Source organism: Phragmites australis, chromosome 10, assembly GCF_958298935.1.
Source record: "Phragmites australis chromosome 10, lpPhrAust1.1, whole genome shotgun sequence".
NCBI classification, from domain to species: Eukaryota; Viridiplantae; Streptophyta; class Magnoliopsida; order Poales; family Poaceae; genus Phragmites; species Phragmites australis.
Genome location: NC_084930.1, coordinates 6,787,957 through 6,930,199, shown reverse-complemented (window position 1 = coordinate 6,930,199; position 142,243 = coordinate 6,787,957). Strand labels below are relative to the sequence as shown.

General features: G+C 42.8%; 10 protein-coding genes and 1 pseudogene across 14 annotated transcripts; 8 read left to right on the top strand and 3 right to left on the bottom strand.

The window, feature by feature from the left end:
• Nucleotides 1-3,340: 3,340 nt before the first annotated feature.
• Nucleotides 3,341-8,769, top strand: LOC133883371 (uncharacterized). Its single transcript, XM_062322686.1, has 5 exons — nt 3,341-3,947; nt 5,336-5,413; nt 6,048-6,110; nt 6,248-6,307; nt 8,225-8,769. The coding sequence occupies exons 1-5, from the start codon at nt 3,504-3,506 to the stop codon at nt 8,366-8,368; spliced, it is 789 nt and encodes a 262-aa protein (XP_062178670.1). The 5' UTR covers nt 3,341-3,503; the 3' UTR covers nt 8,369-8,769.
• Nucleotides 8,770-12,666: 3,897 nt separating this feature from the next.
• LOC133883370 (homeobox protein knotted-1-like 11) lies at nt 12,667-16,027 on the top strand. Of its 3 annotated transcripts, none has more exons than XM_062322685.1 (6): nt 12,667-13,227; nt 13,723-13,843; nt 14,945-15,135; nt 15,206-15,337; nt 15,419-15,555; nt 15,659-16,027. In XM_062322685.1, the coding sequence occupies exons 1-6, from the start codon at nt 12,682-12,684 to the stop codon at nt 15,660-15,662; spliced, it is 1,131 nt and encodes a 376-aa protein (XP_062178669.1). In that variant the 5' UTR covers nt 12,667-12,681; the 3' UTR covers nt 15,663-16,027. The 3 variants fall into 3 exon arrangements, with proteins under 3 accessions (XP_062178669.1, XP_062178668.1, XP_062178667.1); XM_062322684.1 differs by having other exon boundaries at nt 15,651-16,027; XM_062322683.1 differs by having other exon boundaries at nt 15,648-16,027.
• A 2,651-nt stretch (nt 16,028-18,678) lies between these two features.
• LOC133883369 (uncharacterized) lies at nt 18,679-24,256 on the bottom strand. Of its 2 annotated transcripts, XM_062322682.1 has the most exons (9): nt 21,747-24,253; nt 21,512-21,660; nt 21,372-21,434; nt 21,133-21,285; nt 20,895-21,058; nt 20,632-20,779; nt 19,716-19,838; nt 19,510-19,597; nt 18,679-19,391 (listed from the first exon to the last, which is right to left on the bottom strand). In XM_062322682.1, exons 1-9 carry the CDS (start codon nt 24,025-24,027, stop codon nt 19,222-19,224), a joined length of 3,339 nt encoding a protein of 1,112 aa, XP_062178666.1. In that variant the 5' UTR covers nt 24,028-24,253; the 3' UTR covers nt 18,679-19,221. The 2 variants fall into 2 exon arrangements, 1 of the variants encoding a protein (XP_062178666.1); XR_009902857.1 differs by lacking the exons at nt 18,679-19,391; nt 19,510-19,597; nt 19,716-19,838 and having other exon boundaries at nt 20,641-20,779; nt 21,170-21,285; nt 21,747-24,256.
• An 18,239-nt stretch (nt 24,257-42,495) lies between these two features.
• Nucleotides 42,496-43,224, bottom strand: LOC133883518 (uncharacterized). Its single transcript, XM_062322865.1, has one exon. It carries the CDS (start codon nt 43,009-43,011, stop codon nt 42,697-42,699), a length of 315 nt encoding a protein of 104 aa, XP_062178849.1. The 5' UTR covers nt 43,012-43,224; the 3' UTR covers nt 42,496-42,696.
• An 8,250-nt stretch (nt 43,225-51,474) lies between these two features.
• LOC133883508 (protein STRICTOSIDINE SYNTHASE-LIKE 10-like) lies at nt 51,475-53,582 on the top strand (annotated as a pseudogene).
• Nucleotides 53,583-54,058: 476 nt separating this feature from the next.
• Nucleotides 54,059-73,019, top strand: LOC133883368 (transcription initiation factor TFIID subunit 1-like). 2 transcript variants are annotated; one of them, XM_062322680.1, is made up of 21 exons: nt 54,059-54,524; nt 55,117-55,229; nt 56,292-56,354; nt 56,438-56,480; nt 56,658-56,909; nt 57,465-57,577; nt 58,185-58,353; nt 59,219-60,227; nt 61,453-61,655; nt 61,854-62,091; nt 62,515-62,851; nt 63,662-63,868; nt 63,976-64,068; nt 65,739-65,945; nt 68,253-68,456; nt 69,018-69,501; nt 69,577-69,755; nt 69,868-69,987; nt 70,476-70,529; nt 70,624-71,574; nt 72,369-73,019. In XM_062322680.1, the coding sequence occupies exons 1-21, from the start codon at nt 54,473-54,475 to the stop codon at nt 72,726-72,728; spliced, it is 5,451 nt and encodes a 1,816-aa protein (XP_062178664.1). In that variant the 5' UTR covers nt 54,059-54,472; the 3' UTR covers nt 72,729-73,019. The 2 variants fall into 2 exon arrangements, with proteins under 2 accessions (XP_062178664.1, XP_062178663.1); XM_062322679.1 differs by having other exon boundaries at nt 58,182-58,353.
• Nucleotides 73,020-74,351: 1,332 nt separating this feature from the next.
• LOC133930020 (uncharacterized) lies at nt 74,352-77,597 on the top strand. Its single transcript, XM_062376706.1, has 8 exons — nt 74,352-74,622; nt 74,722-74,837; nt 74,969-75,156; nt 75,253-75,537; nt 75,631-75,689; nt 75,804-75,840; nt 75,943-76,014; nt 76,562-77,597. The coding sequence occupies exons 1-8, from the start codon at nt 74,553-74,555 to the stop codon at nt 77,313-77,315; spliced, it is 1,581 nt and encodes a 526-aa protein (XP_062232690.1). The 5' UTR covers nt 74,352-74,552; the 3' UTR covers nt 77,316-77,597.
• Nucleotides 77,598-86,738: 9,141 nt separating this feature from the next.
• On the top strand, nt 86,739-87,770 carry LOC133883628 (uncharacterized). The gene has a single exon (XM_062322999.1). It carries the CDS (start codon nt 87,084-87,086, stop codon nt 87,678-87,680), a length of 597 nt encoding a protein of 198 aa, XP_062178983.1. The 5' UTR covers nt 86,739-87,083; the 3' UTR covers nt 87,681-87,770.
• A 9,028-nt stretch (nt 87,771-96,798) lies between these two features.
• On the bottom strand, nt 96,799-111,483 carry LOC133883367 (isoleucine--tRNA ligase, cytoplasmic-like). Its single transcript, XM_062322678.1, has 27 exons — nt 110,725-111,483; nt 109,994-110,059; nt 109,772-109,915; nt 109,383-109,579; nt 108,679-108,841; nt 107,833-107,944; nt 107,507-107,606; nt 107,073-107,151; nt 104,066-104,224; nt 103,724-103,813; nt 102,794-102,927; nt 101,814-101,973; nt 101,624-101,707; nt 101,250-101,462; nt 101,023-101,148; nt 100,423-100,560; nt 100,227-100,330; nt 99,811-99,874; nt 99,514-99,602; nt 99,294-99,435; nt 98,969-99,032; nt 98,822-98,889; nt 98,419-98,541; nt 98,277-98,342; nt 97,727-97,832; nt 97,240-97,331; nt 96,799-97,163 (listed from the first exon to the last, which is right to left on the bottom strand). The coding sequence occupies exons 1-27, from the start codon at nt 111,256-111,258 to the stop codon at nt 97,062-97,064; spliced, it is 3,519 nt and encodes a 1,172-aa protein (XP_062178662.1). The 5' UTR covers nt 111,259-111,483; the 3' UTR covers nt 96,799-97,061.
• A 13,207-nt stretch (nt 111,484-124,690) lies between these two features.
• Nucleotides 124,691-127,324, top strand: LOC133883572 (protein OS-9 homolog). The gene is made up of 8 exons (XM_062322930.1): nt 124,691-124,925; nt 125,281-125,357; nt 125,806-126,006; nt 126,129-126,200; nt 126,450-126,565; nt 126,664-126,730; nt 126,850-126,959; nt 127,042-127,324. Exons 1-8 carry the CDS (start codon nt 124,841-124,843, stop codon nt 127,199-127,201), a joined length of 888 nt encoding a protein of 295 aa, XP_062178914.1. The 5' UTR covers nt 124,691-124,840; the 3' UTR covers nt 127,202-127,324.
• A 6,600-nt stretch (nt 127,325-133,924) lies between these two features.
• LOC133883364 (amino acid transporter AVT6E-like) lies at nt 133,925-136,406 on the top strand. Its single transcript, XM_062322676.1, has one exon. The coding sequence runs from the start codon at nt 134,490-134,492 to the stop codon at nt 135,936-135,938; it is 1,449 nt and encodes a 482-aa protein (XP_062178660.1). The 5' UTR covers nt 133,925-134,489; the 3' UTR covers nt 135,939-136,406.
• The last annotated feature ends 5,837 nt before the right edge of the window (nt 136,407-142,243 follow it).

The window sequence follows — 142,243 nt, the reverse complement described above, 5'->3', positions numbered from 1 at the left end:
GCAGTAAGTCATTTAAGGTTGATGTTCATAAAGAAGTACATACTCAATTGACTTTAACAGAGTGGAGTACTCTTTCGCCGGCAAAATTCTTGTTGATTCTACGGTACTAGCTAGGGACGTAACTAGGCAACCAACGGGTATTTCCGAGTAACTAATTTAGTTAATTTAAACATATTTATTTAAATTGGTCAAAGTATATCTTTATTTTGACTGAGTGAGTTCTAGATCGACCTGACCTGGTGACAGAAAAAAACAAAACTTGGTACTAACACTGCTTGATGCCTGATAACGGCATGCTTAGACCGATTCCAACGGAGATTTCTTTTTTGTCGTATCCTTATACCTCCGTACAATTACTACTCTTCAACGTCAGCAAACCACTTCAACAAAAACTGTATTTTTGCTTTTACTGGTGCTACATGGATATGACATCGGCATTTGATCGGCAAATTTGTTGCCGAGTTAGGGGCTCCTATATTACTGTTCCTGAGTATGCATGTAGGTCCAGAGGAGAAGAAGAGAAATAAAAGGTAGAAAATAAGGTGTCTGTTAAAGATAAAAAGAATAAAGATTATTGTAATAGTATTAGAGAATACTATAATAATATTATAAAAATAATTTTTTAAAATTTCTATTAAGGATAGCCTTAGCCCTGTACGTACGCGCCCTTTTGTTGACCGCATGAGGGAGTTCGGCGTTCTCCAGATGTCCTACAACCAGGTTGGTTCAGTTGGACACATTGGTGTAGCCGTAATCCAGACCGTTCGTTGGTTTCCAGGTGGCCAATCTAATCGATCGACAGCTCGCAAGCATTCTTGTGCACAGTGAGGATCGCACTCGCACACGAAAGATAGCTTTATGCTGTATCAAAAAGTAAATAGTCATCTGCGTCTCTTCGCAACGCCGTGCGTTTCCCCTCTGACTTCGTAGGGAAATTAGGTTCCCATCGTTTACATACACGATGCTACCAGGTGCGGAACCAATCATGGACTGATCTATTTAAGTTTGAACTGGGATTTAAAAACCAATCATGGACTGATCTATTTAAGTTTGAACTGGGCTTTAAAATCTATTATTTATACCGTAAATTTAATAAAAATTTGGATCCAAGTGCTAGTCTGAAGCCCAGACTGCCTGGTCTGGTTCTTCGTGTAAGACCATACCTGACGGATTTACTTTGTAACCCAGAATCCCTTCGTGAATAAATTTTTGTTACTTTCCACGTTTTAACGGTTTTGGTCACAGTTCTTTAAAAAAGATTTTTTAGATTATTCTCTCTAAAACGGTATTCTCTCTTCTTAACTTTATAAATCTCTTCAAAAGGAATACGTTAAAAATGAGAAGAAAAAATAAAAGAAATAAGAATGAGAAAAGAAATCAGGAAGAAAAAATATGAAAGGAAAATAGTTACATGCAAGGCTGTGTGCAGTGAAAACATGCTACAGCTCTCTTCATGCGTTATCGCTGTTCGTCTATCCATGATATGCCCCACGGGTGAGAGCCTGAGAGGAGTTTGCGTGCACCGCTGAGCTTCTCGGCCCCTCGACACCGCACCCTCTGTCGCAGGGTGGAGAGTGGAGACAGAGAGTACTGCCGCGTTCGGGGCCGGGCCGAAAGCAGCATGCACAGACACCAGGTGGACCGATGTTCCAACGCTTGCGAAACACATTGCCTTATCCATGGCGACAGCGACAGCGGACAATAGCTTGACTCCAAGAGAGAAACAGGGAAATAATTAGTGATACTAGCTACGATGGATGCCTACTTATCAATTGCATGCACAAATTAGACGCCACTAATTGTAAAATCCGTGCCAAACGAAGCAAAAAAGAGCTGCAGAAACAGAGGCGTCGCTTGGCTGACGAATCCAATGGTCCGGCCAAGCAGTGTGTGAGTTTCAGGCAAGTCAGGCAGAGAATTTTCGGCAGTGACAAAACCATACTTTGTGCGGGGCCCATCCACTGTTCGAATATCATTTTCATATAGCTGTGGTAGCAGGAGTGGTAATACTAGTATAGAGTAGAAGTTGGCAAGCTGCAGAACTTAGTAGGAGTACTGGTTACTTCATTTCCTTTCACAAATACTAGTACTCGGTAACTTTGACATTTTCGTTCAACCTTTAACAAACAACAATTTTTAAAATATAAAGTTAGGTAAAGTGAAATTAATGTTGTTATATTTTTTTTCATCAAAGATACTTTTAAAATGTTATATACTTATAAGTATATGCATATGTATTGGTTTAAAATTGATGGTCAAAGTTAGAACTTGAAAGTTAAAAATGCAAAATATTTTAAAACAGAGGTAGTAATGCACATTTTGCACCCGACTCAAGAAAAAAAAAGAGTGCTTTGGGGGTAAAAATCGAACTTACACAAGCTGAAGAAACATGGGCAAAACGGGGTAAAAATTTAAAATTAGACAATATATATGGACATATTTACCGAAATAGATAGCATGTAGTCGTATTTATTAATTTAGTATCCGTATTCGGTACACGGTGTATCAAAAATAGATTTTCGGTACACCATGTACCGAAAAAGGTATTTTCGACACACGATATGTAGAATATGGATACTAAATTAATAAATATGATAATATTTTAGGTACATCGTGTGAAAAAAACATTTTTGATAATACGAATACTAAATTAATAAATATGATTTATTTTAATAAATACATCCATATATTATCTCATTTTAAATTTTTGTCGCAAAACGGAGGTCGATACCACAAAACTGCAAGAGCTCCAAAGTCCACAACCACCGGGTATGCCAGACCTCATAGTCTCACCTCATAGTCTCATATGCACGGAGCAGAAAAATCGGCAATATTTTTTCTCAAAGAAGGAGTTTCCCACCACCACCGGCAGGCGCTTTTATAGCGAGCGAGCGAGCGCACAGTAATCGACACACGGAAACCCAGACCTCTCCAGTTCATTCCAGGCACCCGAGCGCCTTGTTACCCTGCGTCCTACGCCTCACTTTTACCAAACCACCCTTCGTGCCTTCCCCCACTGACACTACGACCGCCCTGGGTAGCCACGTCATTCCGCACCTCCGGTACGCGAAGGCGCGGAAAGGCCCTGTCTGGCCCCACCTCCTCGCCTGATGGCCTCGTCTGCGCGAGTCACCACCGCTTGGCTCGCACCCAGGAACTGACATGGGGGGCCGGAATTCCCGGGCCCACGTGTAAGTCACGGCAGATGGGACATCCGTGGGAGGACCTGGCGCGGGGCGGTGCGGAGCTGCAGGTGGTGGCGAGTAGGGAGGTGGTGGTGGGCCCGGATTATTTTACGTGGTTTTATTCCCGCCGTTTAAAAGGGCCGGGACGCCACGCCGTGGCATCGGCACGCCTCCACGCCCCCCTCATTCTCACCGCTCCCACCCACACCCCCCTCGCCTCCTTTCTCTCTCTCCGTCTCTTTCTCTCTCTCTCTCTGCGCGCCTCCGCTCCGCGTGGGCGTGCTTTGGGTTCGGTTCCAGCTCGCCTGGGTGCCAGCCATGACCGCCGCCGATGCGGAGGCCTGCGCGGTTGTCGCGACTGCGGCCGACATCATCTGCTCGCTCCGCGGTGCCGACCTCGCCGGCTGGACGCCGCCGTGGCGCAAGCATCCGGCGCCGCCTCCTCCTCCCGCCTGCGACGCCGACGCCGACGCAGACGCCGACGCCGACGCCGACGCCGACGCCGACGCAGACGCCGACGCGCGGGAGCTGGCCTGGCCGGCGGTGGCGCGGGGGAAGCGGTCGCGCCGCGGGTCTCCGTCGGGCTCGGCCTCGGCAGCGGCCAAGGGGAGGTGCGGCGCCCGGGGTAGCCCGGCGTCCCCTCTTGACTACGGCGGCGGCTTCGGCTCGTCAACGAGCGGCGGCGAGGACGGCGCCTTCTGCTCGACGGCGCCGGCCACCATCTACCGGCACGCGGCGCCCGCCACCGCCGCGCCCAGCAAGGTACGCACGCGCCTAGCTTCATCCCCATCCCCATCTCCTGCTGTTGGTCGCCTGCTGTTGTGGGCGGTTGGTTGCTTTCCGCTTCGCGTTCGTGCCTGGCTGGTTGGACGAAACTGCCCTCCGTGTCAGCAGCACGAGGATGACTTCTCGACGAGACATCGCTTTTCCATCTCCTCTGCCTCACCTCACCTCACCTCGCTTTTTGTTCCCGCGACCTTTTCTAATCTCGCCATCTCTTGTTCTCTGATTGCCTTTTTCTCCCCAAGGTGATTCTGGTAAAAAAAAAATGCCGTGGATACTTCACGGATCTCTCGCCTTCGTTTCTGAACAATTTCTTGGGTTCCTCTTGCGGCCGCTCTCGAGTGGGCGAGTGGCAGTGGGTGAATTCCTTACAATTTTATTCGTGCCGTATCGTACGCGTGCGCGTTTGGTGTTTGTTTGCCGTGGTTGACTCCGACGGCGGAGGGGCAGCGGCAGCAATTCACATGGGTTGGTGGGGTTCTGCTCCGACTCCAGCCACGAGCAGCGGTTGCGGGCCTCGCGGCTTCCTTGTTTCCGCGTCTTCCCCAAACTACCCTCGCCTGGTCCGCTGCTGACCTGGATGGACATTTTGGACATTTCTTATCCCTCGGCGCGTTCACTGCTGTGGTGGGGGTGTGCGGGGCCTAGTCAAACCGGACCAGCGTGCCGTACTCCGAAGGAGCCAAAGCGATTGGTCATGGTACGTAGGCGTCGGGGAAGTGGATTGCCGCGCGGGCGATGTCTATTGGCTGGCGCCTGCCGGGTGGCGTAGGCGCCGCCGTGGCCAGACACGGCAGGCGATGGCGGTGAACGCAGCGCACCTAGGCCACTCGGCTACTGCCACGTGTTCGCGCGGCTTGGCGTGGCACTCTGGGGCCCACTTGCCAGCGTAACACTTTTGAGATATTTAGAATATGAGTGACACGGCAAGTTGCTACTAGTATTAGGATTGCAGATAAGGTGACGGATGAAACAAGTCCCTTGTCCGTGCTTTGAATTGACGTTCATGTGATCATGTCTCTCTTCCTATCGTTGCGTGCTTCACGTGATTGGCTATTCGAGATGCAGTTGCAGCTGCAATTGCATTCTTGGTAGGAGTTGGTTAGAGCAATTTCTCCCTCCAATGGACGCTAACCATGCTCATTCCGATGTGGGAAGAAAAAAATTAAAGAACATGCATCCCGTGTTGCTTTCTACACCTGTTGTTCGTTGGTCTTTCCCGGGTTGGCTCTAGTCTACTCTAGTGGCCCGAGTTGGTTGTTGCTGCCACTCTACCAGCATCTCGTAGCATTGCCACTACTGTTTCGTTCGGCATCCACTGGTTTACTGAACTGATCTCATGCTTGCTTTCTTTTGTTCTACTGCAGGTGGGCCTCGCCGGACGGCGGACGATCCTGCCGGTGCCGCCGCCTCGGCCCGCCGGACAGCGGCCACGGAAGAAGATGGTGAGCTCCTCACTCCCTGATTCTCCCCAAACAGCGAAGCACGTTAGCCGTAGTAGTCACAATTACAAGAGAGCAAGTGTGGTCACGAGTAAGCTGAGCGGGTGGCCTACTGGTTTCGCCGTGGTGCAGACTGCAGTACAAAAGCATGGCCACTGCAGATGGTAGCAGTAGACCACTATAATAGCTTTGGTTCTGAACTTTGAATGCATTTTACCAACTCACTGCCTACCGCATCTCCTACGCGTTTGCACAGGCCAGGCAAAAGGTCGCCTTTGGCCTAGTCAGTGGCCACTGGCCACGGAGTCTTCACTCGCTCACCCTGTCACCCAGTCGTAAGGGAAAGGCTGTTCAAATGCTAGTGGTACGTAGCTTAGGCTGGAATAAAGCGGCGCTGGCACAGCCCTGCCATTGGAAGGAAAGAGAGTGCAGAGGGGGGCAACAGTGGTGTAGCATCCAATGGACAAAAGTGTCAAAGGCCTCCTGCCCAAAAAGACCACACACCTCATCAATCATCATCACCTGGCACCTGCTGTCCTGTGACCCAAAAGATCTAGTTTCACGTTTAAACAAAAGCTGGGTTTGCATCTGTTTCTCGGCTCTTCTTTTGGCTTAACACTTGCTGTATATTTTGCAGAGGCTACCGGAGATCCAGCAAATGGTGCGTTCGCTGTCGGTGGAGAACGATGCCCTTCGCGAGGTCAATGTTTGATCCTTAAACTTTTTTTCGATAACATATTTGGTCCTTGAATAAGCATGTACTTCTGAAGCAGATTTTCGAGGTTAATTTTCTCCAGGTCTTTCCTGTAACTTTCTCAAACGTTTATTTCTGAGCAGGAGATGAAGGCGTTGCAGCGAGCTTGCACGGTCCTATCCAAGGAAAACGGCAAACTAGAGGTTAGTGACACACCAACAATCCCAAACCCCTTCCCTTTCATGCTCATGTGGCATGCAGGACACCATGCATATGCTTCTACGTTGGGGCTCGAGTGAACTTATAAACAAGAAGAAAAACGGTTCTGCAGTTGGCGTAGCTTAAAGCATAAGTGATAAACTTTCTAAGCTGCTACTACCAAAATCAGAGGTTCTGGGCCTCTGCACGAAGCAGTGGTCCCCAGTATTATGCCCTTTGATATTTGTTTCCCTTTACGTGCCTTGATTCCTTTGGTGTTCCTAGAAGGCTAGAAGAAGTGCTACGGTGTTTGGTTTGGTGTGGGGGAGCTCCATTTCGCATCCCTCTCAACAACCGTTGTCCTTGGTAAAACGGATAGCGATGCTGATAAGCTTTTGGCAGGTTTAGATGTCAACCTCCGTGCCTTTTGACTTCAGATTCCCAGATTGGCCTTTTTGCCGCCCTGAGCACACGGTGCACCGTCTTCTGTCTCTGCACGTGGGGCCAGGTGGAGTGCCGGTCCCACTTGCAGTGTCTCATTTGGAGCTGGTCAGGTTTTTTTTTTTTTTTTTGCCTTTGAAGCCATGAGCTGGTCTGGTTTTTGAGATGCCACTTCCGTTCATGTTACTTCACCCCCATGATAACTGCCGGCAAAGGGTTAGGGGATGCGTGTCGTGTTGTCAAAGGGCTTGATGTGTGACGCACTAGCCGAATACCCGAGCTCGTGGCTCACAGATGCTGATGGCCGGATTCCTTTCTGGATTACGACCATAAATCGTCCGGACAACGTCCGGGCGTTGGTTTTAGGCAAGTTGAAGTTTCTCTAGTTTTTATAGGAAGATCTTCCACAAAAGTTAGGCCGGATGGAGCTAGCCTGCATGTGGCAATTTTTTGCTTTCCGCACTAAGTCTGAAGTTCATGTGTTCATACTTCAGACTTAGTATGGCCGTTTATTATGAGACTCACGGCTGAATGCTAGCAAGCATAATTTCTCATGCTGTTACTCCCTCTTAGTAAGCTCAACCATAAACTAGTTCTCTGACCAAACTGCCTGCACATCGAGGCAGAGGCTAAGTGCTTGCTTTCCCAAAAACTCCGGCCATGTAGGTTTTTTTTTTTTTTTTTTGAGAGGGCCATGTGGGTTGTAACAGATGCAATTCGATTATCGGTGCACTACCTGTGGCTGGAACCGACGCAGCGAGGTGTTTTTCAACTGTTCATGCACGCTTCGGTTATGCTGGCCGTACACTGTCTAAAATCTTTGCCAATAAAGAACACCAAGTTGCCAATCCCACCCACCCTAGCAGGCAAACACACCTGTCTGCCTGACTTGTATGCGCACCAAACCCGAATCCCGGGAACGATAATCTCGTGGCCTTCTTTAATGCGCTCTCCTGCGTGTCCTTGCGTGCTATATTTCGTACTATTGCTGTGCCTCAGGTCCTCAAGCCAGGACAAGAAGAATGGCTGGGTTACCCAGTACACACCGAATTGTGGTGGCTATTTAGGCCAGCCAACTGGGCCAATCCAACTGAATGGTCCCTGTTTGCTCTCTCTTCTTCTCTGGCAGGGGAGTGTGCAATGCACACAGCATTGTAATGGCAGACATCCTGGATCTGTTAAGCCCTGTTTCATACTGTTTTTACCCTCTAATGCATTTATCATGGTGGCAGCTCAATGAACCTTTTCGCCGTAGCCCTGGGTTTAACTTGCACCAGCGATGACACTGTTTCAAATAGGGACTACGTACTGCATATCATTACAGTTCTTCCAAGTAGAGTGTGTTCCTGTCTGCTGGCTACTTAGCTGGTTTAAAATGCTGTGCATAGTCATTCATGTATAGTGGATGACGCCTGATGCCTTCTCCAATTTACGCTAAATAATTGCGATATCTGACATTTTCTTTTGTTCAATTTGTGCAGACAAAGCTAGATCACTCGAGTAAACGAAACGGGATGATCTCCGAGGAGAACGACGGAAAGCCACAGCCTGATCAGCGCGCAGCTCAGCCCGATGCTCAAAACGGCTTTGTGCTCCCTGATCTCAATCTTCCAGCAGATAGCTGATGGATGAATCCGTTGGTGGCTATAAACTTCAGATTAGGGTGCTAACCTTATAATCAACTGTATATACACGAAGCTGGCTATTACTGGGCTTTCATCACGCACGAGGAAGTTAAAGAAGCATTACGGCGTCCCTGTTTGTTTGGTAAGTAGTTGAAATTTAGAGCTTAGAGCCACTGTAATCCACCGGTCTGAATCATGTTATTGCAGATTCAGAACGGAGGATTGGTTTACGTAATTTCCTCATAAGGTTCTTTAGTTCGTACCCCGCGTTTCTTACGACTGTATGGATGTGCTGAGGGATAACTTCATGTAGTTGATGCTTCAAAATGAACCCACGGTTTAGTTTATTTCATCTAAACATAGCTAAATTGTTGATGTTCTTCATATTATTATTGTTGATATGGCGATTCTTGTGATGATCTGTTTATTCGCTGGATTTTTTTATACTCGAAGGATTACAGCCGAGTTATATTCGTTAGTGTTGGTTGCAATATCAAACTTTGTGTGGATACAGCATACAGGTCAGCACTAGGAATGTTAATGGGACCCGATTTCCCGTGGGGAATTCTCCTGTTAGGGAATGGAGATGAGGAGATTTCGTCACTCACGGATATAAATAGTACAAATCATATCCTTGTCGGGTCTAGCGGGAACGGGTATGGAGAAGTATTTTTCGTCCCCGTTTCCCTGCGGGGACCTGTTTCGGCTCAGCGGTGGTGGCTCAGGCGTGTGCGACCGGCCTAGGTGGGAGCTAGATGCGCGGCCCAGACGGACACTAGTGCACAGCCCATCCAGGTACGGTTTGGCGCCGTGGTATGGTGCGGGTTGACCTAGTGGGTGGCCTCGACCCAGGTGAGCAGGGACAGGTTCCCCGACGAGTCTCTATTCCCCGCGCGAGAATAGAGACGAGGAGAAAATAATCCTCAGGAGCAAAAGTAAGGATGGAGACAGAGAATTTTCCATTCATACGGAAACAGAGATACGGAGCCATTGCCTAATAACAAGACTCTTCACGTGGCAGCTGTGACTCGCGAACGAAATTGAGCCGAGAATGCAGATATGAGCAGGCCACTTCCCGACACGGGCGTCCATGGTCTGAATTCAGCCTCACCCAATTAGTTGGGCCACACACACGTCAAAGGCTCAAGAATGGCCACCCTGCAAACCTTGGACGTTGCACCGTTTTCCAACACAATAAAAAAGGAGGTCGCAGCTACAAAGGTTACTAACATTCTTCTTCCTTAAGAAAAAAGTCAATTTCTTTATAATGGTGATGCTATTTTTTGGTCAGGCGATTAATCTGAAACGTCCAACCGTGATTGAACAGTGCAAAGGCAATCTTCAACCTCCCGTTCGCTCCCTCGACGCCAGCTTTCTCTCCCGCCCACCTCCACTTGTCCTCGGTAGCGTTTCCACCTCTGGATCCGCGGTAGCCGTCTCTGCTCGCCGCCACCCTATCACTGTCCAGCGGCTGTCCTACACCGCCCACAATCGACAGTGTCCACGTCGCCTCACCGCTCTATACCCACCCACCTCCTTCGTCAGGTCGGCCTCCCTTCGTAGGAGCTTTTTTAAACTCGAAAGCCGAAAAGCTGTTGCCAAATCTACCCTTGTCAGGATACCGTCATTACCAAACAGTTGCGTGACCACATATGCCTGACCTAAAATTTAGTAAATGTGTTTTTTATAATCAGTAATAATTATTTCTAGACATTAAAATTGTCTTACATATTGATTAGGGCCCTTGTAATAGAACCTGCCCATCCGGTTCCAGTTTCAAACTCAGCACGAACTCACATTTATAAAAATAAATGTATATCCTCGACCTCATGTTGGCATAGAAGAAGTCGCCTTACATACCATTAATCCATGAGGGAAAAAAAGGCTCGTGATTAAGCATCATTACGAGGACAAATGACAAGTGGAGCAGAGCAGCTGCCTGCCATCGCCTTTTTCCTCCACGAGAAAACCGATGCCGACGCCGACGCGTCAGCCCCCGGCTGGACCCGGGGCCGCTCCTCGTCAAATCCTGCGGGCCCCGCGCGCGTGGCCCAATTCTCGTTCCTGGTCGCCGTCCTGCTTTCTTGCTCTCCTGGACCACGGCAAAAAAATATCACAGCTGGAGCGATGGAGCCTGCCGGCCGTGCGCGGTGCTTTTGCCCCTTGGAGTAGATAGCGGACAGAGATCCGGCGTGCCTCGTCAAAGAAACAAAAAAAGGACGCGTCCGCATGGACAAATCTTTTGGAGTATTTCTTTTAAAGTATTATCAAATTGGGAGATTCTAGCGTAGGAACGTTTGATAGATTAGACGTTTTAATTGTTCGTTGAAACATAAAAAATGATGTTTGTAACATCTAAAATTAATATTTGTAATATAAAAAATAGGGTTTGCAACCAACCATTAAAAATGACAAGTAAAGTCAAGGTCTGGCGATATTGGAATGTACGAAAATAGCACACAGATTTGGATCCGAAAAATTATTCAATTGAGTTAATTCTTATATTTCGTATCTCCAATATTTCAGATGTTCAAATTTAATGTTTCAAACGTAATAGAAATTTATTGCAGAAGTTATTTTCGTTTGTTGCACTCAATTCTTACATCAAAATAGCACACATATTTGAACTAAAAAAATTATCTATTTAAGTTAATTTTTATATTTTCGTATCTTCAATATTTCATATATTCAAATGTAATGTTTTAGATATTATAAAAATTTATTACCATAATTATTTTTTATGTTACATTCAACATCAGAGATTCCATTTTTAGTTTATTCTTTAGAAGTTTGGAGCAGAGCATTACCGTATCAAATTCGACATTCAACATCCGAAGTTCGATTGTTTATTCTTCGGACGTTTGGAGCAGAGTATTACCGTATCAAATTCGGGTAGCCAGATAGGCGAAACAACACTTGCACGTACCGGTCAAAGAAAAATCCTGAGGCTACAAACAAGCAAGTGAACAGTTGTGCACATCTCTACCTCCAACGGGGCTCCGAGACGTGTCCTAGTGCCCGGCAATAATCGGTTAGTACTCCATTTAATCATAAATACATATTATTATAAATAAAATATAGTCTTTAAAACATAGTTTTCATAACTATTTTTTACTCAACTATATTTATAAAATCTATTAAATTCGGGTAGCCAGATTGGCGAAACAACGCTTGCACGTACCGGTCAGGAAATATCCTGAGGCTACAAACAAGCAAGTGAACAGTTGTGCACATCTCTACCTCCTACGGGCCTCCGAGACATGTCCTAGTGCCGGCAATAATCGGTTAGTACACCGTATAATCATAAATATATATTCTTTTAAATAAATATAGTCTTTAAAATATAGTTTTGATAACTATTTTTTATTCGAATATATTTATAAAACCTATTAAATTTATGGTATTATGGAAGATTTTTTTCAAAACAAATTTGCACATAATGAGTATGATTTTAATTTTTTCCAAATTAGGAGTAAATGTTTTAAAAATTATTATTAGTTAAAGTTTTAAAAGTTTGACTGAACTTTTTTTATAACGCCATATATTTATAGAATAATGCTATTTATCTATTGATAGATTTTAGAGGAGAATCTGAAGAATTTCTAACCTTCTGATTGGCAAAGAGATTTTTACCGGATGCCTCCTCTTCCACCTCCAATGAGCTCCGGCGAGTTACATTAACTTCGACAAAAGTTAGGGTTTTAGATTAGAGTTAGGGATTTAGGGTCTCTGGCTATAGAAAGAGCTTCGAAGAAGGCCGACCCAGCAATAGCTGCATGCAACGTCACCCGTCACGGGTGGTGGAGGACTAGAGGTGAGTCAATGATGATGGTAGGGATGTCGGAGATGTAGTGGTTAGCGGCGATTTTGACGGTGGGGGTGCTACCGGAGCCAAGTAGGGGGGCGACGATGGTGAGAGAGCACAACGAGGAGGGGCGCTGGGAAGAGAGATCAGCGGAGGAGGAAGAGGGGCGGTGGGGGAGGGACAGGGCGCGCCAGTGTCGGAGACGATGATGGCAAGGCGGAGGACAGAGACGCATGCGACGGGTGGCATCAGGGTCGGGAGCAGACGTTGAGATTTAGAGTTAGTATTGTATATTGTGCAAGCTGATAAATTCCATTAAATATTGATCTAACAGATCAACATTTCATAGAAAAATCTGTCAACAGTTAATTAGACGTATCCATTTATTTGTAATGTAGGGGAGTAAATTAACCGAATTTGCAGCTCTTAATTGGTCGGCAATCATGAGTCCTAAGACGGTCGACGACGATCATTATGATTCGGAGGTTGCGTGCCCTTAATTAAACGAATGGAGGCAAGTGCACGCGCAATAAACAGCTGGCGCTATCCCTCCCCTACCTCCCAACCCCAAAGAGGTATCGAGGAGGTCCCCTACCACTTACACCTCTCGCCGTCACCGCTTGACTCCCTCCCCTCTTCTTCGTCTCCCCTCCTCTCGCCCGGCGCTTGCCTACCCGAGCCTCCGCTGCGCGCCGTCCCCCAGTCGCCGCTCGGTCGCTCGCTCTCTAGCGGGTCGCCGACCGGCGGGATGGCGTTCCACTACCCGGACCACGCGCTGGCGATGGACGCTGCGGCGGCGAACCTTAGCTTCGCCTCCGGTGTTGGGGGCGTAGGAGGTGTGGGAGGGGCCGGGTGGGAGAGGGAGAAGGCGGCCATCGCGGCGCACCCGCTGTACGAGCGCCTGCTGGAGGCGCACGTCGCCTGCCTCCGCGTCGCCACACCCGTCGACCAGCTCCCGCGCATCGACGCGCAGATCGCCGCGAGGCCCCCGCACATGGCCGCGACGGCGGCAGGCGGAGCGAACTCGGGAGACGAGGAGCTCGATCTGTTCATGGTAAGACCCGAGTTCCTCTCACGGGATTACTATGTTGGAGATATATGGTTGCTTGGTGGTTCGCTGTGTAGGTTTTGTGGTCGAATTTGAGTGGCTTGTACGGTTGGATGTTTTGACTGGCATGCTAAGTATTCTGGATATGTGGTGTGAAAATTTGGGGATGAAATTGGGCAGTTTCATTGTTATTGGATTTTCGAAAGGACCGGACTAATTATGTTGGAGTAACAACGGAGCTGAGAATTATGAAGTAAAATTGCCCCATGAACTGAGGATGCTATCTCGTTACTTGATTCTCCATCCTGATTGCATCGAGTCTCTGCTTTTTGAATTAGAAGGATGTGAAAACTGAACTTGTTTTTTGAATTAGAAGCATGTTTTATTTATGTGAAGCAGCTCATATTTGATTCGAGATGATAATCTTCCGGAGGTCCATGTTGTTATCCTTGCCCTTTACCCTCTTAAAATTTCTAATGTGTATCTTTTTTCATTTTGCAGACACATTACGTATTACTCCTCTGTTCATTCAAGGAACAACTCCAGCAGCATGTGCGTGTTCATGCAATGGAAGCAGTGATGGCTTGCTGGGAGCTTGAACAAACTTTACAAAGTCTTACAGGTAGCTCAAAACTTTCTAGTTAGTAATGTCCTATTGGAAAATAGGAGCTTCCCCGTTCTTGAAAGAGGAGTATGCAATATGCACCGCAGATGTTTGCTATATTGTACTGTTTTATTCATATCACTGATCAGAACAGGCTTATTTGCTAGCAGTGACGTGAGCTATCGTATTGAAGTTTTCTACCAAAACAAATGTCGACTAGACCCTTTCCACTACTGCTGCCTCCTCTGTTAGAAAATCGAGCTGAAAGATTACGCCCTTGTATGTCCCAGTAGATTTATGGCATTATCATATTGAAGTTTTTCCTCTTATGTTCCATTGGCAACGAGTCGGTGCAGATTTTCAAGTCATTGACCTCAGCTTTTTAGTATTTTTTGGAAAAAAGATCAGCTTTACAGTAGTGTCTTCTGTGTGTTGATCATCCGTGAACCTCATATTGCGCCAAGCAATATACCATGATAATATGTGCACAATTCAGAGTTTCGGACCGATTCGTGCTACTTTTGGAAAAAAGCAACAGCCATCATAGCTAGAAAGAGCTGCAATACTGATTTTACTTTACAGGAATTTCAAATGGCAGTAACTAAGCCATGATTCCATACAGGCCCAAGAACCAACTTTTAGTGTGAAGGAATACTTCCAGATATGTTTCTGGAACCTACAAAGTTTCCTAGGTACACCAAGTCGTTAACAATAGTGCCTGTAGACACACTGACACCACTTGCCACACATCTCAGAAATACTATGCCAATGGCCCTTCACACTGAAGTATGCCAATGCCCTTCCAAACACTGATTTCTTTTTTCAAAGTTTACTGGACGTTACAACTAAAAAAATGCGGTTAAATGTGTTAGCTTCAACTGGCTTGCATCAGTCTACTGTCACATACTTCCTTGAGACTTATGGATGCTCAACATGTGAAACTTACCTGCAGAAAATAGTGAGCATTGTTGTGTCCTGGAGAAATCACAATGGTAAAGCAGTATCCAGGTTAATTTTACATATATCCGGGCAAAGGAAATACAAATTCTAGTTCTTCTGTCTGGCACGTGATGCTGATTGACCTATTCTGAGTTGTGCTAATATGTATTCTTCCTGTAGGCGCATCTCCTGGTGAAGGCACTGGGGCAACTATGTCTGATGATGAAGACAATCAGGTAGACAGTGAGAACAACATGTTCGATGGAAATGACGCGTCAGATGGTATGGGCTTTGGCCCCTTAATGCTGACTGAGGGTGAGAGATCCTTGGTTGAGCGTGTACGGCAAGAGCTGAAGCATGAGCTTAAGCAGGTAACCTTACAGCCTAGTAAGTTTTCAGTCGTAAGTATATTGTTCTCTAAATAAAATTCTCAACTTTCAGGGGTACAGAGAGAAACTTGTGGATATTAGGGAAGAGATAATGCGGAAGCGGAGAGCTGGGAAACTCCCTGGAGACACAGCTTCTACTTTGAAAGCTTGGTGGCAAGCTCATTCTAAATGGCCATACCCAACTGTATGTGACAACACACAGATCTTATCACTGCCAGCATTATTTCCCAGTTACTCATGAGCATATTCCATACCACTGGTTTAGGAGGAAGACAAGGCTCGCCTGGTGCAGGAAACAGGACTACAGCTAAAGCAGATCAATAATTGGTTCATCAACCAACGTAAGCGGAACTGGCACAACAACCACGCGTCATCCTCGTCCGACAAAAGCAAGAGAAAAAGGTATTGTAATGAGAAATTATACTAAACTTTTCTTTTTCAAGTTTGACACCTTTCTGGTTTCCATTTCCTGTATGTTTATGCTTGGAATAAAGAAGCACTGCAGGTGATGGCAACGCAGAGCAATCTTGGTAGATCGCGGCTGGAGAAGAAAATATATGTGAATAACTCTTCTATTGTGAAGAATGCCAATGTATTTGTTGCTCCGGGGACAACCCTTCGACAGGCCATTCCGGAGCCCAATATTTATAGCAAGACATGACACAATGTAATAATGTTGTAATTAGTCGTGTAAACAAAAGAAGCTTGTATAGTAACATAATAGAAACTAGCATTCACGTTGGGTATTGTCTAGTGTGCATATGTAATTGTTGGGCCCGGCTGTCACTTTATAACGATGCGTGCGTGATTCAAATATGTTTGACTACCATGCGATATTGTAATTTGTGGAGTATGCGATATTGTAATTTGTGAAGCATTGTTCCTCTGTACTGCCAATATTTCTGACGTTTTAGACGGCGTCACAGGTGGTTTTTTAGCTGGGATTATTTAAGGCATATTTCTAGAGTGTACAGGAGCATAACCGGTATTATATTGTCGTTATTGTTGAAGTAGTACTAGTATGGCATTGCGTACAGATAAAGCAGTATATTCCGTTCTCTTGGTTATTGGTACTAGTCAATATCCATACGCGCTGATAGCCAAGAACGGGGTTTTCTTTTGGTCGATGCAGAAGCTAGTGGGAGTTTCATGAATCTTTACATTATAAAATATGAGTTGGTTTTTGAATCAGTTCTTTTCTTACTATTCTCTTATCTAATATAAATTCTTAAAATTTAAATAATTTATTTATTTTTATTATCTATCTTTCTCCTTTAATATCTATCTCGTTACCGACTACAGATATGAGATATTTTTACTATAAAAATAAAAAAAATTGGAAGTGAAATTAATAGGTAATATCTTTTTCTTTTTTAGATTCTATCTACGATCAAACTAAAGTATCGCTTTCGATATATTCATTCAGCAACATTCACATAGCGTATTCATATCTCTATCCTTTAAAGTTAGGCTCGATGTTATCATATTTAATATGTATATTTTTATTATAATACACGAATACTTAGCCAGTGAATCACGGAGGGGGAGCTGGAGTGCCGAAGGCCTTCCTGATGGGAAGTGCGGCACCGCAGACCGGGAGAAGCTCACGTCGACGGCGGCCGTCCGGCGTCAACAACGAGCACCACCACGCGTCACCGGCTGGGCGGCTGCCTTCCACTCCGACCCACTTCCGCGTCTGCGTGGGCCTTCGCTCTCCCGTCCACGGCCCGGCCCCCGCGTGGCGGTGCTGGTTCCGCACGGATCTGCCTCGGCCCGTCCCAAACTAGCTTTCTGGCTGGCCGCGTTTCCTCCGAGAACTATCTCTCGTCCTCGCTGGCCGGCCTGCTACTGCTGCATCTGTTCCGCGCCAGCTCGTCTCGTCCTCCTCCTCCTCCTCCACGGTCGTCGTGAGTAACGAAGAGCTTGTAGTTGTAGGGCAGGACCTGTATGGCCTGTACACAGCACATGCACGGATCGCATGGTTACATAGTATACATACACAACTCATTGCTCGCTGTTGGTTGGGAATTCGGGGGTTCTGTCATAAACGCTGCCCGTGCTCGACACCCTCGAAAGCAGACCACTCGCTCCTTCAGGTTCACCAGTCCAGGACCATCTTAAATAAAGTAGCAGAGATCATATAGTCCTCCAAAAAAAAGAGCAGATATCTTTCCGTTATTTTATTTCAGATCCAAGAGCACTCGGTGAAATGATCAAGCGGCCTCTCACTCTCGGCCTAGATTTCAACGAGCTAGGGGTGCACGAATGAACGGGATTGGGAGAGGCTGCGCTACTTGATCTTTGCAGCCGTTAAACCCTTGGCCTTTGGAGCCGTTGAAGTGTTGAACTCGATAAGATCCCGGTCCCTTTTACCCCGATTTTACGAGATCATGATAGGACAGAAGGCCCCACTCGTTCTACTCATGTTGTCATGCAGTCAGGGCTACAGAATTTCTATCGTGGAGAGACAGAAAAAATTAATCACCCGCGAGACTGGATCTGGGTTCCCCCACGGGCCACGGCGTTGTGAAGAGTGAAGGCAGATACACAAGTTGGCGACGGTATAGACGCACGGTCACGGAAACAACCCACTCGACGCTGGGATTGGAGCTGGACTGCCTGTATGCGCGCGAGCACACACGCAGGGCATGCACCCCCATACGTAACACACCGAATCGGCAGCAGGTCGAGGCATCGAGCGGAACGCGGGCCGTGATGGACGCGCCATACCACCGAACCGGCGATGCATCACCATCGCCACAACATGGTTATGGACTAAAGCCATGTTTGATTAGTGTTTAAATTTTTCATGGTTAAGGTTAGCTAAGTGTATAAAAAGTGTGATTAATAAAGAACATGGTTGATTCCTGTTTAAGTTTGTCACGTCTAAGATTAGTCACGTCATAAATTTTTAGACAACTATTTGATTAACTATCATAACTATAGTAAGTTATATATATTTTCTATTTCCTAACTTTCATATTATACACGTAGGTTTCTTTTTTACTAAATTTACTACACTTGTAGCTACGAATTTATTAACCGCGCTTTTTATAGCCAAATCACATTTGACTAACCTTAAACGTGACAAGCTTAGACGCGAACCAAATATATATTTCTTAGCACAAGTATAGCAAAGTGTAAAAAACTAAATGTATAACATATGTGTAAAAAACTAACAAAATATAGTTTGTTATAATTATAACAAACAACTAAATAGTTATCTAAAAATTTTAACGTTTAGACGCGAACCAAACAGATGCTCCCATTGCACCTCCGAATTGCTATATATATTCACAACCCATAGCTCGAAGTCGCAACGCCGGTTTGGTGCCTCCGAATCCAACCGACGCGTGCTGATGCACCTGCCTCGGCGTGTTCACAGCACGGCAACAAGGTCATGGGAAGGAAGGGTACAATGCATCGTGAGGAACCAGGCTTGCCTAGTCCAGTAGAGGTGAGATTTCTAAGTAAGGAGCAGCAGCAAGAAAGCTCAGGGCACGCGTCACGCACAAATAGCTCAGCTTTCACAATGGCACAGGGCAATTTCAGTATAACACAATAACTCAACCACAAAACCAAGCAGGTATTGTTACAACTTACAAGCATGGACCTCACTCTCTGTTCCCAAACTTGTAATATACAAACAAACCATACTTACCCAGCAACAACCAGTTCACATTTAGACCGGCCGACCGACCGACCGACGACTTCTAAGTAACTCAATTATTACCCGGAAAAGGGTGAAAAAGAAAAGGAAAAAATAAGCATATCAGACTCCCCTATAACTGACGCTAGACTAGTAACTTATTGACGGCATCTCTAAGCAAAAGGTATAAATGAATGAATCGGCATATGCGACGTCCATTGCGACACTTGTAGACACACGCTGGTAACTTTTGATTACAAGATATGAAACAATGAAGGGGTATGGACACATCCTAGGGACACAATGAAGGCATATATATCAGTTCTGGATTCCTAAATACGCAATCTGGTGGGTAGCGAACTGACCCACAGATACCCTGGAAGTTTGAAGAGTGCCGCCACATCTGCATGCTGGTGACCTTAGTGCTGCACCTTCTGGGAAACAGCCATGGAGCGCAATCTGTTCGCTATCTCTGTAAAGGCTGGCCGTTCAGATGGTTCTGTTGACCAGCATTGCTCCATCAGTGCTCTCCACTCCGGGTCACATGAGTCGGGCACTGGTGGCCGTAGAGTGTTACTCACAATGCCACCTGCATACAAAAGAGCAGTTTAAGTCATGCTCTAAATAATAAGAATTATTGACCACATATACTGCACATAGGGTAACAGTCGAGCCTTACATATCTGCCATAGCAGATTTGTACCCACCTATAATAACACCATAATGTAAATCTCCATATGGTTCTTCTCCTGTGAGGAGTTCCCAGAGAACAATCCCAAAAGAGAACACATCAACCTGAGGGCAGCATGAAAACATTTATGCACGAGTTCTATGTGAACTTGAAAGAGTCAGCGGAACTGAAAGAATAGTCCAAATAATACATATTCTGTAGAATAGAAATGAATTAGCACACCTTTTCAGAGACCAAGCTGCTACTTCCATTCAGAAGTTCTGGGGCCATCCATGGAAGTGTTCCCCTGACACCACCGGAGATGAGGGTCTGACATTTCACTTTTGAAAGCCCAAGATCGCCAACCTACAAATACAGCGGAAAATGTCACTGCTCACCCATACTACAACAAGTAATAACCCTATTTGTTGGCAACAGTAAATGAAATTCCTTGACATGTGTAAGATGTTAAAGCATGATGTCCTACATATCATATAGGCAATCTGAAACAAATGGCTAGTTGATAACTAAGAGAGTACAATATTCAGATGGCAAACATGCAATCCTGATTCCTGAAGACTATATCAGAATCTTCACTATATATACCTAAAATAAACCTATAAAACAATTGCATGCCGTTAGCATTTAGATATTTCTGTCTTAGTAGATTGTATATCCATGCAGCCCATTTGAGTTTTATACCTCTATTCACAATGCCATGATAGAAACTATTCCATCATCCGATCATACATATTCCATATTCCTTCAAGTGGCAATAATATATGCCTGAGTTTAGCCACAAGCCCACAATGATCGCCAGCTAAGGTGTATAATCCGAGATGCACATCATAATTTTACCTCGGTACTAGTATTATCTGGTGTATATGAGAGTCCAATCCTATCAGCAACTCTTGAGCAACCAAACTAAATGACCATCAAATAATAGTAACAAACAATGTGCTTTCATTACTACAAGGAAAGAAATTGCAAAGCATTTGGGGATGCAGTGCTAAAATTTAGCACAGTGCCAAAATTGGAAGAAAAAACTAGGACGGACTCCAAGACATCTAGCACCATGAATACAACAGACAAGGGAAGAAATAATAATCTAGCAACAAAGTGTAAGAATATGATAAAATAGATTGAGTATGCTTCTTACCTTGCATATTGGACGCTGAGGGTCCCTTAAATTAACAAGCAAATTATCACTTTTAAGGTCAAAGTGCACGATGTTTTTGTTATGCAAGTACTCCATTCCAAAAGCAGTATCCATGGCAATAATTAATCTCTTACGTCGATCAAGGGTCCTGCACAGGGGAAACAATCAACTCCATGTAAGATCATCAATTTCTCTTTTTGAAGATGCAGCAGATCAATACAGAAGACTTCTGAAGCATATGCCACAGATAATAAGGGACGTACCTAGCATTCTTCAGCAAAGCGGTCCTAAGTGAGCCATTGACCATGTATTCTGTAACTGTGGCAATGGATCCCCCAGGTCCATCTAGAACAACGCCATAAAAAGCAACAACATTTGGGTGGTGCAGATCAGCAAGATTAGATGCTTCATTCCAGAAGTCCGACCGCTGAAAATTTTAAGGATCTATCAGTATACAGACAAGCATGGCCAGAAACAAAGATCTGAAGTATGAGATCAAACCATCTTCTCTTGCTCAGATGGCTTCCCAGCAAAACACCTGTCATTGATTCTTTTTATCGCAACATCAGTTCCTCTCCATTTGCCATGATATACAGTTCCAAAGGTTCCAGAACCAAGTTCTTGGAGCTCTTCTAGGTCATTGTTCTTTATAATCTGGAACGCACGACGATACAAGAAATTATAACCACAATGCAATCAAAGATATAAACAATCAAAAAGACATATCTCATGATTGTAACCTGCAGACGTCCATCTGTAATAGGAAATCCTGAAATCCAATCTGCCGGTCTGCTCTTGACAGCCTGCATGCTTCTCTAGTTAGTGTTAAGGATAACATAAATCATGACATTTTGGTGCATCTAAAGAATCACTTCCAAACCTCTTTGCTGTGAACTTCACCACCTAATTTATTAGTAACAGCCCCAACTCCTTCATTCAGTAAGGGAGGCTGATGCTCAGATGACTGAGTTTTAGATGTAGCTAACCCATCATCCATACCCAGTAAGTTTGGATTAGTGATGTCATCACCTGCATTGATGATAGACAGAAATAAGAATTCACAACGTACAAGTACACATATTGGCAAGGTTATAATGGAAAGTATGATATGGAACCTTTGATGAACTGAGCATGTTCTGCATGCACGTCTTTGTGGTCAGATTGTTGCTGGAGAGCAACATCCTCAGCTGGAATATTCAAATCTGGCCGGGGATCCTTTGGGCTGATGTTCTCTCTGCTTGCTACCTTCTTAGGTCTTGGTGGCAGTGCATGTGCATTTGTAGCTACTTTCCAAGGGTCCTCATTGCTGAATTGTTGGCCTGGTAAACCAGACTCTTGGTGTTGATCAACATTTGGGGCATGATTTGCCAATGCTGTTGTTGCTACCTGAGCTGCGTTTGGAGTAATGACTTCATGTGGAGCTTCATTGTGATAAACTTCAGGCAGAACATCCTTATGCTCACTCATTGTATTAGCAGTGGCATTTGCATATACCATATCAATACCATAAGTTGATGGTGGCACTCCGCAAGGCCTGACTGTAGCGACAACATAACTGGAATAGGGTCCCCCAATGCTCATCATATGTGGCATATGGCTGGCATTAACATGCTGGACATTGTGCAAATAAGAGTTGGCCACAGAAGGCGGTGGCATTGATTCAGTTTGAAGCAGTACCTTTGGTTCATTGACATCAAAAAAAGTGTTGGTGTTGCTCAGATGATTCTCTTTTGCTCGGGTATCTGGTCTGGCATTGATACTATTTTCTGGGTGCCCCTGAGAGTGTTCTGCTATTGCATTCTGGGGTAAAGCGTTATCAGGAGACATGGCGTGCTTCCTTTGTTCTGTAGAGGCAGAAGCCTCACTGGGGCTCACCCGAAGCGAATCCATCATCCTGTCCACATTTGCCATATAAGTCGGAACAGACACAGGTGCCACTGGAGGCACATTATCACGATACACCTGCCCATCCTCATGATGCCTTGAATTACCACTAAAACTACCTTCACCGGCAAACTGATTACTGGGACTAACTTGCTTCACTGGATACTGAGCCATTCCATGGCCTGAAGGCACTTGTTGCTGTGGCTGCTGCCTAAACTGTTGATGAGAGCTCGAAACATCGGTATGGGTGGAACTTGGAGAAACTACTCTGTCCTTCTCGTTAGGAATCACAGGGATTTGGCTAAATCCATAGGTTGATGGCAGTTGCTGCTGCTGCTGCACATATACATGTTGATGCAAGCCAGTTGGATCAATGAGCGCTGAGTTTGTAACCCCTTCCACCTTTGGCACATACACCCTCTCCTGTGGCACCGGATGCATATGAGTGTATCCATAAGCCCCCATTGGGGCTGGCACTGCCCGCTCTGGCATCATAATCCTTGCCACATCTTCAGGCCGCAGGCTCATGAACATAGGCACCGGCTCAGGCACAGCCCCTCCGTGCACCTCATTGCCATACTCATTCACCACTGGATCAGAGTGGGCGTGAGGCAATGCCCTCAAGCACATGCTGCAGTCCTCCAATCTTACACCGTTTCCTGGTGGCGGCTGATTCAGACCCTGCATGGCATCTCTATGATCGTTCATGAACACAGGAGGCAGTGGTGGCAGCTGTGACAGTGGCTGCCTATACCTAGCCGCCTCCGGATGTGGGTTCGCCTGAGGAGCCCTCCCGTCAGCGGCACTCTCCTGCGGCTTCACAGGTACAGGAGCTGGAGCGGCATTGCTGAACACATCAACAAGTGGTGGGGGTGCCGCCCCACTGAAGGCCGATCTCGCAGCATCATTGGAGCAAGTGGAAGTGGGGGAGAGCCCAGCCGGAGAGCCAGGGCCGCCGGCCCCCGACGCCGCCGGAGGGGGCAGTCCCCCGTCGGAGTACTGCGTGGACGATAGGCTCGCGATGCTATCCTTCCGCACAATACCGTTCACGGCCTCCAGATACCGAAGCCCCGCGTCAAAGCTCCCGGCCTCCACCTCCTCCCCGCCGGTGCCGCAGCCACCCGCCCCATCCAGGATGGGGAAGATAAACACTCTCAGCTTCGGGCTGGCGCCGCTCAGCTTGTCGTACTCCTCGACCATGTTGTCGAGATCCTCCGGCGAGGACACCGAGATGAGCGCGTCGAGCCCCTCGTCGGGGAGCTGGTACTTCACCGCGAAGTGCGGGCCCGTGGCTCCGCCGTACGCCTCGGCGAGTCGCGCGAGGAGGTCCGGCAGCGCCACCCCGCGCGGCACGGACACGATCCGGGTGTCCCCGCCGGCGTACCGCAGAGTCCCGTCCCCGGGCCGCGGGAGGATGCGCCCGCCCAGACTGCACAGCAGCTTCATCCGCTCCCCACCCCCGCCGCCGCCGCCGCCGCCGCCGTCCTCGGCAACCCCGGCGGTGGCGGCCATCCACGCCTCCCCTCCCCTCCTCCCCCGGCTGGATCTAGCCTCGGTCTCCACCCACAAATCCGAACCCTAACCGCCGCACGGCCGCGAGACGCGAGCAGTAGGCGAGGCCGAGGACTCGAGCGGTTACTCGCTCAATGGCGTGGGCCGCGTGGTTTGTGTGTGGGTTTGCGGGGAACGGGAGGGAGGAGGGAGGGAGAGGGGGAGGAGTAGAGTTTCTTTTTGAGTGCGTGCGTGGATTACTCAAAACCCCTTCGGCTGTTGGCTCGCTTCGGTTGCTGGTTTTCCTTTCCTTTTCTTTTCTTTTTTGGTTTTTTTTGCCGTTTCGGTGGCGGTTTTCCTTATGCTAGGTTCTTGGAGTTTTCTATTAGGTGTGAACTTGTTTTGGCTTTTTTGTTTTTGTTTCTGTTTCTCTTTTTTCTGTTTGGTTTTGTTTTTTTTAAGCTTTGGCTTTGGTTTACAGAGGTTGGTTGAAAAGTTATTGTGTGTAGAGATAGGATACGCAAAATATCTTCATATGATACATGTGTTTTTGTTGGAGTTGATATTTTCTTTCCTTTTAAGGATTACTTTAGTAATACGTTGAATCTAGGTTGCGAATTTGGAAATGGATCTATGGAGCCGCACAGACGATTCATGCACGTAACGACGATAAGTTCTATACAACAAGTCGATCTTGATAACGGATAACGTGCATGTACCTAGGTCGTAAATCGTTATCCAACTGACGAAAGTATATTTTCGTATGTGCTGAAATTCAAGTGTGCATATGTATATTATGACGCTAATATGGCTATTGCTAAATAACTATTGTCGCTTATCGTTTTCCATGACGCCAAATATGGTTCTATTTGATGCTCTCAGCTGACTGAAAATTTCAAAAGCTTCATTTGATGCTTTTAGTGTCCAACCAATAGCGTTCTCTTCCTCTCCAATGAGTAGGGCTTTGGTTAGGGTGGGGTTTCATCGGGTAGCCGGCTTAAAGCAGCTACACCATGCAGTCTGCTATCGTCAAATTTCATCATCGACCGAGAAAATGGGCCTCTAGTAGCTAAGCATGCAGCTCGTCATCCTTGTATACCGGTCATCTCGCCTCGCTCGCTCGGTAAAAATAGCGCCCCCTCCCTGCTCTTCATCGCTATTGTTTCTCCTATGTACATCGATGGGAGGAGAGAAGTCAGCAAGTTGACCAAAATGTTTAAAAATTCACTCTTCTCCTCGCTTTTATAAATTCAAAAGGTGAACTTTTGAAGCTTCTAAAATCACATTGACTTTTGTGCTTGCAGAGAGAATCTATTTTAACTGGTTTCAACTAAAAATCTTTTACAAATTTTAAATGAAAATTCTCCAAATTTGATTATTTTTTACTTCACTTGATTTTTTTAGGTATAAATTTAATTCCCAAAATTTAGAAAAGAAAATCATGAATATTCATCTAAACTAATATACTAATTTCTAAAATTATTGAAAACCCTAAGTTACATAGAGAAACTAGCCGTTAAAATAAAATATAGGTAAATAGGATATATAGAGTGTAATTTTACTAGTCTATTAGAATATGTAGAAATATAAAGAGAATTTTTTAAAATAAATAGTCAAATAAAGATATTAAGATTGGAATTTAGCTAATCAATTTAAGATACTTTTAAGGAGGAGGACTGGGTAGAGGGAGTCATTTCGATCGTGAGCCGCAGGGTGGTGGATGGGTACGACAAAATGGTACCATTAGGAAGCGCCGGTGAATTTGATGACACGAGGTGCAGGAGACAGCAGAGCGCGACGCGTGGTGCCCAAGGTGATGTGGCCAGAGAAGGAAAGAGAGGGCCGTTCCGCGCTGGCGCTGGGAAGAAAGCACATTAGCCATTTGATGCAAATCCAACGCACACCAAACGCCGATATTTCTTCAAGTGTCAAGAACTTGACGAGGACTTGCTCCCGCTTTTTTTATTGGTTTCACCTTTCCTGTCTGTCTTGAGATTTGGATTTTACCTGACTTTAGTCAAGAAATCAAGAGAGGAACATTTTTGTCGAGAACTTATGCTTACGTGTGACATCTGTGTCGACAATTTATCGAAATTTAATGCAATTGGAATTGGAATAGGTTTACAACTGCATCCATGTGAAAAAAAAAGAAGGAATTTTCATCACAGCGTTTTCAATACATGGATTTCCCTCGACTTCCTTTATAGCGATTCTATATCACGAGCATATTGAAAACTTAGGTGTCTCAGTTCTATATGAAAACTTGCCAGTGTATAACAATATTTAAAATAAGTAGCTAAAAAGGACAGATCTCACCTTGCAGCCACTGAGCCACGCAACAGCCAAACTGAAGAGCCTTGACCTTAGGTGGCACCTCCTCATTAAAAATATAACTGGGTCCACAGGGGATGCACCATCAGAATCTTAAAGTGGGCTCACTTCATTAATGATATGCTTTAGGGCGACTTAATTTTTCAGATGTGGCAGCCAGGAGGCAGTGGCTTTAGCATCCTGGAGTAGTACTCTACTAAAGCAGTTTCAGGAGCTGATCTGATATCCTTCTTGCTTCTTAAGCCAAAGCTAAAGAGGTTAGCACATTCCTAACTGAGTTTGACAACTCCAAGGAGTAGGTCACTATATCTAGGAAACAGATGTCTCATCTGCACGAGCATTTCTGGTTTTTGAAACCGTTAAAAAAATTCCTATATTTCCACACATTCATACTGATAAAGTAGTAACAGCTGTAATATCGTGTCAAAGAAAAGAACAGCTGTAGTATTTACAGGCCTTCAGAACCAATTTATCTGGTGCTAGATGTGGAACTGGTGTAGCGACCCTAGTAAATCCTTGCTAATCCTGCTAAGATTCCAGTTGCACAACTTACATTTGTAAAAGAGAAGATCCATTTTGGTCATGCTCTCCTATTCCTCATATGATTAAAATTTCATACCTGTTCGGTCGACAGTGTGAACATGCATAGGATAAGAAAAATAGACAGCGACGAGATTTGAGGAAGAGAGGGTTAGGGTTCGGGATAAATTCACTAGGTGTCGAGTTTGGAGGGATGCTCGAGTAGGCGGCCAGGCTAACGGTGGGCGGCAGAGTGGCAGTGTAATGAGGCCATAGTGGCGGCGTCGACAAAGCATGCGGCAGGCAGGCAATGTGCGGTGTCGGTAGCTGGGGAGTGTGAAACGAGTGGTTTGCGGGAGGGGCAATAGTTGTGCATCTGACAACGGGAGAGCCGACCAGACATTCAGAAACGGGCAGGGCGGGGGCTAGCGTATGAGAAAGTATGATGGTGGAAGATGAATAACAGAGCGTGATTGAGGAAGAAGAAAGGATGGGCACCATGCATGCCCATCTGACGGTGGAAATCATCGATAAAACAAAATGGTATTTTCAGTCGCATGTAATATAGCATCTTCCTTTTTCTCTCGGGAGATTTTGCTGCAAGACATTAATAAAAAGCCCCCATTGTGTAGGACACTATAAAAAAAAATCTTTGACACTACAGCAAAGAAATTTTTTAACATTGTCCTACAACAAATTTTAAGAAAAAATTAGTGTGCCCAGCAAAATTTCCATTCTCTCCTTGACTCTTTGTAAACAGGTTAACACCCTGGCGGTGTCGCAGCAAAGGTGACCTGTATGATATTTTGATATGGGCCCACTCTACATGGTACCTTCTATTTCAGACCTTGGATCCATACCTACATCTCCGTCTTTATGCAAGAAAAAGGCACTTGTAGTTATCACTAATCATCATGCTGGACTAATCAGTTGGCTGGCCCCGACAGAAAGACGCAACCTAATACTATCAGGTTAGCACGGCCAAAGCGAAGACGAAGGGGGGCACGCTTGGTGGGGCCATGCATGGAGGTTGTGTCCCCTATCCGGTGTGCTGGTGTCCGCCCCAGCATCTCCATTGGAGAGGAGGCCTTTGCCAGCTTCCTCACGGCTGATGCAGATGCAATCATGAGCACTGATCATCTTTAATCACCCATCCATCTGCCATAAAGATATGGCTAACCGGCTACATCGGCCTAAGGCGCGAATCAGGAGGGGAAATCTTGGCTGAATGCAACACTGCACCTCTAACGCGATTTTGCTCTAAAATTTATCATAATTAAGATTGCAGATGGGTCGCATATTTTATTTTCCCTGCGTACTTGCAGTAGAAACTCTTGATCGTTGTATGACGTGTTCAGATTCTGCCAAAACAGGTTTCAAGTATATTTGAAGAAACCATGTCACCAAGAGATATTTTGATGGCGTGCATGGGAATAAAGCAGATGCCGACGATGAGTGTGTTCTCTTCTTCCTTGTGTTGGCCTTAAACAAGAGACGATGGGTTTATTCACTTGGTAAGTTAGAAGGCATCTGAAAACCAAATCTTAGTTTAGGTGATTATACCTTTACATTATAGAGATCAAACTTTATATTTGCTCCTTATGTATCTTGTTGAGACGAAATTTAACATACCCGATATGTCTATGATAACTTTGTCAATTTTAAACTCCATATCTCCAGTCTTTAATCATTGTATGAGTGTTTACGTGCATATGTGTGATTTACTAGGGTTTTAAAAGAAGTTAGAAGATATCATAAATATAGCCATTGAATCTCACTAAGCTCAAAGATTCAACACGTCATAATCAGATCCGCGCATCGCGTTTCGTTCGAGATAATTCATCAAAGACAACCATTCAGTCATCATGTCCTTCTACAATATTCAATTTAATGGCGCAAGCACCTGATTTGCCTTTCTTCCACTTCAAACAACGTGTGCCTCACATGCATTCTGTAATAAACCGCACCAACAATAGTTAACTTGCAGCTTAGTTAAAAAGATGAACCACTGAAAAATATAATACGGTATATCCTGGATGCATTCTTTTTGGCCACACTGTGTATTTTTACTATAACTCCAAGGCGCACGGCTGTTCTCGTGCTACTTGTCTTGTAGTTTGGATTTTTGCTGTGATCAACATTGGCCTCTAGAGTTAAACTGGAGGTACGTGTCAGTCAAAACAGAGTCGGTATGAGACTACCATGAGCTGCATCTCATCTTCATCTAAAAATCATAACTGCCTCAAAATCTAGTTATGCTGTTTACTTTGAGAGCATATATATATATCAAATGCTGAAAATATGCTCCTCAGTTCGTCTCTCACTAATCCAGTTTGATGTTGCAAACTCCTAGCAGCATCAAGTGAAGTCAAAAGTTGTAACCTGAAAAATTCACCTTGCACATGAATGAAACCAAAATATTGGATCAGTATCAAGACTCAAAATTCACATGCCATCCGTAGTGGACGCAGGTGGCTGCCTGCACGAGGTTAGTCAACGCAGGGGAAGCTCACAAGTGTTCAATATGCGCCTGTGGTGACTTAAAAGGAGCTCTGTATTTTCGGTTTTAAATAAACGATACGTGAGTATATACGTGTGATGGTGTGATTACATATGTATGGTAGTGTAAGTGGATACGTGTGATGGTGTGATTACATGTTATATTAGTGATTTAAAAAAACAGGAAAAGACCCAACCTGGGAATCTATAACATATATACTATTATTCAGCCAAGATTTCGAGCCCTCTCAGTGATCCAGTTACTGTAGCTGATGTAGCAGTGGGCCCCACATATGTGCATGTATAGATATACGGATACACAATATATACGTATAAGTATATGTATATATGTATACATATACATATATTTACACATATAATATAATTTTATTTTCGAGGAATTCCAAAAAAATATCGATAGGAATATTAGTTATATTGATAAATTGACTGAAATAATCTAAAATGCAAAGAAAAATATATAAAACTCAAAAAATATGAAACACATTTTGTTAGTTTCGTATTACTGTTATCTACATGCTAAAATTATGTACATATATGAATGTATTATTATTTTCTCTATAATTAAATAAATATGTTAAATATTAATAAATTTATAAATAAATATTGAGACTAGTACTTACTTGTCATGCGTTATAAAAAAAAGCGCGCCAATCAGACTAAGTACTACTTGTACTGGCATGGAGCTCACACGTTGCTACGGAAACTTGGTTTCCTACTCGGCAAAAGATCCTCCACCAAGAAGATATTCTAGTCGCGGAAAAAGTAAATTAGGATAATCAGTAATGTTCTATGCGCGTCACGTACTGCTTAGTTGACAGATGGATTCCGTGCCGTTAGTATACAATGCTCTAGAATCTAGGATTTTGCCATCGTGCATTGTTGCTTTTTTCTAGATCTTTATAATTTACATTAGCCAATTTCAATATGTGCATCTGTGGCCGCTGGATCGAGATCTAACGGTAGAGCAAAAACCTAGGCGACGTGGCATTTTCACGCTCCCGCTTCTGTATCCGTATTGGTCTCTGGTGATATGCAGCGAGCTCGTTAATGGAATTTCCTATTCCCATAAAAAAATGCTTCTTTCCCAATAAAAAGTAAAAAATATGTCCAATAGTAGTACTAGATTTTTAAAATATGCTGATGAAATCAAATGGCCAATCTAAAGGCATGTTTGTTTGGTTTTCTGTTTTTGGTTTTTCTAAAAAGTTGTGTTTTGACTTTTTTGAAAAAATTGTTTTTAAAAATAAGTTGTTAGCTTTTACATCAAGTTTTTAGCTTTTCAGTATATACTTCTCAGAAAAACATCTTTCAACGAGTTTCTCAGCTTTAATTTATTTTTCATAGAAAGTTTCTGACTTCTTAAAAACTAATTTTTTATAATCATGTTTATTCTTACTTCTAGTTTTTGTTTTTGACAGCAGCAGCAGCAGAAGCAGAAACAAAAGAAAGAAAATTTAATGGATTTAGCGGAAAAAAATATAAATCTAACGGGGATGGTACCTAGTTTGGAGCGAGAGGTCCACATGGGGGCGTACCGTGGCCATGTGTCCGGCTCCAGCCTCGCCCAGGAATCCAGCTCACCGGACACCCAGATGGCTTGCAGCCGCAGCCCCCGCGACGTCCTTTTTCACGGTGGCCGGCACACCTCTTGCCGGTACTCGCGCTCCCGCTGGCAACGCTCACCGCGCCTCGCGTCGCGTGGTGCCCGCGTTTTTAATCGTTTCGAGGCGTACCCCGTCCCATGTCGGCATCCCGCTCGGGCGCTCGGCGTGCCCCGGCAGATTTGCAGCATTCAGCTAATCATCTTTGACCGTAGATTAAAAAAAATCATCTTTGACCGGCTGATTAAGGTCGTGCTGTGGAGGCTTGTTCTGATTTTATGCGTTTCCATGATATATTGCGCGTTTCATTTGCATGTGGAGAAGGGATGAGAAAATTTGATGGACGAACTTGTTGGCATGTGGACCATCAAACGTCACATCAGGCTTGAAGCTCTCGTTTCAGCAAAGTGTTCGTAAAGAGCTTGTTATATCGCATACTACGGTAGGATCTGGTGGATAAAGTCAAGTTCTGTTTGAGTGGTATCGTCCTCAACAAGATCATGTCACCGCCAAAAAAATGTCTTTCTATGTTTTGTCTCAAAATCATGCAAATTCTGAATCGTCCGATGTCGATTTGATATACAGATTAGCCACCACATGATATACGTAACCTAGCCCTAACTCAATCCCCACTTTCATTGGTCTGCATCCCAATCCAATCCTGTCACCCTGTTCTGCCTCCACCTCACGCTTCACCACCTAGTTGCCTCATCATCGTCCTCCTTGACGCCGGCCACCTACCGATGACCACTCTCTGTTGCTCCAACTCGTCTTTTCTTTGTACCAGTGAAGATTCTTGTGTTGGAATTGATCTCAGCTCATGCTAACGTTCTCTAACAGAACGGATTAAAAGATAAGGGGAAGTCGTCCTCACCTAACCCCCTGATCAGGGGAACAACCAATGTTGGTTGCGGTCCCATTCCATACAGCGTAATAATAAAAGGGGAACGCTAAGACTCGTGGATGGTATTGATCTCACATAGCTAATGCGCACTCCCACATACTAAAACCCTAGACCGATCTAAAGGGTGCGCTGTAGTGGAGCGAAGGCCACCGTCGAACTGCTCCGAAGATCTCCGCCAAGCTCTCCCTCACTTACAGCCACATATACATCACTGCATCACACTGACGACAACAACACCGACAAATTGCACGGCGTCGACTGTCGTCATCATGCACGACAACGCCTACATCACGCTTCTCAACATAGTCTGATGGCGTCACCGTCCGTAGGTACACATTCACGCTTCCGCTATTACGAGGTGCTTGATCCTAGAGCCAGGGCATCATGTTAATTAGCTAAGGTTTAGACATAATATTTGGCATTAGAGTCTAACTTGCCTCTAATCAAGCCCATTAGACCTTAATTATGTTAGACTGTGTTCAGTTGATGTCGTTTTATGATCAAACAGGCCTAGTTAGTTTCGTTTTACACCAATTAGCTATCAATTATGAATCTTTAATATGAATTAGGCTCAGATCAATTCTCATATTCATGTTTTTGGCTGTTTATGTCTTAGATTAATGTTAATTGAGCATCTTTAAGTGATAATTAGTCCTAATTAGTGTCAGATTAGATAACATGTTCATGAATGAGGGGTTTTTTAGGCTGGAATTAGATGTAATTTATGCATATATGTGTGTTCTTGTGTGCTATTCGGATCAGTTTTAGGGATTGGGGCATAAATAAGTCTCGGGTAGTACATAGAAGGAGGGAACGTTGGAAAATTCGAAACGACCCTAATAAAAAAACCTAAAAAAAATCTCGTCCCCAAATCAAAGCCCTTTTCTCCATTTCCAAAGACCTAAACCCACAAATCCCCACTTTGGAACCCCCAGAGCAAGCAAGAAAGGGTGGAGGTCTTACGGTTTTTGGTGCTCTTCGTCGCTGTCACGCCCGTCGGAGCCTCGAGCTCTTCTTCTTCGGCGGGACCTCCCCTCCTATCCCTTAGCTGGGCATCCTGCAGGGTGATCTTTGAGGTGCGTCGGTCCTACCACCACTTAGCCACGCATGAATCCTAGGCTAGCCAAGTGAGACTCGATTGACTGGCTTCTGTGTGATTTGCGACCTGTTTCATTGGCCAACTTGTCGAAAGGAGCTGCTTGCGGCGCGGAGAGACCTGGAACAGATGGCCAGAGAAAGTGATCAGCGGCGAGAATATTTCTATCATCGCCTCAAGTGAGCTTTTACACCCTTCGACTCGCTGCTGCAGTTCGCCGATGTTCAGGATCGCCCAACGCCTGGAGATACCATGACTGGTCACATTGATTGATTTTTGGCAGCCTTCGAGGAGGTGAGTGGCCTTGACAACAGGCTACGCGTGACGGTGGACGACCACTTGCTGGATGTCGAAGCCATCGACAATTGTCTTGCCCTAACCTGCGTCCACAAGCACTTTCCTGATACAGACCTCATCTCGACAGTCTCCAAAGGCTTTGCCGGCACCACAAAGACCACCAAGGAGCTCCATGAACTAGCATGCTCATATCTGCCCATTGTCCGCTCCTTTTTTTGGTATGTTCGGTTCGATCCACTGCCATATATTTTTGGATCTCTCGTGTACTATGTAGAATGTTTAGAACCAGCCCCCGGGAGCTGTCCAGATGGTCGCTTTGTAATGGAAGGACCAATCTTCATGTAAATTTTTCCTGTGTTTGAGTGGCGAGTAGGTTCGAGGTGCTAGCTAGCAAGGTTCGTGGAGCTTAGAATGTCCCTTAGCACGATGAGCCTGTCAGGGGGGGGGGGACCAGCGCTCGACTCGATCTAGGACTTCTGATCTCGTGGTCACCATCCCTCAAGCATCCATACCTTTGACACTATGCAAATAATAATTTTATCTCCCACCCTAACAATATGATCGATCGGATAGAACAAAACCTATACACTACACAAAAACAAACTACATATCCTAAAAGCTCAGCCCCCGACTGTCTGGTCGGTCGAAAAACTGTCGACCAAGCGATCAAGCCTATGAACCGGTAAAAACTTACCATTTGGTGAGACTGTTCATACCTGGGTTATCCTACAAAGCATAGTTTATTTTTTAATTTAAAAAAACTTAGAAGCCATATTCCACGTTCCTCCAAAAGATCTTGCAAAATAGAAAAACAGGCTCGTCCTCTAGCAGCCTTACACATAGAACTCATGTTCCATGATTTTGTGTAATTTTTAGCTGGCCTCTGGCCAAGTCGACTGTGCCAGATCAGGAAAAGCAAACTACTTTGTAGGACCCTTCACTCTTGAGGAAGAGCTTATTACAACCTGCCCTATTCCTAGACTCGTCCGAGGTCGAGGTCGCCTACGACCAATGTCCACTTCCACACCTTATGGTCGTGGTAGTGCCTGAGGCTGTGTTTGAATCAGGCTACCCGAATTTTGAGCATGTTCGCGGAACTCTTCGCTCGGATTTGTATTGTCCTCTCGCCACACGTCCTGGTCGTCGCATGAGAAGTTGGTCATACGAGGCAACGTGCATTTTCCGACAGGCGAATTGAGTCCCTTTTTGTTTGTAATTATGCGATTTGGATGGCCAAATTGTATTACCACTGCTCATGGGAACTTAATTACTGCTGTGATGGAGAATTTTCTGACAAGCTTGGTCTTGATCCTCTTAGTGAATTTGCCAACTGTCACGAATAGGAATTGAAAATCGCCTAAGGCTTTTAGGGAACAGTCCTATGATAACGAGCCCCCATACAGTGAAAGGATAAGAGAGTGATACAGTTTGGTGTGCTTGGGCTAATAGTTTGGCATGTCGGCTATGGTTCTGATATGACCCGTAATGTTTCACTAGCTCGCAAGCATTCTAGAGGGTCGTGCGCTAATAGAATCTTTACCAAAACGCTTTTCTGATCAGAGTACGGTATGAAGCGCAGCTACCACATATGCCTATGAGGATATTGGGGAACATTGTGCTCCCTCCTTCATGAATGATATATTTCAGTAAAAGGTCGTTGCTCCTTTGAGGGTAGAGGCGTCTCTCTACGCAGAATTCTTTGTGGTCCTACCATGTGACCCTTTCTGTTGACCCATCATCATTAGAGGTTGCTTGATTCTAAAGGTTGTCCAAGATCTGATTCATCCAATTCGTCCCTGAATCGAGTAGGCGACCACATGATGGCCACTCAAGGTCGACGACACCGAAGGAGGTATTGCCTCCAAAGGCGTGGCCTCTGATGCTCCATTTACGAGCGGAGCATCCCTTCTACGTTGGTCCGAGATCGCGGTGGGTGATCATGTGAATCTTTTTGTAAAGACTCTGACCAGGACCGGTGCACAAGAATAGGCTAGATGGGCCAGCTCATTGGCTTGGAATTTATCCTTGTGAGAGATGTGCTGGACTTCAAAACTGAAGGAGTGTTGCTCTAGCTTTTTCACTTCGAAGAGGTATGCCACCATCGTCTGGTCCGAGTATAAGAAACCGTCCACACCCGGTTTATGACCAATAGCGAGTCCCTCATCGCTAGTGGACGTTTTACCCTTTTGTGTGGATGCTATTCATATTCCAGATAAGAGGGCCCTCATACTCCGCATCATTATTCGGTGGCTTGAAAAATTAATTGAAATGTGTATCTGAAGGTGTCGCTAGCTTGTGGGGTCGAGATTGCTCCAGCCCCAGTCCATTCAACGTCCACAACCTACTGACATGTGTGGTCCTATGCCTGTTCATCTTTGATCGTAGAAAATTCTCACTGCTCAATGACCAATACCGCTCCCTCGACCTGTGTGGGTAGCTGCAAAATAGGGCAACGACTCCTTGTTTGGTCGAGGAATGGTCAGTACAGGAGGATAAAATGGTCATCTGTTGAGATCCTGGGAAATTGTCCCCGTTCCTGGTATCCGCCGGAAGTGATCATTCTTTCTATTAGAAACTTGAAGAACGAAATATCCTTATTCATGTCCTCGAGATGACCCTGCCCAAAAGGCCACACACCTGATTAGTTTACGGGTACCCTCTTACATGTTTGGGGATCTTGCCCGGCTAATGTCTCTGGATCACACTGCAGAGGTCGCGTTAGCGTAGTGAGTAGCGTAGGTGAGATAGTTGGCTGTCCCGACACGACGAGGGTATCCTAACTTTCCTTGTTATCGAGGGAGGATGAGATCTTTCCCTCCATAGGGCCTATCGTGATTCTTGGCGATCGCGACCTTCATCAGTCATATCAACTGATGTGGTGTTTTGCCACCGCAGTTTGGCACCAAGCGGTCTCAACCAAGAGGGTAAGGTAACACAACCATGGCGCTAACAGTGAAGCCTTCGGTATTGTTACCGGTGGGTGGCTAAGAAGTATTCGCATGACCCGTAGATTTTGTGCAGGCGTCATGGCCTCATAGTCGAGCTGTCGAACGCAGAGTGGAGACATATTGCGAGGGGGGAGCCCCCAGCATTTGTGCGGTGTAACAGCCTTGGCGACGTTACCGCCAAAGACCACGTCCTCTTCGGTAGCTCCTCTGGGCAACGCTTTAGTGGTTAGGGTTGTGTCAGAGCTTCCCCGTATCTGGCGCCGGTATGGTTCCTCTTTGGGCGCGTGGCCTAGGGATCATCACTGACACCTGAAACACGAGAGCCTCTGTTTCCTCCCGTTGCATGAACTGTGATGCAAGCTTCTCGTTGAGCCTCAAAACCTTCAAACTCCGATTCGGTGTCCCATACCTGGAGCACACCAGGCTTATCTAGGTCGTATCCCATGATGAACTCCTCATTGTGACCGGGGTCCTCAGAACGAGACTCAGCGGTTGTCGTGGATCTGGCCATGGATAGCCCAATCTAATGTCCAACACTTATTGAAACACATAAATGTGCCCTCTACCTAGCACGTTAATTGTCGAGGGTTAGTCCCTAACAATAATTCCAGGGTGTACTGATCGTAAGGCGTGTGAACAACGCTTGCGGTATCTGTGTGTTAATGATGAACTCAAGAACATAGGGGTTATCCAGGTTCAGGCCTCCTGAAGGATAACAACCCTACATTATATGTATTTTGTTATCAGTGTTTGTGAACTGGTTATGAATGAGTCATTTTTCCCATGGCGCTAGACCCATTCTCCTCTTTGTATACAAAGAAGGAGAATTTATAAATGAGACCAAAAACAGTCGACTCATCCTCCTAAACCTTCCACACTTATGCTATTATAATAGGCGGTGCATGTGCCCTATTTGCTCTAATGAAGCTGCCGAGCACGTCCCATCTGTCGGACACCTCCACGCTTACCTCACATTGGGCGGTCGGTCTACCATGTCCGTCACCGGTCTCGCACACGCGCCTGTGAAGTAGCCTGACACGCCTGTGAGCCCATCATATAATATTTAATGCTACGGGACGGGGCATGACACCTCTGCGTCAGCCAAGATCTGTTCGCTGGGGATGAGTGCCTAGGGAAGGAAAAACACTTAAGTGGGAAAGCGTTTAATGAGAATAGATTGGTTTGATGAGTACTTCTCCTGCTACCAGCAAAGGCTAGTCGCGGGATTCCCTTATGTGGTAAGGATCGTGATTGCAAAAGCACATACTGGTCACGAGGTGGGATTCTAATCATGTGATACCATAAACACTTCTGCCAACTGGTATTGACTAGTATGAGCCTTTAGAACAGGAGACCCCTATTCTATACACTGACAGAATATGAGTCTACCTTGTTTATGGTATCGTAGCTTTCTCATAGCTCTTATGTAACACCCAGTTTTAAGGGAACAAAACCATGTATAACCAAATGTATGGTTGGATCAAATTTCACACATGCGTTAATTCAGTGTATCATCACAGTGCCATATTTACATTTTTGACATAACTTATTACAAAAGGACCCGAGCGTCTAGAATAAAAACATAGTGGAGAAGAAAACTCCAGCGCCAGAGGGTCTTTCATCTTCCGCAGGCGTCAACTGGGGGCACACCAGCCTAGAAAAGGAGCTCCGGGTCGAAGTAATCTCCATCGAAGGATGTAACTTCATTGACGGCCTCTGATCAACAGTAGAATCCAAGAAAGAAGAGCAATGGGTGTGAATACATAATATACTCTGCAAGTGAAGGGAAAGTATGATATGAGGCTTAAGTCAAGAAAAGGTTAGATACTGGTGTACTGCACTAAGTAACCTTGGCCTATAACTCCAACAATAGACATCATATTTACTAAATGTGAAGACACAATTATATCGAGAAAAATAGCTCATCAGATTCATCTGACTATCAAGACTCACCAGGTAACTCCATTACCCGGCTATGTGATCAACAATACTAAAACCCTGATCTCAACTAATCAAGAAGAAGTTCAAGCCCGCTCTTGACCGTGAGCACGACTGATCGATTAGTTTTATACCCTGCAGAGGTTGCATGACTTTCCCCGCGAGTCGTGATTCCCCTGTTGCTTCACAATTCTGGGGTGTGCAGCCCAGGTCTCACTACAAGACCTTCACAAAGCTTTTGTTGACTTGTAAAAACCCACTAAGATTTCACCGCTAACAATGATTCTATCACTGTATAAGTCCCTTCTTGTGCCACTCAATCGTCCACTGGTACCCATAGAATTAAAGATGTGGCTAATTAATTAGTTAGGTCATACCAATATAAGCCTCGTGGGTGTGCGGTTTAGCTTGATTTCATGTTCAAAAACCGGTCCTTAGGATCCCTCATAGGAACAACCACGAACCAACTATGTATTTTCCGCACACATGCATTCCCGCACCATTATCACGCATCCATCCTGTTAGGATCGCTATGCCATGTTACTACAAAATTACCATACCCGGTTCATATTACATAATCATTAGTCAAGTTTAACATCTACCCCAACCATGAAAACAACTAGTATATCTACCCTTCATTTCCCATAACTCATCAACGACGACAAAATTAATCACACAAAATCTAGTAAACTCTAATCATAGACATTCAATTTAGACAAGCATATAATGAAAGATAATTAACTAACATATAAACCCTAAAAATAGGAGTAAGATATTCAAGGACACTTGCCTTCAGTTAAGGGTTGCTCGAAGACTTAAAAAGTTTGGTCTTACATGTTCACAAACTGCTCACGTCTTGAATGGCACATCGGAAAAGCACATAAAAGGAACTACTAAGAACAGTATATCAAACAGTATAAAACTCAGTAAAAACTCTATATGAAGATTCTACATGATGCTACGAGAATTTGAGCGTAAAAATCATCTAAATCGGAGCTACGAGCAAAAAGTTATGATGGTTTGAAGTTCTATGGGCCTATATACAAAATTTACCTAATTTTCAGGATTTTTTAGATTTCTTTTATTCTAAAAATCATTTTTATTGCGCAAACTAATGTCACAAAGCAAAATCAAATTATTTTTCTCTTAAAAAAAGCTATGGAAAAAAATCCATGGACCATGACTGAAGGGTCGGTCCACGGTGCACGGTGGACTGATTACATAAGAACGAAGGGGGTACACGATCTTGGCCCTACAATTTAGATCGGACATCGCTTATCTCACCTGGCTCGGCTCCAATTTGGACAATAGCGACGGTGAGCTGGGCACAGTGGTGCACGGTCGGAGTGGCGGCGGTTTGGCCCCCGGGTGGTCGCGGAGCTTCGACGAGTGGTTGAACACGTCAACCAAGTGATGGCGAAGTCGTTCAATTGATGGTCGAGTGTCGTGGAGGGCAGCAACGGCTTGGCAACAGCAGTGGCCCTCGGCGGTGACCCGAGCACAGCGCAGGTGCTCCTGGGCGACTGTGAGGCAAAGAAAAATGGGGGGGGGGGGGGGGAAATGCGGTGGAGCAAGGGAAGGCTTGGCTAGGGATCTAATCTGGCTTTTATAGACCGGGAAGGGAGATCGAGCTGGTGGCTAAGTTAAAACTGCCAACGGGTTTAGAGCTCCAAACAAATAGTCAGTTGAAGGGGTTTAATCCATGCAAAATGGTCAGATCGTGGGGAAACTCAATGGGTGACTTCATTCCAGCTTTCATTTGGCATTAACACGCGCGGAGACGAGTGAATTTTGCTCGAAAACGACCGGTGAGAGAGAGAAGAGGCAGCGATGCGAGAGGAAACCATCGAAGATAGAAGAAAGGGAGCCGACTCGAGCGGGATGGCTCGACGGCTCATCGCAATCCCACGTGGCAGAGAGATGTATGGGAGGAAGGCATCTCACGTACAATAAAGGCTGAATCGGTAGGGCAGCTTGGCCTAGCGCGCGAGAGAGGGAGGGAAACGGGTCGTGGCTCATGCGGGGGAAGGAGGGAGAAGGCGGTTTGGGCTAAGCCAAAAAGGAGAGGAGGAGATGGGGAGAGAGATATATTTGGGCCAGATTGCGGGAGCAAAAGGACTAAAAAGCTTTAGGAATTTGGAAAAGCATTTCTTTTTATTTTTGAACTATTTTTGAAAGAGATTTTAAACAAGCGCCTTCTAGCAATTTTTTTAAAATATTTTCTCACACATAAAATCTATTGCACCTACTGCGGCATAAATGCATCAAGCATGAATACAACATATAGCAAATTAAATTTAGAAATTAATTTTCTTTTAAATTTAAACAAATTCTACAACTTTTATTAAATTCTAGCAAAATTTTAAACTATTAAGAAAATTAAAATTTTAAGGTGTTACATGTTACTACCAGTTAAACATTAGATACTCTAATAGTATGTTTGATAGAGCTCTTTCTGATCTAAATTTTATGCAGAGAGTGATTCTTTAGAAGAAGTGATTCTGTGGTTGAAAGTGATTATCTAATTATTCTTTAAAATAAAATATGTAGAGAAAGTGATTATGTGCGGGAAGTGACTTAAGAGAAGCTGTTTTTTCAGCTCCCTAGCTTTTAATTTATTTCAGATAATTACTCTCACGAAATCTACTCAATAAACTAAAAGCTAAAAATTACTATTTAACCGAGCTTCTTTTAATTTTAACTGAAAACTACTTTAAAAACTTTGCTAATCAAACTAAAACGGTAACTATGCAAGTATGGATGCTCATGAGGTCCACGGACGAGCTGTGGTCCTGAAGCGGTGAAATGTGCACTTTAAAAGGACACGACCTGAGGACCGGTTCAACATGGCGAGGACAAGAACAAAATTATTCTGCAAGTACTACAAGCACTCCCTCTTTTGCCACTAGGTTATGTCCGATTTACTTGGGGAGTAGCACTGCAAGTACGACCTCCTTTAATTACAGCACCGGCAGCTCTAGCCAGCTATAATCAACGCAGCCTAATTACTTTTGGTCAAGGCTAGCTTGGATCACTTATTCGAGTGATCTGCCTCTCCTGCTCGGTCTTTTTTGTTCCAGTCATCTGTTCTTCCGTAGATTACTAGTAAAGTAATATTTATTTTAAGCTCAATTTTTAAAGTTAAATTTTGATTAAGATTTTCTTACATATCATTTATAGTTACAAAACATATATAGTTTGAAATCATTTTCAAATTGTGAATCTAATTATATAGTTTTTACAGATTAGATTCTCATAATTTAATTAAATATTAATTAAAATATATAAAATTTGATCTTTTCAAAATTAAATGCACTAACTATTTCTATACGGTGAGAGAAGTAACTCCTCCAGAGAGTAAGTTAGATTCACTTTACCTGTAGATTTTATGGGCCAGACTGCGGCCGGCAATCGTGTTTTAATTTTGGCCGAGATCTTTTTTTTGAGACGATTACGCTTGGCCCTGCTGGTAGTCTTTGAACTCTTGACTCTTGCGAGTAGCAAAGGCCAGAGCAAGGCAGCTTCTTGTTTGGCAAGAGAAATCCAGGATTGACCGGGCCGGGCCGAGCGACTTGCTTTCATTATCCGGTACGTTCTTGGGCCAGAAAAACCTGCTAACTGCTAAGCTCCCTTTGGATCTTTTCATATATTTTTCAATATTTTTCTGATCTTTGATTTTTTTGCCTGATTTGTTTTGATTTTCCCCAAATATTTCGTGTCTAAATGGGCTAACCGTGCCTACCTGTCCCATCATGTCTAAGGCCGATCCGGCACGACCGCTCAGTGGGCTGTGACTATGACTAGATCAAGATCTCGGCACAACACGGCACGATGGCTGTGTCGTGCCTAAGTTGCCGTGCAGCGGCCACCACTAGGCATAAGCATGACCTGCCCGCCTGGGAACAGTTCGTTCGCGCGATACTGTCAGTCTGTCACTTGCACGTCTGCTTCGCCTCCACAAAGTTGCGAGTCGCCTGCTGCCAACTGGCTCTCGGGTCACAGGTAGCGACCGGGGAAACGGCTAGCCCCGCTCCAGCATCGGATACCAACCGCAAACCATACAGCCGTTTTATTTTTATTTTTGGTTCTTTGTTGACCGCGGTGAGTCAGCAAGTTAAGTATCCAACAACCAAGTGGACTCAGAGTTAGCAACGCGACAACGTTCCATTCCTCACGCTTTTCCTTAAAAAAACCCTCCCGATTGCGGCGTCCGATCCTCTCTTCGTCATCCCAAGAGCACACTCGACGCGTCGATGACGACAGCGCACACAGCCGGAAGGGATGAAAAGAAGAGATTCTCGTCGAAGGGGATCAAAAGGGCATAGTTGTTTCACGAATCAAAAGACCCTGGATTCTAGGGTTCATCACTGCCGCTTCGATCTGTGCCAATTACATAGTAGAAACACATCTGAACATGCCTTCTTGATGAGATTGCTAGTGGTATATCACAATTCGCTATGTCGCTACACACAACTCGCCACGCTCGCTCACTCGGTAGATGGTAGAATTACAAGAGAGAAAAATCGCATCCCAATTCTAGGCGATGGCGAAGGCCGTGGGCCGCTGCGCCGTTGCCGCGGCCGGCGAGGGCGGCAGCCGGGCGTTGAAGTTCCTGTACCGGAACGCGGCGGCGGGGTCCGCGTACGCGTCGTCGTCCTCCCCCTCGTCGAAGTTGAGCGCGTAGCTGAGCGGGTCGTAGCGGAACTCCCCCGCGGCCGCGCGCCGCCTCCACCTGACCCTCTCGCCCCCCGCGCCGGCGCCGGACCCCCCGCCGAAGCAGCAGCACACCGTCGTCCGCAGCTTGTGCCGCAGCGACGACGGCGACGTCGGCGACGAGCCCTCCGCGTCCATGGACCTCGCTAGCGCCAGATGGATCCCTATCTCTCTCTCTCTCGCTCGCTCGCCTTGCTTCGCCCTAGTGCAGTGCCGGTGCGCCTTGTGGTGCGATTTGGGAACAAATTGGAGATGCGTTTCAAGGGGTGAGGAAGTGCTTTGAGTGGGTGGAGACGAAGGAGGTGGCGGTTAATAAGTAGCGGGCGGGGTTGGGCGAAGAAGACGGATAAGGAGAGGCCCGTGGCCGCGTGGGGGCAAGGCGACGGCGTGAAGGGCAAGCGACGGGGAGGTGGGCCCACGCGCGGGGCAGGGACGGCGCCTGTACGCGTGGGGTTAGACGTAGGGAGGTTAAGGAGATTTCCCCCGCAGCGGAGGGTGGGCCCGGTTGGAGAGCCGTTCAGTTTGAGACAGCCTGCCTGGCGCCGTGGGGCCCACGCCCTCGGCGGGAAATCCGCGGCGCAAGCGTGGGACGGGTTCGGAATCGGAGGGCCATCAACGGGTAGGACAACGGTCACAGGCGTGCACCACGTCAGCCACATGATCTCGGGGCCCGCGGCTAATCAACGGCGTTCCGCCCACGGGGAGATCTGCTTTGGCTGTCTGCCATGTGGTCAACCGGTGTTGTGTACTGCGGTCTGCACTCTGTACTCCTCAGCAGTCAAGCCCACCAAGGTCCGCACTCGACACTCGTACTCTCCAGGACTCGAATAGCTACAAGCTACTGCCTCCAATCCCCGCCGCCTGGTGCCCAAGACGACGCCCATGGCTGCGTGCCGCCTCCAATCCTCGATGTCTGGATTAGCAGTAGCCAGTAGCTTGTAGCTATTCGCTCTGAACTATGAAAAGTACTGATCATTTCTTGATCTCTTTGATTCTCCGCAAGAACTAAGAAATCTGTAGGTGAGAGTGCAAGTGTAAGCCAGAGCGTTAGTGTGTTGACATCATCTCTAACACCTGCAGCATCAGCACCTTCAACTGTTGGCAGTAGGACACCGGTCATGTTTAGTAAAACTTATTTATCTCATTGTCCCGAATGATTCATGAATCATGACACCATGGTTCGGATTCGTTATGTTTAGCTGAACGTTTGAAGTCATGATTCATAGTTTGTTGTTTTCGATGTGAATTATCAATTTTAATCATTACCGATATATTTTTGTTTCGATGGTTTTGTTTTCGATATATCCGATAGTTCTAACTTCATATCCATTTTTTTATTATCATTTCAAATTCGATCCCGAGAAAAAAATATAAAAGTAAAAGTGGTTTAGGATTTTTTTTTTCTAACTATTTATGTCAATTTTCATCCTCCCAACTTAACGCAAAATCCAGAAATTTGTGGTGTACCAGTAAGCAAAGCTGAAGCGTCTTCATCTCATTTTGGGCTCTATTTGGAACAAAATACTTTCGATTCATGTGGAAATTGACTGATCCGATTCCATCACGATATCCAGAACGTCGTCGGAGATGGAACCGAGAAGCCAGGTGACGATGGTGCAATCCTCCTGCACCCAAGCAGGATCGGCCAGCGCAACAGGAGTGCCATCGACATGTCAGGTGAGCTCAAACTTGCCGAGTGTTGCAAGAAATAAGTTGGAAAGCCGCAAAATCAGGAGTCATCGGAACGTGAGTCTTGATGCTTGCAACATTGAGGTAGGAGATGGCTAGAGCAGAGCGACGGTGAGGACCAGAGTGGAGGAGTTGGAGCTAGCGCTTCTGTTGTCAATGCTCATGGTGGCGGGAGAAGAGCAGCGGAAGGAGGAGGGAGTAGGCCTAGATCGGAACCCTGCTAATACCATGTGAATGATCTCAAGAGAGAGAATTTGAGAGGCAGAAGGTATGAGCTGCCGTGTTGTTCTGCCATATGCATATATAGCCTCAAAGTCAAGTCAGGATTACAAGAGATATGCATGAAAAACCATCAAACCAAATCAAGCAAGAGATCGGAGGATAATCGGTTGCTATACAAACCGATCTCCTCCCTAACAAATTGCACTATTTTGCGTCGAGATATTTGCGACAAATGTGCCTTTTTATGTAGTATACTTTACGCTCTTCTTGACCTATTAAAAAATCTTACTGAGGGGAAGCATGGAAATGGACATCGACTTATTTTACTCCGTGCCCTTCTTGGACACGAAAAAAAATCGTATGCATCGGTGATGCAAACCGCGGCGCGTGCAGCACGGCTTCGATCGACGCCACTTGTCCCCTCTATCGAATCTCAACGACACGACCTGACTGACTCAGTCGAAGCCAAGCGACGCACGCTCGAGCCGGCTGGGTCTCGATCGCCCCGACTCCGTGCGGAACAGATACTCCTCCTCCGCAACGTCCAGGTCCTTCTGCTGAGCGCCGCCGCCTCTCTTCTCCCTAGCCGAATCAGTCGGCGACGAGTGCCACGGAGTTCGTGAGCACGTTCATCTTCATCTTCTCCGCGACGGCGACGCCGAACATGAACCAGAACTACGGTGGCGCAAACACACCCTTCGGGAACACGGTGTGTGCGGCGGCACGACGGCGGCGCAAACACGCCCTTCGGGAACTCAGCGTTCATGGTGGCGCGATCACGCGTGTGTCTGCGTCGTCTGAGATGGATAACTCGGCCGTCGCACAGGAGGATGATAGCTGGTGGCCGCATTGCTGCTAGAAATGTCAGGTTGCCTCATTGTTGAATCGGTCCAGTCGAATGGTAGTATTTTTTGTAGTAGATGCAATTATTTTGGTTGTAAGCTGAGGGCTTTCACCTGCTCGGCAACACAACAATGTAATCTGCCAATGAATGGAAGATTTTGCCTCTCAATGTGCCAAGTTATGCATTGTAAACTGGAGTGTTGTATGTTTGTTTTTTAACCATATACTTGCACATATATGATGTTTTTTATCAAGGAACAAGACAATAATTCTGATACTCAAATTTGCATTGCATAATGTGCAAGCATTACGGAAAAAAAAAATAGCATGATGGAACTTTATCATGCTTGTTTATCTTTCCCGGGAATTAACAATGGCATGATAGCAGCTGTCAAATGAATACAAGTGTCCAGAAAAGAATACTAATTGTATGGATCAAACGAATGATTGTAAATCACCAAAACAGTGCAAATAGAAAATTACATTTTCATGGTTACATCAAAACTTATCAAAATGCATCACTGTAGATGAATATTGTGTGACGGCCTGCATCCTGCTGTGCGACGGCCGAGTTATCCATCTCAGACGACGCAGACACACGCGTGATCGCGCCACCACGAACGCCGAGTTCCCGAAGGGCGTGTTCGCGCCACCGCCTCTCTTCTCCCCAGCCGAATCAGTCTGCGACGGGTGCCGCGGAGTTCGTGAGCACGTTCATCTTCATCTTCTCCGCGACGGCGACGCCGATTGTGAACCAGAACAGCGGAAGGACCTGGACGCTGCGGAGGAGGAGGATCTGTTCCGCACGGAGCCGGAGCGATCGAGACCCAGCCGGCTCGGGCGTGCGTCGCTTGGCTTCGACTGAGTCCAGTCAGCTCGTGTCGTTGAGATTTGATGAAGGGGACAGGTGGCGTCGATCGAAGCTGTGCTGCACGCGCCGCGGTTTGCATCACCGATGCATACGATTTTTTTCCCTTGGACACCTTGCTGACCACGTTTGACCGCTTTTGCAAAGCCACACGACTTTGCTAGCACAGCTCGGCGTGCGTGTTCTCCTACGGCGCAGCCACGTCTAACACCTGAGACTAAACATCTGACATTAACACGGCCTTTTCCCCAGGAATGATGTACTATTAAATTCTGTACTACTCGCTCCATGCTGTCACAGAGCCGGATATGGTTTTCCGAGCCAGATACGCATGCTGCCGAAAGGAAAAGGGACGCGAAACGAGGGTAACTCAGTTGGTCAACTTGTTTATCTATGTTTGAGTCCTAGGTATCAATAATCATATTTTTAAAAAGTTAATTTCTAAAATGAATAGTACATATATTTATATGTAAAATTATACTTTTATTCTTATTTAGAGGTGTGCGCGTCAATTTATACTTGGTCAAACTTCGTATCCGAATTTGAGTCCTAGACTCTAAGTATATGTATTTATGAGTATGTTCTATCGATAGCTAAATAAGTGGTGTCTATCGATTTGATCTAGAACTTAGGCACGATACGGTATGGCCCGAGTCAAGACAAGCTGAGCTGGCACGACATGGGGTCACGGATCATACTGAATCGAGCGTGCGGCACGGTGTGTCAGCACGACCTAGCTCGGCACGTCTGAACTTGACTATTTTCTATTACATATATATATATATATATATAATTATGTAGCTATTTTTTTTTATCTATTTTCTAATTTTTTAATTTTATAGTCTTTTGTTGTTAGTGTGCCACTAGCCGCCTGCGCTATCATACTTGTCGTGCCATCGTGCCGCAATCGTACCCAGGTCAATTCAACATGACACGATGCATGGGCCAAGAGCGCGACACAGCGGGTCGACACGACACCACCCGTTCCACTAACCGGGCCATGCCTAACTTACCCGTGTTAGGTCGGCCCGACTAGCGTATTTGAACACTTTTAGCGTGTTCAGTGATCAAAGTGCATACTTACACTATATAAGATTATACTTTTAATTTTGTTTAGAAGTATGTATACGTTAGACTTATACTTTAATAAAAAAAAGGAAAAAGGCCAAGACAGGACGACGCTTTTCCGTTCCTCCAAAGGCCAAATCCAAGCGAGGAAAAGCACAGCTGCGGCTGATCCGCGTTAGGGCAGAAGGCGAAAGAAAAAGAAAGCTGATATGAACACGGCTCGAACCCGATGCTCGGACGGCGCGGGCGAGGCGAGGGGCAGAGCCGCACCACGCCCTCTTTTTCGTAACAGCGACTCGTTTGGTCGGCTCGGAAGAATAATCGTTCAGCTCTCCGATTGATTTGCTGCTGGAGCATAGATTTGCAGCTGGTCCCTCCCGACATGCAGCTCGCAGAGCTGCAACGCATGCCGGCGCTGGGCCACGTTTGAATGACTAGTGGAGTTCTAACTTTAAAAAAATATGGAGCTACGTGTTCTAACTTTAGAATTCATAATTCATAGAGTTAGAACGTGGGTACATCGAAAATGTAGTGAGCTATTTTGTTTATATTTTAGTTTAAAAATAGATATTTAAATTATTTTATTTTATTTTTATAAACCTAAGATTTAATGTGATGTTGGAAGTTAAAACTCTACCAAACATGAGCTTAAACTACTTTTAAATATGCACGTACTAATTCTCTATGCGTACTTTAAAGTTAGTCAGTCCGAAGGGGATCAGGCTGAGGCCCTTTCTTTCTCAGCTGATCTCGCTTCGTTCGGGGCTTTGGGCACAGATATAAAAGACCCCAGAACAGATCAAACGATGGCGCATATGTATGTGCAGGAAAAAGAAGTACCACTAATGGCTCGAACAAGACAGCTCTCGATTAGTGGCCAAACTGGTCGTGACTCGTGGGCAAGCGCTTTAAATTTGCCGATGGAAAGGCAATGCCAATCGCCGTGTGGCGAGTGCGATATCTGTTCATCATCATCAGCTAAAAGATAAGGATCAATCCAAATTCAAATCGATCGTCCCTACTAGTTGCACGAGATAAGCTAGTATATAACAATACATTGCAGCTCGGCGTCGAACGAACGAAGAACGAACGATCGATAAGATGGTGGCAGATTAGTAGTCACACTCACACACGCACATGCAAGATAGGAATGGGATCAATACTTTTCTTCCTGCATCACCATCTATCTCAATGGACTTTTTGACACTCGAAAGGCAAAATCCAATCAACGTAACAGCGATTAAACCTTTGCAAATTCTCGGTGCGTCCCCTTGGATCACATCGCGCTGTTAACCCAGTCAGGACCATTTCTTGCTTGCCTGGAATGACATTGATCATTTGCAGCTTTCAGTTCTTGGGTGCCTAATAACTGGAATATATGATGTTGAGAGGTTCTCGTTTTTAGCTTATGTGCTCAGTTCCTTCCATGGCCTGCCACAGAACATGAACAGAACTAGTGAGATTGTTGACGTGCAAACTGCAGAAGTACGGATGCATGCCTACCAGACAGCTTTCGGATGGAGGTTGACAAGCAAAGAAGGTTTTGCTCTTTTTCGTCTCAGCATGCTGGAGAGCGTGTTATGCAACATGAAAGTTTGAAACCAACCGGCACGAGAACGCCAATATTTGTAAGTGAAATTCGTAAAAGCTATATAAAATTATATTAGCACATTATAATTTAACAAAATTAAAACTAAACAACAGACTTTTATGTATGCATTGCACAACTAAACTACTCGTATACTATATTGCACAAACTTATCCGTCTGCATATTAGCGTCTTGTATTTTGTAATTATTTCTCTCCTACCTTTCTTCTTCCTTTCACGTTATGATTGAAGTGCTAATGAGTATTAGCTTTTTTTTTTTTCCTCTGCTGCCCTCTACGAGAGGTGTATATATATAGTTATGGAGTCCGTCTAATCATCTACTTTTAAGCCAAACTACCATGACGCTTCAAGTAAAGAAATGCATAACCATTATTCGGCAACTGTAGTGATTAATTGTACCATTCAAGCACTTTATAGCAAGCAAGCATGCATAAGGCTATAATCAATTCATTAACGGGCCACTAGTAATTACATGTATGCTATCAATTTATTAACTGGCCACTAGCAGTCTAACGTGGATGCATGCTAATCTCTTTGCTACATTCATGCCAGCACACATGTGCCACAGCTTATAAATCAAAAACCAAATGACTTCCTTTAGCCTTTGTGTTTGATATAATAATGCACACAACTATTTTAACCATTTGAAGAGAGAGAAGAGGATATTTTAACCCCATGATTCTAATTTTGTAAGTCTAGTAACCATCACACTAGGATATTTTCATATAAGAACTATTTTTTTCGTTAGTTACATGAAACATTTTCTAACATTCTCCTACTTAACCCATGTGATGATTTGAATAATTCGATAAATCTTAAATGCACATTTTTTATTGAATTTATCAAGTCGTCATTAAGTTGAAAATGGGCGATTGAATCATGGCGGTCACACGTCATTGACAAGATTGCTTCCATGTATTATAAATTGACCTAATTCAAATCAATTTTTATAGAGAGGCAAATATTATGATCACACCTTAACCATAATTGTGTACACCTTTATGTGGATAACATGCAAAACAAATTTTTATTGAATTTGTGTAATAGTACAAGCAACAATATTCATATGTACACATCATACTAATAATATTTTATCTATAATGCTTATCCATCCTACACGGCCAATGAAAATCTTGGACGGTAATCACTTTTACGTGGTTAGATGGTAGGATATTAGTAGTCACACTCACACGCTCACTGCAAGATAGGAATGGGATCAATACTTTTCTTCGTGCATCACCATCTATCTCAATGAACTTTTTGACACTCGAAAGGCACAATCCAATCAACGTAACAGCGATTAAACCTTTGCAATTTCTCGGTGCGTTCACTTGGGTCACATGGCGCAGTTAACGCCCGAGCAAAACCAAAACGGTCCAACGCTTCCGTTTAGCCACTGCCTGGAGTTATCATCGCTGATCAGACGTGCCGCGGAGAGTTTGGCCTGCCGACGCCTTTGTCATGGATCCCAGGCTCAGTCAGGACCATTTCTTGGATGTTCTTGGATGCCTGGAATGGTATTGATCACTTGCAGCTTTCAGTTATTGGGTGCCTAATAACTGGAATATATGATGTTGATCGGTTCTCGTTTTTAACCTATGTGCTCAGTTCCTTCCATGGCCTGCCACAGAACATGACAAGAACTAGTGAGATTGTTGACGTGCAAACTGCAGAAGCATGGATGCATGCCTTTTTCGTATGGAGGTTGACAAGCAAAGGAAGGTTTTGCTCTTTTTCGTCTCAGCATGCTGGAGAGTATGTTAAGCAACATGAAAGTATGAGCAACCGGGAGATACATATGGGAAGTTTATGTCTGCACGCACATTGTATTCACGTCTTTCCTTACACAAGATGCTTCAGTAAGATGTACTAGATGGAATACTGGTGGGTAATTCCTGACCAAACGGACTCAAACATACAAAAAGTTTTAGGCCCCGTTTAAATCACGGGAATTTTCCTGAATCTTACGAGAATTGGACTGCTTTTTTCCAGCGAAATTTCAGTAAAATTCATGCGAGCCATCCTGGCTTCAGCAGATCTAATCACCGCGGGATCATGTTGTGGGCGCTAGACAGCACGACAATGCGTCGCGTAAGCGCCGGAGAGATTTTTACTGAAATAATATGATTTAAAATAGGAAAATTACAGATATAGATACTAGTTAGCACTTCAATTATCGATTAACACATTGTCAACAATCGGATAACCTATCGGGCATTCCGTAAGCCGACAATTGTCGCCTCAACCGTCTAACGCCTAACGCTCCCTGCTTCCCCTTCCCCACCCAGCCCAAGCACGCGACTTCACTAGACTGTATCGACTGATCGCCGGGCTTGCGGGGTCTTGTCGTGGTTGTGGCTGTGCTGCGCGCCATGGAGCTGATGGTACGAGCGGCGGCGGCCTCCGTTTCCTCCTCCCCGCACCCCTTGCTCCAGCTCCCCCGCTGCGACCACGCCCCCCGCCGTTCCTGTCCCCGCGGACCTAGGTTCCATACTCTCTGCGTAGCTGCCGCGGCGGCGATCGCCACGGAGCCGGTACGTACTTCTCCTTCCATCGGTTTTACAAAGCATTTTTGACGATTGTTGTGGTTATCGGACTGGTCGTCTTGCGTACCAAGTGTTTCGAGCTCTCCGGGATTGCAACCTAAGCTTCATTACCAGAACTTTTTTCAGTGCTGGACTGCTGATGGAGTTCTCACCTGCAATATGTAAGCTTTCATGGCAATGACCTTGAGCTAAGCTAAATGGTCTAGGCGCTGCCCGTCTTTTTTTTTCCTTTTGAAACGATAGCATAAGCTCTGCAGTTTATAAGAGAAATTAGATATAAAACCATATAATTGCATATTTTAATTAGAGAAAATCGGTGAAAAAACTCTAAACGACATAAAGACAGAGACAACTAAACAAGAAAGACTTACACCTCACTCAACTATGACGGACTGTGCTAAAGATTTTAGGTAGGGTGAACTTTACCTCAGCCTTAGCTAGCGCCAACGCCAGCTGCTGAATACTGATCACACACTACTGAATTGCCGTCCGATAGGTAGGACGATCGCACTATGTTACGTTGTTGAAAAATTCATCACTACACTCTACATACCTTAAAAACATTACTGAATTGCCGTCCGATAGGTAGGACAATCGCACTATGTTACGTTGTTGAAAAATTCGTCACTACACTCTACATACCTCTAAAAACAACAGAGTTTATTGCAGGTTATCATTGCCAAACTCACCGCTTCAGCATGGCACAACAACCCGTATTTCTGGTACCTACGGGCATCTGCAAATAAACTTGTGACGCCAAAGAGCTGCCGCACTAGATAATCAACTGACAAGTTAAGCTGTGCACACGAACCTAGGCATCTGTCGAGACCATGGGGAGCACGTCGAAGCTGGTGTTGCCTGTGATGCTCCTGCCATCTACCGCCGCCGCCGTAACGAAGGCCATCGACGCGAGCCGGAGAGAGCGCCTAGAGCTGCCAGAGTCGCTGGTCGGCCCCGAGAACGTCGCGTTCGACGGGCACGGCGCCGGGCCCTACGTGAGCGTCTCCGATGGGCGCGTCCTCGGTTGGGGCGGCGAGGGCGCCGGGTGGAAGACGTTCGCGTACAGCCCGAGCTACACCAAGAACGATTGTGCCGCGCCGTCCGAGCTCCCATCGGTCGCCACGGCCGTTGGGCCTGCGGATCCACACTGGGTTCGGCTACCTCTACATCGCGGATGCGTACATGGGGCTGATGCGGGTCGGGCCGGGCGGCGGGGAGGCGATCGTGCTGGCGACGGAGGCCAGCGGCGCGCCGCTGCGCTTCACGAACGGAGTGGACGTCTACCAGGTAACCGGCGAAGTCTACTTCATGGACAGTAGCACGACGTACTCGTGGGCGCAGCATCAGATGGCCACCTCCACGGGAGACTCCACAGGGCGCATCATGAAGACCCACGGGGCAACCAGGTCACCGTGCTCCAGTCCGGCGTGACGTACCCCAACGGCATCGCCGCATCGCCATTAGCACGGACGTCAGGGCCATGAAAACTGCTCAAGTACTGGATCCAAGGGTCCAAGGTCGGCACGTCCGAGCCATTCGCTGATGTGCCAGGAGACCTAGATAACGTGAGGCCCGATGCGAAAGGAGGGTACTGGGTTGCGTTGCACCGGGAGAAGAACGAGTTGCCATCAGGCTCGGCAAGGTGCTGCAAGAGACGAGGGGTCCCAAGAACGTGAGGCCGACCGAGCTGGTGGAAAGAGAAGCGGCAAAATATACATGGGATCCGTCGAGTTGCCGTACATCGGCATTGTTAAGAGTGCCTAGTTTTTAATTGCCATCGTAGTACATTTGATTTGTATTAGAGACGTGCTAGCTTTATGTTGTCTATCTTTTGCCGTTCCTCGTATATAGATATTCAATTTCTACAGAGGTTCATGATTGTTCATGGTTGCAAAGAGTTCCAAATAGTAAATCAAGCTGCTGCTGCTGCTTTTCTCATTGCTCACAAGGTTAATGAAACTCCACATCCACTTTGTGCACACATGTTTAATCTTGAATGTTCATTCCTCCAATCAAATATTCATCAATATGTTAATTCCCACACTCATTCTATGATTTTTTTTCAATTATCCTCTCCAGCACGAATCTTAACGCAAATGATCTCCCCATAGCAAAAACGAAGTCCAAACATTCTGACAACGATCATGGGCTTCTGCTGTTCCTGATCCACAGGTCGTTCGGCCCAATGGCTCGTGCGAATCGGGCCTCTCATTATGGGCCGAGTCGGTTCCCGCAGAAGCAATCACGCAAGCTCCTCGCGGACTCGGCCTGGCCGGCCCGACCCGGCCCGCCACCTTGGCGCCGACTCGCCGCCCCCCCCCCCCCCTGTCGGCGCCGACCCCGGCCTCTGCCCTCCACTCCGCTCTGCCTCCCCATCTAGCTCCCCGCGCCCCCTCCCCTACGCGCCGCCGCCATCGCCAGATCGCAGCGCCGCGGCCCTCATCGGCACCGGGAACGAAGCAGGACGCCGCCGCCACCCTCACCGACCTCGCGGTTAGGGATCCGCCCCCACGTGACGAAAATCCTGGGGGGAGTCGCCCTGTCTCCCCCACCGCCTCGGCGTTTGGCCTCGTCTTTTCCGCTCTGCCTCGCGATTTTTATTTAACTCGCTCCAATCAGGCCCCGGCGACTCTCGGGTTCGCGAATTCCCGCACCGATTGGGGGTTTGAGGGCGCCGTGGTCTAGGGTTTGTGGCTTCTGGTGTCGTCGCGGGGGCGGGGAGGCGGTGGTGGTAGGGCAGCGGCAGCCGCTGCCATGAGCGACGCCGAACGCCACGACGACGAGAACCCGACCACCAGCGCCGCAGGTGAACTCGATGCCCTGGAGCTTTGTCACCGTCCCGATGAGATTTTGGTTTGGTTTTTGGTCCTGGTGCGAGTCGATCGCCGGTGCCTAGGATTGTGAATTGCTGCAACGCTCGGAGTTCTGATGTTAATTGTGATTCTGTTGGGGGTGCTATGGTTGGGTGCGTGTTTGCTGTGCTTTGTGCTGTAAATTTTGGTTCCTGGTCACGAATGAAGCTGAAATTCTTTTAGGCTTAAGAGTTCGGTAATGATTATCTGCTTTATTTTTATGTTGTCTTGCAACTTCAATTTTAGCATCTTGCTGCAACCCTTGTAACGGTTAGCGTCTCAAATTCAAAAAATAAATAAAAATGAATTGGTTGTGAGATTCTTGGTGTTGTATTTTTTTTTTAAATGGACTCATGTAAGCTGTTTTTTTGGGAATGCACCATATAATTATTATTTGGAATCTTGAATTTTCATAATAATTGCAGTAGGTTGCGCCGAAACTGGATTTATCGCAAGTTACATACAAATGATGAAATGCTGGTTGAAGCTAATACAAATTTGTTTGACTAATCCCATCCCTACTTATTACCGTTGTCATCTTTGCAGATGATGACGATGATGAGGATTATGAGGAACCTGGTGGAGGGAATCACTTCCTGGGGTTTATGTTTGGCAATGTAGATGATTCTGGTGACTTAGATGCTGACTATCTTGATGAGGTAAAGACTTTTTAATTGCTGTTTTTTTGACAGGGTAACCTCTGTATTTTTGTTGTTTTGGTCCTGTTATTTTCATGTCCCTGCCTCTAGCAGATGTCATGCAGCGACAGATAGTTTTTTGAGTATATCTATGTGCCAGATGTTAGTAAATGATGCATGTAGGCTTTTATGGAAAATTTATTCCCAGTTTGTGATTGATGTGCTGTGCTGCCGCTGCCATGCACCGTGGAATCTAGTTTAATTAGTTACAGAAATCTTTAGTATTTTCAGTAAGATTTTGCTGTTATGGATCCTGAATAGATGCTTCTAACTGCTACATCTAAAATTAGAAAAAATGCTTTGAAAAGCCAACTGTAATGCCAAAAGGATCATGTGGACGTGTGTGCTCCTTTAGGGGTATACCTGTATTTGGACTATTCTTCCTCTCTTTAATACAAAGATACACAACTTTCTTGCGTGTTCGAGAAAAAAAGGACCCTTTGCACAATGTGATATTGTTGTTTAGCATGGATTTAGAAGTCCTATCTTTTCATCATCAATTCATCATACATTTTATTCTTTTGACGTTCTCATTTGTGTGGATCCGTCTCTCTCTGATGGGGCCAGCACTTTCCCATTCATTAAGAATTTGATACACTTTAGCTTTATTTGCAGTGGTTTTTTTTCTTCATATTTAGCATTTTGATCTGTGCGATTTATATTTTAGAGTGCTCTGATTCTTGATAAGAACCAGCATTACGTAAACTAATCGTATTCCACCGGTAGAGTTAAATTGAATAAAATTCCAAAAACGATAAGATAGGGTATATGTTATCTACTAACAGTTTCTCAGTTCATGTATTGTAATTTTCTCATAATTTGTATGGAATTAACAGTCCTTACTCCTTAGTTGGACTTCAGGAAATTTGACCATAAAGAAGTCAGTTGTGGAACCTAGGGGGTACTTGTCTTGTATGATTTTCCGTTGAATCTTTCTGCAGGAAAACAGTACTCTATCTTGTTGTTTGTATTATGTGATTCGGATGTTGCATTTTTTTACTTCTATTTTGTTTGATTTATCAGGATGCAAAGGAACATCTTTTTGCACTGGCAGACAAGCTTGGTCCATCCTTCAAAGACATTGATGTATGTTATCTTATGATTATAGTTAACTTTACTTGCCTATTTCGTTCACAAACAAGTTAATGCTGGGTCGTTTGCTAATATAGCTAATCAAGTCTTCTCCAGCACCAACTGATCCTTCTGAGCAAGGTTAGTGACATCTCAGCGTTTCCCGATAAGCTACATGAACGATTTTTGTGGGTTGTTCACCGGGCACAGTTTGCCAAGTATCCATTATTTTCTGCTGTTTCTGACAGCCTTGTTCTGTTCTTCCATGTCTAAAGATACACAATAGTTGACACCGGATCTTTTTTTTCTGTTATGTAGACTATGATGAGAAGGCAGAAGATGCTGTTGATTATGAAGATATTGATGAAGAATATGATGGACCTGAAGTTGACGCAACTACAGAGGAAGACAATGTGTTGTCCAAAAAGGATTACTTTTTGTCAGCTGCAGTGTATGCATCAGTCAATAGTACAGTTTCAGTGTTTGATGAGGAGAACTACGATGAGGATGACGAACCACCCAATGATAATGAGTCTCCTGGTCATAATGCTGTGCAAAATTTCTCTTCAGGTGATACAGGACCATGTGCCTAATTGTTTTCATGCTTCATTTTTTTAATATTAGCATTCATTCCATTTCTTACCACTTCTTGGCTCTAATGCTACCCCTGATATTATTTCTTCCAATTACCTATTATAAATGCTTTGTGGCTTGGCACATTTTTTTGTCTGCAATTGTATTTATTCTCGTGGTGTGCCTGTGCTACTTTTCCCCTTCTGTTGGTTCGGGCAAGCATTGCTGGTAGTGGTCAAGTTTGTTCCAGATCTAACTCTAATTAAACCTAAACCGAAGACTTGACCATCCTTTTTAATGTTTTTCTTTGGTGGTCACAGACTCATAGTTTGGCACAAACTTCACTTTTAATGATTGGGAACTAGTGAGAATATTGTGTAACCTTTTTGTTAAAGCATTGTGCACACAACAATTAGTTTCAACCGTGAGTACATGTTTGAATATAAATAGATCAGTCATCTGTTGGATCTAACACATCAAAGTTTCAGCCTAAGTTCATTTGTTTTAGCTAACTGTCATTGTTCTCATTTCCCGTAATCTATTTGGATATAGTATCGACGGAGCAACTGGATTTGGCAACCTCAAGAGATGAACTTGCCTTAGAAAAGATTGGCTCGTTATCACACCCAGAAGAAAGTATGGACTTTGAATATGAAGTTTTGCAGGTATTACAAAGCATGGACCTTGAACTTAGAATTGCATGGCAGCTTTAGTTAGTTTTTTTGGTTGAAGGCTATCAAAGTATATCTGCTGAGTCTGGGAAGGAAAACTGCCTGCAGAGCTTGATGAAACTTAGTTTGGGAAAGTTAGGGTATGTTTGGTTCCTTTGCCCACCCTTTCCTAGCCTTGCCTAGCAAGACTAGAGGACAAACAAGCATGTTTGGTTCCTTTGCTTGGTTCGAATTTGGGCAATGTGAGCAAGGATTTCCTTGCTTTTGAGGGAGAGCCAAATTGGCTCTCCTCTTCTAGCAAGGTTTGCCTTGCCTAACCTTGCCATGCAAAGCTAGTGGGCAAAGAAACCAAACATATCCTAAACATACCCTTAATTAGGGGACACTGCAAATTTCTTTAATTGTTTACAGACACTGGGGTCGTGGTGACAAATGGGGTCAGGCTCCACATTCCAGTGAGCACCAGCTCCTTTTATCAAATTAAGGCACTGTTTGTCACCTTAAGCCAATTGACCTACCCTTTTTCCATTCTTAGATCTGTAGTTGTCTCATAATGATCTATGTCTTAACATCATTGGCTTACTCGTTTCTAATTAAGCAGAATGAAGTGGGCACCGAAGAAGGTCAACTCGAGCCTGAAAGTGCGACTTCCCTCCCTGTTTTATGCGTAGAAGATGGGAATGTGATCCTGAGGTTCTCTGAAATTTTCGGTATCCAGGAACCTGTAAGAAAAGTGAGGACAGATCACCATAAACGACCAGTGAATAAAGGTATTCTGCATTTTGATTGCAAGAAAAAAGTCCAAAAAATACCCTGCTTCCCCATATACTGTGGATATATAGTGGGTAACTGAAGGGTATTACCTGAAAGTAACGGTCACTTTAAAGTTCAAACGTACTTATCCTTACTGCTTTTGGGTTGTCCAATTTGAGATAAAGAAATTTAGCTGTCACTGGCTATGTCGACAGTGTGTGTGTGTGTGTGTGTGTATAACTACAGATCTGATATCCAATCTATATCATTTTGTTTGAGAGCAAGTATTTAATTTGCTTAACAGTTGGTTTTATAAAAATTGGCACTTCTGACTGCTTGTAGTTATTACAGTGTTATTGAACTAGGCCTATTAAGCCAAAAACAAATGCTGCATGGGAGGACTATGCGCCTTCATTGTTCCAATTATTGTAAATAGGTTTAGCTAGTCATGTGGATAGACGAGCAATTTATTGGCTTATTGCTTACAAGGCCTTTTAATTGATTGGTGTTAAGAAAAAGTATGAATATGTGGACCTAATCTGCATCTATATAACTTCTCTTTTGATCAGTTGACCCTTTTTGCAGCACAAGCCATCGTTGACATATTATTATCGCTTAATTTTCAACCTATGTGCATGAAAAGGATGTATTAGATCTTTGTTTCGCTGCTAGATTGGTGTACCTATATAATTACAAATTTTAAATTTCAAACTGTGTTCACGGGGAGGTTCTGTATACTCACCACAAGGTGGGGTGACTGAGCAAATACCAGTTACCAGCTTGTAGAATGTTGGGCATTAATATTTTATTATGGAAGTTGCTCCTGGCCAAAATGTTTGAATGTATCTAATGTCTTATTTGTCTGGTTGTAATTGCTTCCAGAGCTCCAGATCACAAATGTTGCTGACATTGTTGAAGAAGACGAGGAATTGTTTCTCCGAAGCACCATTCAAAATTTCTCAACTTTGAAGCATATCCATATGAATGAAGATTTTGTTGGGAGTGACAGTGATGAGTCAATTTCTGATGTCACTTTAAGGCTAAAGGACTCATGTCTTTCTGAACAACCAATGAAAGATGCACATAAGGATATTCGTACTGTTCATGGATCTCCAGTTTGTCCTGATTTTTATCCACTTCAGCATGATGATTGGGAAAATGCTATTATTTGGGATAATTCACCGGCAACTGAAAGTCAGCCTTGCTTAGAAAGCTGTGTAATATCTGAAGAGAGCGTGGACACTCACGGTGACGACCAGGCTAAGGATTATGGCCAGGCCTCTGGGTGCTCTGATATTCAGAGTAAAATTCATGGTTCCCCAGTAATAAAAGAGCCTTATGGTTGTACAGAAATGCCTGCTCCAGCTAACTACCGTTTCCCTGGGAATAATTACCCTCCATTGACAAAGGAGGATAACTTAGACCACATAGAACTAGATAACTTAGATGAAACAGTTAAAATTGATACCATGCAGCGTTTAAACAACTTGTGTTTACTGAACAGGGAATTATTAGATGGATCATGGTTGGATAACATAATTTGGGAACCCAGTGAGGATACTCCAAAGCCTAAACTGATCTTTGATCTCAGAGATGATCAGATGCTTTTTGAGATTCTAGATGAAAAGAATGTGGATCACCTCCGCTCTCATGCTCGTGCCATGATTGTTAGTCAGTCAATGAAGACTTCAACATCAACAGTGGAGAATTTTGACAATCAAGCAAAGACATTGAGTGGCAGATTCAACATCTCCAATGACAAATTTTATTCTAACAGGAAGATGTCGCAGCAAGCTAAATCTCATACCAAAAAACGTGCTTTAATGGGCATAAAGGTGGTGCATTCTGCTCCAGCTCATAAGCTGCAAACCATGAAACCAAAATTGAGCAAGTACGAGCCCTCCCCTCAAATATGCCAAATTGTGAATATCCGCATCTATGATTTCTCATCTTCTATCGTCTTAACAAGCCTGTATTTAAAATCTTTGATGCTTTCTACTGTTACGTTGTTACTCCATTGTGGTGACCAGAATTGCAATGGATTAATTGATAAATATACGAGGCATCAGTACAATCAAGTATATATTTTTTATATATATCTTTTTAATTGAAAAATGTGACTTAGAGTCTTTATGGGTGATATCCACTCAAGAGAACAACTGGCAGTACTGTTGTTTTGAGGAAATATTTCTTCTAACTATGGATTTGGATACCCTGTTATAGTTTTCACCCCAAGTTTTGGGTTAGTACAACTGGGCTCTGTAGTCTATATTGCTGTTTGATGATGGTGATAGTTGTGCTCCTGTTCATATGATGTAGGAACAAAACAAAATACAACTTCAGAACTTGAAAGTTTGGACATGAAGTTATAATTCTAGTCACATGCATTGTCACTGTGAGAATATCTGCAAATTTTCCAGTGGAAATATTTGGATCCAGTGTTTACAGTCTTTCGCTATAAGGATCCTTGGATCATAATGTAGTATAAGAGATAGTGCTCAGGGTAAGGGTTGCACATCAGAAGGGGGGAGACAAACAGACTTAGCAGGGGTAGGAGATATATGATACTTTGTTCTTGCTTCGTTCACTAGTCTTAGTCTCTTAGACATATGCTTGTAGTCTAAGAGGTAAGATGCTAACAACTGAATGTAGTTAAGAGTAAGATGGGAGCTAAATGTTCTGCTGGAGTATGGCATGCTGAATCATCGTGCAGTACTGTTTCACTCCGTGAACAGTACCGTTAAGCATGGCTCTGGACAATGATCAATATATTATGTGTATCTTGACACTTCTAACCTTGGTTATATTTACAAGTGTTCTACTGAAGCTTTAGGGTATGTTTGGTGTCCTTGCCCAACCTTGCCTAACCTTTCTAGTGGGCAACGAAATCCTTGCTAGCAGAGGATAGCAATTTGACTGTCCCTCAAAAGCAAGGAAATCGTCACGCACCTTGCCCAAAATTTGCATGCTTCCCCCTTGGCAAGGGATCCAAATTTGCATGCTCCCCCCTTGGCAAGGCAACCAAACATCACCTTAGTTGTCCCACTACACTCTATTATTTACAGTTCTTTGTCTGCTACATCTCTAATAATTTGTTGTCGATCAACTTTGTGCAGTAAGGAAATCGCAAACTTTCATAGACCAAAAGCAAAGTGGTATCCACATGAAAATAAAATTGCTGCTCAACTGCAAGGGGCTGTTCGTAGCCATGGGCGAATGACTGCTATACTTATGACTTTGGGAGGAAAAGGATTCAAGCTTCTGGTCAATGCAGAGGAAACTCCGGTGTCTGTCATATCAAAAGCGTCGAAGAAGTTAGGCTAGTATTCATTTACTATCCCGTTCCTTTTGCTTATTTTTCTTTATTTGGGACATTCATGTGCCGCTTTCTATTTGTTTCTTGATTGGTTGTTTGCCAATACATCTTCTGTGTAATTTAAGCACCCTCCCCACAAATAAACAAATGACCATTTAATCCAGTTTTAATAGTTTCCTTCGATGCCTTAACTTTATGCAGATTTGAAGCCTTCTGAGAAGATCAAATTGTTCTGTTCTGGAAAAGAGCTTCAGGATGACATCTCGTTAGCTATGCAAAATCTTCGACCAAATTCTATTCTGCATGTTGTTCGCACTGAAGTAAATCTATGGCCAAAAGCACAGAAGTTACCTGGTGAGGACAAGCCTCTACGTCCTCCTGGGGCATTCAGGAAAAAAGCTGACTTGTCCGTTAAGGATGGACATGTATTTTTAATGGAGTAAGTCCAATTTATTTCCCTTCATATAATGGAAGTAGTAATTGCAATTATCTTTTAGATATGTGACTTCGTACAGGTGCAGATTTATTGAAATATTTAGTTGCTGGTTCAGCCAAGTGTTGAGCATAATATTAGTATGTGCAATGTTGCTATTTGGTTATGTAAAATGTGCATATGATTTACTTTTCATTATGGATTTTCTGTTAATTATTGTAGCACACGCGCTAGTAATCGTTTAATGCAGATACTATGAGGACAGATCTCTGGTACTTTATTTTTGGAATATATTACTGCTAGTTTAGCCAAGTGCTTAACAATATGTTAGCATGTGCAAGATTATTTTGGTATGCATGTGGGCGGATTTTGATTATGTAATTTTGTTCACTATAGTAATACATATGTTATTTATTGCTTTGAATGCAGATATTGTGAAGAGAGACCTTTGTTACTTTCGAATGCAGGAATGGGAGCCCGACTCTGTACATATTACCAGAAAACTTCGCCTGCTGATCAGACAGCTACATCACTGCGAAACAGCAGTGATGGACTGGGTACAGTGCTTGCGATTGATCCTGCTGACAAATCTCCTTTTCTGGGAGACATCAGTTCTGGGTCCCATCAATCTTGTATTGAAACAAACATGTACAGGTCACCTATATTTCATCATAAGGTTGCGCCAACTGATTATCTTTTAGTTCGATCGGCCAAAGGGGTGCTTTCCCTTCGTCGCATTGACAAGCTATATGCTGTTGGCCAACAAGTAAGCTCTGGTGCCCGAAATACTGTATTCTGTATCAGTAGTATGTGCAATTTTGCCAACCCTTTTTTATCTGCTGTTTGTCCGAATACATCCAAGGAGAAACTAATTATGATGTGTTTGCTGGATACTTTGCAGTATTGCGTTGCAGACCATTTTCTGAAATATTCATTGTATTATTTCGGGGTTTGATTTGTATAGTTTTAGTGGGACCTGTAGCGAACATAGCTGGAAGAATTTGACTAGGGCTTTTCTTGCCTTTTTTTTTTGTGAAAAGGGGCTGTATGTTTCTTTGTTGTAGTGATAGGAATGTGTGATCGCTCATTATGCTTTTTCATCATTTTATTTTGATTTGGACATGGAAATTCATACTGTATTATTGATAGGGATCTGCTACAAATTCAATAATCTAGTGTGTTGTTTTGCTCTTAAAAGTTGCATGTTCAGAAGCTGCTTTGGTGCCATTTTGGCATGGCACACACTTGCTTTTTGAAAGACCCTACTTACTGGCAGTGTTGCCATTTGGTGATGAACAACAATACATGAGAACATAAACACCTATTAATATGACTTGAACATGGATTTTGATATATTTCTGTGTAAAAATTTGTAGAAATCATGTTCCATTATATCCACTTTCTTTATCAACGAAATGTAAATGGTACTCCTTGAGTTCTTGTTGGCCCTCGAAATCCTTTATTGCTAGAATAGTACATTACAAATAATTCGTCAGCGTCATTATTATAGAAACTGATCTGTTTGGGACAAGTCTTATAATTTCATCCATAACATGATAGTTGTGTTCTCCTGCAGGAACCTCATATGGAAGTATTTTCACCAGGGACAAAAAATGTGCAGAATTATCTTCTAAATCGAGTGCTTGCATATGTTTATCGTGAGTTTCGTGCTAGGGAGAGGCCTGATGTTATTCCTCAGATTCGAGCTGATGAGTTACCCATTCAAAGTCCTCTGACAGAAGCTATTGTGAAAAAACGATTGAAGCATTGTGCAGATTTGAAGGTTAGATGTCTATCGCAAATGTTGTTACTCATGTTGTTGTATCTGTACATCTTTTAATTTTGCGGTTTTGATTTAACTAGAATTAATGCTCTCACTTTTTTTTACAGAAAGGACCAAAGGGACATATATTTTGGGCACAAAGACCTGATTTCCGGGTTCCATCAGAGGAAGAACTGAGAAGACTATTGACGCCAGAAAGTGTGAGTTTCTTCAAATTACTGTTGCACTTGTGTTGATCAACTGTTTCCTGATGACAACTCTTATCCCTCAAGAAAATTTGAGTGGTGATCACATTGCACTGGCTATATAAGGATTACCAGAGTGGTCGATTACTTACTCCCTACATTTCCAAATATATAAGGCAACAATTCCTGGTGCATACATTAATGAAATAATGAAGCAGAAAAGAGAAGAAAAACTGGACCATGCTATCCCTGTTAGGGATGATCTATTGGTTAAATTTCTTCCTTCTCTCTTGATGCTAATTCAAGAGCTAGAAGTGGAAGAAAAAGCATTATTGCAACTTGAGATTTGAGTGCATGCCCTCAGTTTTGATAGAAGTACCAATGAAGAGTAGGCCTTGTATTCCCAAACAGAGGGAACGGTAGCAAGTTTATTTATGATAGTTCTAGTAAATAAATATGGTTTCCATCTAAAAAAGGGTTTCAGTTTCAGCACTCCTGTATATTTCAGAATATTCATTGGGTAGTGATAGTAGATTGCATTTGAGGCCCCAAACTTGTCTTACTTCTGTGGGTTTTTGTGCATTGTGGCTGGAATTCCTGGCGCTTGTATTTAGATTAGGGGATGAGGTGGAAGACATGTCTTTCCGCAAAGTGCTTAACAGGAAAAGACGGTCATGCTTTTATCTTAAATAAGATTAAATGTGGTGTTGCAAGCAGTGGCTGATGAGGGTGCTTTGTGGTGTGCTGTTGGAGCTCCACACCAGGGTAGACTAGGAGTAGTTGTTCCTAGATCTTGCATAGGTCACTCCAAAACCGTTTGTGGCGCGAGTGTAACTTTCAGTTCTGGGTGCGTTCGGTGTTGAACGTCGTACTCTCTTCTTCTTTAATGGAACGACATGTAGCTCTCCTGTGCGGTCGAGAAAAAAAAGTTTTTAGTGGATGGCCATGGTAATCCCCTCATCAGTTTTAACGGCTAGAACATTTATGATGATGTATCTTTACAGGAATGCGTGGTTGGGGGTTAACCATGAAGTTTGTAAGATGCGGCATAGATTCTTAAGAATTTTAATATGTTAGGTCCTTCAGCTTTCTTATATGTGACACTTAGGGTCGTTTGTCTTGCCAAATGACTGATCGAATGCAAGGACCTAATGACACATTTAAGCATGTCGTGGATCTAAACCATGGCTTTCCACATTATTTTTCATTATACTAATTGACTGATGCACCTAATTGTGCAACTAAGAAAGCTCATGGACAATTTGCTGGGTACCATCGCAGAAATCACAAAAGTTGGAAAATACCACTGGTCTGAGGATGACATGTGGGCCCTAGGCCCATATGTTGTCCTCACAGATGATGGTTTTTTCCAATATGGGCACTTTTGTGATGGTATCCACCTAATTTTGCCAATATACTTACTTTCTTGAATTGCCAAAAGCTTGAGATTGTGCTGTTACTGAAAGGTTGGAAAAAAGATGCATCATTAAGTTGACTCAAAATATGTTTTTTTTAATTCTATTTGAAAGCAAAACTGCCGAAGTAATAAGGATATTTATTCTTCGAAGGGTACCTTACCTTGTTCTTTTTAGCTTTGGTGTTTAATAACAGTATTTCTTTTTCTTATCTGAAAAAATCGCCATGACTTTCTATTGAGTTTATTTCAACTAACCGCCGTTCTTCAGGTCTGCTGTTTTGAGAGTATGCAAGCTGGTCTGTATCGTCTCAAGCGCTTAGGAATTGTGAAGCTTACTCAGCCTGTTGGACTGGCTTCCGCCATGAATCAGCTTCCTGATGAAGCTATTGAGCTTGCTGCTGCATCGCATATTGAGAGGGAATTGCAAATCACTAGCTGGAATCTTACCAGCAATTTTGTTGCTTGTACTAATCAGGTACTTATGACTTTTTACTCATTTGATCAGTGAGCCAGAACAACATTATTATTCATTTAATGCCAGTTCGTTGACCTAAATCCAAGTGCTGTTCATAGAGACTGCAGAGTAGTTGATGTGCTCTATGTTTAGACTACAGATAACCGTCACATTCATTCTTTCCTGAATTAATATTTGGGAGATAAGGGACACTATTTGTTATAAAGAAACTTGTAAGTGGGAATGGGGATCTGATTCTAGAAGGGCTTTTTGGGTGCACAGAGAATGAGCAGGAGCAGGATGCCAGGATCCTAGTCCATTCCCTGGGGTAGTTGTGGCCTGTGGAATATTATCCCCTCCCTGCCAGTTGGTTTTTGGATGCAACATGGGCCAGAAAAACCCATCCCAATCCACAGGGATCTCCTCCAGCCCATGAAGATAAACAAACCTCCTAATGGAAAATTGTATATTTCACTAAACAAATGGAAAGCTGTATATTACACTAAAAAATGGAAAAATTTATATATGTTGAGATGGGTAATTTTGATTCTGTTTGGACGGTAGTAACAATGGATCTAGTGTTGCAGGAATCGTAGAGGGGGTTGTGGGATATAGTCATATAGATTCAATCTGCTTAGATATCAACTAAATTTGCGTGTCTTGTAGTGAGCCAGTTCACATTATTCAATTTCCATGGTGTGTAGTTATTCAAAAATAAGGTTGAAGTGAACTTTGGAGATTTTGGTCAAAATACAAAGATATGATTTCTTTTGGAGTGCTGCTGGGTGTATAACTGCTACTAGTAGGGTATGGGCTATCCTATCAACTATCAAACCTACACCCAATACAATTTGGACCTCCATTACCCACACGCATTAGAAAGTGGATATGCCCAGTACAGGGTACCTGGCAAGAGAGATGGAGGCATAGAAAGGCAAATAGAGAGATGGGGGAGAGATCGAGGGAGGGGAACGGGAATACTGAGGGGAAATAGAGACCCGTAAAGTGAGGGGGGGGGGGGGGGATGGAGGGAGGGGGTGAGAGGATAGAGATTGATTAAGATGAGGTAGGTTAGAAGTGGGAGAAACATGAGATTGGGGGGGGGGGGGGGGGGGTAATGCAAAACCCCTCTCAAAAGTCACTTGGATTTTGACTTTCCTCCCAGAAGTTGTTTTGTTGCAAACCCCCCCCCCCCCCCCCAAATGTTCGGCTTTGTTGCAAAAACACCCCCAAAAATTCAATTTTTTTAAAAAAAAAATCACAAAAAATTCTAAAAAAACTAGAGACAATTCTAAGACCTTTTGTGATTTTTTTTTAAAAATAATATCCTTTGCATCATATTTCATGGAGAGGAAGTTTGAAAAAAAAAAGAAAAACGTGCAGCTCATTTATTAATTCGAGTTAAATGCATAGTTAATTATTTACTAATCCAAAAATCATGAAACAAAATTTTTCAGTGTTCTTACATGATCCTCTATCTTCTAAAAATACATGAAATCTTGAAATAGTTATTGTAACGTGTAGGATTGAGTAAATGTGTTGCAGATAGATTAATTCATAACTAATCCATAACACCCACAAAATTAGTGAAACCACTTTTATTAGTTTACTTAAACAATGATTTGTGTTGGAAAAATAATGGTAGACATGACAAAGTTAAAATAACATGAGTTAATAAATGAGCTGCACATTTTTCTTTTTTTTTCCAAACTTCCTCTCCATGAAATATGATGCAAAAGATATTATTTTTGAATTTTTTTTTCACAGAAGGTCTTAGAATTGTCTCTAGTTTTTTTTTTGGGAGGGGGGGGGGGGGGGGTTTGCAACGAAGCCAAACTTTTGGGGGGTTTTTTGCAACAAAACTTCTGGGGGGGGGGGGAGTCAAAATCCAAGTGACTTTTGGGGGTGGGGGGTTTGCATTTTTCCCATTTTGGGGAGGAGAGAACAAATGAAGTAGATAAATCAGTATAGAAAGAGAAGGGAGGGGTCACCCATCTGACTTTGCCCCCTCTCCCCTGTCAGCTCAGGCAGCAACATCCATAGCAGCGCTGCAACCAGCTCCATTGGCTCTGCTGCTACAGAGAGAGGGAGAGATGGAGGTTTAGAAAAAAAGGTTTATCAGTAGTGTTTGTATCTGGGCAAGGTTAAAGGATACCCACTGTCAGTCCTAGCTTGGTGGGTTATGTATGTTTGAATGCATGGGCATTTATGTCTTTCTCTAAACGGTAAATGTAGAGATATGTTGTTAATTTTCTTGTTCTATAGTCTATACTTGTTTATTGTTATATTTTCCTCAAATTTTAATCTAATTTCCTTTGGTTTGTGCAGGACAGAGAAAATATAGAAAGATTAGAAATTACCGGTGTTGGCGATCCATCTGGTCGTGGGCTAGGATTCAGCTATGTGCGAGTAGCACCAAAAGCACCTGCCTCCAATTCAACGCTCAAGAAAAAGTCAGCTGCTGCAAAGGGTACCACTGTAACTGGAACTGATGCTGATCTCCGTAGGTTGAGCATGGATGCAGCCCGAGAGGTACCATCAAGCCTATTGATTTATTAATAATATACACAGGAAACATTGCCTGGCATTACAGGTGTTTGCATGCCTTAATATCATGGAACATGCTTCAGTATGAACTTATATGTGTGTATTAATATTTGATAGTCTTTGACATTCTTATTTTTGCGGGTACGAAGAGAGACTCACGTGGATCCTAAAAAAGGAACACTTCTTCCATACAATGAAAACAGTTCTTGTTTACCAATATAGTGTTGCCTGTAAAAATGACAGTTGGGATCTATTCCCACAAGCCATTGTGGTATTTTGGCATTGTGACTTCCACTATTAGTGTCGAAGCAGATCTCTCATGCTGCATAAAATTGTCAAGTCACTTCTATGATCCCTTCCATTCATTTATTATAGTGTATGTGTGATACTCATTGAAAATTAAAATGTGTGAATTTAATACGGTAATTTTTTCATGGAGAGAGAGAGAGCTGTAATGTTTGGGTGAATCCTGTGTTCATATATTATCAAAATTTTTCTTTATAATTTATGCACTAACATTTGCCACTAATGTACTGCTATATATAGTTGCTTCTGAAATTTGGGGTTCCAGAAGAGCAAATTGATAAATTAACAAGGTGGCATCGGATTGCTATGGTGAGGAAGCTGTCAAGTGAGCAAGCTGCATCGGGAATTACTATTGATGAAATTCCTGTTAGTAAATTTGCACGTGGACAAAGGATGTCTTTTCTGCAGCTTCAGCAGCAGACTAGGGAGAAATGTCAGGAAATTTGGGACAGACAAGTTCAGTCACTTTCAGCTATAGAAGGTGATGACAATGGCAGTGACACAGAAGCTAACAGTGATCTGGATTCATTTGCTGGGGATCTTGAGAACTTGCTAGATGCAGAAGAATTTGACGATGAAGATACTAGTAAAGCAGACCTGAGAAGTGATAAAGCAGATGGAATGAGAGGACTTAAAATGAGAAGGTGCCCTACTCATGCTCAAATTAATGAGGAAATTGAAGATGATGAAGCAGAAGCTTCTCTGGCAAAAAAACTGCTTGAAGGTAGTTATTTCCTTTTATGTTTTGCTTTGCAAAAACTAACTTAGTGCTTATGATTTATGTTTTCTTATGGTGCAGACAATGGTAATGATATGAAGAAAAAAAAGCAGCCTGTGGAATTGACAAATTTTGGCACCTCTCTATATAATCAAGGTGCCAATAAAATGAAGCAGAGTAAAACTGGACAAATGATTAAATCATCTGGTTATGCTAGTGCATTGACCCCAAAGGAGAGCACGCAAAGAGAAGCAAAAGAGGTATTACTCTGAAGTTCTGGACCTGCTCTTGGTTGCCTTGTCTCTTACTTTGATTTATTGTTATACTGGCAGAAACAAACTGTAATGAGGTTATTCATGTTACTGCATGCAGGCTGAAAATTCTTTTGCTGATGGTGGTTTGCCCTCAAAACTAAAAACGAAGGTGAGATTCGATGCAAATGATGTTGTTCTAGTTAAGAAGAGAAGTGCTCTAGGAAAGGATGGACTTAAGGTAAGCCCAGAACCTGATTATGACTTGTGAAGAAGTTCTATCCACGCGAATATTTTTCTTGATCAACTTGAATCAGCCTTTTTCTCCATTTTACTGATTATTGATATTGGACACAACAAGATTTGCTTAACTTGCTCCTATGCTAAGCGTGAATATTATGTTGTACGGGTGTCATTATGATACTGTCGATTATATTGTACTTGTGGTGGTCTCCTTACAATCAGGCTTCACAAAAAGTTTGTGGAGTGCTAATCTAAGTTGAATAGTGGAATTCCAAAGTTTGTATTTAATATGGTGGCAATTCAAGTTAAGTATTGCTGCTGTGCACTAGTTATTTGCTTGCTATCATTCCTATATTAGTGTTAGGTGGGAAGTATGCTGCTAAAATTTAGAACTTTGAACACGTGTGTAAGTTCTACGATTCATGTCGAAGCTGATTTGGTCTTGCTACTGTGGCTCATATGTGGCATGCCTTTTCTTATTTTCAGGAAAAGAGACAGGGTTCAAGGGGGGATACTCTTGTCTGTGGAGCCTGTAGTCAGGTAGGCAGAGTAAAGTGAATTCTTGCATGTGCCCTTCTGAAAAATGTTATTATATTTCATGAGTTCATTTTTTTTTGTCTCTGTTGTTGCATAGCTTGGTCATATGCGGACTAACAAACTGTGCCCTAAGTATGGGGAGGATCCAGAAATGTCAGAAATGGATGCAAATTCAGCTAAGTCCAATCCTCCGGATGTGGTTAGCCATATGCAAACAAAGACACCATGCAAGAGGTTGATAACCAAGGTTTCGTCTGAAGTTACTGAAACTGAAGGACCAGAAGGAATTGAAAAGACAAAATCTGTCCCAGTAAAATTCAAATTAGGGGCACCTGAAAAATCCTTGGAAAGGAACATGTCACTGTCTGGTTCGCTGGTTTCTGATAAACGCATCATGGATGTTACAGACTTTAGATCTACTGGAAAGGCCACTAAGATAATAATACCTAATAAGACGAAGTCTGATGATTATCCTCCTGACACTCCAAAGCCATCTGTTGTATTTCGGCCTCCTGCTGAAGAGAAGGATATACCTCGTAAGAAGATCACCATCAAGCAGCCTAAGGGAGTAGACCAACAAAGACATGTTGAACTTAGGAGTGGTCAGGAGCCCACCAGAAAGACAAGAAAAATTGTTGAATTGTCAAGTTTTGAGGAGAAAAGTAGAGATGATGATCGTTGGTTTGGTGGAGAACCCAGCCAGATGAATTCCTCACATGAAAGGAGGTTGGGTCAGGAGGGGAAAAGAAGGAGCAAAGCCATTATGGAAAATGATAAATCCTGGAGAGATTTCGAAGATCAAAGAGAGATGCTGCAACAGAGGCTAATTGATGCTAGGATATATGCATCGAGGGAGGAAGATCATCAGAAGGCAAAAAAGAAAAACAAGAAAAAGAAAAAACATGAATTCCGAGATGATGACCTACTTGATCAGAGGCCATATAAAAATGACAGAAGGGTACCTGAAAGACATCGAGCGGTAAAACGATCTACTCCAGCTGATGTGATCGAATACGCATCATCCGCGAAACGTCGCAGAGGAGGAGAGGTACACTTTTTTTTCAGTTTTCACTTATACGTTTAATTGGATTATACAATGCTTTATAAATGTTGTATCCAATTATTTCTCTGATCCCGTGTACTAGGAGCGGAACTTGGGGCCACAACTTTGATTTGGTGTAGGTATTGGAGAAGGGGCCAAATAATTGTATTAAATCATCTTTTGCGGTTTTGTGTTTGCATCTGTTTCCTACTTTTGAGAACTGTGCGTAGCCTTTCTCAACTAAACATTCTCACTCGAATGTGTGATATTAGTGATACAGTATTCTCACTCGAAGGAACTGCAACACGAAAATCATTTGGATATTACTCTCTTTGTTTCTTTTATAAGGCGTATTTTGGTTGGACACGGGGATTAAGGAGCGTATGGAACCAAGAGAATGGTTGGGGAAAATGACTATTGTGTTGATGGTGTTAATGTCTTGCCTCGAGAGAATAGCTGTGTGGGTGTTTACTCATAAATGTTGAAGAGATAAGATAGATTAATGAAGGCAAAAGAAATAAAAGACATTAAAAATAAACGCACTCCATATATTTTGAAACAAGATAGCAAGAGTTGTACGCCTTGTATTTTGAAATGGAAGGAGTTTATTCCTGTCAGCTATTTGTTTGGTTATTCTTGCCAATATTTGATAACTTTAAGTGAATTTCTCTTTACAAAGACTGATACAATAGGGGTAACTCACATTGGTACAATTGTTTAAAGGAATAAACTAAATTACTTACATGTTATTTGGTGAACTAGGAATTTGAGCTTAATTAATTGTTTTCGTCCTAATGCAGGTTGAGCTCTCCAACATACTGGAAAAGATAGTTGACCACATGAGAGGAAACACTGCTGTATCATATCTATTTCTTAAACCAGTGACGAAGAAGGAAGCTCCTGATTACCTTGACTTTATAGAGCGCCCAATGGATCTTGGTACAATCAGAGACAAGGTGAGGAAGATGGAGTACAGAAACCGGGATGAATTCAGGCATGACGTAGCTCAGATACAACTGAATGCACACATTTACAATGACAATCGCCATCCTGCCATCCCTCCGCTTGCTGACGCTCTCATGGAGATGTGCGATTATCTTCTTGACGAAAGCGCAGAGCTGCTAGATGAGGCAGAAGAGGCCATTGAGGACATACAATAACTCGATATAGCATTTAGATCTTGCTATGTTCTAGCATAGATGCTATATTTGCTGATCTGTAGGAGGGAAAAAGGTAGTTGTATATCTTTTTTGGTCCTGGCAGTAACATACATGGCATCCAAATCCAACTATTTTACCTTTTTGTTGGTATTGGGAGATGGGAATCCGGATGTGCACAAGATCTAGGTTAGTCGTTGAGGGGTTAGCTGTAACTAATGGCCTCGCTGTAAAAATGTAGAATGTAATTTGTCCATATCCATGGCTTATGTCTCAATAATCTGATGTTCAATATCTGATGTGAATGGCCTCGAGTCTTAGCATCAACCAGTAAAGATGCACTAGGTCAAAGCACGTGCCTGGGAATACCCGGTCTATCTTCTCTCTAGGTTTCTTGCCTGCCTCGTTTATCTGGAGTTCATTTGCTTTGGACCCTGAACATAAAGCTGATGGCCAAGTTTCAATCAATCTGAGATTCTGAAGGGCAAGAATCTTCAACCGTTCGATACGCATCGCTTTGCATCCGTCGTGATCTGGGAAGGTAACATCTTGCTTAATTGGAGGACTGACATGGATTCTAAAGTCATAACTTGTAGCGTGAACGGTCATGTCTAGGCCGGACACAAGTTGTGTGTAACGTTGCGTGAGATGTTGAACGATGTTCATACATTCACTGGGTACTCATGGCGATGTCATTAGTTGTTACTCATGGCTGGTAATGTAGCAGGGCAAGTAATCATCGTTTTAAACAATGTGATACATCCATTTCTCTTACTTGATGGCACAAAAGGATGCAGTATTTTATATCTAGGATGTTGACCCACTACATAAACTATGTACATCAAATACCAGTAACTCTTAAAGGTTCGGTTTGAGATGCTCTCACCAAGTAGTTTCCTACTTGCTCAGGAAGCTTTCAGAATTCGGAAAACCTTGAAACGAACTATGGCATTTCGATCGTCCGCTCAGGATAAGGCACCTGAGCCACTCGAGCACCTGGTACGTGTCCTTTTGCAGAAAGTAGGCAGATCGTATAACACTCAACAAATATTATACACCACAGTCGCACCATTAACACACGCGCGCACGTCCCCTAAACGTGCTTTCCAACTGAATACGCTCATGATGTGTGTACTCCTAATACTTGTGGCCACCATCGTCGAGTCAATTCCAGTGGACTAGGTACACAACTGCACTCCGAGCCATCTAGCTACGTACCAGCTTGGACCTGCTACTTGTTCTAATCAAGTTGATCTACACACAAAGGTATAAACAACCGTGTTGCGTTTGCCGGTGACGAAACTGCAAAATGACCTACCTTTCTTTGACTACGAAATTTCCATTAGCCCTTAAGCACGCATATCTTATCAAGATTGTTATATCTTATCAAGATATTTATTTGCGTTGAGATGAAAAAAAACTATGAAGCAAATGAAAAAAATTAATAGATAGATGAATATGGATACACGAAAAATATCTCATGTCTATAACGACACGTGGACTAGCATTTCCCATCTTTCTTTTACTCTGAAAGAGCAGTGCTTCGCTTTAGGCGGCTGCTCATAAACTAGTGCTGTATAACTTGGCATCATACAACGACTCGGCCAGCCTTCGCTTGTATCTCACACGGTCATGGCATCCGCCCATGCATCCACATCTCCGACGGACAAACAAAACGCTACAATCTTCGTACGACCAGTTCCAATCACTCCACCCAGAAAGCAACCCATTGCAGGCTTGCAGCAGCATATACGCCGTTCGGTCATGCGAAAATTTCACGTTTCTTTTGATCGGCGTCTGCTCAGAGCTTCCGTTGTGTAGGCTGCCATGGGGTCGTCTCGCAGACGTTGTCTCGTCCTGCTCCTCGTCTCTGCATCCCTCTGTGCCGATGCATCAGGTAGCTTTTTTTTTTTCTCGCTTCAAGAACTACTTGTTCTCAAGTTTGTGATCGACCAAAAGATGTGAACTTACATGGAGATCAATCGATGAATCGCAGCTGCGGCGTCGAACAGGAGCGTGTTAGCGGCGGAGCGGACGCGGCGGAGAGACCCCCTCGACGGGCTGAGGTACTACACCGGCGGATGGAACATCAGCGACAGGCACTACCTAGCGGTGAGTTCTTGGTTTCCTGTCCGTGTTGCCGGTTGCTAGTGTGATGCAACTGCCGATGCCTGGTGTTCTTGTCGTCTCCACATGCGCTTGTTGTGCTCACGACGTCAGTGTCGGCCCGGTGCATCATGCAGTCGGCAGGTTTCAGCGCGGCGCCGGTGTTCGTGGCCGCCGCGCTCTGGTTCGTCACAGTCGCGGCCGCGGCGCTCGTCGCCTGCTGCTGCCGTTGCTGCTGCCGCGGCGGCGGCAGCAACTACTCCTACTCGCGCCCGTTGTTCGCGCTCTCTCTCGCGCTCCTACTCGCCGCCACAGCATCAGCCGTGTAATCACATCAATCACAGCTCACTCACCTCTCCCGCTCCTCTTCCAATGAATCAGCTCACTTGCAATTCTTATTTGGAATCATGGGCCCTTGCAGCATCGGGTGCGCCGTCTTGTACGACGGGCAGGGTAAGTTCCACGGCAGCACGACGGCCACGCTGGACTACGTGGTGAGCCAGTCCGACGACGCCGCGGCAACCCTGCGCAACTTCACCGGCCTCCTGGAGACGGCGAAGGTGGTCAGCTTCGCGGGGGCATCGCTGCCTCCCGACCTCGCGCGGAGCATCGACGACGTCACGCGGAGGGTGGACGGCGCCTCGGACGAGCTCGCCGCGCGCACGTCCTCCAACTCGCGCAGGATCCGGGCCGCGCTGGAGACCATGTACGTCTCCATTCATTCACGAACAGCGCCGGCGACGTGGTTCTTGATTGAAGTGGTGAACTGATGATACCATGATCTTTTACTTGATTGCAGAAGGAAGGTCCTGATCGCTGTCGCAGCCGTGATGCTGGTACTGGTGTTTCTTGGCTTCGGTGAGCACAAATTGCTAGCTCTTACCTGATCCGCTTGAAATTGCAACAATATCATTTACTTGTCTTCAGACTTTTGAAATCATAACACGAAATTTCTCCCATCATTTGTGGCAGTTTTCTCGTTGACCGGGCTGGGGTCGCTTGTGTACACGTAAGCACATTAACACAGCATACGTCCTCTTCTGCTTGCAGTTGATCGAACACGTTCTTTCAGAGATTGGCGTGCTAATTTTCAGTTGTTGTATTTTGGCAGAGTGGTGTTTCTTGGATGGATCATAGTTACCGCAACATTAATCCTGTCCGGCACTTTTCTTCTCCTGCACAAGTTCGTTCTTGCTACTTCTTACTTGCTAATATATAGTTTGAATCCGGATAATTTTGATAAAATTCGGACAAATTTTGTTCAAATTTCGGCCAAAACTTGAAATGCTTTTGTCACTAACCATTGGTAACAGCCGTACCGGACCTACCAGCGGTCAGTTGTAAATTTTCTTTACCGGCTGCTTTTAACACTAATTGCTACTTAGATACTCCGTGACAAATAAGTACTGTTTTAGACATACACACACGGTTTCCAAAACACACCTTTTACTACTATTTTTTATAATATATTTATAAAATATAGAAAAAATATATTATTATAAAATATTTTTCGAGACAAATCTAATCTATCATTTTCAAATATCCAAATTCAATACATAAAGAGTAATTTATAGTAAAATTTGAAAATATTAATTACACGTAATTAAAATGATAATTATTTATGACCGAACGAGTACAACATAGCAGATCATTTTTCTGGTTGCATTTGCATATCACATTTCTTAATAACAAGATAACAATGCACACTACGACCTATGCCTATGTTTCAGCGTGATAGGAGACACCTGCGTCGCCATGGACGAGTGGGTGCTCCGCCCGCCGGGCCACAGCGCCCTGGACGACATCCTCCCCTGCGCCGACGCGGCGGCGACGAACGAGGCGATGCGCCGAGGCGAGGAGGTGAACTACAAGCTAGTCGACACGCTCAACCGGGTGATCTCCAACGTGTCCAACGCCAACGTGCCACCCCAGGCCGGCCCGCCTCTCTACTACAACCAGTCCGGCCCTCTCCTGCCGCTCCTCTGCAACCCCTACAACGCCGACCTCACCGGCCACTCCTGCGCCACTAGCGAAATCGCCGCGGCGGACGCGCCGCAGGTGTGGCAGCGCTACGTGTGCCGCACAACGGCCGCACCGGCGTCGGGGCAGGAGGTGTGCGCGACGGCCGGCCGCCTCACGCCGGAGATGTACTCCAAGATGCTGGTCGTGGCCAGCGTCAGCGACAGGCTACGTCGCCAGGCGCCCGCCCTCGCCGACCTCGCGAGCTGCGCGACCGTCCGTCGCGCGTTCCGGACGGTGAGCGTCAGCTACTGCCCCGCTCTGCGGCGGCACAGCGGGCGGGTGTACCAGGCATTGCTCGCGGCGTCGGTCGCCGCGATGGCGGCCGCGGCTGCGTGGGTGGCTCACTCCCGGGAGAGGAGGAGGAGGCGCGACAGCAAGAGGTTCCGGGTGTCGCCGTACAGGCTCCCTATCGAGGAGAAGGTGCTGCTCAACAGCCCGAGACGGCCGTACAGGCGAGTGTAACAGCTTGACCCGTTCCAGGCTGCATACTGATACGGCACAGGCCCCCGTCTGGAGCGTAGGAATTTCGTTGCAATTTCATAAGAAGTGGCGTAGTTCCCGTAAAAATCAAGGGAAATTACCGCGTTCTGAATTGGGCCTGATTTGGATGTATATGTACGCAGCAGTTTTGGGAGTACAACTATCTGTGCAGTTCTTAGAAATCTCTGTTCTGGTACTATGATAGGATTTGTATAGAAATAATTTGGTGAATAAATTGTTGTCATTCCCAGCGCAACCGTTTATTACAAGTTCCGACAGATACGGAGAAGAATATGGTAAGACAGCTGACCTGCCAACAAGAACCATTAACACTCGTTAGAAATGGTGGGAAAAAACAAGAAAAATGAAATAAGTTACGTCTAAGATCGATCCAATGGCAAATAAAGAGGCACATGGTATAGAAAGGGCGGAACCGGCTGTGAACATTACGTAACTTTGCCCTTAGACCTTCCAGATTAGTGTTACAGTATCACTACAGTACACATATGCATTGTATGCGTACTGTAGGCTTGCGACCCGTATGCGTACTGTAGTATTTCACTGTAAGTTACTGTTCATGCTCTCACAAATTAATATCCACGGTACTGTTCGACTCTAACTTTGTTTAGCAACTTTAGAGGAGCCGGTTCCGGAAAGGGCATACATGACGAGGAGGGCTGATTCGTGAAGCAGAAGAGAGCTATAAGAGGACCTGCTATCAGCTTGCTTTCGTTCTACCTTTCTCTGCGTTCTTTTCATGAACTCTTGATGTTCGTCCAGTAGCTTTGGATTTTTTGCCCAATCGAACTTGATGGACTCTGCATGTAGTCCTCTTTCCATTGCTCTGTTCTACCTGGCTGGCTTGCTACAGCACCGGCTGTAGTAATAGTGGCCAGGGGCAGACCACCACATTCTCTTATAATTTCACGGATAGCTTCACTGGGATTTCCAGGGAAATCACATTGATGTCCAGAGGCTCTACTGAAAAATAATTCTCTTGACCCCTCATCAGTAAGAGGTTGCATCTTAAAAATATACTTGGAGCACAAACCCATGTCCGAGCTACACTATTATCTTCTACCGTTACCAGTATCCTACTGCCATGATCACCATCTGGAAAAAGCACGGTTGATAATATACCAAGCAGATGGAGGCCATAAACTACCTATTATAATGCAGCACCTGCCCAAAGATTAAGTGTGAAATGTAACAACACAGTGGGATGAATTTCAGGTATTCACCCTGAAGCGCTGATCTGTTATGTAACAACTAGCAATTGCTATTCCCACTCAGTTCTAGACGAAGGGGCATAATCTCAGTGTCACAATCCCGCTTGCTCAAACACACCAATCAACACTTGAACTCCCCAATCACCACAAGCATCAGAGACATATATATATTACTAAAACAATCCGGTTCACAGCACAGGTACAAGCAGAGATTGATTGAAGCACAGATGGGGGATTACTAGCAATCTAGTTTGGGGTAGAAAGAGAGATACTGTGAATGGGGAAGAAGAACAGCAGGGGGAAAGGATCAGAGAGGAGGAAGAGGAGTCCGGAGGAAGAAGAGCATGTCTGTAATTGTTCTTCAATGCTCATCCTGGTGTGCCTCGCCCCTTTTGTATCGGCTTCAATAGCTTGGGCCATGACCAGCCCATTGGTCAAGCCCATCTCCACTATGGCCCACATACGTGACATTCTCCCCCTGTTGAGACTCGGCTTGCCCTCAAGCCGATGCCATGTACCGAGAATGCTTGAACTCCCGTCGTCGAGCTCAGGCCACCAGATTCCCACTCGATTTGCTTGAATGAGACCATGGAACTTCCCAGCTCAACAAGTCTATTTCTGCATTTTTCCAGCACCAGTAAGAAGCTTGACCAATGAAGTGTTGCTCTTGGTCTCCTGTTCTGCAATGTAGTTTGCCTGCAGCTTATGGTTATACGCAACCAAGTTCACTTGGCTGGAAAGGAATTCACACCTAGGTGCGTATCGCTGATCAGACCATCCATGCAGTTCAACACTGTTAAAACAAGGACCAACACTGTTAAAACAAGGACCACCGTGCTTCTGCTGCAACCAGACTAGGACTTGAATCTACTTAGGGATGTCAATAGAACCCGATTCCTGATTTCTTGCGGGGAATTCTTCTGTTAGGGGACGGGGATGAGAAGATTTCGTCCCCACGAACTCATATGAGGAATGGGACGGGAAAATGCTCCCCGCTCCCCGTTATATCCCCGATATCACATATATATATATATATATATATATATATATATATTTCTTAGTTTATAAATGTACAAACATTACATTACGTAGAGTAAATAATAAATTACTCTTATTCTTTTTTGTCTAACCTACGACATTTAATCAATCTTATATTAATTACTCTCCATACATCAATAAATTACGTATTTATACAATATACATATGGTTAATATATAAAAATAATCAAATATCATTCAATTTTACATTCCTATTAGGGACCCGATCCCCGCAAATTCCCCGCGGGAATAGGAATAGGAGAAATCTTCCCCCCGATAGTTAAATAGGAACGGAGATGAGAAAACATTCCCCAACAGGGATTAGCCCCGTTGCCATCCCTGAATCCACTGAGCAATTGCAATACTTTGGATAGAGGAGCATGTACTGATATCCATACCCAGTGCTCTCTTTTCCTTTCTCTCCATCAGTGTATAGATCATATCATTTGCAGTTGTGAAGTTTGCTGACTTGCACCCCATATCATATTTCCTTCCTGAGTGCGCCATCTTCTCAACTGAGCAATTGAGCAACCATGCCCAAGGAGATCTCTTCACCAGCTGGTTTTGATTAACCATGTGCAGCAGTGTTAGCTCCCTGCCATTGACATATAATCTCAGCTGATCAATCTTGACAAAGTTATATTGCACCTGAACAATAGAATTGTGCTCAACATTGACAACACAGCCTGCACTAGCTCTGAACTGGCTTCCCACATCAACAACAAATAGAATTGTGCTGAACAAGTGCAACTTTCCTTCCCTCAGATGCTGGTTCCAATAGGGCCATGGCTTCAATTAGTTCAATCCAACATGCACACCCTTTGTAATTAGGCCACTGACAGCAGTAAACTGCAAGGGTTTGAAACCAGCTCGCTGCTGATTCCAAGGTATATAGGATCCCTTAATGCCTACCAGGAACCCATCATTCATCAGATATAGCGTACCAACCATAGGTGCCATAGGTAAGCTTCAACAGATACAGCACTCCCAGTAGAGTTACTGAAGAATTCCAACTCTGAATGCATCCTCGTTGAACACTAATGCTCCACCCCACACAGAACATACTAACTGTCTGCTGGACGGCTACTGCACTATGCTCATGTCATTCCAGGACCCTTCTATGGCCAACACAACCCAACCAAAGCAGTAAACACCATCAATGGTTCACAGCACAGGTAAAGCAGAGATAGACTGAAGCACGGATGGGGGATTATTAGCAATCTAGTTTGGGGTAGAAATAGAGGTACTGGGAATGGAGAAGGAGAACAGCAGGGGGAAGGTGTCGATGTACATATTTTTAAGATCAGGGTCTTATCGTACGATTAGGATGGACTCGTACGATCTGTCTCTTGGTCGCTGTAGGAGACTCTTATTTAATACTATTATTTTTCTTTACTGGACGTTCTATTTTGGCGAGTATGGTCATCTAGGGTCCGAGTGGCACGATCAGATTAGATCATGACCACATGATGTGCAGCGATCATGAATTCATACAGCAAATCACTCTATCCGTCACATCCACGAGAGAGTTTGGAGGCTAATATCGATGTAATGGGCTAGGAGATGCCCCGACAAGGGTACCCCACACCGCTAAATGTCAGTCGGCTATAGATTTTTAAGACCACGGCCTTATCGTGTGACTAGAGCGAGTCTCATGCAACGAGCCCTTGGTCACGGTAGGAGACCCTACGACTAAACCTTGTTGTTCGTATGACAGGTACTCACTAACTAGTTAAGTCTTATTTAATATTGCACACTCGGGTATTTTCTTTCCACATACACTCTCTTTTGGCAAGCATGGTCGTGGGACGGTATGTTGTAATGTTCCGTTCCGTAGCATTAAATAAATACTACGGGATGGCCTGACAGGTGAGTGTGACCATGTTTGATGATGGTACATAACGTATATGATGACCAGAGTAGGGTGAACATGCTTATCTATCGTCATGATGAGCTAAGAATAGCTAAGCTTCGTTAGGTGTAGGTCTGTCACCTGTTTTGACACGGTCTGTTTGTATGAAATTTTTTTCTCTCGATATATAAAGGGGTGAAGATCCAAATAGAAGCAGGGGAACACTTTGTAACCATTTTATACACTTTATAAGAAAATGTATATGACATATGACTCTTATCTCATAGAAGATTTGAACCTAGATAAAATCTTCGTATTCTTATATCTATTTGATCCAATCACAAGAAACGTAGATTAATGTGCGTGTTATTTGGTATATTCTGAATTCATTATCAAGAATCATCACTGATAAAGGGATCAGGGAGGAGGAAGATGAGTCTGAATGAAGAAGACGAGTGTCTGTAATTGTTCTTCGATGCTCATCCTGGTGTGCCTCGCCCCTTTTGTATCGGCTTCAAAAGCTTGGGCCGTGCCCAGCCCATTGGTTGAGCCCATCTCCACTCTATTGCCCACATACGTGACACTCAGGTGCTAAAAACTTGATGAATTACGTTTAGCACAAGTGAAAAGATAAAAAGATAAAATAAAGGATGGATCGTTGCATAGTAGGAGCAACAGAAGGGAAAAACTGAGCAACATGTGGTTATACAGGTGAAATAATCTAACATATGAAGAAAAAAAGAAACATACTTCATGTACCGCAGATGGGCCCTGATTCTGTTTATGAGATCAGGCTCCTCGTACGCGTCCACGGGCTGGTGCCGTCGAACTGGTGAGAGTAAGTCCATGAGAATTTTCCTCACGTCAGGCATCCGGGATGCTCGCACAAGAGAGCCCGACACTGAAATCGTCCTCTAAGCCTCCGGTACACCTCTTTGGCAAGCGTGGTCTTTCCAATCCCGCACTGTCCAACAATGGCCATAACCTTAAGCCAGTGTTCCTCATCGTCAGTCAGCCAGTGAGAAAGCTTTTCCACGGATCTGTCCATGCCCACAAGACCAGCAGACGTGGGCGGAAGGGGGCGCTCGTCGGAGACAAGGCCAGGCTTGGGGGTCCATCGATCAAGACGAAGGTTCTTGTTCCAATCCCGAGATGTCATCGGCGGGGATTCAGCATCTTCCAAAGACGAGTGATCTTGAGAGCCTGTTTGGAACGCAGGAGTGAAGTGTCACAGGGATTATTCACATACGATAAGAATTCAAAAGCATGTTCCCAATACCAACAACACCTACATAGGATAGTTGTGCTATGATTCGATCAGGATTTCTCACCGTGGGCATCGTTTCCATGGACGATCGAGCTTGTCGACGCAGCCGTCGATGTCGAACGCCAGCTCGGTCACCTCGTTAACCCCGTACACGCGCAGCTCAAGGCGGGGTAACCCACGTCCGCTGGCTCCATTAGGTTGCAGAGATTAGCTCCTCGAGCTCGCGTTTGAGGCGGCGGGCGGATCGCATCCGCTTCTTCTCCCGCTTCCGCAGCTAGCTAGCGCGCGTCCGGATTCATGGAGCAGCAGCGCGTCGAGCTTCAAAGGGAGGGAAAGCATGGGTCTTGCGAGGCTCAATCGGTCGATGTGCCCCCGATTCAGCCTACGATGTGAGGCTCAATATGCACAACCCTTCCAGCCGGCGGCCCGTCAACGTGGAGAATTCGGCCTGCAGCAAAATGTCATACTCTCTCTGTTTCTTATTTGTCCTTTTAGCCTTGTGCACGGGTATTAAGAAAAACTAGTTTGATTGTCACGCCTACGTGCGTACATTTTTATTTTTCTGTGTAGAGCACGATAAAATAAGACTAAAAAAATTAGGTTCACAAATTTTGTACATTTTAATATCTATTTATGAAATTATTAATGTTAAACACATTCAATTAATTATGGAGAAAACAATATTACTTTTATATGTGCACATAGTTTTAACATGTAGGTGGAAGTAATACTAACCTAAGAAATTTGTTTCATATTTTTTTGAGTTTTAGATATTTTTCTTTGCATTTTAGTTTTTTTCAGCCGATTTCTTAATGTAACTAATATTCATTTCAACATTTTTCTAGAATTTCTAAAAAATAAAATTACATATATATATGTATATATATATATATGTGTATACATGTATATGTATACATATACGTATATATACATGTGCATACATAGGATCCACTGCTATAGTAGCTATAGTAGCATGAGCCCTGAGAATTCAGGAATTCCAGGCACTTTAGTATATTTTAGTATATAGTAGTTGATTAGCATGTGTCCTGTTCTTCTACTAAAGGTATATTCATTAAGTTAGTTTATCTCTTTAACTACTCATGGTGACCAGTGACTAACAGAGAAGTGTTGGAAAATGTAGCAAGCACTAAATAAGGTAGGGTTTATGGCTATGTTTTTTCTTAGAATCCTATAAGGATAGATAAATCTGAATACTGTGAAAGAGCTAAAAGGACAAATAATTTGAAATGGAGGTAGTAATAAAGTTCTCTAAGTTCATATCGAGAACCTTGAAGCACTGCACGGAAGTCAATTGAGTTTCAAAAGTACTTTGGAATAACATATTAAAAATTTGATTATTCAACTCAACCTTGTTCCAGTTTGTTCGCGCCACAACATATTTCTCTATATAAAAGCGGAAGAAAATGGAGGCAAGACGGGTACCCATCGCTGCCATTTGCCAATCAAAGGTAGAATCATGTTCTGCAGCGTTCTTCAATGGCCTTTGCCGTTTGGGTCAGCTTTTGTAGGGCATTTATTGTGCTGTGTGGGATCTCGTGGGCCTAGATCGACGTTAATAACTTGGCATGCTTTAATCCGAATGAGGTTCGTTTGCTCGGCTAGTTAGGTTCCACCACACCCTTGGATTGACGGACCTAAGCCTCGTTGGTGTGACAAGCTTACATGGCCCGCTGCATGCATGGCGTGGATCACGATGTCTTGTTTGGGAACATCGCCTTTGATGCACAGTGTGATACCCAGCCAGGAAATATAACACGGGGAGAGAGGGAATCAATGTGTTTTACATTACACTAGGTGACTAGGAATGCAAGTTTTGCATTTTTTTTTAGTTACTGAGTTGATCCCGAACTCACTCAGTTAGATAAAGATGTGTTTTAACTATCTAAGCTATGAAAGTAAATAAAGTAGTGATCTAAAACTGTAACCATTTGCATCCTAGACGGGATCATATGCATCATACACAATATACCTTAACAATTAAGGAGTGAGTAGCAACGATACGGAACATTCCTCTATGCATAATGCATACCCATCTTTCCATTTATTGCTGTAAGCAAATTCTATATGACCTATCTATGAAAGATTTTTGTGAAACTTTGATCTAGTCATACATACTTTAATCTAATAACGGAATTGAAGATAAGAGAGAAGCAGAAAATATATATCATTACAGGAAAAAAGATCTTTCGTAGCATCCGAATCAACAAAATTTACTTCCTTTGTCAGTGGCCCCGCCGACCGGCAAGACGACACCAGTGCTTGAGTGCAATGATCCTGCCGTCCTTTGTCCAAGCCGACGCGAGATCGGTGCTCTGCTCCCGCGCGCCGGCCGGGCAATCATCGTATCCCCCTCCCACGCACGGGCATGGACCACGCGCGGGTTAGCGGGGCGCCGAGGCGCGCGCGCGCGCGCGGCCAGTTTTGGGGCGTTCGCTCGCTCGCGGCCGGGTTCCGGCCGCGGTGGGAACTGGGGGGGCGCCGGCTGGGTAGCGAGTACGCCCGCCCAGGAGGCCAGGGTTCAGGTTGGTCGATTGCGCGCGCGGCCAGTGCGCCAGTACGTACGAGCAGCTAAATGAGACGATGGCGTTGTGGACCTTCGGCGGCACGAGATCGCGTGGGCGAGGACGCCGATTGATGGCACGCGTTTTGGCCGGTCTGTCCGACGGGATCGCGCGGAGCTCAGTTAACCCGTTTCGCACCGCCGTTGAAGCTTTGCTTCCGCTGCAATGCGTAGTCTTGTGGCCATCGACATCTGAAATTCGGTAGTGCTCGATCTTGTACGGCGCGAAACCGTGAAGCTACGTAAAAAAAACTTGGAAACCACCGGAGATTCTTCAGACAGCACGTACGCACGCATACAAAAACGAGCTACCTATATGTATAGTGGTACCGGTAGCATTTGTTTGAGGCAGCTAGGCCAGAATCACCCTAGATTCCAACCACCCCCGTGCCTCTGTTTATCACCACACGCTTGTTAATTTACTGCCCGATCCACTTTTGCTCATGCCTAATCCTCATCTCGTGACAACTTTAACACTCCCGTAACCTGACAAGAATTTAAGGTCCACACATGAAAGTGACTCCAAAGACCTGTCACGGTTTTTCTTCCCCTACAGTGTCTTCACTCTTCATCATGCAGTCATGCACGATGTAGCATCAAATACATGCTACAGCATGTAGTGGCAGTGGTGACAATACTACTGTGACCTCAATTTCTACCGTCCAATTTCAACACAGTAGTAACAAACAAATGCCATATAGGCCTAGAAAAGGGAATTTACACTGGTACATGTCAACCTATAGTTTATCAAAACCGTTTGTTTATATTGAGATTTATGTTGGAGATGTGATGAAAAAATTATAAAATCAATAAAAAATTAATAAATAGATGAGTATTAAGTGAGAGATAAACAATCAAAATAAATCGTGCATGTGCAAGAGCATGCTAAGTTGCATTTGCCTCACCCATACCCACATTCTCCCCTGCCACGCCTATGGCTTTACTCGCGTCCTTCTAGCCTTTACGTGTGCTGACCAAATCATACGTGGTCATTGAATTGAATAGAACACATCACTTATCATGCTACATGACATGCCCCCAACATGTCAAGTGATCTTTCCCCTCAAAAGAAAACTCAAGTGAATAGATTACATGCATCTTCCTTGTAGAAAAGTACAATGACCTGAATCAGAAAAGGCCGGTGCAGGTGCTCATCAGCTTAACAACCTTCACAGTAGTATATGCGAAAAGGGAAAGCTGCGGCACCACTTTGCAGGAGCATGTGAGCGACCACGCCCAGGATGCAGCGATCTGCGTCAGATCAGCCTGACAAGTATAGAGTTCTGTTATTTCCCTTTTGGTGCGTCAGATGAGCCTGACAAGTATAGAGTTTTGTTATTTCCCTTTTGGTTTAAGAATTTGTACATCCAAGTGTTTATGTGATGTTGGATCTCGTACTGGTGCACAGAATCCAAGCTGTGTATATCTCAAGATTTGAAATGAACTATACGCTTAGGTGTCATGACGATACGTCTCCAAATTTACTCACCGTAGTTGCAAAAATCTGTGCAAGGTGCATGGCAGCAATAGCTACTGCTGCAGCTAGGTAGTGAGTGGTAGTCGTAGCTGTAGTAGTAATACTGTTGCCGGGGCACGCATGTGAGCTCAGCCGTGCAACTGCAGCTGCATGCTTAGCTTCGTCCAGTTCAGTATCCATCTCCCTTTCTATAAATCCTAACGCGTCACGAGCTGTGGCAGTGAGCAGTGAGGAAGCTGAGTCTTGACACTTCGCCGCAGAAGGAAGCGGATCAGAAGCTGTGTGTGAGCTGGAGGCAGGGGAGGCCATGGACTGGAACTCGTGGCTGTCGAGGACGAGCTTGGCGCCGTCGCTGACGTACGAGTACGGGCTCCTCTTCAGCCGGAACGAGCTGGAGCCCGGCGACACGGCGCACTTCGACCACGACCTGCTCAAGAGCATGGGCATCGCCGTCGCCAAGCACCGCCTCGAGATCCTCAAGCTGGCCAAGAATAAGGGCGAAGCCGCGGCCAAGGACGACGCCTCGTCGGCGGCCTCGCGGCTAGCGCGCAGGGCCAGGAGGTGCCTGGCCCGGTGCGTGCGCCAGCTGGCCGGCGGGGGGAGGAGGGCCGCGTCGTCGGTCACCGTCGTGCCGAGAATCTGCAGCGGGGACGATGCCGTCCGCGTCGGCGCCGTGCAGAGGAGGAGCGCCGCCAAGAAGATGGTGCTCATGATCACTGACGACAGAGAAGCCGCGAGGGGCGGCGAGCGGCTGTCGGCGTCGTCGCAGAAGGCGAGCCTGATGTTCCATGATTGTTACCAAGACGACAGCGGCGACGAGGAGGAGGAGGAACGATGCTCAGAGGACGGCACCGGAGGCGAGATAAGGTGGGACTCAATGTTTCAGGACCTGAAACCAACGTGATGGTCAAATTCAATATCCTCCTCTTCGATCTTGCATGCGCTCCTGGTTTGGTGTTCTTGCATGAGTTGGTCTTTTCATGGGTTTGGCTGTTGTGGGAGACAATTTTTACGACTCTCTTGGTGTGTGGCGTGCCCTCCTTCAGAAGAGAAGAACTGAAGAACATGGGAGTGCATTTCGCAATGTTCAGCGAATAATGCCCAACGCCGATGTCGTTTGATTCTGTCGAAAAATGTATAGTTTCTGAGAAATTTGTGTTCATTTGAGTGAAAGTGAAGGTCAAGAAGTATGCTTCACACATACTAACCCCCTGGCTACCAGAGTCAACAAAATTACAAATTCTCTACTGTATAAAACATAAGTTAATTCTCATATTACTTCTTTCTCATTATTCTCCTTCTATCTAATAAAAAACTTTAAAATTCAAATAATCTATCCACTTTTATCATCCACCCTACTTAGCTACAGATATTTACTAATGAAAATAAATAAAATTAGAAGAAAAATTAACAGATAATCTTCTTTTTCAAATCACATCTAAAATTAAATTATGATATCGCTCCCTACATATTCGTTCGGTAATGCTCTTATAGTGCATCGACATCTTCATATCTTGAATTCGTGATTGATATTATCATATTTAATATCTTTATTTTTATTATAATGCATGGTCACTTAGCTGGTACTCCCTCTGTCTTAAAATATAGGACATATTAGTATTTTAAAAAGTCTTTAAAAATATACTTTAACTATTAATTTATTTTACAATATATTATTGATTTCTATAAAATCATCATCGTATTAAAAGATCTATAAAATAGGCTCTATTGATACGACTTTTATATATTAAAACATGTGTATAATTTAATTAATTGTTTGTTAAATTTTATAAAATTTGATTTTTTTAAAATTCTAATACATCTTATATTTTGGAACTGAGGAAGTAGAGTGTAAATGTGAGATTGCCGATGCAAGACGAACTTCCCTCGCTTAGGCCATCTCCAAAGAGTCCTCAAATCTCATTTTTCCAGTGCTATAGTGTTTTGCGGGCTATTGTAGCACTGTAAATTCATCTCCGCAGATCTTCTATCTAGTGCTACAGTGATGCTACAGTAGAAAAATAAGGGATGTTGTAATAGTGATAGGGGATACTGTAATAGTATTTTAAAGATGGAAATTTAAGGTAACTGTTGGAGATGATCTTATGTCTAATACTGCGACATGTTGCATGGATCACCGCACTGTAAACTTATGTGCCTTTCAAGTGTTCAGTTCTCCGACGAATGCAAGACCATGTTTACCATTGCGAATTTTATAAGTCTCCAGCTTATACAAAGACTTAACGATGGCCAAAAAAAAATTTGTTGAATGCGAGCATTGGTCACACTACATCATCCTCTTCAGCAAAACAAGCATCGAGCACACGACATCGTTATTGCCCCTTTATAATGATGCTACTAAAAGATTAAAGTCGAGTTGTCGCATCATATCGCCATCTGTTGGCCGACTGGTGGCTAGAAGTGGTCTTTACCAGTTCTTGGCCAAACTGCCACCGCTCCAACGAGATGGCAGTCGACAATGCATGTTCGATGGCAGACCTGTTTCAGCGATGACTGAACTGACGTTATGCATTCAGGTCGTCGTCAGAGTACAGAGGTTTTTTTTTATATATTTAAAACTAATATTTTATTAACAACATCTAAATTTTAAAAAACTAGCCTTTTGTCACAAAAATATCTGGTGGCCTGTGTCACACCTATCTATTTAGCGTGACTAAGACAGCACGCTGGCACGGTACCGCGATAGCCAGTCAGTATGGTAAGCTTGAGTCGCACCAGTAGTTTTGATGTGACCGTTTATCACGTCAAGCCCCTTGGCGTGATTGAGGTGTATACAAAGTGCCACGCTGACTTTTCCCTTTCACACGTTGTTCTTCCTCTCCGAGGCTTTCTTTCTCATGTCTTCCCTCTCCTCCAAATCTTTCAACAAATTATGTAATTTCGGATCCAAATCAAAGGAGATTTCACTAGAGAATACTCATTGAAGGTAAATACTACATTCCATCCATACAATTCGAGTTTAGAGATTAGGCGATGTGAAAATTAAAATTTGGTAAGATTAGCTATTGTTTGTTTGTTGTTATTTAATGTTTAATTTAGCATATTTATTATTCTTGTATGGGGACCATTTCACTCTTGTATGTGGTGGTGCAAAATTGACCGTTCCTAATATAGTACATATGATTTGATAGTGCAGAATGTATAAATTTTTGGTGGTCGCTAAAATAGTAATGGTTTGGTATTCGTACAGTTGTGTGGTATGACTTTCAATTTATGGTGTAAGTAAAAGTGGACACACATCGGTAAAAAATATCCTGATGTTAGTTGCAAGGATGTCCGTATTCCTCCCACTCTCCCTTTCATGAACGGTGACTATTGTAAACCTGTCGTGGTCCTTTAGTCGTTACATGAAGATGCTGTTGACCACGCTTACTACCTGTGCAAGTATTATCATGTGAATATATATTTGTTTTGGGTTAGTGTAGAAGCATATCTCATTACTTTTTGCTGATATTGTGTTTCATTAATTTGTAGGAATGGGAGATATGCTTCTTCTTCCAATAGATTGATGGGCCTGAGATTTATGACTCTAGGATTTTGAAGGTGAAATAGTTTACTCAGTATCCGAAGCCATACAATAAGCTTATTTGTTGAGTTTCTCCTCCACAAAATCCTCCAAAAATGACGGATAAAGAGAAGTACGAAGTGCGCAGAAGATGTCTAGCTGATCCTTCCTTATGCAACTGTGGGAAGCGTAGTGTGTTGTGTGAATGTTTGAGGGGTCTCCTTACTTCCGTTGTGAAGGGATGACAAAGCTAAATCTGTGCATGTTTAGTGTTTACAATTTGAGTGAGATAGTATTAGATATCATATACATTATATCATGAAATTGAATGCATCGCCATGATGCTACTTGTAACTATCGGGATTTATTGTACAGTCCCGATGGCGAATGGATAGAGGACTACGATCAAGTCAAGGGGAATACGGTGATAGAACCATGTCATCCAAGAAAGTACAATTGTGGTGTCAATGCTCGATACGGGATAGTGCCCTCTGAACTTGGTGTGGGGTACTACTGTGGGCATGTGGTTGCAAAGACATGGTTAGTTTGATGTATATAATCTATATTTTCTGTTTTGATATCATATGTTAGTTGTACCTTACTAATGGGAGTTCGTATGAATTTATTTTTAGAATAGAGTACGTGAAGATGTTCATAGAAGGAGTACCTTGATAAGGATGAGGTGGATCATGAGATCACATGGAGGAGTAAGCATCATTCGATGGTGTTGTCAAGCTATCTGGACAACCGTAAGAAGGCAACTCGTGATTTTTACCAAGCTATGTATTCTCAGCACAAGAGGAGAGCCATGGAGGTTGAAGAGGAAGCGGCTAATATGGTGCAAATGGAGACAATGAAGGCTTTTGTTGCTAATTTACCTGAGGTTGTCCTGGACGACAACGACGATGATGATAATGATGATATGTTGCTCTATGAAAGATCGGACGATTAGCATACGGGGTCAGTTCGATGGGTATATTGTTGGTGTCCTATATTAACTTACTTTGTTAGAAACTATTTATGAACTTCATTTGCAATCGTCATCTATTTTATTATATGAACCATATGGATTATTTTATTTGTGTCTTTGCTAAGTTTATTCGTGTATTGTTATGGTAATTATGCGTATCATCTATGGATGTTTTATAAAAATAAAATATGCCTCAAAAGTCTAGACCAAGCATATTGGTCTTCGATAAAATGAATTCTTCTTACCATCTGAGACAAGACACCACCAGGGTACGATACGTATCAACAACAGAGTAAATGTATTGATCTACAAAATAGAAAAATAAAGAGTGGTGAATTAAAAGTTGGAGCCACGCCAGCCCGTTTCCATTTTCTGGGGGGGGGGGGGGGCACCATGAGCCGTTGATTGAGAGGACCTACAACATGACACCATGTTGGATCATGCCATAGGTCTTGGCATGATCTCTTTCTCTGTCACACCAATAGGATTGGCGTGACAAGCCTGTATGCTTCTTCGAAGTTTGTTTAGGCTTATACATGCGTGTCACAGTTTGTTTAGGCTTATACATGCGTGTCACGCCAAGCCTATAGGCATGACTTTGTTACTAGTCACGCCACTACTAACATGTATAGGCTTCGACAACCACGGCTAGACTGAGTAGAGGCATTCCCCCAGCGAAACAAATTTTCAATCTCGCAGATACATTTAATTTGCTGAGGGTTGTAGTAATTGTTGGAAATGCAATTGATATCCATTCTAAAACAATCAAAACACAATTGGTATCCTTTTGTTGACAAGCGAGATGCCATTGATAGCATTTCACAAACAATCAAAATGCAATTGATATCCAAATGCAAACAATCAAAATGCAAAGTGATAATGTGATGGCAAAGTGTTACTTGGTTCGAAACATCATAAAATCCACATAAAAGCATCACATGACAAAGTTTTACATGATTCGAAACAACACTAGCGCTTACTACATAGAATCCGCATAAAAGCATCACACGCATGATATTGTCTCATACATTCTTCACAACTCAGCCCCTAGGTGTGTATGGCTTTTTCTTCCTTCGTTCATGCAATGGATTAGTAGCAAGGACATTGGCACTCATATTGTTGGTCATGTCACGTGCACGTAGCGGTTGCTATGAAGGCTATGTCGATGGAGGAGCACCTGCGAGCTGCGCATCTAGCAGAATGCACCATCCCACCATCGGTAGCCCGAGAATCATGGCCACATCCTGCAGCGTGACCATGAGCTCGCCGCAAGGGAAATGGAAGGTGTGTGTCTCTGGCCTCCAACGGTCCACTAATGAACTCAATGTTACATCATCGAACATCGGTAACCCCGATGTCACCAACCTAGCCAATGGCAAGAAGCCTACGTGATGAATGTATGGCGTGTACCTCTCATCCCACCAGAGAGGACTATGAGTATGTATCCGAAGAGGTTTTAGCACTGAAAGGTACAATTCAAATTGAAATTGTCCATTACACATGCACGCTACTTAGCAATTATACATACCAGTTAAAGATATTTGGTACCTCACCGTTGTCAACAATGAGGCGTGATCGGTGGTCCCCATTGTAGTATGTCTCAAGGAGCGGGTAATCGGGGTGCGCCATCACCCTGCAATATAAAGCGTCAAACAATCGTTAGACATTTAACAGAAAGATCATAATTAGCGTCATATAAAAAGATTTAGACAACGAACAAAATTCATTATTGAATAGATCACCTCTACCAAAATGCGATTTACTTCCCCCTTCTAGAATTCCCCTTTTTCTTACGGATTGTCTTATTCCTCGGGCGCTCCTTGTGTTATTCCATCCTGTGGCCAAACCGATGGCATATGGAGAAATGTATTTTAATTGGCGTCTCATTAAAGCCGCCAGCCCCATACATGTCATCACCATAACCATTATTAGAATCATCCATCTCATTTCGGAGCTATTTTCTCTTCCTCCTCCCTGGTTTTTGTTTCAGTTGACCACAATCAAACACATAATCATCACCATTGTAATGCAGCCATTGCGAAGGATCAAGTAAAGGCTCCAAGGTGGACTCTCACATCTTTAGATCCATTCTCTTAGAATACACTGGGGTTAAGTAGTCGGGGGATGTATGGTCCACTCTTCTCATCCGGCATGCTGTGATGACTTGAGAGCACAAGACATGCAGCAATTGCAAGGTCCTGCACATGCACTTCGTTGTAGTTAAGTTTACTCTATAGATCCTACCGCCAGAGCTCTCACCACCTACGGTGGTCTGGAATGCTGATGTAACACTGTAAACACAGTTCATTGGATCAAAGAGATGTGCTTCTTGGTAGCAGATAGTTCCCCCTGCTTTGTGTGGTGCTTAGCGATGGCTTTTCTCCACATCTCACTGACATCGAGTCTGCTACTTGCTTTCTTTCACCAATCGATAAAATAGAAGTTGCATTTGTGAAAGGTGTACTTCACGATGGCAGACGCGGGCATTGAACGGATGCCTTTTAGGACGTTATTGAACACCTCCAAGATATTTACGATCATTGTTTCATACCTATAATCACCCTCATCATACGCTAGCACACATTTGGACTTACTGTTCATTTCGCTTTGCAACCACTCTATCTCAGGCTCGTTCAAAATCTTCAATTCTACAAGCCTTTTGATGAAATATCTCTCCTCTCTAACTTTACAAAGTATCTTTAGTTTCTTAATTACCTCATTGCTCTTCTATCTTCTCCAAATATTAGCTGCAAAATAACGCATGCACCATTGGTGCACAAGTGGTGGGTAACCCTCCATTTGTTCTCTAGCTACATTAAGTAGATCCTGGTGTCGATCCGATATCATACAGACTTGGCATCCCGCTCTAATTACGTGATGGCGAACCAGATACAAGTACCACGATCAACTATTGTTGCTCTCTCCTTTTGTCAACGCAAATGCTAGGGGATCAATTGATCCTCCGCATCGATGCCAATAGCAATCATCAGAGCATCCTTATACTTTCCTATCAAGAAAGTGGCGTCGACACTAATCACGAGCCTACAATGTCTGAAGGCCTCCACGCATTGAGGGAAACACCAAAACACATGCTACATGACGGGCTTCATTACCCCACTATCGTTGCCCATCATGCCACCGGCCGAAATGAAGCACTTCGTTGTGGGATTGAAATGTGAAATTGCATCTAATATCATAGGCACCCTCGCGTATGTATCTTTCCAATCTCCTCATAGTAATGTCACGGCATGTTGCTTCGCCCTTCATGTCTTGTCATACAACACCCGGTAATTGGTAAACACAATTATAGACTCAATTAGAGAGGCCACAGTCATGTCCAAGTCTTCCCAAACGATAAGGGCGATGCGCCAATCAAGATACCTCATTGTGCACTGTGAGTGCACTTGTTCTGGCCTTGCTGACCCATAAGTGTGATATTGTTTCACATTTGTGATCTTTCATCTTCGGTCGTCACTTAGAATTACATGGACCCATACATCCCATCCACAACCTTTCTAGCATTTGATAGTGTACCTCTCCTTCGCATAAGAATAACCACGTCATACGGCCTATGGTATCGCACTGCGTAGTTCTTGAACCAGAACTTCACTTCGTCAAGACTATCAAATATCATCCCCTATTTAATCAACTCCTTTTCACTGTTTCACTCCTCCGTAGACAATAAGCTGTTATCACATGGAGCTTTTTTGTCAATGAACAGTGCGGCACCTCAGACACCCTGGCACCCCGAGCATATGCACATGTACATCTTCAATGTCCTCATCTTCTGCTCCGTGTAAATTCCATTCCACCAAGCCACTGTTTCATCCTTACTCGCTTCTCCTTCAACCTCAGGACCAACATGTCATTGCTCAACACTAAGCACATGTTCTACTTCTTCTACCTCATTAACTTCATCTTCGTTCTCACTATATGAAAAGAATATTGGAATTTCTTCAACATTTCCTTGGACCTCCTCTTCCTAAAAAAAACATCATTAAATTCATTACATACAATAGCACAAGGTACCTTCGGTATAGTAACATCGGCGAGATCAGAAACATCAGTAATCTCTGGGACAACTGTGGTAATTTTTTGAACCAAATGCTCAACAGACTCCACTTTTTAGTTAAATCTACCCCGCACTTCTTGAACTGATGGCATCAAGCTTCCACAAATACCCATACCAACTACAACTTCCACACAATAAACTTGAGAATCACTCGCAAAATTCTTGTACAACTTCCGATCATCCCCTAACGCCAACTCCATGACAATATAGTGAGACCTACCACCCAGCCAGCATCAAACATTCCACGTACGGTTACATCACTTTCATCCACATCACGATTCATAATTGACCTAACATGAGCAACAATTTCATCGAAAAAAGACGGACTCCTAAATTTCAACACATGCTCCCTCATCTTATCAAACTCCCTATTTGTATTAATCGTGCCACCACAAAACACACGAACAATTTGATCCATCTACACAAACCATCCAAACATTTCACATATGCAAAAAAATATGTAACACATGCAAGTTCTACATATAATCAATTTCAATCCCTACGTCTCATCATTTTATCACAATAATTCAAAATTACTCATACATATAGAAGAACATGCTTTGCTCATATACATGGAGCCTAGCCATATATGCCTCAATTATCTACGCTCAAATAATTGCATGCGATAAATTACATATGATACAAATGCTAACTATACATCCACATCACGATATTTAAACTCCAATCTAAACCAAAAGGTAGAAATTTTATAAATCATCATCACCAAAACACTAAACCCTACCTACCATTCATGGAGGGAATAGACGAACTAACTTACTAAGACACTTCTCCGCTAAATCCACTTCGAATCGGACCCGAATGGAGGATTGATCGAGGAGACTCTCGCCGACACACTCCATCTAGAGAGACAGGGAGGAAGAACATAATGCAGAAGGAAAGGATCAGGACAGCCCTTTGTATACACTTCAATCACGCTAAGAGATTGGTATGACAAACAGTCACACCAATACTACTACCATAACATACAATCACACAAAACTCCTAACATGACTCAAATCTGCTATATCGGTTGACTGTTATGACGCCATGCTTCCGTCGCACTTTGATCACACCAAAGAGATTGACTTGACAAGTGAGAGATTACACAGTACCTTTATCGTGATAAAAAAGGTTAGTTTGTAAAAATTTAATTTCTTACGTACCGATAATAAAATATTAGTTTTAAATAGGCTAAAAAAAAGTACAGAACAGACAGTAGAAGAGAAATAGAGCTGCGACAGCACCCTGGGGTTAACAGGTCAGGCATCCGACAGAAACAATTCGCAACAGCAACCTAAAAGCGACCGCGACTGAATTTGAGAACTGAGATTTGCAGTAACATCAATTGGTATTCATTCAAAAGTAGCATCAACTGGCGGCCACAGGCCACGCGAATAACTAAAAGATTGCAGCAAATAAACGTCTAGCAACTAGGGGCGGAACACTGCAGTGTGTGGAGTTCAACCTTTCAAACTGTTCACAATTCACATATGAACCCATAGTCTGCTCTTTGTACATTTAAATTCACATGTGACCTGGAGAGCAGATGTAAATTTAGCTATAGCATACACTGAAATTTTCACCTCCCTTTCGTCTTTAACAGCCAATGAATGAAAATACACTACTATGGTGAGGTGCATCAATAGAACTGGGCCCTTTGAACTGATTGCAGTGAAAAAAGACAAATCACTCAAAATTGGGAATCTGCAAACAAAAATCAGGATCGACTAGCCAAATAAAAATCCCCTACACTAAGAAAGACATGTTTTCCCAGTTGTAGACTGATTGGTGGATAACCTTCAATGCAGTCAACCGTAATCTGGAAAAATGGAGACAAAAATATAAGGACTGAGTAAACATACTGAAAAAAAAAAGGAGCGACAACTCTAGCTTACCATGCCATTTCCAGCATGGAACTCGTTCTTCAACCTGGAAATAGACCTTGACAAAAGATATACTCTCAACGCCTCCACATGGTCACTGTTGCCTGTTTCATCAGAGTACATGCATACATTATTCGCACAATGTCCTGTATCCACAGGACGGCTCGGTATCAACAACTGAAATACTACCTCTATTCTTTTTCACTTGTCATTTAGAACATCTGACACAGTCTCCAATACACGTGTTTTAACATTACTTTTAGTATTATTTCTTAGTGAAATTTGTTAAACATATAATCATATGAAAGTACTTTCCCTGGCAAAGCCACTCATCGTTTGTATGTCTCAAATCCTAGCAATTGTGTGTATTAAAGGTCAAAGTTTTTGAAGTTTGACTGCACAAATTCTAAAACGACATCTATTTGAGAACGGAGGTAGTACCAGGTATCTGCATGAATAATTCACAATTGTACTCTTGCGCAGAAACAGCAAGATTTACCTGAGGCATGAGGAAGAAAATTTGGTGAAAGCACAGGGGAGGACCTTGCAATGTATATGACAAACGACATGTCATGTACATTGTGCGACTCCTCGCAAATTACTACCTGCAAACCAAACCAATAACTGCAGTTAGGCTAAATGTTAATGAGCGTTTTAAATTCTTTCAACATCAGATTACTTAACATATGTAGACTAGATAAATCTACAAGCAAGTTCACGAAATGAACTCTAAATATTGCCCATGCAAAAATAAATGACAGGCTTTATACAAGATAAATGCTACACCTGCTGGCTTGTCTTTCAAATAGCTGCTCTCACAAATTAAGCCAAGCAAAAGAAAGATTTCTTGGATCTACTTAGGCATATTATGAAGAGAAACCTAAATCTTAAAGAAGGCTAATTTCCATGGAACTGAAAAAACATCATCGTAATACAGATATCTCTACAACCCAAAACTATTATTGATAAAGATATCAAGGCTGCAAAATGCATTATTCGAGTTAAATTTGAAGATAATTGATACAACAAGGTTGAAGATCCAAACTCACAACATCTGGTGGTGCCATTTCCTTCGGAAGGAGTGATGAACCAAGTGCGTCTCTAATATACTGATCCTGTACAGAATGAAGTAGTTTTCATGTAAAGATGTTCCAAAACAAGAATCCTTTAGATCAACCGATTCTAACTGACCTGTGACTTCAAAATCTCTTCCAGCTTATTTTTGTCGTTGTCCGTAGGTTTGTAATACACATCAACTGGATCAGTAGGTTCGAGTTGAGCAGTCTTCCGTAACTTTTGGATTCTGTTCACAACCTAGAAAGAGATGCTTATTTTTAGTCATATTAAAATGTAACTTTAGCAACAAGCAATCAAATGATCATGGAAGTTCCAGCACAAAATTTTCATATTTTTTGTGTGATTGAAGTGTGGTACTATGCCATTATGGTATATATCCGGCATAATAACTAAATCCAGGCAATAGGAAATGAGCTTTATGATCCAGCAGACAGGAACGATCCTATCATATTTAAATTTCAGTACAGGAAACAATATGTCTCAAAGCTTAGACACAAATAAAGAATTTATCAACTACCTCTCGAGCAACTCCAGCTTCAAACAATGACTGATCAGCTCGTAGATCCAATATGACTAAAACGTCACCTATAACAAAAACAAGAAAATGATGTTATCGAAGAAGATTAGTCAAACTACCAAGACAAGTAGCATATTTATGACAAACCATCTCCTGCGGCATCAATCTCCTTCTCTGACACATTTTCAGGACGCTTGAATTGTCGGACCACCTACAGATATAAAGTTGAACCGGTAAATTGTGGAAATGAAGATGCAGCAGATTGAAAAAATAACTTCTGAGCTGACTGATCTTATATATAAATAACATTATTTTTTTGGTCTTATGTACTACACGGAACAAACCAACACAAATAAGTTTTAAGTCATACACTTATGCATATTCTTGAGATAAACTACTAAACTAGCACTTATCTTCCAATGATAATCTTCAAAATGATATCGCTGGCAACTGTGTGTGCATGGCATATTACCTTAATATCATCTAGCTTCAAGCAATGACCAAAGAATGAAATCTCTCCACTTTTCTCAAAGGCTAAGATCTGTTCCTGAGTCATTTTCTTCACCTCACTTGATACTTTGCCCATGTCTCTCCCAATTCTTTTGCCTAGCACGCTATAAAATACCACAAGCACTCAGCAATGGATAAGAATGTGCAATAAGCCAATAGTTCTTACATTGAAGTACGCCTACCTGAAATTGGGTTCGGCCCGCAGGGAAGCATACATAAAGGGGTCATTACATGGAGTGACAGTCTTAACATTCATCTCCTCCATAACATACTACATGGTACAAAGTAGATGACGTCAGCATTCAATACTTAAGAGATAAAATGTAATGAAAACTATGTATAAAAAAATGAAAAGCAATTGATCCATCTAGTTTTTTTATACAAATTAAATCCATCTAATTGGTGACTGCAAAACAGTTACATAATTTCAGAATGGAAGATTAACAATCGCATTGTTAATAGGTTTCAGTCTAACAAACCTCTTTTAGTTTCCCAGTGATGTCTTCAAGAAATTCATTGTCTGGATGCACAACCACCATCTCCCTGAAACTCAAATCAGTTAAGCCACATGGCAAAGTTGAATGCTACTAAACGCAACATGCTTTTTTTAACAAGGATCACAGAACATAACATTTAGCATAAAACTCAAAAGACTGCATTCCAACTGACTTCAATTTGAACCCTCTTGATATTTATACACATATAATTCAAGTTCCATGTACGTTAGTGCAAAGACACAACTCAAATCGCACAGATGTCATGCCAACTACTACAACCGAAGCTCCTCACATTTCATGCTTGCAAAGACAAAAATGTATAACCGAAATCTGCCAAAGTGATAAGCATTGTTATAGAAAATATGCACATGAAAAAATTTAAGGGAGTCTGGGCATACTTGAGTGGTGTTTTGAGAGCTTTGTTATGCCGTTCACGAATATTGCGTGCAAGATCAATGATGGTCATCATCCTATTTACACTTTGCTCAACACGCTCATCTCTCTGATAATGTGACAAAATCAGTTGCACATCAAGTCATAAGTAAATCTGATAAAACAAGGACACAATAGAATGTTTAGATGAAAGACAGTTACCTCCCCAGTTGTTGAAGGGAACTTGCAGAAATGAATGCTCTCCTCCGACTTACTTGACACCTTCCGCAGATTTTGATAAAGAACTTCAGTAAAGAACGGTGTAAATGGAGCCATCGCCACGCAAGTTGTTACAAGTGCCTAGATTTTCATGACTAAAATGTCTTAGAGAACTGGAGAAAGAACCACCAAAAAATAAAGTGTACATGATAGGGGATTATGAATATATATATATAAAGTGCAGAAATAATGTAATAGGTGGTATTTGGTACCACAGGATTATTTCTGAGGCTCAGATTAATTTCCTATCACAGTGAAGAGCAAAGAAGTAGCAAAAGAATCATCATAATGCCTTCTGACAGCTGGTAAACCACCCTAAGTACAGAAGCAATGGAAGGGGGCAAAAAGCTACTGAGGAAATGACTCATCAGTAAGTCTTGATGCAGTCCTAGATAGCATGAACAGATGAAGACAGCTCCTAAACAGGAAGTGATGCATGAGCTAGCTTTGAAATATAATTATTCTTTGAGTAATCCACAGACAATTTGCAGCAGCATTGACCAAATGAAGCTGGAAAATGCGCGCTGCTGGATATTTACTTACATGGTAGAGCGTTGAGAGAGAAATTCTGCAGTCTTCTTCTCCAGTACGTCCTTTTAACCGTTTGCGGTTGAAACGCACATATATGTTAGTAAGATTGTCAATGTATTTTACCAAATATGGCACAACCTGCAGAATAGGAAAGCTATTACATCAAGTGGTCATAATGAGGAAGATGAATTCATAGATCCAGGGAACAAATATCCAAAAAAATATGTTAAGCATTCAACCGTGTAGAGGCGATATGCATCCATCTCCTGGTGAACAAAGCTGACTAGACTTTCAGTTGCAGAGTTTATCCAGTGATCTAACACATTGGATGACTTTAGAAGGACCGCTTGATCAATTGGAGAAAATGTGGCAAGACCCTCAACTTCAAGTCTCTTTGCATTTTGAACAAGAAATCTATATGCATTATACCACGGGAGGAAGACATCTTTCACCTGATCAATTTAAAGCATGTCAAATTGAGGGTAGTGTTCTTTTCCTCGAGGTAACAATTAAATCGTAGCATTTTGATAATTGATATCGCATGATCCATATGCAGACCAGTAGCCTGCACAGATGGTTAATGGAGCACAAAGTTTTTAAGAAATCAACTTACAACACCATAAACACCGCTACGTTTAAATCGTAGAGACTCTGCACGTACAACTGGAGAATTTATCAAATATAGCCTCAAAGCATCCTGGAAAGAGAAGAAATTTCAATTTAATTACAAATTGAAACAGAGTTGATATGCATGTATCTTCTGATAACAGCCATCGACTAGTGTCAAAGCAACCATAACATACCGCTCCATACTCATCAATGAGTTCTGTGGTTGCAGGATAATTCTTTTTACTCTTGCTCATTTTCTTACCATCCTCAGCCAAGACAAGACCATTGCATATAAGATTTTTAAATGCAGGCTTCCCAAACAGTGCCGTTGAGAGCACCATCAGAGTATAGAACCTGCAGGATGAAGTTGCAACATAAAGGTAAAATTATATCACTATTAATGAGTATGGCATGAAGTAAAGTAAATAGTCACAATTGCAGGCTTTGAGCACCATATACATTCTATACCAAAATAAATGAGGATACTGTTCTTATCAGCTGCAGGAACACATGTAGCACAGTAGCAGGAACTAACTCATACGATAAAGAAAATGGAAATATGAAGAACTAGATCAGATTCAAATGTGTAGATCAATGCAGGCTACTCATTTCGTAAGGTGGAACGACATAAGTATGAAGTGGAATAATTCAGGGCCTTTTAGTGCATAATATCAGTAATATCATATCTAATGGTTCAGTTCAAACAAATATCATGTCTAATGGTTATAAATGATTGTTAGTTTCAATCCCATTTTAACTGTATTTCTCATTTGATAAATTCTACATCAGCAATACATATTTGTATGTACACCAGTTTATCTGAAAACATAAGAAAATATAGGGCATGTCTTCAGAGAAATGAAATATGTTCACTTATTTTGGGGGGAAATGCTGCATCACAGCCAAAACGGAATGAATACTCCTTTCCTCACCAAGATTTCGGAAAAGAATGGTGATGTTATAACTGGACAAGCATGACAGTATGAAATGGAACCAGGCCACCCAAGCACAAACATCACTTAACAAAGTATATTAACTTAAAAATGACTGCCAAAGAAGATTACTGAGCAAGCAAGAAAACAATATCAGACTTGCTATCACGATTCATGAATAAATGATCATGTCTTCTGCACAAGCAAGGAAGCTTCCAAAGATTCTGAAGGGAGTAACGAACCATCCTCGTGTCTGGTCCAAACCCTCTGCCACGAAATTGCCAGGAAAATTCTTTTCAAATAGTTCACGATTCTCGAATGGATAATGAATGTACGCATATGGCATGGACCCACTCTCAAACCAGCAGTCGAAAACCTGGGGAGCAACATGATTGCTTAGTTAAAACCATTTCAAAATTGAAGAAAAAGATCTTATTCTAAAAAAACTTGACCACGGGGAGAAGACTTAGGGAGGTACTCACACAACCTGCGAGCACCCGAGTTAAGCCTGGGTGGGCGGCCTCTCAACTAGAGGCTCTACTAACCAAGCTATTACTCGGTTCGCTAAAAAGTAAAAACGCACTTATTCTCAAACACTCGCATCGACATTGACAAACCACATGCTCACATGCATATCTTAACCTGAATAACACATCAAACAAGCAGATATAGGTGTAATCTTACAACACAGCAGAGATTAGGTACACAATTCAGCCATCTATTGCACACCACTTTTCTATTGAAATTCAAACTTCAGTGGGAACTAATACTAGCAACCACTTCAGAAAAACCAAGGTACAGTAAGAGGAAAAGGCACAAGCCCACAAGAGTCTCACCTAGATTCTTACAAGTGATTACTTCACCATGTCTACGTAAAATTCAAGAACTTGACTGATATGTGTAAGTTTACGGTTTAAAACATAAGTATATTTTGTTGCGACCAAAATTGCTAAATTTCACTCATATTAGAGATTACTAGGAGCAAACATTTGCACTTAAATCATCTCAGATCTACTGCAATATACCATTTCCACCTCTATTCTACTGCATAATGGAAAGGTAGTGAATCAACAGGTAAGAAAATGTACCAGGACATCAATGTAATGTTCAAAGAAGATGTACTGCACATGTAAATGGAATGATCCCTAGTTATGGTTCCAAAAGAAACTTACATCCTCAACACGTTTGAGCACCCCATACTCAGGTCCTCTCCTAGAGGGAATCGTAATATCATCAACATAGTGTCGGTGAAGATCGGTAATCTGATGACATTTTTTTCATTAAAAAAACAAAGGTTACCACAACAAGTCTGGGGTTGGTATTAGGGCAATTTAACAATAACAAAAATGCCTGTTAATACGCAGTATGCTACAAGAAATGTCCAATCAATAAAGAATGGGAGCATGTAAAATGTCCATCATTGTTCCGAATCTTCAAAAAAGATACTATAAAATCACAGAATAGAATATCTATGTCATCATCAAAAATATTTTGTGTACAGTAGAGATTTTAACCTTGGCACCAGATAATTTTTCAAGTTTCTCAATGGAATCCATAACAACAATTTCTTCACCATCTTGGCTAATCCACAGTGGAAGTGGAGTACCCCAGAATCTAGTTCTGCTAACAGCCCAATCACGGGCGCCTTCAAGCCAGTTATGGAACCTTTTTTCCTGCATTCATGCATTGTTAACAATAAATCAAGTTAAAACATACACATCGCATCACCACTCATTAATATATTGTTGCTAACCGCACCTAAGATGTCAAAACAGTTTCATGATAATCAATATGCAAGCTAAGAGGACCGGACCAAGCACATACAGTGATGAAAAAATCGGCCGATCAGCCGATTAATCGACTGACTAATCGGTGATCAGCAGGGCAACGAGTAGATTAGGGTGAAATCGGCTCTAAAATCGGTCGGCCGATTAATCGGTCTGACAGCCCTAGTGGGTTGACCACCAAGTAATCCCCTCCCTCAAAACGAGTCGTCACATCCTCCAGTAGCGGCAGCTTCTCGTGCCAGCCCCTCACGCCGCTGCCGCTCGGGCCCGCCCCTCACGACGCGGACTGTACACGGCACGCCACGTCGAAGGAGAGGAGGCGGCGGCCCGGGGGGGGGGGGGAGGGAGTTGGCTGCGGTGGGGGAGGAGAGGAGGCGGTGAGAGAAAGAGCAAGCGGAGGCAAAGGCGGTGGGGAACTGAGGAGGCGGCGGCGGGGAAACGAGGAGAGAGGAAGAGGATCGGGAGGGGACTCAAGGGGAGTTGAGTAATTGAAGCCCTAGTGGGCTCACTGGCTGCAGTTGGGTTGGATTTATTTTTCTCATTTTCTTGTCTCTTTTTCTGTAGTTTTTGTGTCGTTTGTTTACACATCTTTTATACTTACATTCGGATGTTTTGACGTGTGTTAATCATAAATTAATTTGTTATTTCAGAAACACTTAGCGTCTTATACATGTTTACATAAGTACTTTATACCAACCAATTAATGATCGATCGATTAATTCAGTTAATTCCCGATTAACCGATTAATCCCTACTCCCCGGCCAGCCGAGCAGCTACCAATCACCGATTTCTTTAACAATGAGCACATATGCAAATGAGTATGAAGTACATTATCCAAATATAGAAGATGAAACCGTTAAATTTGTCCAAGTACGAATCACAGGTCAGCCAACCTTATCATTGGGAATAACATTGATAGTCTTATTTTTGGATTTGTCATAATGAGGTAGCATATATTGCTCTAATGCTCCCCAACAGGCATTCTTAAAATACATCAGACCTAGTTTCTGAATAAATGCAAATAGTGCCTTCCTAGGCTTTCTGAACTTCATAGGGTTTACTGGCTGGAAACACGGTCCAGCGGCAACCTAGTCGTTTTCAAATATTCAGAAACCAAATGTTGACCTTTCGATTAGATGCTATTACAGAACTTATATAACTTAAATTAAAGGGAAAACTATAGATCATCCCCTGCATTTTGGCCTGATCTTCATTGAACTTTACAATACCACTCAAATTTCACCCTGAACTATGAAACCAGATATATTTTACCCTGAACTTTACAATACCACTCAAATTCAACCTGAATTATAAAACCAGATATATTTCACCCTAAACTTTACAATACCACTCAAATTTCACTCTGAACTATGAAACTAGATATATTTCACCCTAAACTTTACCATATGGCTCAAATAACACCCTAGCCGGCTTTGAAGGGTGGTTTTGCCTATGTCGCAAATCTGAATCGACGGTTAAGCCATGCGGACTGACATATCACTTAATCTTGTTTTTATTCTTCTTTTTTCCAAGTGGTTTTGCCATGTATTGACTCCGTCATGTTGCTTCTTAATCATTCGATGTCTAGCTGAGCTAACACGGACTGCCGCCAGAGCCTGTGCTATATGTCACTTACTCTTGTTTTTATTCTTCTTTTTTCCAAGTGGTTTTGCCATGTATTGACCTGTTCATGTTGCTTTATCATCATTCGACGTCTAGTTGAGGTAACACGGACTATCGCCAGGGTCTGTGTTGCCACGTCTCCGTGAGGTGGACGGTGAACTAGACCAAATCAGCCATGTTAGTATGCCCTTGTGGCAAAAACATTCATGCATACACACCACATAGGCAAATAACCCTCCAAAACCGGCTAGGGTGTTATTTGAGTGGTATTGTATAGTTCACGGTGAAATATATTTGGTTTCATAGTTTAGGGTGAAATTTGAGTGGTACTGTAAAGTTCAGAGTGAAATATATCTGGTTTTATAGTTCAGGGTGAAATTTGAGTGGTATTATAAAGTTCAAAGTGAAATTTGAAGATCATACCAAAGTTCAGGAGGTGCTATGTAGTTTTCCCTAAATTAAAATACTTCCACAGGCCACTGTGAATTAGCCACAACTCGTGTTTATCAATTGAAACCAATATTCTCCTGTAAAAAGTGAGTGCAAGAGTAACAAGTAAATGTTATACACTTTGCGAACAGAGCAGCAGCTCGATTAGTGCCTACAATAGAGGGGGCGCACCGATTTTTCAATACCTCCTTGAGAAATAGGTTTCAACGAGTTTCCCGGTCAAACAGGGTTCGGTACTCCCCTACTTTAAAATTAATATATATATATACTCGGGGGGAGTCTCTCCTCGTGGTCGAGAAAAAATGTTATACCTTATATCATAACGGCGTACACACCACCAAGAGACTAAGACTAAGACTAGGGTGACAACTTGGGGAAGAAACAAGATCAATTCATTCTTTCTTGATCATATTGATGTGCCTAGACTCTTTATATAGAGACAGACTTAACAACCAAATCACTCAAAGGTAAACACACTTACCTAAACAACCTCTCTGGGGATATAACCCACCTGAGGATGCCCTCATAGCCATCTGATCATGATCTCACAAGTCTCAACACACAATTTAACAGCTATGAGGGGGAACCTCCACATGGGATTTGTCCCTACAAAAGTTTCTTCCTGAAAGAACTGCGGCAGGGGTAGGAAACCATAAAATACCTTAACATAATCAGGCACCCAGTAGGTCTCCTTGTTACATTCCAGCAATTGGTCCTTAATCTTCTCAACCTTGACAAACCTATGGAAAAGCTTTTTCAGGCCTACATTCCTCAAATAAAATCAAGTAATGCAACAGGAAGATCATAACGGTTACAAAAAAATAGATGAAACAAAGTAACAAAAAGGATTCAGAAGAAGGCTTATTTATGCATCTGCGATTGTTCATAACTTTAACATGATGAAATCATTTTTTTTTTTAAAAAAAAGTGATTGTTCCATGTTGTAAGAGAAGCAAGTAGATGGACTGGAGTGTCACATTATTAGAATATGAAGGACAAAGGCATCGGTACTAACTTAAATCAAGCAGAATGACAAAATCATCAATTGTCAGCATATAGACAAAATAGATTTACACAATAGTAGCAGAAGATTACCAGCTTGGAACAGCCCGATAAATAAGAGGAGTACCCGAGCGCCAACAAAAAGGATAAGAGTGTTCGATGCTCCCTTTACTAACAAGTCTTCCTTTATCCTGTTCATGTTATTAATCACTTTTCAGAGTGCAATCATCAGGAAGAATAAATATATACCCAGTGAATCATATTAACATTAGAAACTCTATATCTGTAGTGTTTGATCGCACTGGTGTATGAAATCTGTAGATGGTAGTTGCAGAAATGCTGGTTGGCAACTAAAAGCATAAGTATTATTTACAAACTACAGTTATGAGACCATTGAAAACTGAAGTAATAACTTTCCTTAACAGCACTGATGATATCCTTATCGGCTTCTTTGACATGTCGCCCTTTAAACTCGGATACTTTTTCTGTAAAGCAACCATCATCATCAACAGCAACAACAAGTCCAGCAGCCTGCATGTGAAAAATCCATCAGGAACAAAAATAAATACTAAAACAAGATCATTATTGCAATAGCAGCAATGACTAGCCAGAGATACAAGGTGCAAAAAGAAGATGTACAAGGTGAGTCATACTAAATAATAAAATAAGAGCAAAGAATCAGATGGTGCATTGCACTCCACATCAATGAGATGGTTTGCATGGATCAAACAAGCAATACGGCAAGTGCATGCTCCCTTGATAATTCAACAATGCTTTGGAAAAAAAGGAAGTAGAAATCCCAGAATTCAAGACAAACTGTGAGCATTAGGAAAATAAGCAGTGTTATATATTCAACAACTTAAATGTGAATAGTATTACTTCCAGTGGTCTAAAACAACAGTTGTCAGAAAAAAAAGAACAGCTTTGAGAGGTGTTGGAAAATACTGGGAGTGTTCTGTCAAAGCTTCTCATGTAGTTATCTTTAGTTGTAGCGCGCTGGTGGATGATCTGCTAATGTCAACACTGGTAAAGGCAGGGGCATGGCGCAACCATGGCCACCATGCCCCTCTTACAAAATTGTTCTAATGTTCATAAGATGTTTGATAGTTTCACTTAATAAAATGGAAATGGGCGTTTTGCTGCCTCGCGCTTCTAAAAAAGGACTTCACTGATCTACTGATCTTCTCTTTTCTCTCAACCTTAAATACCTTAGCAGAATATCAATTAGTCTAGATATTCATAGTGTAAAGAAGAATTAATCCAACCTCAATTATCCCAGCAGCAAGGCAAACACGATGGTCATCTTCACCAAAAGCAGGAGCACAGTGGACAACACCAGTTCCACTATCATCAGTTACATAGTTATCCGCAATCACTCTAAAGGCAGTATCTTGAAACTCCGTGAAAAAATCAAACAGAGGAGCGTATCTGCAACCGGAGGAAAAAAAGCGACAGTAAAATGAATGGAAAAAAAACTCCACATGTTTACTGTAATTATCCTGGGCTATCACATGAAATTGAGTTTCTCAAACAATGCTCGATAAATAATGTCCACTCATAAAACTATGCCACACTACGAAAGTGGAACACGTTATTTTAATAAGCTACTAACCAAAGCAACATCTCCACCACAGGCAGAAAATTTCTGAAGTAACACTTGAACGTCAAATATCGAAAGCAACATGGATTGTTTGCTCACACAAAGTTAGCAGTGAAGTCTTCAAAAACAACTCGTGGTTAACAAAGGGATAACCAGAAGGTAGCTACATTTATGGAAAAACTTTATACTCCAGCCACAACTCTTGTATCTAGCGTTGAGAATTTTAGTTCAAGAGTTCTACAAATCACTTACTCAAGTGCAGGTAAAAGATAATGCGTGTAATTCAAAAGCAGCTTCCATTATGTAGTGGATATTTGATCCCATGCAATCAGATACAAACATAAGATTGATCAAAAGAAAACTACTCACTTTAGGCCAACCAAAGATGAACCAGGAACCTTTGCCAATAATTCATATGATTCCTTATCCAAACCATCTGGAACAGCTTCAGTGTTGCTTCCCTTAGAAGATGGTTGCTTCTTTCCTGAAGCTTTGGCCTTAACTGGCAATTGACCAAGCCTAGATTCCGCAACAACGTATACTGCTCCATTTGACTTGTCCTTAACCTGTTTGTAACACAGCATACATCCTCAAATAGGAGAAGCAAACAACAAACAAGTAGAGAGGGGCATGAATAATGGATATCCCTTTGTGACAAAACAACATGGGGCAGTATCTCAACATAGAGCATAATAGACAAACAGCATGTCAAATATGACAAAATGAAAAAAAATGTTCAGAAACAGAAAAGCACAGACCTTGGCATACATAAGGTTGGCATTGACACACAATGCTAGGTTACTCGGAAGTGTCCAAGGTGTTGTAGTCCATGCAACAAGAGCCGCATTGTCCGGATCACCAACAATAGGGAAAGATAGCATCACCGCTGGGTCTGGAACAGTCTACGATACCATGTAAAAATAAGTTATTACAAACTACAGCAACAGGAAACGAGCTAGATCAGGATGTCAATAACCAACCCTATAGTCCAGCGCTGCCTCAAAGTTTGACAGTGCAGTTTTGCAGCCTGTGCTGTAAGGCATCACCTGGAACAAGAAGAAGAGTTCAGGAGGTTTTAAGGGATTACCTATAGTATAATGAATAAGAACAAAACTCAGATACATTTCCTCCTTTTAGAGAGGACAGCTTAAATTGCCAGACACTCTATACAATTCTTGTTCTTTTCCTCTTTTGGAAAGAGCTTAAGGCAACTTGACCAGAAATAATATTTGCTACACACAGCAAATATCCTCAAAAAGGAGAGAAGGGCATAAAAAATAGAGATCATTAGAGGAAACTTCAATGCACAAACTGCCCTAAAGTCGATACATAATTAGTTAATTACTGTGAATGACAACACCACCCTGCCCCAAAAGAAACATCCGCATGTGCAAGCCCCAGCTCAACAAATTAGTGCCACAATCCCTTAATGAAACCAGTATATTAAGCTAAACAATAAAAGCTGCACAGCATCAACTATGTGAGAGGCACTCCTTGTATTCAGACACTGTGAAAATTGCAATGTCCTAAAAGTTGCCTACGGTTTTAATTGTCACACATGGCAATTTTGAACCCAAAATAAATCAAATAGTTAGCAGTCGCATAGTCATGAACTTGTCCCTGAATCCTAAGCTTGTCCAACTTCGTGTAACAAACTCAAAACTATAAAACAGACTAAAAAATTATCCACGCGTGAGATTAGATAAACGACCTTGAAACCCTTGTAGACGAGGTCCTTCTCCCAGAGCTGCGCAAACACCCACCAGACGCTCTCCATGAAGTTGAGGTCCATGGTCTTGTAGTCGTTCTTAAAGTCAATCCACCTCCCCGAGCGCGTGACGATGGCCTCCCACTCGGCGACGTATTTGGTGACAATACTGCGGCACGTCTCGTTGTACTTGCCGATGCCAAGGTCGAGCACCTGCTGCCGGTTGGTGATGCCGAGCGCCTTGTCGATCTCGAACTCGACGGGGAGGCCGTGGCAGTCCCACCCGAACCGCCGGGAGACGTGGCGGCCCCGCATCGACTGGTGCCGGGTGACCACGTCCTTGATGGTGCCGGCGAGGATGTGGCCGTAGTGCGGGAGCCCCGTGGCGAAGGGCGGCCCGTCGTAGAAGACGAACTCCTCGCCACCCTCCGTGCGGCGGAGCTGCTCGTGGAAGGCGTCGAGCTCCGACCACAGCTGGAGCACCCGCTCCTCCTGCGCGGGGAAGGAGAAATCCTTCCCCTCGCATACGTGCTCCATGGCCTCTCGGATTTCGAGTGGGGCGGCGGCAGCGCCGAATGGGGATCGGATTTCGAGTGGGGCGGCGACGGCGTAAGGAGCTAGGGTTTCGGGCGATGAGGCGGCGACGGCGAGGTTGGGTTATGCTTGCGAGGAGGTAGGGTTTAGAGCTGGAGTTCACGTGCTGTGGGCGTGCTTCCTTCCTTTGCCGTCCGCCCGTCCGAAGGAAATTTGCACCTTGATCCCTCGACGGTCTAACTTCTGCAGTTTTATAGTCACAAGTATAACTTATTTTTCTTTTCGCGGGTGCAGTAGTAGTCAAGTAAACATTTTCTATTTTCGCGGGTGTAGTAGTTGTCAAGTTACCCTATAAGCCTTGGAATTGCACATGTACTACCAATATTAATAACAAATTCTTTAAGTTTTCGGTCTCATTTTTTCTCTTAAATAGGGTCTTAATTTAACTACTGAAGGTGTGTGGGTGCCAGAGTTTGAACTCTTATTACCAACTGCACTACAGCAGCTCCCTATTTTTGGACTAGTTTGGATCTCATGAGTTGCCTATGCACATATAAAATTAGATTCAAGGGTATTAATTCACAATTCTACTTGGTTGATAAACTATAAAAATAATTTAGTTCTACAGAACCAACAGAGCGCATATAAAATACACATACAAAAGACGTATAAGCTAACCGGACCAAGAAAAATGCCTAATGAATCATGTAAGGATAAATTCACAACAATAGGAGCATGTCATGTGTCTACACCTATCAGTTACCAGTCTGCACTAGGCAAGGGCCGCCACAGCTATGACAACGAGGAGCACCTCGCTCGGTCCATCAAGGTAGAGTCCCTATACTGTTTCAACAATCATGACCCCCTAAATCTCCCACTCGACCATAGCAACATATTGTTCCATGTCGCCCACATGCGTAAATGAGGCTAGTGGCGGAAGAGGAAGAAGTAACAACGGAATGTGCGGGTGAGGATGATGATAACATGTGGAAGAGACTACTAGGGTGGCACTTGGCGAAAAGTTGAGCTCCTACTGCATGAAGAGCCAAGACTACTGAAGAGAATAATGGGTAATACCCGTGAAACTAATGCAATCCATATAAATTCAAATTTCCGAATGGAGGCAACACATCCCACCCTTTGTAATTGTATTATAATTCATCATTTTTGAACCAAAGTAATAGGAATCAAGACAACCCTTAAAAGAAAATTGGTATATTTGACACTGATATCCACTAGTTTGAATTTTGCTATCCAACAAAGCTGAGAACCACTGGAATATGGTCAAAAGGTCATATGACATGGCTTTTCCTACATTGTGTGCAGGAAATGACAAACTAAGATGAAAATAGAGACATGGACGCAAAAGAAGGGGAAAAAAAGAAAATACCTAAAATGACTTAAGCCCAATCCAACCCACCCATTCATTGAATTCCCACGTACTCTCCTCATGAACCCTAAACAAGTTTAAAGACTCCTAGTGCATTTAACTATTATTCTTTTAAATGTTCACAATATTGAAAACATAGAACTACCACGGGTTATTACCTCCGGTCGAGACCAAATAACAAAAAAAATTGAACTTGCCGGGTATACACAGCAGCTCATGTTTAGAAGATTGATCCTATGGTGTTGTTGAACGAGATTTCGAGCATGCCTGCAGCAGCTAAGATAGAAGGTGGTGTTGGGCAGAAACAAGGTAAAGCTAATCTGATAGTGGTTATGCGTCTTGATTCAAACTTGTTGGAGAATCCTATACCTGCAAATCCAAAGGCTGGGACATCCAAATATGTAGGAAAATCTAAGAATAAGTATTTTTTTACATGTTACACTAAAGGGCATCAAGTGGTAGATTGCACTACGGTTTTGTTTTTGTGAAATTTGTGAGGGGGGTGACCATGTGGCTCAAAAATGTCTTGTTCTTAAAGAGCCAAAGATGATTGCTCATTCTGTGGGATATGTAGCGGACGGTCTTGGCTTCTATTACATACCCCACGCACTGATTCTGGACGTCAAAAATGATCATAAGATGGCTTTGTTAAAGGTGCTTAGGGGAAGTATAACATCAACTCAACTAATTGCTCATCTTTACCTACTTATTCCTGTGAAGTGGAACTGGGAAGTTTAGGAACATGATAACAATGAGTTTGTGGTACCATTTTCTTCAAAGGCTGAGCTTCAGTGAACTATGACGTATGGTGGTGCTGATATAAAGGAGTTGGGAGTGCATGTTAAATTCGAGGAATAGGAACAGGAGGGCACGATCTTGCCTAATTTTTGGATGCGGGTTATGGGTCTATCGAAAGATTTACGCACATTTCAGATTCTTTGGGCAATAGAAACAATGTTTGGTGCTCCTCAGAAGGTTGACATGGTGGCAACTAATAGGAACGCTTTTGGCAGATTGTTTGTAGCGGTCCTTAATCCAGACCTTATTCCAAATCAGATGGATGTTGTTATTGGTGATCACTTTTATGAGCTGAGGTTTGAGGTGGAGGGGGACAAAGAAAATATGGGTATGTCCTTTATGGAGATAGATCAAGAACAACATGACAAAGAAGATGATACGAAGGGGGGAGGTCATTAATCCAAGGATATGATAGATAGGAACACTAAGAGATCAAAAAGTGCCTTTGTGAATGGTACTCAAGAAGAAAATAATGATGATAGCAGGTCCTTAGATGGCCAGATGATGGAAAACATTTCCCTGAATGTTATTTTAGCTACTAATATGCAGAGTTTGATCCAAGGAAAAGTTGATGAAATTATTGAGATGGCCATAGACAAGTTGCTTGGTGAATGTGCCGATAAAGTATTAGAGAAGGATATAGATTCAGTTTTGGTGGACAATCTGGTGCCCCATAGGATGTTCGTTAGGTGGTGCTGGAGGCGAGGATTTACAATAACATAGATGTTGTTTTGTAGCTGGTGTTGAACAAGCAGGGTGCGAGGGGGCATAGCGGTGCCCAGAACACGGATGATGTTGAGCTGTTAGTGTTGATGCTGTCTCACTGGTGGCCAACGCTGAACCAGAGGCTTGCGATGTTGTACCTCAGGAATCGATGATCCTAGAGGGGTTGAGTGCTTGTGTGCCTCCCGACGGGCTAGTTGCACAATTTCACAAGAGAGACACCAGTACTAACAAACATAACCTTGCAACCAAAGGCGCCAGATCTGTGTTAACTCCGACAGACTTTGCATCAACCCCGTTAAGGCCCAGCAAAAGGAGAGTGAACTCTGCTGATGAGGACTTGGTGGAAAGAGCGTAAAAGCTTGTAGCCAAGAAAAATTGGAGATCATCGAAGGTACAAATCAAAATTCCTTATTGTCTTTCTCAGATCAGTTTATCTCGAATAATATTCATAGTATTGGTATCTCTATGAGTCGTGATATAGATAAATCAGTAGCTCTGTTAAAAAGAATTGAGATGGATAGATATGTGTGTAATCCGTAAATTCGATAAATTAGCTTATGATAATGAAGACAAGGAGGATTTTTGTGACCTTAATAACTTATCTCTCGGTCATCTTTGCGGTGATTTAATGGAGGAGATTATGGATGATGCCAACGATCTGTTGAGTGGTGAATCAAGAGACATCCCTAGAAAGAAGGATTCTAAGTCTTTGAAGATGAGGAGGTCTCTCAGTAAGAATACAAACAAAAAACAATCAAGTTTTAAATAAAAGTAATTTTTTAGAATAGCAAAGGTTTTAGGGACTTAGCTAAATATAAATTCCTTTTCTGAGACTTCTAGAGATGAACATCTTGATTTCATTGCTATTCTTGAAACTAATAGAAATTTTTTTTTGGACAAATGCCTTAATGCTTTCTGTGGGGGACAAGAATTCTTTTAGCATTGGAATGAATCTCATGGACGATCGGGAGGTATTCTCTTAGGCGTAAATCTAGATCTCTTTGATATTGGTGGACTGACTTTTAGTGATTTTTATATCAAGTTTACGCTACAAAACAAGGCGGATGGCTTTCGTTGGATTATGGTGGCTATTTATGGTGCGACACAACTAGAATACAAAGATAGCTTTTTTGATAGAACTTGTACAGTCATGTAGCATTGAAAATTTGCCAATGTTAGTAGACGGTGATTTCGATATTATTAGAAGCCCATCTAAAAAAATAACGACAACTTTGATAGTAGATATCCTTTCTTATTCAATGTTATTATAAATAGTTTGAATTTGAGGGAGTTTGGACTATCTAATCGTAAATTCACATGGGGAAATAATATAGAAGTGCCCACATATGAGAAGCTAGATCGCGTTTTAACAAGTACGGATTGGGAATAGAAATATCCATTGACAGTTGTACAAGCCTTAAATCAAGACATCTCTGATCACACACCACTTTTACTAGACATAGGGGATGTTGCTTTCAGTGGAAATCAGCCTTTGTTCAAGTTCAAATTAAGCTAGTTACATATATAGGGCTTCCGTGAGATGGTGGAGGATATATGGAAAAAAGAGTATAAGGGTGTTACGCCCGACATGGCAGCATAATATTATAAAATTAAGATAATACTTGCGAGGTTGGGCTAAGAATCGGTTGAGATCTTTTAGAAAAAAAAGAAAGAGTTGCTAAACAAACTGGACTCTTGGATAAGAAGGTAGAGACTTCACCTTTGTCACCTCAGGAGCTGGAAGTTAAAAATCATCTTAAAACATGGTTAGCTCAGTTGTTGAGGGAGAAGGAGATTAAGTGACTCCAATGTTCTAAATTAACTGAGCTGCTCCAAGGAGATGATAATACCAAATACTTTCAATTGATAGCTAATGGACGTCATAGGAAAACAAGTATCTTTAAGCTTGAACAAGAGGAGGGGACCATAGAGGGAACAGAAAACTTGAAAAAGTATATCACTCAATATTACAAATGTTTGTTTGGTCCATCTGATCAGAATGATTTTACTATGGATGAAACTGAAAGTGCATCTAGCCTTTATGTGTGATTTTGGTAATTAATGTAATACATATAGGCTAACAATGTTGTTAAGAATTATTAGTAGATTGTTCCATATGTGATGCATGGAGGAGAGATATGCATGAACTCTAGGTAAATAGAGAAATCAAAAGTGCATCAAGATGAATGAGCTTTTAGTGATGCTAGGTGATGCTCATGAGGAGAAGAAAAAGCTTAATAAGATTGATACTATGCATGGAGGCTAATAAGTTACTTGTAGAGATCAAGTAACTTAAGGTATAAAAGTTATCAATTGAGTTTTGTGCACTAACTAAAAGTGAATCTAGCCATGTGATTTTGGTAATTAATAATAATACATATGGACTAACAATGGTGTTGAGTTTGTTAGTAGGTTGTTCCATAGGTAATGCATTGAGAGATATGCATGAACTCTAGGTGAATGGGGAGATTGAAAATGCATCAAGATGAATGAACTATGTGTGATGCTCGCGTAAGTGATGACAATACCTATGTACTAACAGTTGTGTTAAGAATTGTTATTAGATTATTTCACAGGAGATGCATAAGTGATGAATCGTGAATTTCCTGAGAAATGCCATTAGAACAAAATAAATTCATTATTGTCATTAAGCTCTTAGTGATACTCATAAGGAGAAGGAAAAACTCAATAAGATTGGCAATAAACTTGAAGACTAAGTTACTTGTGTAGATCAAATAACTAAAGGTATGATATTGTCAATAAAGTTTTATGGACTAACCTGTGTGTTATGTGCTTAAGAATGAGTGGGGTTAGATTATATATGAAGATTGACAATATGCATTAAGGCTAATAAGTTACGTGTGGAGATCATGTAACTTAAGGTACAAAAGTTATCAATTAAGTTTTATGGACTAACTCATGAGAGTGAGTTGGAGTTAGGATATATAAGAAGGCATATGTTGAATTGGAATCATATATGCCAAAAGTGAAGAACAAGAGTAGACTCCATATTTGATAAAGTGAATTCTTGAAGATGTCGAATACAAAATAATTTTCTATGGCAAGACGGTGAAGGGCGAGTAAGACTCGGCTGCGATGGACCATCCGTGGTGAAGGGTAAGCAAATGGCTTGGCAACGAAGGACCAAGGCGGTGGTGAAGAGCGAGTGAAGGTTTTGCGCCAATGGACCGTGTGAGGCCATGAAAACATATGAATGATTCGCATCAATCATATGAATAATCAAGAAGAGATATAGTGAAGATTATATGGAAGTTGGCAACCCTTAGGTTTGAATAAAAGAGGCGGTACTTGAAAGTTATTCAAAGGCTCAAAGTGGTTCAAATGAATTTTATCTTTGAATTTGAGTATAGATATGCCATACTATTAAGAGAGATGCAATGTAGAGCTAATTATCGTATCTCAGTGCTCAAGAGTTTCCAACCAAACTTAAGCGAGAGTTCTTTTTAGAAATCTTAGTGCGAAAAGTGTGAAAGTGTCCGAATTTAGTTTCAGAGTGTTCCTAATTTGATCCAATATTTTTGAGGTCATGAATTCAATTGAGATATGTAGCCCTCTGAATAAGCTTTACATAGAGTCTAAAATCGTCAAAATCGGACTTCGAGATCAAAAGTTATCGCCGTTTTTAGAGGGCCAGATGTGTTGAACTCGGATACTCCGGGTTGACCTGGATTCTTCGGGTGTTCGGAGTCTCCGGGTGAGGTTCCGAGGGGAAGTCTCTGTTTGGGGTTGTTTAGTTCACCCGAAGTTTCCGAATTCCGGAGTCTCCGGGTGGAGTTCCGGCCAAGGTTCTCGGTTAAGCATTCCTGTGCCAACCCGGAGTCTCCGGGTTGACCCAGAGACTCCGGATCAATACAAAAAGTGTTGTAACAGTTAGTTTTTAGGGTTGAGTATTTATACCCCCTCACCCTCATCCTTTGGAGCTACTGCAAGGGCACGAAAGAAAAATCTTTTAGAGCCAAAAGAACTCCTTCCCACACCATTTTAGTGAGTGATTTGAGAAGAAAAGTGAGTTGGGTTAAAGATTAGAAGATTGAGTGCAAGTGAGCTAAATCCAATCTTGAGCACTTGAGTTCATCGGCAAGAAGTTCCTGAAGTATTTGTTACTCTTGAAGGTGAAGCCTCATAGCCGGCTAGGTGTTGCCTGGTAAGCTCTTGTGTGTGTGGTGAGCCGCGAGAAAGTTTGTGAAGGACGATCTCGCCTCCGCAAGAGAAGAGATAAACCTAGTGGATCGAGTAAAGTGGTTGAAAGAGACTCAGCTCGTTAGAGCTTCCTCAACGGAGACGTAGAATTCATGGTGGTGAATCCGAACTTCGGGAAACAAATATTTGTGTCTCCACTTCGGTTTGTTTACATTTGAGTTCTTGCTCAATATTTGTGCACATTGCTCGATCTACTCGTTTGTGTGTTTTTTTATTGTAGATTCTCCGTGGATCTACCTGGAATGATAAATTGGAACTCATGACTTCATTTGATTTGAGCTAGAACTCTTTAGACGCTGTTTAATTTCAGTTTCGAGCTCATTTTTGTACAGACTCCGGAGATTTCGGATTTACCAGGAGGTTCCGGAACTGTACAACCCGAAGTATCCGGATTAACCCGGATACTCTGGTGAACAGTGTTTTTAGGGTTTTTCAATTAATATTTTCTTGTATATCTTTTGCTAGAATTGAATAATTTTTTGTCACCTTAGGATTGTAACTTTCACACTTATTTAGGGTGTTTATGTACTAGTTGAGCCTAACATATTTAGATTTTCACTTGTGAAAAATCTGTTAGTTATATTCTGTTGCAGGTTTAGACCAACGGTAAAAGGGGACGAATTTTTGGAAAAATATCTATTCACCCCCTCTATGCAACATCATTGTCCTTTCACTAACCCATATACTTTGTGCTTGAGAGTGAGTCAGGGTTAGGATCCATAAGAAGGTATGAGTTGTGTTGAGATATTCTATATGCCAAGAGTGAAGAACAAAATTGGACTCAATATATGATAAAGTGAATTTATTAAAGATATTGAATGCAAAATAATTTTCTATGGCAAGACGGTGAATGGCAAGTAAGACTCGAATGCGATGGATCATCTTGTGCTGAAGGACAACAAATAGTTTAACATCGAAGGACCAAGACGGTGGTGAAGAGCGAGTAAAGGCTTTGCACATATACCGTGCGAGACCATATGAAACTACCAATGATTCACATCAATCACATGAAGAATAAAGAAGAGATAGAGTGAGGATGATATAAAAGTTGGTAACCCTCTAAGTTTAAAGGAAAGAAGTGGTACTTGAAAATATTCAAAAGCTCAATATGATTCAAATGTGTTTTATCTTTGAAATTAAGTATAGGTATGCCGTAATATTAAGAGGGATGCAACGTGAGCTATTTGTTGTGTCTCAGTACTCAAGAGTTTTCTAGCCAATTCAAAGTGAGAGTTAGCTTAAGGAGCATGGTGCGGAAAGTGTGGAAGTATCTAAAGTTGGTTTCATAGTGTTCTTAGTTTGATACAATGTGTCTGAGGTCATGAATTCAGTTGGGATATGTAGCCCTCTGAATAAGTTTTCCATAGAGTCTAAAATCGTTAAAATCAGACTTCGAGATAAAAAGTTACCGTCGTTTTTTCGGAGAGCCAGCTATGCTAAAACCGGATACTCCGGGTTGTCCGGAGTCTCCGGGTGAGGTTTAGAGCCAAGTGGTCTATTAGGGTTTAAGTGTTTCACTTGGATACTCTGGGTTGATCCAGAGACTATGGGTTTCGGACTCTCCGAGTTATAACCCAACAAGGGCTCTCGGTTACCCGTTCTAGTGCCAATCTGGAAACTCCGGGTTGGCCCAGATACTTCAGATCAGTACAAAAGATGTGTAACGGCTAGTTTTTTAGGGTTGGATATATATACTCTCTCACCCCTATTCTTTTTTGCTGCTACTTGGGCACGAAAGAAAAGCCTTTTGAAGCCAAAAGAACTCCCTCCCACTTCGATCTAATATGTGATTTGAGAAGAAAAATGAGTTGGGTTGAGAGATTGAAAGATTGAGTCCAAGTGAGCTAAACTCTATTCTTGAGCACTTGAGTTCATCGGCGAGAAGTTCGCAAAACGTTTGTTACTCTTGGAGCTTAGAGCTCCTAGGGGGATAGGCATCGCCAGAGAGCACTTAAGGTTGTGATGTGCCGCAGGAAATTTGTGAAGGTTTTGATTTCGCCTCCGCAAGGGAAGAAATCTAGAGTGGAAGCCAAGCTCAAATGTGACCGAGCTTGGAGAGGAAAAAGATTGAGAGAGATACGGCTCAAGTGTGACCGAGCCTCTCAACGGAGATATAGGAACCTCTAGAGGAGTTATCCAAACTTTGAGAAATAAATTGTATGTCTTCTCTCTTATTTTCATGTTCTTATGTTCTTACTTAATATTTGTGTATTTTGCTCGATCTACTTGTTAGTGTACATTTGATTGTAGGTTCTCTGTGGATCTACTTGGAATCATCACTTGGAACACACAACTTCACTTGATTTGAGCTAGAACCCTTTAGGCGCTGTTTAATTTCAATTTCGAGTTTATTGTCTGTTGAACTTGGAGGTTCCGGATTTAACCCAGAAACTTCAGATACTGTACAATCAGGATTTTTCAATTAATATTTTCTTGCATATCTTTTACTAGATTCGAGTAATCTTTGTTACACCATGATTGTGATCTCTATAGTTATTTATGGATGATTGTGCACTAGTTAAGACTAGCGTATTTAGGATTTTTACTTGTGAAAAATATGTTAGTTTATTTTTCACTCCAAGTTTAGATCAATGGTAAAAGGAGATAAATTTTTTTATATAAAAACGCCTATTCATCTCCTGTCTAGGCGGCATCATTATCCTTTAAAAAACATATTGTGACGACATCCCTCAAGTGTCTAAAGTTGAAAATGAAATGTTAACTACGTTTTTCACCAAAAAAGAAGTCAAAGAAGAAAATTTCAAGATAGAACTTAATAAAGCACCTGGCTTAGATAGCTTTCCTGCAGAATTTATTAAAGTTTCTAGTAAGTTATTAAAGATGACCTTTTTTATTTAAAGAGTTTCACTCTGGTGCGCTGCCTCTTTTTAGCGTAAATTTTGGGGTATTAACCTTATTGCCGAAACGTAGTGAAGCAATGCAAATTCAGCAGTACTGGTTGATCTGCTTGTTAAATGTTAGCTTCAAGATTTTTACTAAAGTCTTGACTAATAGAATAACTTTAATAGCTTAAAAAGTCATTAGACTGACTTAAATTGCCTTTCTGTGTAGGAGATATTTTATGGAAGGTGTTGTAGTCTTACATGAAACTATCCATGAGATGCACATGAAGAAATCGGATGGTATTGTTCTTAAATTAGATTTTAAGAAGGCATATAACAAGGTAAAATAGACCTTTTTACAATAGACCCTACGAATGAAAGGCTTCTCCTCTAAATAGTGTACATGGGTAGAACAAGTGGTTTCTGGAGGAAATGTAGGGATAAAAGTTAATGATGACATAGGGCATTACTTTCAAACAAAAAAGGGTCTGGGACATGGAGATCCCGTATCTCCAATTTTATTCAATGTGATTGTGGATATGTTGACCATTCTCATTGAACAAGCTAAAGAGGAGGGGCAAATTGCAGGTGTCATCTCTAATCTTATTGAAAATGGTCTCTCTATCTTACAGTATGCTGATGATACAATTCTTTTTATGGATCACAATTTAAATTAGAACAAAAAATATAAAATTGTTGCTATGTGCTTTTGAATAGTTATCTGGCTTGGAAATAAATTTCCATAAAAGTGAATTGTTTTGTTTTGATAATGCCAAAGAATTTGAGGCCGATTATTCATAAATTTTTGGATGCAACTATGAAACATTCCCCTTTAAATATTTAGGTACCCCTATGCATCATAAAATACTTTTGAACAAAGATTGAAAAGAAATCAAAGAAAGATTCCTGAGAAAATTGAGCTATTGGAAAGAAAATCATTTATCTTATGAGGGTCATCTTGTTCTTATAAACTCAGTTTTAAGGAGCCTACCTATGTTTATGTTGTCTTTCTTTAAAGTGCCTAAAAGGATCTTAAAGAAACTCAATTATTATCATTCTAATTTCTTTTGGTAATTTGATGAGCATAAGAAAAAGTATAGACTTGAGAAATAGAGCATTCTTTGCATGACTAAGGATCAAGGAGGATTGGGTATCCTCAACTTAGAACTACAAAATAAGTACTTGCTTAGTAAACGACTGTTTAGATTAATAAATGAAGAAGGAGTTTGGCAAGATTTATTGAGAAAAAAATATCTGAGAAACAAGATAATTGTTCAATTGGAGCATAGGCCTGGAGATTCCCAGTTTTGGATTGGCCTCATGGCAGTCAAATATGATTTTCTTAGGCTAGGTTCCTTTAATTTGAATAGTGGGTCTCAGATAAGATTTTAGAAGGATGTTTGGCTAGGACAAACACCTCTGAAGCAGCTATATCCTTCATCATTTCATATTGCATACATGAAGAATGCAACGGTTGCAGATGTTTTTAGGACACGGCCCCTTAATATTGCTTTCAGAAGAACTTTGATTCGAAATAACCTGACAGCTTGGAATGACTTGCTTCTTAAGTTGACAAATGTCCAACTTAATGGTAGTAGGGATATGTTTCAATGGTCTTTATATCAACATAGAAGATTCACAGTCCGATCGATGTATAGAGCTTTGATTAGTGATTTAGTCATTCCAAATAACTTATATCTTTGTAAGCTAAAACTTCAACTAAAGATCAAAGTGTTCTTATAGTTCCTCTTCAATGGAAAGACTCTAACCAAAGATATTCTAGCAAAACGAGTTGGGAATGTAATACCACATATTATTACTGTCATCATGAGGAAACAATACAACATCTATCTTTCGAATGTCGTGCTGCTAAATTTATTTAGTGAACAGTTCAAATTACATTTGGCTTAAATTCACCAACAAGTGTCTCAAATATGTTTGGTAGCTGGCTTAATGGGATGAGCAAAAAACTTAGAAACCATGTTTTGGTTGGAGCTAATGCTCTTTGTTGAGTTATTTGGGTAAGCCGAAATGATGTTATCTTTAATAAGGTAAAAGTTTATTCTTCCATACATGTTCTTTTTAAATACACTAGATTCATTTTTGGTCTTTGTTACAAAAGGCGGAAGATCCGCCTCTTATAAAGGATGCATATCAAAGATTGAAAACAACAATTATGAAGATCTACGTCCGATATGATTGGCTGTTAAGAATAGACTTTTTGCATATCTTCTATCGGCCTATTTGAGGATAATTTTGTTTTTTCATAATTTATCCGAAATACCGGATATTATATCAAAATTTTAATAATAAACGGCTACATAAATAACCTTGTATAGAAACCGGAATAAATTTTATTCCTTCATTAAAAAAACACACACTACAAGTGTAATTGAAAATGGTCCATACATGCACGCATCAATTACATTCACGTCCCTTTCAATTACTTGTTCTGATCCTCGCTAAGACCAAGCATTAAAATCTACACGCATCTCACCGGAACAAAACAGTTCGATCAGTGCTCCTCGACGCACTCCAGGTAGAACCGGCTGGGCATCCACACCACACGTGCCTGCGCCACCGCGCGTACTCGCTGAACGCCCACCCACCGCCGCGCCCACACGCCCTGGGCCCGGCGCGCCGGCCTGGTACAGCGCGCAGCGCAGGCCCGGAGGGAGCCGCGGGTAGCAGCACGCCAGGACCTTCTGGCTCCTCTCGTCAGAAGGCGTTCCCTGCTTCAGCATGTGCGTGGCGACCCTCTTCGCCAGCGCCTGCCGCATCCGCTTTTTCGCCGTGCGGCCCGTGCGCTCGGCGGGCTCCGTGGACACGGCCGTGGCTGTGGCACCATTCCTCTTGTCGGCGTTGCCGCTGCTGCGGCTGACGGGCGGGAGGCGAAGCAGCTGCCGCGGCTTCTTGGTGGCGTTGCTCTTCTGGGGCGTCATCGTCTCCTGCGCCGCCGCGGAGAGCAGCGACGTCGGCGGGCTGTTCCGACGCTGCCGGCTCCGTCATCGCCTTCGAGATGCTCAGCGACGGCGGCAGTAACATCGAAAGATCAGGCACCATCTAGCGCTCTAGCTCCACATCGATCCGGAGCGCTTGATCGGCTTATAATCGCAGACGCGCACGCGGCACGCGGCGCTCAACGCCCGCGACGGCCAACGGCGAAGCACGTCCGTTTAGCTGCGGCGGGCAGTTCACACTACTGCGGTGTTGCGGCCGGTTGCGCTCGCCACCACGCGCGGTTCAGAGTTAGCAGGCATGCACGCGCGGGTTAGTTCAGGGGAGGGTATACTGTTCGCGCTCGCCAGCTCGCGCCGCGTCCGGGAAACAGCGCGTGTTTGCTCATCGAGAGTCGAGGCCAGTTAAGCGTAACCGTGCACCAAGGGGAGGGTTACCGAACTACACGAACTGCTTATGAAAGCGTATTCTTAGGCAGGAGTTCAGAGTCTGTGAACGACCAAAGAAGGCGTGAATGATGCCTTGAAGGCGTAAAGACATGCTCGCACGGGTCTCCACTCTCCAGGGCTAACTGCTGGTACCCCGACTCGAAGAAACGGGCGCTGACGAGTGACGAGACGCCGGAAGAGAGAGCCGTCCGCCGCCTCCGATGGGCTTCGCCGGCCGGGTGCGTGCGCTGCTCTTCTTCCTGGTCGTCGGAACGGTCGCTGCCGACCAGATCTTCACCACTTCAGGTGAGCACATCAGGGCCTTGCTAGATCTCCCCGGCGCTGCCATTGAACCTATCCCTGGTTCTTGTCTTCCCGAATCCAAATCCAGCAATTCTTTGCTGCACTTAGCATGGCCCTTGATACGTTCTCGACCGAAGAAGCGATTTCCTGCACATCCCTGTACTGCACCTTTCTTGGCTAGATCTAGCACCCTGTAACTGAAAAGGCTCTTCATTCGCGTGCGTGCGATCTAGAAATATGCTAATAGGTTGATACTTTGATAGGATTCTTTGAGGTTTATACTCGTGTTTTTTTATGAATTTCTTTTGGTGATTGCTAATTCGCTCTCGAAGTATTACTGAATTGTGTTGGTCGTCAGGTGTGCCATTTGGACGGAGTTCGCGGGAGCCGGGGCACCGTGTCGAGTTCCATTCTGTTGATTCGCCGTTCCATCCGGTAAGATTTCTTTTAAAGGCATGATCCCTGTTGTAGCAAAACAGGAGCTTTCATTAGTCCCAGCTCTATTTTTTTGCAGTTGATTATGTATGTTCTAGTGAACTAGAATTAAAGCGTTCTTAAATTAAGAACCATGACAGAAATACGCGAACTTGTCAATGTAGTTTACATGTTGGAAGTATGAGACATCACCAATGTAGTCTACGTGCTGGAAGTATGAGACATTGTCGTAAACTGTAGTACGGTTGGTCAATGGTTGTGAAAAGTAAGCAATTATGATTTAGGCAATGTTAATTGGCCATGTTTCTGCTAAATCATGTCCTTTTGTCCGAAAACCACTTTTTTAAACTTTTCTAACTTAAGTTTTTGCTCTAAAGGTTTCTGCTTGGCACAATTCAAACGTAATCCCTGTTATCCTAACTGTAGATAATTATGGTTTATCTAACAGGAGAATGGCCAGGAATCTGTACCAATGACTAGCCATGAGGGGAAACAATATACATGCTTCCTACCAGTGGAAGAAACTAAAACAATGAAGTCAATTCTCCCACAAAATGTGACTAACGTTATAATAGAAAGTGAACAGAGAATTAAGCCAAAGGAGCCAGATGAACTGCTCGAGGTTCTCAAGGATCAATGCTTCTACAGGGTGAGCATGCAACTTTTTGTTCTATGCATGAGCACACATTACATATTTTCAGTCATGTGCATGTGTTTCTGGTAAAAATAATGCCTGAAAAAAAATCTGATTATTATTTTATTTTGACACAGCACGAAGGTTGGTGGTCTTATGAATTCTGTTATCATGGGAAAATTCGACAGGTTCATGTAGAGGGCGAGAAGGTTGGTGACCTTATGAATTCTGTTTGTTCTCTCTTTTTGGCCTAGGCCTGTAACTTTTGTAATTTTGTTGATCTTTCTATCCATCATCTGAAACAAAATCTGGGTTGTTTGAGTCCAAGAATTGCTTGCTTTTACATCTACTAATAAGTTAGTTTTGTAATCTCTTTATGCTTTGACTGTGTCATATATGCAATTTATAGTTGCTAGAGCTCTAGAACTGCTGTGTAAATTGTGTTTCTCTTATTGAAGATTATTCAAGAATATGTTCTAGGTGAATATGATGATGATGCGACTACTGCTTACCATGAGAATAGAACCTCCGAGTTTGCTGATGAAGACCATCACCTGAAAGATATTTCTAAGAGGTGCTATTATACTATAACCTCTTGAAAATGTGGAGGCATAGTATATCTGGAAGCAAACTTCACTTGAATGAATGTTTGCTGTTCCTGTTTTGTTGCAGGTATCATGTCCACTTCTATACAAATGGGACTGTCTGTGATTTGACAGATATACCCCGGGAGACAGAGGTAAAAAAGAATTTGAAGATTATGAGTCTATGATGATTGTGTTTCTAAGCAAAGCAATTTTGATCTCCATAATATCCACTTCAGTACATTTGACTGCATATATTGCATTCTTCCTACAGGTTAGATTTATTTGCTCGGAGCCCACAGTAGTACTGATCAGTTCAATCAAGGAGATCTCTTCCTGCAAATATGTTGTAACAGTCCCAAGCCCAATGCTTTGCAAAAACCCGTAAGTACTCGCATTCTCCTCCTGGTAATCCCTATCTTTGCTCTTTGCATTGTCTTAGCTTGTTATCTTGTTTTGCTTGCAGGTTGTTTCATCAAGAAAAACGCACTCTCTCCATCCACTGCAACAAGTTGCCTGCTGAAGCAGAACCCACCGTGGAGGATGGCTCACTTCCCAAAGAAGCTCATATTTCCATCATTCCAGATCCGGATGAACTACATAATTTTGCAGCTTATGCTACTTGATTACTCTCCAATATTATGTCTGATGTAGCAAAGAAACCATCATCTGGAGACAGTGGCAACTGAGCAGCACTGTATCTTGACTATCCCATTGTAAGATCTTACATCCGGGATCTCCTAGATCAATTAGGTGATACGTATTATAGTATAATAATCGTGACATTACAGTTAAACTTCGTATATAAAGTATTAAGGTTTAGAGTATAAAATGTTTATAAACTATAAGTTATATTACAAACTTGGTTTAACGGTCAACAGAAACATAACGGAAATAATTACCTAGCTCACATGCAGTTAGGATGCAAACATGACTTCTAAGTTTATTCTTTATCTTCGTCTTTTTCTCTAGCAAAGTCAGCTTATAGCATGAGTACGAGAGGTATTTAAAAAAATTTGTACTATTTTAAATATTTTATAGATGCATAAAGGGCAATTTAAGTATAAGATTTTATGACTTAGTTTTAAGCGCAAAGTAATTTATGTTGAGATTCAATTGTATTCTCTACTATTAACTTTAAAATAGTTTGAAACTAGGTAACAAGTCATATATATGGTTTTCGGTTCTGTGAGGGGTTACACCTCACTGTGTAGTTTCTATCATCATATGTGGTGTATCTCTAGTACCACACAGATCCTGATGGATTGAGTTAACAATCTCATCATACGGGCATCTAGTCTACACACTCATTTATCAAGACACACGCATCTAGAGTCTAATCATCAGGGTTATTACTTTCATATGTCAATGCCCTTGGACACGGTTATTCAAATAGTTTTATACTTTACAGAGGTTGTACAGTGTACTCATGCGATATCCCATCCGTCAAATCATTGCAAGCGGAGGAGCAAAACATATCGAGACACTTAAATCACCTTTTTTGTCAGGGTTTTTACAAGACACCCTAAGCACCAGGTGCCTTGTACTGAATGTTGGTCCCCTTTCTTTTTTAAGTCTTTTGACGGTTCTTGAAACATTCAAACAGAGGAACAGATGATCACCTGACATCTCGTTGCTCTCAGCCTCCTAGTATGATACACAAACCAGTTTGGTAAAAGAAAAGTCAAGTTCTGCCTATAACAGGACGTATAGTTACACGGGGGTGACTAAGCATGATGACACAATGACTTGATTCCTAAACGGTCAGGGTAGGTATCTTCTGTCAATAAATATCACAAAGGTAACTAAAGCCCCCAAGAGCATCCTCGATCGGAGGACTACTCGTCAAGCCCTCGCTAAAACAATTTTTATCTATTTTTACACATCTTACGTCATATCTTACACGACATCAAGGGTTTCACAACCATCAAGGAAACATGGTACATGGGTTAATTTGATAAATAGTGAATTGATATCTCCGAAGAGATGCATTTTAAGATGACATCACCGAGGAGACGTATTCAATCCTAAGGATGCTAGATATCAAGACGTCATCCGATGTTAATATAGATAACGACAGGTAATTTTTAGAGTTATATATATTCTGGATGATGATATTTTAGACATGCTAATTTTTTGATATGATTAACTACTACAAACAATTTGGAAAAGCGTAATACATATCACAGGCGATAATAAATCCATGTCGACGGTAACCATGGCATGGCGGCGGAAGGAAAAAACACGCTGCTGCACGCAGTCATGCGAGGAGAGAGCACTAGGACGGTGGCATGCTAGCCAGGAGGTTGTGCGAGGGGGCGGGGATGCTCACCGAGCTTGAAAACAGCGAGAAGCTGGACGATGGTCGGTGATGCGATGGAGCGGTGACGGCGGAGCTAAAGGGAATCGAGGGCGTCCTAAGAGGGGGGGGGGGGTGAATTAGGACACTTAAAACTATTGGCTCCAAAACTTTTACAAGATATGCCTATCTCAATTTCTATCTAAATGTGCTTCAGACTTATCTAGTGTGTCTAATCTACCGCTTAAGAGAATTACAAGATAAATTGTAAGTAAGTAAATGCGGAAATATAAATGAGGTAGAGAGACAAACTCGGCACGAGGAATTTTTATCTCGTGGTATCGGTGGCACACAAGCTACCCCTAGTCCACGTTGTAGCACCACAAATGATATACTCCTGGTCGCCAAGTCTCTTTCAGTCATGGCTCTTGAGATACCAAGTCAGCAAGACAAAGCCTCAAGCATGATGAGTCATCAAGCCACCAAGGCGAGATCTCACCACTAACCTCTTTTCCGGTCACTTGTACGTCGTCTTCACTTCGGAGCTTTAGTCACAAAGACAAGTGCCTTCGTGTCCCTGCACAATCCTCTTGCTATCGCTCCACACCAAGTCGGAGGGTCACAAAGACTCTAAGGTACCGACTTACCTAGAGGTATAAGTTTGGATCACTTCTTGATCCACACTCTAAGTTACAGCACTTAGCAACTCTTCTTTCTAGTCCTATAAGCACTAATCACTTGCTAATAGTGTGCTTAATCGCCTTGGATCAACACTTTATGCTCTTGGATGGCTTAGATGTCTTCTTAGGTATACAAGGGTTTCTCTGGACTCCAGCTACTCCAAATGAATAAGTGGAGAGTTATTTATAACCTCAACGCCGCAGAATAGCCATTATCTCAACATGTCACATATTCTGTGAACGCCGGATGATCCAGGGTTAACAGAGGTACAAGCACCGGACCATCCGGTGTGTATATTCTCAGAAACTAGCCGTTGGAACTCCACTTAGAGTTCTTCTGAACACCGGATACTCCGGTGTATACATCCTCTTCATCACCGGACTATCCGGTGAATTGTCCTGAGCCATCCGAGCCTTTCCTTCTTCTCTGTGTAAATTGCTCTGGTGTAAGCATCCGGTGCACATCACTTCATCACCGGACTATCCGGTGTTTTAATCCATTTCCTCTGAAAATACCAAGCTTCTGTTAAATAGTCTGGTGATAACTCCTTTAAGTCACCGGACAATCCGATTAGTTCAACTCAGATTTTCTCCAGAAAAACAGTCCTTCTGTTAAATAGTCTAGTGTATGCGTCCTTTAAAGCACCGGACAATCCGGTGCATGTAACTTCAAATTTCTTTGAAAAATAACTCTTCTATTAAATGCTCCAGTGCAAAATTCGTCTCATCACCGGACAATCCGGTGAGGTCAAATGTTTCTGGACACAATGCTCTGTCACTTCATCACCGAACTATACGGTGGGTTAATCCATTTCCGCCGAAAATACCAAGCTTCTATTAAATAGTCCGGTGATAACTCCTTTAAGTCACCGGACAATCCGGTCAGTTCAACTCATATTTTCTCCAGAAAAACAATCCTTCTGTTAAATAGTCTGGTTTATGCGTTCTTCAGATCACCGGACAATTCGATACATGTAACTTCAAATTTCTTTGAAAAATGACTCTTCTGTTAAATGCTCTGGTGCAAAATTCCTCTCATCACCGAATAATCTGGTGAGGTCAAATGCCTCTAGACACAATGCTCCGGTGTGTTCAATCATGTGAACATTGGACCATCCGGTCAAGTCATTTCTCCTGGGACTTTTTCCAATTCAACCAAACTTTATCCCGGCTTCGGTAACTTCTTCATGTATTGCATCCATGAGACCTACTGATATATATTCTTGACAAACATGTTAGTCACATTAACTATGTTGTCATTAATCACCAAAATCACAATCATGACGCTAGCGTGATCCCATCAGGCTCCTGGGCGATGGAGGGTGGCACAGGGATGATGGCGACCTGTTGGTACTCCTCGATAGCTCGTGGGGGAGAAACAACGACGGTGGAGGTACGGTGGCAGAGCAATGGCGTGGCGACGGTGCTGTGGTTGCAGCGTTGTGGGGAAACACAGAAATGGAGGCCGAGCTGTTCTGTTTATAGAAGGAGAGGGAGCATAGTAAGGTGGCAAGGAACGAGACGTGGCACAGAGAGGCGATGGCGGCGAGAAGGTGCGGTGCGGCTTCTCTGCGGTGGTGGCAGGACTGCGTCGGTCTCGCGCGCGCGAGATCATGGAAGTCTAGCGGCGTCAGGCTCTCGGGCGGCGTGCTGTGAGGACAGAGAGAGGGAAGAGAGAGCGAGAGTGCGGAGGGACGTGCGAGAAAGTCATCGGAGCATTGAATGGGTTGGCCGCCGCGGTGGTGTGGCAAACAACGTGGCGTCGTCGCGCTGACGAGAGAGAAGGCATGGTGACGTGACGTCCAATGGGCGGCGCGTGGATGGTGTGACGCCGCGTGGGTGCGGGCGAAGCTGGGCTGATGGTGCGTCTACGGCCGAAGCGTGAGTGGTGCGGAGAAGAAGCCGGGATGATTGGGCTGCGGGTTGGGCTGCGCAAAGAGAGAGCGGGGGGGGGGGGAGTTTAACGTGGGGAAGAAAAAGAAAAAGGAAAAAAAGAAAATATTTTTGGAATAATTCAAAGGGGAGGTTTGAATTTGGATTTAACTTTGGACTTGGTATAAATTCAAATAGGTATATTTGAATTATGGTTTGTATTGGACTAGAATTTAATGCACATGAACAATTCAACGCACAGATAAGTTTAGTAAGCAATTTAGTGTATTTTGAAATACTTAACCAAGTAACACACATTCAATTGTATATTTTCTCGATTGTAGTTAGCTTAATTAATAAAAAAAATTAAATTTAGACCAAAATTTACTGTAAATTAATATGTTAAAAATCAGGACGTTACACTCATAACCTCTACAGTGGCACATGGCGCTTCTTACAAAGCAGGCTGAGACTACCAATCCAACATTAATTAACGAAGAGGGCTTCTCTGTTTTAGTAAAGGAAACAATTTTGAGACACTGACATTTGCTTGAAATGTCTATAAAAAAGGATATTGCAGCAATCTTGAAACGAGTGTGAGCAACTTTTCTTCGCAGTGTGCAGAGGTTGTTGCTTTGGTGTGAAGAACATTCTGCTGAGACTTAGGCGCAAAGGTACTTGTTCTTTTAGTACAGATTAAGGCAACTCAGAGGCACAAAGAGCATTGTTTAAGGTTAGGATATCTTAGATAATTTTATTTCGAGTAAATTTTATAAAACTACAACTATTTACCCTTAACTATAATAAAATTATAATTTATAGAACGAGTTTTACAAAACTACACATACTTATACCATTAGTAACACAAACTACATTTTTTACATAAAACTACACCTATTTTATGCAAAATAGTTGTAGTTTTGTGAAAATATTTTTGCGCAAAAATGTAATTTTGTAAAAAAAATTGTAGTTTTGTGTTACTAGGTACAAGTACTTATAGTTTTATAAAACTCGTTAGAAATTATAATTTTATAATAATTAGATGTAAATAGTTATAGTTTTGTGAAGTTTACTCTTTTATTTCAGCCAATTTTACAGTGCCATACAAAGCGCAGGAAGCATGTGCTTCAATGCTTAGAAAACACAGTATTGCACTCCAATTCACAAAGAAAATACAGTAGTACACTCCAATTCACAAAAAAGTGATGTTTGGACATATTCATGGTAAAGAATACTATGTTTGAAGCTAAATAAATTATGATATTATAATTTTTTCACGAAATGAGTCTAAGTGTACAATTTAATATGATAACTCAAGATATTGTAAGTTGAATTGATCGACTGCATGCTTTTTAAAAACGTCACTTCCTTGCACGACCATCACAATTAATAAAAAGATTGTAATCTGAGGACCAAGGATGATTCACATGCCAACTGCTGAGGGTGGACTCCAAGCAATTCTGCTAGTCAAACAAGACGGTACGCTTGATATTTATGTGTTGCTACGACGAAACTTCAGCTGTACTGGTCAACTGAAGATTGCTTCAACGGATGGCTATTGCCCGTGTCAAATAAAAGGTGGGCAACCTGAATACTCTTACTTTGTGTTAACATAACTTTGAGGGGAATTTTTTTTTAAAAAACTTTGAGGGGAAAATATTCAAGTAAAAAACTAAAACGATTTGTAAATCACAATGACTAGTAAATCATATACTACCTCAATTTTTTTTTATTGGGCGTATTAGAATTTAAGAAAAACTTTTTAAAGTATGCTTTAATCATTAATTTCTCTTACAATATATTATTAATTACTACAAATAACTATCTAATTAAAAGATACATGAAATAATAATCTATTGTTATGCGCATAATTTGAGTAATTATTGATTAAAATTTATAAAATTTGATTTTTTTAATCCTTATATGTTATCTATTTTGAAACGGAGGGAGTATAAAATTTAAATGCATCACTATTACATCACATTAAATGAATTAATAGTAGACCGACAAAATTGATACAATTAGCAATGTTAAAGGACGTTTTCCTTGAACAGAGAACTCCAATCCATAACCACCGTAAGTCAACTAATTTTTACTTTTTTTGATCGGTTTTTTAGATGATTTTTACTACGCTTCAAACAATAGTATTTTCGTTCATGACACCACAAGATGGACATTGGAATTAGACGAGCTGTTCTACCAGAGACACTAGGCGGAATGATATTGCTGCTCACAGACAGGTGGGCCACACGGTCGGTGGTGCCCACTAGCCAGCAAGTGGGCCCAGTTCCGGCTGCCGGCCAATCAGATCGAAGACATGTATCCGCGCGCTCCCATGTGGCCGGACGCGTGAGGTCAAGCCAAAGAAGCTTATCAATCAACCAAACTGCCCTCCACTGTCACTCGGGGCCACAACTTCCCTGGACCCACACGTCATTGAGTAGCTATCCCTACTAGACATTAACGTAAATTGACTGTACTCCTCAGTGTAAGGGACACCTTCATGAGAGAGAAGCAAAGAACAGGTTTTGGAGGGGACGAGTAGAAATAAACGAGAAACAAAGCAAAATAAACAAGAGAGATAAAACTCATATCTCTCTCTCTCCACAGTTCAACGCCCCCACCCTCAATCATTCCAAGATTCCTCTTCTTCCTCGGTTGTGTGCTCCAATCTTCGCTCTAGAGAGGAGAGAAAGTTTCAGCTCTTGTTTCACCCACCATCCAAATCTCGCAAAGAGAGAGGGAGTAAAGTGAGGAGCTTTGTGCAGCAGCAATCACCATTGCCCACCGTATCCCTCTAAGATCTCTCTCCCCTGTCGATAGAAAAGCACTCAGATTTTTCCTCCCCTTTCTGTGGCAATTTTGTGTTCTTGGAGCTGTAGGTTGGGGAGATCGGGTGCGTGTTTCCTTCAATTTGTGGTTGAATCAGGCATTGGGGTCCTTTTCCTCCCCTTAATTTTAGCACAATTTGTTCTTGCGTTCTCTCTTGCCAAGAAAGCCCTCCCCTTAATTTTCATCGCGTTTTTGGTTTCGTGATCCATCTTTGATGCGCCAAGAGGCAAGATGAACACGAATTACTCGGCGCTCCCGTTGACCTCCCACTCCATCGAGCTCCAATCCAACGGGGCCAAATCCAATGACGTCCTCAACGGCCACGCCAAGATCTCCAAGCAAGACTCGTTCTTGGGCGAGGTCGAGGACGGGGGCGGCGGCGGGGAGCACGACGAGCTGCCGCTCATATGCGACGGCCCCGCCGGGCCGCCCGAGGGGTCCGGCGTGCCCGCCGCCGTGTTCAACCTCGCGACCTCCATCATCGGTGCCGGCATTATGGCGCTCCCGGCCACCATGAAGGTCCTCGGCGTCGCCGTCGGGCTCGTCTCGATCTTGGCCATGGGGGTCCTCTCCGAGATCACCATCGAGCTGCTTGTGAGGTTCTCGGCGTATTGCCGCGCGCTGTCGTACGGTGAGGTCGTGCACAGGGCGCTCGGTCGGCCGGCGAGCGTGGTGGCGCAGATGTGTGTCATCATCAACAACGCTGGAGTCCTAGTGGTGTACCTGATCATCATCGGAGACGTGATGTCCGGGTCACTGAAGCACATCGGCGTCATGGATCAGTTGATTGGCCATGGCGAGTGGGATAACCGGAAGCTGCTGATCTTGGTGGTCCTTGTGATCTTCCTTGCGCCATTGTGCGCTCTAGAGAAGATTGACTCACTGAGCTTGTCCTCCGCGGCATCGGTTGCCCTTGCTATCGTGTTCGTGGTGGTCTCCTGCACCATTGCTTTGGTCAAGATCGCTGAGGGCAAGATCAGCATGCCAAGGATGGGGCCGGATTTCAGCTCACGAGCAGCAATGCTAGATCTGCTCGTCGTGATACCGATCATGACCAACGCCTACGTCTGCCATTTCAATGTCCAGCCGATCTACAATGAGCTCAAGGAGAAGACTCCTCAGAACATGTACAAGGTTGGGAGGATCAGCACGGTGCTGTGTGTTGTGGTGTATGCCCTGACTGCCCTCTCAGGGTACCTCTTGTTTGGCGATGACACGGAGTCCGATGTGCTCACCAACTTCGACAAGGATCTTGGGATCAGATTCAGCTCGGTCCTCAACTACATTGTCAGGATTGGATATATCATCCACCTGGTCCTCGTGTTCCCAGTCGTCCACTTCTCATTGAGGCAGACGGTGGACTCACTGATCTTCGGGGAGCTGGCGACCCGTAGCAGGAAGAAGACTGTCACATTGACAGTGGTGCTCCTGGCGCTAATCTACCTTGGCTCGACGATGATACCCAACATCTGGATGGCCTTCAAGTTCACCGGGGCGACGACTGGGCTGGCACTGGGGTTCATGTTCCCGGCCCTGGTGGCATTGAGGCTGGACAAGGAAGGGAGTCGCTTGGGGCACGGAGAGAGGTTCCTGTCACTTGGGTTGCTGGGGCTGTCTATAATTGTTAGCGTCATCGGAGTTGTCGGAAATGTATACACCCTGAAGAGTAAGTCTGAGTGATCTCTCTCAAAGATGAGCAAGTTAGTAGCTAGGGTTAGAGGAAGCTTACACCATGACAAATGGTGGTGTCGCAACGACAGGCATACAGATTGTGTTAAGGATGGTCACTATACACTAGCCAGCAATGATACTATTTGAGAGAACCACATGATCTCAGATTCATTTTTGTTTACCTTCAGAGGTGCAAATGCAACAACACCGAACCATTCTTGAGGGAATTCTTTTGTACTTTGGGCTTTGGACCGGATGTCCCTCGATGTATGGATTTGCGTATACTCTTACATGAGGCTCCTGGAGCCATTTTTTTTTTTGGAAACCGCATATCCTTTGAGACGGGATGTTTCCTATCCTACCAAATTCCCGCGATTCAAATGGGGCCTTGATGTTTGCCATTTTATGTGTTCACTTGCTAGAGCTTGGTGCTCAATTACGCACCGTTGAATTTGGTTACAGCGTTTTTTACTATCAGCCTCAAGCTCTGAAAATTGTTCAGTATTTTCCAGGAGTGTAATAAGTGTATCTATTCTCGTTAAAGCACCTGCATGCAGGCGCTATTTGCAATCGCTGTAATGTCAAAAGAACTCCCACCAAACAGCGACGATGGGCATGCTGAGCATGAATACGATATGGGATTTTATTCAAATAGTAACAATAATAACCCTTAGCGTTTCTTGCAAAATGGCGTTGATACACCAGTATGTTACAAAAGAATACAAAATAAACAAAAGGACTATAAAATTGTTACATCACGATCTGGATCAATTTTGGCAGCCACCGCTGTTAAGACGCCTTGCAGCCTTGCAAAATGGCGTTGATACACCAGTATGTTACAAAAGAATACAAAATAAACAAAAGGACTATAAATTGTTACATCACGATTTGGATCAATTTTGGCAAACACCGCTATTAATACCAAAAAGACGCCTTGCAGCCTTACCGTTATAACAAAATGCTACGATACAGGATAATGGTACAACAGCCAGGATCAGCTTTGCATACTCTAGAAGTCAGATTGTGTGGGAGCAGATTTTTTTTTTCTTTCATCTCAAAAATACTCAAATCCATACCATCGACGAGGGCAAGGATTCCTGCAGTTGATATGGTGCAGCTGTAGCACCGACTGCGGGTATAGACACCATGTATGCATTTACGTAGAGATTGGACCTAAGGGCAAGGAAACAGAGGATGATTTACTGAAGACAAAGCTGCAGAAGAAGCAATCTTTTACAACTATACAAAAATATACTCAACTAGATGACAATAATGTTGCTTGAGTTGAGCTCTGAAAATATTTGAGCCTCCAACCAAATAATACAGCATAATAAATTTTGTGGCAAAAGGGAGTGAAATTTTTAATCTGTCAGTAAATGAAGCTAACCCATTTGATAAAATCGAATGACAAGGAATCACCTGCTATTAAAATTGCGAGTTGCTGAGGAATGTAACCATGCATCGTGCACTCTGAAATATCTTATTTATCTTCTGCCAAACTAAGCGCTGGACATCCAGAAGCTTCTTCACTTTACCCTGAACCACTGAGTGACTCCTTGTTGTTTCACCATGTATCTTCATCACAGAAAGAAATATATTTCTAAGTACAAACTTGATGTGTTAAGATGGCATATGGATATCATTATGCCTTTGAAAACAATTTTAGACCAGCCTGAACAATACACATATCATATACCTTACAAAAATAATTTCAGAACAGCCTGGACAAACTCAAAGTTATTCCTGCAGGAAAGCTCGTGAATGAAATAATCCAACAGCAATGAAATGGACTGGAGCTCAGGTCTCTGCTCCAGATTTTCTGACTCCTCGTCATCTATTATTTGTAGCATTCGTAGTTCCATGTCTAAAGATGACGGTGAAAGGCCTTTCAGGTAGTCAGTAAAAGCCAAATCTGCAAAACAGATTTGAAGTCGGTGCTTACAATCACCAGTATCAGCAAAAGCAACACAAAGACTATGTATTCCTCCAGATATTTGTACTTTTTTCTGCTTCTGGTCGTATGTGATGGTATTATAGAGAGAATAGAAACATCAGATTAGTATTCTCAACAATAAGTCAGTATGACAGCAATTTCTTAAGTCTCATTAATAAGCTAAACCTTCCAAGCTTTATTAAGGCAAATTTACTTGAGAAAAGATACTATAAATACTCACAGTTCTTTGTTTCTCCACAGGATTGTAACAGCTGACTGAAATGAGAGGAGAGATCAGCCATCTTCTTATGGCTTGTGTTCTCAGTGGTACTGCTATCTGTTTCTTTACTGCTGGCAGGGGGCTCAAACAATCTCTCTCCAGCGAGGGAACCGAAGGCAAGAAAAAAGGTGCCTTCTCAGGTTTCTAAAGACACAAAAATATTATGGTGAGCACTAACTTATTATTGAAAAAAAGTGAAATAGTATTACAAGATATACATAATTTGTTACTTTGCAAAGCAGAAACCTGAAGACTAAAATGAAAACAAAATCACACCCCTTTATAATGTCAAGATTTGTCAAACTTTGCCATTGACTCCTTGGAAGCAAAGAAAGGGTGATCAGATTGGGTATTTGATGATTCATTGTGACAAAAGGTTTAATATTAGACAGATTTGAATCTCCTGACTTTTTCTTCCTCGGATATTTCTGTCAGATGAAACAGTTGGCAAACGCACATTCCGGACATGCTTACCACTTGCATAATTATCAACATTTGTTGAGGCTGAGAACAAAGCTTGATCGACCCTGTCAAAGTTATAATAAGAATTATGAGATAATATATGAGAAAAATAAATGGAAGAACACTATATAGACATATAGTACATAGTATATACTATGATAACCATAATAATAGATAATGAAATAGAACATTGCAGAAGTGAGCTTCATAAGGAACAATTGAAGTAATTTATCTTGAGTATATGTACTCTGTGCATTCACCTGTTTTCAAACCCAAAACCAATCGTAATTTTTAAGTCTAGCATATTGAAGTTTTATCTAGCCCCTGAGTGGGGATTTTAGTAATTAATGATAATACATATGGACTAACAATTGTATTGAGAATTGTTAATATATTGTTCCATAGGTGATGCATAGAGGATTGCACATGGATTCATTGAGAAATACCATAAAGATCAAGAGAGATGTATCAAGATCAATGAGTCCTAGATGATGCTCATGTGATGAAGGAGAAGCTAGAGTGGAAGAGATATAAGAGGTTGAGGATGGTCTCAATAAGATTGACAATAAACATAAATCTAGGCAAAGTTACTTGTGAAGATAAAGTGACTTAAGGTATAAAATTGTCAATTAGGTTTTATAGACTAACCCATGTGCTTTGTACTTGTGAGTTGAGATTAGATTCTATAAGAAGGCATGAGTTGAATTGATATATTAAATATGCCAAGTTGGAAGAGAAAAATCAAAACAAGTTTAGTGAACAATTTATATGCTTGATGCTTGTGGTTTATGTCTTGGTGGGTGAACCAAATGAAGATAACACGAAGAGTGAAGTCTTCCATGCTTGGTGCATGGGAAACAATTAAGTGAATTTTATCAAACTTCCAAAAGATCAAGAGAGGATCGAGATGGGAAGCGAGGATGAACATCGTCATCAAGCTCAAGTGAAGAGTTGATGACAATCCTAAAAGAAGCATCGGGACTCGGATGATGTGTTCGTTAAGTCCGATAGAATTGCTAAGGCAAATGTATAACTAGAATAAGTTTTCTAATTTTGCCAGTCTCAAAGAGTTTGGTAGGAGACCAGGTCATAAGATCGATAGCCATACTATTCAGAGGGACTACCGAAAATATTGCTCGATTGTTATGTCGAGTGCTCAAACCATGTGCTTAGTGTGAGATATGTTTGTGTTGAGAGTTCGCTTTATGAGTCCGGGATATCTAAAAGGTATTTTAGATTTAACACTTTGTTGTTGCCGATCTTAGTGGCAAAAAGTGGTTGTGGCCAAGCCTTAGTGGTGGTTGGCATGTTCAATGTGGTACCTAGTTTGATCTTGAATGATTAAACTTAGTACAGCAAGTGGAAGTGTTCCTAGTTTTGATTCAATCTGGTTAGGATCATGAATTCAATAGGGATGCGTAGCTCTTTGAATAAGTTTTACATAAAGTCCAAAATCACCGAAATCGAACATCAGGATCAAAAGTTACCGCTATTTTTCTGAGTGTTAGCTGTGCTGATCGAAAGTTCCGATGTGAGGGTCAGAAGTTCCGATTAGTCGGAAAGTCTGATTTTCAGAAACATGGGGTTCTTAGGTCCGGATGGATTTTTGGGTTGGAAGTTCTGATCCTAATATCGGAAGTTTCGATCTGTCAGGAAGTCCGATTTTCAGAAATTTGGTGTTCTTGGTTTGGGGGTTAGTTTTGGATTGGATGTTCCGATCCATACATCGGAAGTTCTGATGTGTTATTTTTTCCCAGGTCCAGAAGTGAGTTTCGCCCAGATTCAACTGTTGGGATTCATAGGATCGGAAGTTCTGATCAGTGCAAAATATTTCTAGCGGCTAATTTTCCAGAGTGGAGTATTTTTATCACTTGTCCTCCTAGCATGTTAGGGGGCTTTTTGACTGGCTCTGTGGTGTTGAGAAGAGTAGTTAGAATTTGGTGTTCCACCTTTTAGTGCTCTCCCCCCCTCTATATCAAGAATTTATGAGAATCAAGTCTTTGTGGCTTAGTGAGGATAGAGTGAGGTGTGTGGAGCTTGGGTTGCTCGCATGTGTCACATTAGTTACGTGTGTTTGAGCACTTGGCGTTGATCGTGTGCGAGTTCGGGAGTTTGTTACTCTTGGAGACCATCATCTCCTAGACGGCTCGGTGGTGGATTGGCTCGGTGGTGGATTGGAAGTGATAATGAAACTCACTATCTTCGGAGTAGATGAAGAGTTGGCCATAGTGAAGATGAGGAGTGCACGTGTGCAACCTTATGAGAAAAAAGGTTGAAATAAACCCGGCTCAAGTGTGACCGCGAGCTCCTCAACGGAGACGTAGGATATCGGTGAATATCCGAACTTCGATAACAAATCATTTATTTCCGTATTTCTTTACTCTTGTGCATTATTTTGATATTCATGCTTGTATGCTTATTTGTATGTGTATTGAGTTAATTTTGTGATATTCAAATCTGCCATTTTGCACTGATCGGATGTTTTGATGAATAGTATTGGAACATCCGATGAATAGTATATGAGCATCCGATGGATAGTTAAATAGAAACATTCGATGAACAGTAATTTTAGAACATCCGTTTAGAGTTTCTTGCATATCTTGCTATAATTGAATAATCTTTGTCAACTTAGAATTGTAACATTCATATTTGTTTAGTTGATTGTGCACTGGTTGAGTCTATCATATTTAGGTTTTTTACTTGTGAAAAATCTATTAATTTTATTTATGTTGCAAGTTTAGATCAACTATAAAAAGAGAATGAAGTTTTGTAAAAACACCTATTCATCCCTCCTTTAAACGATATCATTGTCCTTTCACAGTTCACTTTTATCTGATGCCATCTCCAAAGAGACAGCAAATGTCACTTTTCGGAGATCATTTCCTTGTTGGAAAGTGAAACCGTAAAATGTGTATCATTAAGTTGGCCTTCTGAGATGTGCTGGAAAAACTGTGCCCAATGTGACAGTATTTTGAAAGGAACCTTTTCAGAAGCCGTTCTATCCGGCAATCAGCTAGCAATTGATAACTAAATACTATCAATTAACCTATAAAGCCATACCAGCTTTGGCATAGTTGAGATGGCACATCATAAATAAAGCTCTCAAGACAGGTAATCTTTGTCCAAGGATAAGGACATCCTTTATGAGATTGTGTAGTTGGATTATTTGATTACTTGCATGTAATACTAGTATGCATAATTTTAGTTTGGTATGTATGTTTACACAGGATGGACTGAGAATAATATTTAACTGTACAAATAAGATGGATCATGGACTTGTGGAAATTGCCACATGCACTTATCACACAAATATGGGAATACGTTTATCACTAAATCCTGAGTTTAAGGAGTCTCAAGAAAAGGTTCTTCTAGTCTACAATGAAAATGTCAACCATACAAATAAGAAACAAGCATTACCTTAATTGGTGTTTTGGTGCCTGATGATGGTGTCAGAATATGTTCACCGATTACAAAATTCTGAAGACGCCATACATATGCCTGTGGAGTATCTGTGTGGCATGTAACAACATTACACCAATCACCTGCACGTATGTCAGCTGAAAACAGTGGGTTTGCTCAGTCTAAGGGTTCAGTTTTGTAAAGGAAACATATAAACAGAAAAAAAAAAAATGCCAATCT

Excerpts from the sequence above, each read along its gene's own strand:
- LOC133883371 (XM_062322686.1), top strand. The coding sequence starts at position 3,504 with ATGACCGCCGCCGATGCGGAGGCCTGCGCGGTTGTCGCGACTGCGGCC. Across the intron at positions 6,111-6,247 it reads AGAACGATGCCCTTCGCGAG|GAGATGAAGGCGTTGCAGCG; the intron begins GTCAATGTTTGA and ends ATTTCTGAGCAG. Across the intron at positions 6,308-8,224 it reads AGGAAAACGGCAAACTAGAG|ACAAAGCTAGATCACTCGAG; the intron begins GTTAGTGACACA and ends CAATTTGTGCAG.
- LOC133883370 (XM_062322683.1), top strand. The coding sequence starts at position 12,682 with ATGGAGGCAAGTGCACGCGCAATAAACAGCTGGCGCTATCCCTCCCCT. Across the intron at positions 13,844-14,944 it reads AACTTTACAAAGTCTTACAG|GCGCATCTCCTGGTGAAGGC; the intron begins GTAGCTCAAAAC and ends TTCTTCCTGTAG. Across the intron at positions 15,338-15,418 it reads CTAAATGGCCATACCCAACT|GAGGAAGACAAGGCTCGCCT; the intron begins GTATGTGACAAC and ends CCACTGGTTTAG.
- LOC133883369 (XM_062322682.1), bottom strand. The coding sequence starts at position 24,027 with ATGGCCGCCACCGCCGGGGTTGCCGAGGACGGCGGCGGCGGCGGCGGC. Across the intron at positions 21,661-21,746 it reads ACATGCTCAGTTCATCAAAG|GTGATGACATCACTAATCCA; the intron begins GTTCCATATCAT and ends TCATCAATGCAG. Across the intron at positions 21,059-21,132 it reads CATCTGAGCAAGAGAAGATG|CGGTCGGACTTCTGGAATGA; the intron begins GTTTGATCTCAT and ends TAAAATTTTCAG.
- LOC133883518 (XM_062322865.1), bottom strand. The coding sequence starts at position 43,011 with ATGGACGCGGAGGGCTCGTCGCCGACGTCGCCGTCGTCGCTGCGGCAC.
- LOC133883368 (XM_062322679.1), top strand. The coding sequence starts at position 54,473 with ATGAGCGACGCCGAACGCCACGACGACGAGAACCCGACCACCAGCGCC. Across the intron at positions 56,355-56,437 it reads CATCCTTCAAAGACATTGAT|CTAATCAAGTCTTCTCCAGC; the intron begins GTATGTTATCTT and ends TTGCTAATATAG. Across the intron at positions 57,578-58,181 it reads TTGAATATGAAGTTTTGCAG|CAGAATGAAGTGGGCACCGA; the intron begins GTATTACAAAGC and ends TTTCTAATTAAG.
- LOC133930020 (XM_062376706.1), top strand. The coding sequence starts at position 74,553 with ATGGGGTCGTCTCGCAGACGTTGTCTCGTCCTGCTCCTCGTCTCTGCA. Across the intron at positions 75,538-75,630 it reads CGGGCCGCGCTGGAGACCAT|AAGGAAGGTCCTGATCGCTG; the intron begins GTACGTCTCCAT and ends ACTTGATTGCAG. Across the intron at positions 76,015-76,561 it reads ACTTTTCTTCTCCTGCACAA|CGTGATAGGAGACACCTGCG; the intron begins GTTCGTTCTTGC and ends CCTATGTTTCAG.
- LOC133883628 (XM_062322999.1), top strand. The coding sequence starts at position 87,084 with ATGGACTGGAACTCGTGGCTGTCGAGGACGAGCTTGGCGCCGTCGCTG.
- LOC133883367 (XM_062322678.1), bottom strand. The coding sequence starts at position 111,258 with ATGGAGCACGTATGCGAGGGGAAGGATTTCTCCTTCCCCGCGCAGGAG. Across the intron at positions 99,033-99,293 it reads TGAAGCTAGATGATATTAAG|GTGGTCCGACAATTCAAGCG; the intron begins GTAATATGCCAT and ends TTATATCTGTAG. Across the intron at positions 97,164-97,239 it reads TCCATGCTGGAAATGGCATG|ATTACGGTTGACTGCATTGA; the intron begins GTAAGCTAGAGT and ends CCATTTTTCCAG.
- LOC133883572 (XM_062322930.1), top strand. The coding sequence starts at position 124,841 with ATGGGCTTCGCCGGCCGGGTGCGTGCGCTGCTCTTCTTCCTGGTCGTC. Across the intron at positions 125,358-125,805 it reads TTGATTCGCCGTTCCATCCG|GAGAATGGCCAGGAATCTGT; the intron begins GTAAGATTTCTT and ends TTTATCTAACAG. Across the intron at positions 126,201-126,449 it reads TTCATGTAGAGGGCGAGAAG|ATTATTCAAGAATATGTTCT; the intron begins GTTGGTGACCTT and ends CTCTTATTGAAG.
- LOC133883364 (XM_062322676.1), top strand. The coding sequence starts at position 134,490 with ATGAACACGAATTACTCGGCGCTCCCGTTGACCTCCCACTCCATCGAG.